We start from the raw sequence: 144179 nt of genomic DNA on the forward strand, positions 1-144179 counted from the left end.
TTCCACCAATGTGGTATGATGAAGCTGAAAGTCTGGGAAAGTGTTTTGGTGCCTTTTTGTGGTTGGTACAACAAGGCGACGTTCCTTAGCCGACCGCAGGCTTGAGAAATTGAGCACTGCCTGGTTGATTTGCCTTATGCTTCGTCGCGTGAAAAACTCAAGCTTATTTGGAAGACCACTATAAGGTGTGTCCATGCGTTCATGGAAACGCTACCGACTGGTACACGAAACCGCTACTCAGCTCTGTGTAAAGCCCTACGCGAGGAGTATTCGCTGTATATCGACGAAGCCTCCGCTACCATAGCTGCTTTTGCCATCACCCAGAAGAGGCACGAGCCTCCGCGTGAGTATTATAGACGCCTGAGAACCACGTACTTCCAAGGAAGTAACGCACCAGGTCTGGAGGAGGAACGAGCTTTCAAGTCTCTTTTCCTTCACAACCTCCACGAGTGCGTGCGATATGACATCACAATGAACTGCAGGATGGGCAACCCCACCATGCAGAAAATCAGAAGATACGCGCAACTGGCATGGGAGACACGCGTGCATCCTGCCTGAGGGCATGAATGCGACGCCAGAGCCCTGGGGATCCAAGCCTCAGAATATGCAGACCTAGCGCTTGAAGGCAACGAAATACCTTGCGTTAAGGTGAATGCTAGAACAGGATCCCAGAGGCACTGATCACCCCGCCAGCAGGGTAGGCAACAGAACCAGGAGGGTGGTGACCAGACACACCCCCAGGGTCACGGCAGGCCTAAACGACAAAACGTTTGCCGGCAGAAAGGAAAGGCGCGGTTCAAACGAAAACCCAAATAAGAAGGTGAGTGGGTAGGCAAGGTTTCAAATCCCCTCAGAGAACAAGATTTGAGAGAGGAAATGGAGGATATAAGGAGACGCTTGACTGAGTTAGTAACTAAGCTTGACGTGCTCCGTTGTTCACCTGGTCCGCCGACCTCCTCAAAGGAACACGGCACTGAAACCCCATCAGTATGACTAGATGATGTACCCCCTCCCGTTAACGCCAAAGTTTACTTTGTAGGTCGGGAAAAGGGGAACAGGGTCTGAGTTGCTCCCCAAAACAGTCACTCCTAACATGCCACACCCTCCTTTTCTGACCTTCTTGGGCAATCTGTACTGTAAGGGCAACGCCTGATACATGGGTTATTCAGCTCCCACGCACTACACGACACCGGTTCCGAAATAGTCTAATGGGTTCCAACACCTTCGCAGAGGTGACTAGAGCAAAGCTCTCCCGTGGCAAACCGTTATAGACAGAGACCTGCAATGTAAGCATCACAAGCTACACGCAAGATCAGGTCATCTATCACAAAACGGGCCTGGATTGACACCTTTCAAGGGATGATGCTAATAGACCCTGTTTACATATGTCCCATTAATACGGAACCACTGTTAGTTGGCCAGGACCTACTGAACCGATTGGCTCCGCTCATTGACTGCCATCGTGGACATGTGGGCTCAGGTTGACATACTGAGACCACTTGGTCCAGAAAACAGTTCGCCAGCTTCAGATGGACAAATCACCATCGTCCAAAAATCCAGCAGAGACGACGACTCCAATAAGAACAATTACAGGGCCTGAATAAAACCCTTCAGGGTACTATAGTCACTGTAAATTTGCAATCCGTTCTTATCAATAACACTTTGCACGCTTTAGGGACTTTGTCAGAGAAAACAACTTATGTGTGTATCGTTAGAGATCTAATGCAGGACCTCAGGGAAATTAGCTCCTCAGTCAACAGTCTGAGTGGTGGAAGGATTCCAGCTTACCTGGTCTCCCTAGACCTTGTCGAACAAATCCTTAGATCTGCTACTATCTCCGTTGTGCAACCTTCATAGATACACATGGCATATAGTTTTGGCATTGAAATTCCAATCCATGTAAATCCTCAGAACCTCAAAATAGGATTTATCCTCAATCTACCATCATAGGCAGAATATATATAGACTAAAGTCTGTATTTAATGTTGGTTTTCAGAGAGGTAATTAACTACCTCTGTGGCCTAAGAGCTGAATTCCCTGAACAAGTGTCATGGTAGCATGTCCATCAAAGATGAAGGAACAGAGACAAAGGTAGAGCGAGCAGGCAATCACTGGCTCGTTAACACACCAGCCACCGAAGTCACAGTGTCATACAACTGCCATGATACAGCCACTAAACTAAGGCTACCAAACCAAACGGTGTTCTTAATGGTTCCCCAAGGAGCCACCATGCACATTGACGATATTGTCCTCCATCATCTCAACGTCAACAAACATGCCGCAGAAATTGAGATCATGGACGCATTTAGAGGTCACAGCCTCACCGTTGATGAAACCCTTCAACAGCAACTTCAGGCTGAAGGGATGAAATTAGTGAAGTTCAGTTTCAGACCGACTGTCTTAACCACTATATTTCCTAGTCACATAAGCAAATCGTCATCTTACCAAGAACACCCTATCAGTTTGGTTGCCCTCTGGCTCCTCCTTAGTGGTTGGATCATCGCAATTATTTCACACGCCATGTACAGGTACATTCAACACCTACAGGCCAGACTGGACTCACTTCTCATACAGCCGCGTTTTACACACCAGTCTGAGCCCATCCCACAGGTTAATCCCAATCATTTCCAAGGATAAGCCTTTTAACCTTTAACCCCCTTTCCTCTAACATTTTGTTCCTAGTAACCAATGTCAGGTTCTACTTTGATTTTGTGTTATGACCAAAGAACAACAAAGGATTGTGTTATGGTTAATGCTGTACCTTCTAATAACTTGAAATGTTTATGTGTGATGAATGTAGTTTTAGATTTAGCTAGAAGATCTATGCCCAGATGTGCCTCAATCTCTGTCCAGACGATAAAGCCTCTGTGAACTCTAATGAACTGTATGGACTGTGCAACCATTTTCTTTCCTATCAGGAATACATGGATGGCGTAACCCACAGGTTACTGTGAACCGACAAGAACTGCTCAGCCCTTCAGTTGCTCTAAAGATGCTGGACAACAACCAACTCTTCAGACCAAAGGAGGGAATGTTGGGCCTCATGTATTCAGATAGAAGACAAAGGCAGGCCTAACACTGTCGTAAAAACCTAACTCAGCCCCCCACATACCAAGTCGTAAATCTTACTGATAAAAATCGCACCAAAATCAAACAAAGGGAGTCCAAAACAGACTACAAATCCCATGAAGCCTTGCTCACTAAAGGATCGAACTCTCAACTCCTATTGGATGAGGCACACAATAGAACGTCCCTCAAACATGACATCATCAGGAGTAGAAATACCTCTGAAATGCTTCCGGGATTTGCTTCCAGCAACTTCGTTCGCCATGTATAGACGCAGCTCATCGCTGCTCTCAGGTGCAACCTCGTGGCACAAGGAAGTAACGTGCGACTTGAAACTCTGGCCATATGATCTGCATCTCGCTGGATGAGTTGAGATTACTCTGTGTTCAACCGAACACTCTAACGGATCCAAAGGAGACCGCTGAGCAATCCGCATCTTCATCCGTTTACCTGCAGAAGTGAAGAGATGAAAGATTTCTCTTCCATCTTCAATGAAGTCGACATTTCTGAGTTCTCCGCCAGCCCCCCGAGAAGCAGTCAGCCGTACGGTGAGACCGGCAAACTGAGTTTATCCATTAAAGAGTCAAAGAACGCGGGACTTTTACGAGCTGTCCACCGCATCTCTGAGCGATAAACTAACAGCTACTTTCTCTCCCACGATCGTGAAATCGGCTTTAGGGCCGTCACTTTATTCTCTCTCTCTCGTACTAACCACACACACACACACACACACTCGCTCTCTCACACACACACACACACACCCTCTTGTGTTATAGAATTATTTCGATTTCCATATCTAATCATATCACTGTTTAGTTTGTAGTTGTAAGTTGGAAGTTTATTGACTGCATTGTATTAATTATTAATTGATATTACTGCATAAATAAACTTTGTTTATATTACAAAGAGAAGTGTTTTGGTTTGTTTTGCATACACCTGTGTCATGCTGATGGGATGTCGGTGCTCTGATTCAAGCCTTCATTCATTGTTTTTTTCCCGAAAATCGATATTCTTCGGATGTCGATTTTCCTAAGAAAACAATCTAATATTGAGACTGTTATACTATCTGGTTATTAGTCCCTGATTCCAGGGTGGTGCCCCGTCAATGTTAATCCTTATTAATATTCTATTGATTTTTGATAATTGATAATTATCTTTGATGATTGTTGAATTTGAATGATCAATAAGCTAGTGTTAATTTTAATTAATGTTTCATCGATGTTAACAATTAATGATTATCTTTGATAATTGTTGATTTAAAGGATTAGAAAAAGCTAACATTGATTCTCTTCAATGTTCTATTGATTTTAATAATTAATAATTGTCTTTGATAATTATTAATTATTGCTAATAACCAAACCCGCTCCTAAACGTAGCACACTACATTTACTGGAGCCCCATATGAGGTTTTAATGAGTTAGATTCAATTAATTAATTTAAATATTAATTAATAACTAAAGAAATAATTATGAATTATTTCTGATTGTAACACTGATCTAAACAACCAATAAAGCCCTACATTGTTTTGTGGAATAACACTCCTTCGGGACAGTTTGTGGATGAATCTGCACGTTCTTTGTGCTTATGCCTCCTATTGGATGGAGTTTGTTTTGTGGAATATATCTTGAAATTCATTAGAGGGATTAGGGCATTTGTTACACTCATGTAACAGCCAAATAGGCTGGCTCACTGAACATTTGTTTGACTGCCCAAGGAAATTGAATGTTTTTTTTTTTTTTGTGGTGGTTCTGCTAGCGGCTGGAGCATGTTTTGTGGAGGAACACACCTTCGGGACAGTTATGTGGATGAATCTACACGTTCTTTGTGCTTATTCTGCCTATTGGCTGGAGTTTGTTTTATAGATTATTTTCTGTTGTGTAATTCTCTCTCACAAAATTTGTATAGAAGCACCGGACTTGAGCAATCCGACGGCAAATTTGTTGCGGAGACTTGTAGGTGTACATGGACTGTTTGAGTTTAGAGGGATGAACGCTGGTTGGCACTGTAGTGCGTGGAGTTAATGAGCACATTTTTCTTTTTTCTGTTTTTTTTTTTTTGTTCTGGGGGATGTTCGGGGGTTGATTGTTGCACCAATGTTGGAATGTGGTCTTTATAATTTTATTTTTGACACACAATCTATTTTTTCTAATATGTCAAAATGTCAAATGTTAGTATGAGTAGATTGTCTCTCTCCACGTGGAATGTGAATGGGTTGGGGCACCCCATAAAAAGAAGGAAGGTTATTCCTTTTCTTAGATGTAAGAAATATGATATAGTATTTATTAAAGAAACAAATCTTTCCTAGTAGGAAGCTGAAAAATTTTGGAAGATATGGGGTGGACATATTTTCTATAGCGCTGGCTCAAGTAAGAGCAGGGGAGTCATTACATTGATAAGTAAACATCTACAATTCAAATGTCTCAAACAGATTAAAGATAAATTAGGAAGAGTCATTATTGTTTTAGCAGAAATTCAGGGGCAAAGTTTGATTTTGGTTAATATTTACGCTCCTAACGCTGATGATCAGGGCTTTTTTTATAGATCTTGAAGGGATGTTGCAAGCAGCTGGCACCCCTCATGATATAATATTGGGAGGAGACTTAAATCTTTTGATGAACTCAGTCCTTGATCATAGTGTAGCAAAAGTGTGTCAGCCCCCTAGAGCAACATTGACGTTTCACAGGATGTGTAAAACTCTTGGTCTTACAGATATTTGGAGACTTTTAAACCCATCTGGTAGAGACTATAAAAAAAATTTCATCAGTCCATAAGATTTATTCTAGAATAGATTTTTTTTAATTATATCTAAGTCCCTCATTTCATCTGTTGTGGATTGCTCACTTGGAAACATCATAGTCTCAGATCATGCCCTGGTGAGTTTAGAGGTGTTGCCACATACGGAGAAAAATAAATCATATAGTTGGCGCTTTAATGTATCCCTTCTGCAAAATCCTGAATTCCAACAAATGTTAAAGGCTGAAATTAGTGTTTATATGGAGATCAACTGGTCCTCAGTATCCTCTGTGGGTGTGGTTTGGTAGGCACTTAAAGCGGTCCTTAGGGGTCAAATCATACAGTATGCCTCATTCATCAAAAAATCCAAAGCACGAGAACTCGTTGAGTTGGAAGGGAATATTAAAAGTGCCGAGGCAGAGCTGAAGCACCGAATGTTGTCTGATGGCCTCAGAGAACTGACCCGATTGAAATACAGATATAACACTATTTTTCAGGGCAAGACAGTCATACTTTTGAGTTGGGGGACAAAGCAGGAAAACTTCTGGCTAGATATATAAAGCAGAGAGAGTCTTTTTCTACCATTACCTCAATTAAATCTGCTGGTGGTGAAATATTTACCTTGGCCATTGATATTAATAATGCTTTTAAAGAGTTCTATCTTGATCTCTATAGCTCCACATCTTCGTCTACTGATGAAGATTTTAGAAATTTTGTGGAACCAATAGAACTCCCTAAACTACAGCTCTTCTGATAACATTAGGCATTTCATCAATATCATGTGGTCAGTGGTGAATGATCAGACTCTGGTCGCTGCCATCTCACTTGAAGCCGAAAAGGCATTTGGTATGGTAGAACGGGATTATCTTTTTAAGATTTTGGAAATATATGGGTTCGGAGATACTTTTATTGGATGGATTAAGTTATTTTATAGACACCCGGTAGTGGCGGTACAAACAAATGGATTAATTTCAGATTATTTTACTCTGGATAGGGGCACCCGGCAGGGTTGCCTTCTTTCTCCATTATTGTTCAGTCTTGCCCTGGAACCATTAGCAGCCGCGATAAGAAGGGAAGATGATTTTCCAGGGCTGGTTGCGGGAGGTATGGCGCGTAAGCTTTTGCTTTAAGCTATGATATTTATTATTCGTCTCCGACCCTACTAGATCTATGCCTTGCCTCCATAGAATTATTAATTCCTTTTCTAAGTTCTCAGGATACAGAATCAGTTGGTCTAAATCCAAAGCTTTGGCCCTGACAGCGTACTGTCCAGTAACTGCTTTTCAGCTGGGCGCCTTCCAGTGGCCCAAACCGGGCATTAAGTATTTGGGCATTTTATACCCAGCAAATTTGTCTGATTTAGTTAATTTTGACCCCTTAATAAAAAAGTTTGAGCGATGTGGGCAGGTGGGCTTCATTACATTTATCTATGATTGGGAAGGTTAATTTAATTAAAATGAATTGTATTCCAAAATGTAACTACCTGCTGCAATCTCTCCCAGTAGATATCCCCCTCTCTTATTTCAAGCAATTTGATAGCATAGCAAAGTCCTCATTTGGAATGGTAAGCGTCCTAGATTACATTTCAGTAAGCTGCATAGGCCGATTGACAATGGTGGGTTAGGCCTACCCAAGATTTTGTTTTATTATTATGCATTCAGTCTCAGACATTTGGCTCATTGGTCGCTTCCACCTGAGAGAGCCCCTCCCTGGTTTTGTATTGAACAGGAAGTTCTTGCCCCTATTTCACCATTGCAAAGCCTTTCTATCAAATTAATCGGAGAACTTCAGTTACACCCTGCTGTCTCGCATTTGCACTCGGTATGGACAATAGTGTCCAGAGTTTTTAATTCTGACATTTATTTAAATGTTGCCTCGAGCATATGGCTGAACCCAAAATTATTTATTAATAAGTCCCCTTTTTGCTGGTCAGAGTGGATTGTTAGGGGGGTTACTACACTCGGTGACCTATATGAGAGTGGAGTGTTGAGATCCTTTGAAAATTTTGTTCAGCATTTTGGGATTACCAGATCTCAGTTCTATAGGTATTTACAGCTGCGCCACCTGCTCTGTACTGTTTTTGGGAGTAGTTTATACCCCCCTAAAGTGGCAGATACTCTGGGAGAGGTGATTACTGCTTTTTTTTTTTCGATTAACATTTTTTTATTGATTTGACCATTAAATATATACATAGCAGAACACACATATACAGAATCAATATACAACCCCCACTATCCCCCCCAATCCCCCACCCGACCCCCAACAACACCCCAGTGGTCACACAACCATAGATACACAACAAAAATAAATAAATAAATTAATAAAAAAATAAAAATAAAATAAATAAAACAATCACACATATAAAACCCCTACACCTCTCTCTCCACTGTCCCTCCCCAAGAGCCCTCCAAAAAAGACAGATATCTGCCCCACTTCTTCGCAAACATGTCCAGACTCCCCAGTCTTCTGGATACCCCCTCCTCAAGAGCTGCCACTCTGGCCATCTCTGAACACCACTCCTGAAAAGGGGGCGCTCCAGCCGACTTCCAACTCCTCAAAGTGATCTGTCTGGCAATCATAACACTAGATAGGACCCAGTTTTTCATGTGCTTATTCTCCAAATTAATGACTGCCCCATCTCCCAAGATACATAGTCTGGGGCAAAATAAAATTTGAGAGGCCAAAACCTTGCACATAAAACTCTGAATCCTCATCCAAAATTCCTGCATCTTAACACATCCCCAAAAGACATGGGTTGTGTCTCCATCTTCTAATTGACATCACCAGCAGGTGGGTGTGTCTTTAAGACCAAGCCTATGCTATCTAGAGGGGGTCCAATAGACTCTATGTAAAATCTTAAATTGCATGAGGCGAACCCTTGCGTCTCTGGATGCAGATTTGACATTTTTTTGAATCCCAGCCCACTCTCCCTCCTCCAATACCAAATTTAGATCAACTTTCTTCCATAATCTCTTAAGAGAAGTTGAAGTTCCGTCTCCCAGACTCTGAATTAGTAGGGAGTAATACACCGATGCCAAAATGACCTTTTCCAAAAGCAGTAATCACCTCTCCCAGAGTGTCTGCCACTTTAGGAGGGTGTAAACCACTCTCAGAAACAGTACAGGGCAGGTGGCACAGCTGTAAATACTTATAGAACTGAGATCTAGGAATCAAACCAAATTTTGAAAGGATCTCAACACTCCATTCTCATACAGGTCACCGAGTGTAGTAACCCCCCTCCCAATCCACTCTAACCAGCAAAAAGGGGACTTGTTGATGCATAGTTTGGGGTTCAGCCATATGCTCGAGACAACATTTAAAAAAATGTCAGAATTAAACAGTCTGGACACTTTAGTCCATACCGAGTTCAAGTGCGAGATAACGAGATGTAACTTAGCTTCTCCGATTAATTTGATAGAAAGGCTCTGCAGTGGCAAAATAGGGGCAAGAACTTCCTGTTCTATACAGAACCAGGGAGGGGCTCTCTCAGGTGGAAGCAACCAATGAGCCAAATGTCTGATACCGAATGCATAATAATAAAATAAAATCTTGGGTAGGCCTAGCCCACCTTTGTCAATCGGCCTATGTAACTTATTGAAATGTAATTTGGGACGCTTACCATTCCAAATGAAAGACTTTGCTATGCTATCAAATTGCTTGAAATAAGAGAGGGGGACATCTACAGGGAGAGACTGCAGTAAGTAATTTAATTTTGTAATACAATTCATTTTAATAACATTAACCTTCCCAATCATAGATAAATGTAATGAAGCCCACCTGCCCACATCACTCAAACTTTTTTATTAAGGGGTCAAAATTAACTCTGACTAAATCAGACAAATTTGCTGGGAATAAAATGCCCAAATACTTAATGCCGGTTTGGGCCACTGGAAGGCGCCCAGCTGAAAAGCCGTTACTGGACAGTACGCTGTCAGAGCCAAAGCTTTGGATTTAGACCAGTTGACTCTATATCCTGAAAACTTAGAAAAGGAATTAATAATTCTATGGAGGCAAGGCACAGATCTACTGGGGTCAGAGACAAATAATAAAATATAATCTGCGTAAAGCAAGAGTTTATGCGCCATACCTCCCGCCACCACCCCTGGAAAATCATCGTCCTTTCTTATCGCGGTTGCTAATGGTTCCAGGGCAAGACAGAACAATAATGGGGAAAGAGGGCAACCCTGCCGGGTGCCCCTATCCAAAGTAAAATAATCTGAAATTAGTCCATTTGTTTGTACCGCCGCTACTGGGTGTCTATAAAGTAACTTATTCCATCCAATAAATGTACTCCCGAACCCATATATTTCCAAAACCTTAAAAAGATAATCCCATTCTACCATATCAAACGCCTTTTCGGCGTCAAGTGAGATGGCAGCGACCGGAGATTGTTCATTTGCTACTGACCACATGATATTGATGAGACGCCTAATGTTATGTAAAAGATGAAAAAAATTTATAATCCTTACCAGATGGGTTCAAAAGTCTCCAAATATCTGTAAGACCAAGATTTGTACACATCTTGTGAAGCGTCAAGGTTGCTCTAGGGGGCTTACACACTTTTGCTTCACTGTGATCAAGGACTGAGTCCATCAAAAGATTATAGTCTCCTCCCAATATTATATCATGAGGGCTGCCAGCGGTTTGTAACATCCCTTCAAGATCTATAAAAAAGCCCTGATCATCAGCGTTAAGCGCATAAATATTAGCCAAAATCAACCTTTGCCCTTGAATTTCAGCTAAAACAATAATGACTCTTCCTAATTTATCTTTAATCTGTTTGAGACATTTGAATTGTAGCTGTTTATTTACCAATATAATGACTCCCTTGCTCTTACTTGAGCCAACACTAAAGAAAACATGTCCACCCCATATCTTCCCAAATTTTTCAGCTTCCTGTGGGGAAAGATGCGTTTCTTGAAGAAACACTATATCATATTTCTTATGTTGAAGAAAAGTAATAACCTTCCTTCTTTTTATGGGGTGCCCCAACCCATTTACATTCCATGTGGAGAGAGATAGTACACTCATATTAACAATTGACATATTGATATAATAAAAAAAATAAAAAAACTGTGCATCAAAAACAAAATTATACAGACCACATTCCCTATTAGTGAAACAATCAAACCCCGAACTAAACAAACAGAAAAAAGAAAAACGTGCGCACGAAAGCGCCAACCGGCGACAATCCCTCTAAATTCAAAAGGTCCATGAATGCCCACGAGCCCCCACGACAACTTTGCCATTGGATTGCTCAATTTTGCCTCACAAATTTGTGAAGCAAAATTACATAACAGAAAATACTTTGTAAAATAACCCCCAGCCAAAAGGAAGAATGAACACAGAACATGTAGATTAATTCACAGAACTGTTTTAAAGGTGTGATCCTCCACAAAACAAATTTCAGCTGATATAAAACCGTTCAGTTTCACAGATAGACAAACACATGTTCAGTGAGCCAGCTGTTATGAGTTCAGCGGATGACGTAATCATTCCAGTGTCCTGTAAACGGCACAAGTTCCAGCCGCTAGGCGGAGCCAACACAAAAAGAAACAAAACCGACATCCCGGTTCCCCGGATGGTCAAGTCAATTCACTTGGAGGCCGCATAAAAGTATATTACTCAATCCGTCAACTTTATAAAAGACATCCTTTGTGTGAGCATGTAGATATTTTGCGGTCATCCGTAGTGTCCACTCTCAAACTGGCCGGGAACTTCAATGCAAAAGTAATCTTTCATCAATGCAAAAGCTTCTTTAAGGAAAGTGTTATTCACAAAACAAACTCCAGCCGCTAGGTGGAGCCAACGCAAAAAGAAACCAAAATGACGCCCAGCTTCCTCAAAAGCCAGAGTAAGTACAGCGAGTCAGACCCACTCATATGTGAAACATCCAATGGTTTACTCACCCATTGATTCAATAAAAGACATTGCCTGATTGGGGCATGTAAATACTTTGCGACCGTTCTTCGTTTCTATTCTCAGTTTGGCCGGAAACATTAGAGCAAACGAGATCTTTCGCCGATGTAAGAGTTTCTTGCATTCCTTGAACCGATCGCGTTTCTCTCATGTCGAACTCGCAAAGTCCGGGAACAAGAAAATATTATGATTCCTCCAAGAAAGCTTCCCTTTGCTCCTCGCCTGGCGCAACACAAGATCTTTATCGGATGACCTCAGAAATTTGGCCAGAATCGATCGGGGCCTATCTCCCTCAGCAGATCTCCGAGCAGGGACTCTGTGAGCTCGCTCGATTTCCAGCTTGTGGCCTGTTATGTCAAGCAGACTCGGGAAGAGCTCGTCTAGGAATTTCACCATATCTCTGCCCTCTGCATGCTCAGGAATTCCAACAATTCTGACATTATTTCTGCAGTTTCTATTCTCAAGATCTTCAAGCTTTTCAAGAATACGTTCCAGATCAACTTTGGTCGTGGGCGGATTAGCGGTTAATTCCCTCTCCGAAGACTCCAAATAATCGATTCGTTTCTCAGCATCCGACACTCTTGTAACTAACTCAGAGAATTTTATTTCCATCGCCGTAATCGATCAACGTATTACAGCGAGATCCTCCAAGTCAGCAAGAACCTTCGTCATGTTGGACAACTGACACTGGATCTCCTCTCCTGCCGTGCCATCCAAAACGAGTCCCCGGTCTGTAGGTCTGTCGGGGCTTTCATCCTGAACACGTAAGTGTCTTTTAATGTCACCAGAGCCTGATGATTTTGACTGGGTGTATCGAATTTCACCAAATCATAACATGAGAATAATAAAATTTTTAGCAAAGTGCACAGAGCTCGTCGTTCACACGTCTGCTTCTTGCATGGCGTCACATGACTATCGTGATTACTGCTTTTGGAAAAGGTCATGAGGCGTCAGTGTATTACTCCCTGCTAATTCATAGTCTGGGTGACGGAGCTTTAACTTCTATCAAGAAATTATGGGAGAAAGATTTTATTTTGGTATTGGAGGAGGGAGTGTGGGCTAGGATTCTAAAAAACATCAAGTCTGCATCTAGAGATGCAAGGGTGCGCCTTATGCAATTCAAGATTTTACATAGATTCTATTGGACCCACTCTAGATTGTATAGGCTTGGTCTTAAAGACACACCCACCTGCTGGCGATGCCAATCAGAATATGGAGACACAACCTATGTCTTTTGGGGGTGTGTTAAGATCCAAGAATTTTGGTTGAAGATTCAGAGTTTTATGTGTGATGTATTGGGCACTCAAAATTTATTTAGCCCCAGACTCTGTATTTTAGGCAATGGGGCGGTCATCAATATAGAGAATAAGCACATAAAAAAATTGGGTCCTAACCAGCGTCATGATTGCCAGACAGATAGTTTTAAGGAGATGGAAGTCAGCTGGAGCACCCCCATTTCAGGAGCGGTACTCGGAGATGGGGAGGGTGGCAGCTTTTGAAGAGAGGCCCTCCAGAAAACTGGGGAATTTAGACTTGTTTGTGGGGAAATTAATCATAAACAAAAAATCAGTCGGAGAGCTAGACAAGGGTGATTGGCCCTTGTGCCGCTAGTTGACTAGCCCTGGTGTATGTGTTAGTAAAAGTTCAACACTTGCATTCAAGGTAAGTCATACGATATCGACATGCTGTATGAATTTTAACGAATTGTCATGAGACTGCATTGCTCCAGTCTCTGAAGTGCCATCTGATGTGTTGCAATAAAGAGAAAGAATTTTGAAATGAAGTCAAAAATATGATGAAGGCAAGATTCAGAGTGAAAATAACCAAAATTAAAAGATACTATTTCATCTTCAAGTCCCTGAAGAAAATGGGCTTCCGTATCTCATATTTAAGGTTCCTTTAAAAACAAGTGTGTTGTATGTCCATATATCTTCCTATGTATTCAATCATTCACAGTGTGTAGTGAGTAGAGAGGGCCTGAGTTAAAGGTGCACTCAGTAGTTCTAAACCAATACACTTTTTTGTCAAATTCTGCAAATATCTCACAGTTTGCTAGCAGTCCGTTCTATGGGTGGGCTGAAAACAATCTAGTATTTGTACACAGCCCTGGCTCTGAAAATGGGACAAAAACAGATCAGACCGATCCACACAACACTACTCCAGGCAATCAGCAACAGGGGGTTTGTTCTTGCGCGTGCACAGGATGGGGGGGTGGGGGCAGAGCGAGAGGGAAATTCATTAGAAGAGCGACGGCAAATCTGGCTGATGTTAACTTTCTAAAATCCAAGGAGGACAAATGGCTGAGAAACAGACCAAGAGATTATGATAAGTCGAGGGCAAGGAGCCGCGTCAACATCGGCGAGGCTTTTCAGCGGTGGAGAGACCTCCGAGAGGTAAAAGGCTTGAAGACAGATGCAGAAGTTGCTCTTTTTCTTCCTGATAGGTGGGTAACAATAAATTTTGCTATGTTTCACAGAACCCATATATGCTGTTGTTGTGATGTTAGATTTAGTAGCAGGAGAGTTGTGTGTCTGGAGCTGGTGTGCGTAAAACCATCTCGCGTGCATGAATTTGGGGGGCGGAGCTTCCAAAAGAGCACTGAAGGGAGGGGTGTGTTTGTTTCGGCAGTCGAGTTCGAATATCAACAGTGTTTCTAAGGAATCGCTGAGTGCACCTTTAATGCTAATTAAGACATCTTACACATTTCAAGTGTACTTATTCACCTCCAAGTGTCAGGAGTAAGTATTTGCGCTTGCCAGAGTAGTGGAGGGATCACAGAAAACTATCTTTGTGTCTCTGACCCCAGACACTTTCAGGGCAGTTCCCCCCCCCCTTCAAAAACAACCCTGAACAATAGTTTTCTGAACACTAGGTTAACACAGCACAGCAATAAGTGAATATTCTGAAAGCAAAACATGAAAATGCACTTTATTTAGTATTTAATGCATAAAGAAAGCCCCCCCTCTTGTCTCCACACAATGGAAATGAATTATATCACATCTAATGTTTTTTTTCTTTTTCTTTTGGGTGCATTTTTAAGGAAACAATTAAGCCTATTTTTACATTTAACAAAACTTGTTCTTTTGCATACAAGTTTCTGGCTGAAGAAAAAGCAAATAAAAGTTTTTTTATATATCTGTAAAACTCATGCATGACAGAGTACTACGTTATGTTAAATACAAACTGATGCGATCCTAATGTGTCTATAGAATATAATTTTCCACACTTATCTCCAGTGTTTTAAAATTATTATTAATTATATTCATTAGAATAAAAAAGATAATTAAATACACAAGCATGTTGCTATGGAACTAAAAAGATGTAATGAGTTATATAATCATACATACAACATTAAGAAAAAAAATATCATTACATAGAAATGCAGCAATCTCTTGTGTCACTAAACAGTGAACTTTCCTATAAGTGATGTGAAGTTAATCAGCAATTTAGACACAAGTATGTCCATCGGTACCAAAAAGTACACAAGAGACTTGTCAAACTGTCAACAATAGGATGAGATGTTAATAACTGACAGATCTAATAAAATTATTTGGAGCAACAAATAACATCAGTGGCCCCTGTATGCTGAAGGCATTGAAAATGCAGACATGCATTAGAGTAAACCTCTACATAGGACAAGAATCGCTGATCTAGGAGGGCGCCACAGTAATAACCACTAAAAAGAACCCATTAGAAATCCTGCTGTAATGCACTCAAAACCACAACTTGATCCTGGTACAAATTCTGTCATCTCATGCTACTGGTAATTATGGTTATTAACAAAACCCCATCTATATCATAGAGATATTTTACACAGCTCTGCTTGTACCCAAGGCCATATAAAGTCACAATAACTTTGGAAAGAAAGCAAAAAAGGAAGTCAGTCTGTCCGTTTGTAAATATTTTGCTAACATTATAATGGTATATTATTTCATAACTAACGTAAAAATAAAAAATAAAAAAAAAAATACATAAACACATTCTAAGGCCACACACAGTACACCGTATGTTGCACATATAAATCTGTACATTATATTGTGGGTCTTCTGGACGTTTTCATCGTGTCATTTACCATGTATATGTATTAAAACAATGCATAACCAACAGTTCAGTGAATCCACGTATATCACCACAAAATAATAATAATAATAAAACAAAATAATAAAAGGACAAATATTTTCATAAAAAAAAGTAGCCTATTTTTAAACCATTAAGATTTTTTCGATTTGATGAGACATATTTTTGACATGTTTCGTGAGATAAGAGTGATGCCAGAGACAGGTGCACTTCTTGTAAACTGAACTCAACTGATAATATAATTTCCACCAGCTCATGACAATTAGCAATAGGGGAGGGGGGGCAGTTGTTATATTCACATTTATCAAATTCATACAGAGTTACAATACCAGAGCAAACATTTATCATTAAAAACACCTGTGAATGTTTAATGTATGAATTCCACAAGGACAAGTAGAGTGTTACAAACAGATTTCATAATGGTAGTAGGATGTTACCTGAGTCCTCAGCACAGTAGGGTACTAAACCGTAGCACTTAACAGCAGGCCTATACATCACATATTATGCAGATTTAACAACATAATGATGTTTAGCTTAAACATAATGTGTATCAATAGTTGTCTGTTAATAATTGACAAACCATATCAATAAATGATGGGCTGTTCCATCACACAAAAATCACTTTTGGTTAGATGGTTGGTAGCATGAAATTTCCAAGTTAGTCGTGTTTCTTCAAACAGTATCTTCAGGCATGAATTTTGTTCCCCACTTCTTAAAAGTACCACAAAACCCCTTCTAATTCCATAATATATCCAAAAACATATCAAATTCCCCTCATTAATCAAGGGAAAACCTCTTGTTTTTTCAAACGAAGGAACTGATAAGAAAGAATGTTCATCATCTTGTCTGTAGAGCGTCTCTCTGTCAGCAGGTGGCACCAATGTGCCGATGAGAGAGGTCTGAATGTGCTGTTTACGGTGGGCCTGTTTGGGCAGGGTAGTGTCAGACAGCGAGTCGCCCCGGGGCAGGGTGTAGGGGGCTCCAGGTGGAAGGCGGGGCTGGGGGAGGCTCCTGGGGGAAAGAGCACGGCTGAGCTTCGACTTTAGCCACACCGCGACCCTGACACAACCGCCGGTGCCTCAACAGTCTGTCTGTCCGTGAGAAGTTCTTACAGTGGAAAACACAAAAGTTAGTGTGAGTGTATGCATGTACATGCCAAAAAAATAAACTTCTGACAAAAGAGCTAATGCATGGGTGAGTCTTTTAGTAGTTTGTTTTTCAGGAATCTTCACTCTGAAGCTTTTGGTGTGGACTGAAGTATGTTTGACATCAGAGTAGGGCTGGGCTATACTTGTGAATTAAGAAACACTGAGCATGTTTACATGCAAGCTCTTACACAATTATGCTTAATAAGCCGACACTGTGTGGTCATGTGAACACATTAAACGGCCTTCCTTCATTGGTGTAAGGTCATAAATAAACCGATCAACATGTGTAAATTCTTGCCCATTACTCGATTTTGCATTGTATGTAAACACCTTTACTGGCGTTCTTACTGGCTTATGCAATGGAAGCAAGTGTTGTGTGCATGCCTCTTCGACGGCCAAAGCAGAGAATAACTTGATTATTTCAAACCTCAGTTTTCTTTGCTTTGTCAGATTTTTTTTAATAAGCTGTTTTTTTGGGAGTCCCCGCATATTGGTGTGCATGTAAACGGGCTCACTGTGAATTTTAGGCTGATTTTAAATATCGTTTTTGTTTGTAAATGAAGTTTACTTAAGACACCATCATTTGCTTAACGATCCTTCCTTGTCTCCTTAATAAATTCTTTATATGTGTCCACTTTACATTAAGGTATTTTCATTGGTTACTAATGTTAAATAAATGTTAAGCATTTATAACATGGGAGGTAAAATTTCTCATTATTTGGCCAGTATTGCATGAAAGTCACTCTTTTTATGCATGTTGTTATAAACGCATATCAATGATTTATAATGCATTTGTAAATTAATTAATAGTCATTTAAACCTCTTTATAAACCCTTAAATGGAATTTAAAAGTTTTACAGATTTACACTTCAGTTGAATTAAATGATTAAAACTTTAATTCATCAACTCGTTTGTGATGGTAATGTTCATGAAAGTCTCCGTGTGAAGACGTATAGCATAATAAATTTTTCATTGCATGTGTCCAAAGAAATTGCCATCAGCGAGCAGGATAAAATTTAACTCCAGTTTAGACCAAGCAATTGAACCGAGTGTAAAAAATAGCCTTTATTAAAGGTGCTATAAGCAATTTTAGCCTATTTGGAACTTCCACCACGCTTAGCGGTTGATTATACATGCCCCCCTTTTTAAAAAAAATCCAGCACCCCAAAGACACGCACACACACAGACACGCTTGGAAACTGTTGAATTAGAGCAGATGGAGGGTGAGGTGTCATTTTGCTGTTCGACCATGAGCATTTCGTGGGAACAGGGCTTCTGATTGGCTAAACAAACGATCTAACTATAGCCTGAGGACATCTTTTTCGCAAGTAATAAGGATGTTTTCTGCATGTAATTTAATAAAATAAATCACTAACAGCACCTTAAAGAATCATACTTTTTGGGCTTAGTCCACACATGTTCCTTGATTGGAACACTGGTATAGCTATATAATAAATTCCAGACCTCAGTAGTGGTCTAGTAACAATTATGGGATATTAATTAGTATTAGTCTAACCTATTAAAATAAATGCATGTCATCAGACACTGCTGAGTTTTCACCTGTTGACAGCGTTCACACTGATAGGGCTTCTCTCCACTGTGAACGCGCTTGTGTCGCTCCAGATGATACCTCTGAATGAAGCGCATGTCACACATGTCACATGCAAATGGCTTCTCGCCTACCAAAGGGGGAAAAAAACCTTTTTAAAACACTTCATTCTCAAAGTAGTCACAACAAATAAAATTCTAAAACATTCATCCTCATGTATGAATCAAGACCGTCATAAAAGGTTTCAATATGAAATAAGGTAATTGACTTCATACAAACTCGAGTTTGTAGACAATATGATATTCAATGAAACATTAACAGGCTTTAATATAGAGTGGAACTCTTTGTTTTGGGATTGGTTTTAAAGTTCAGAGACCTGGTTTGGGACTTGAGAATTTATTTTAAATTCTTAGAAACCAAATAAGATTGACCATTGGAATGGTTTACAAAATACGTTGACCAACTAACTTTATTTTGCATAGTAACACACTAAAATGAAGACAAAGAAACTTAATATGCACATGAACACCTATGAGGTGTGATTGCCTACATAGATGTTGTGAAAATGCAGTCAAATCGGTATGAATTAGCCAGATTTAGAAAACTCCCTCCTATTTACAGTAAAGAGGTAAAAACTAGGACTGTCAAAATCAACAAGTTAAATTAAATATTTTAAATGGCATTTTTTTTTTTAAACAATATTAACAAATGTAATCAATTTGACTTTCATTCTACCTTTCATAGGCCCTTCCATACATTTAAAACTTCACCTCTCTCATCATCTTACTCTCTCTCACACACACATTATCAACCTACTCAAGCCGGCGCCACACTAGCCGATTTTTCCAGTGATTTTCAGTTGTGAGCTTCATTTACATAATTGCCGCCAGATGGAGGGAGACGACGCGTGCACTAGCGTCTACCAAAAAAAAAAAAAAAAAAGAAAAAAAACACCACCCAGAACTGATTTTGTATTGCCTGCCAACCGAAAACAAAAGAGGCCAGAATAAGAGCGCTGTGTCCAACTCTGACATAAACCCTGAACTCTGATCTAATTAAACCACACATTGCTTACTAGTGGTTATTGGTTTCAGAATACCAGTTTGGGGTTAGTTCACTCAACACTGACACCCTGTCTACACAGGACACGTACGTTGATATGACAATGGCATGAGGCTGCCTAAACTGGATGTGTCGAAGTGAACATTTCAAATGACGTGCAGAAAGCACGAAGCTGTGAGCTTGAGTCGACTTCAAATGAATAATCAGTATCATATAGGGATGGTACGATATATTGAATTTCGATACATTGTGAACCAGAAAATTTATGAACCATATCTAGGCAAAACTCAATATTTCGCGATTTGAAATTGTTTTCTGTCCATGTGATCATAAATGAAATGAACCGTCAAACATCATAATTTCTCTATCACTTGATTTTATCCCTACTGCACTTTTTTTCTACACTGTTTACAGAGTTTAGACAAGGTCCTTAAAGTGCCTGAATTTAGCTTTTAGAAACTGAAGTACTGAAATACCTGGAAAATCACCTTGTTTAGTTGAAAAATGTTTGAGATTAAAACAGACCAATTCTTCCATGTAATATGTATCTATCAAAGATGAGATCCCGCACTCCACTTTACAGTCAGATAAAAAAGTAAAAATAAATTTAAATTTTAACAACAAATAGCATGAATGCGCTAAAAAATGGAGACTTCTCTCTCGTTAACGAATGAGCAAAAACACCTGTGAGTCTGTGAGATGTGTTAAACTCTTTCAGTGACAGTAACATTATAGCGCTTATTATACAAATGAATGTTAACTTAATATTACTTGTAAATTGCACACATTATTTCAAACACTGACAGCTCATATCATTATTATATATACAATTTCAAGAATATGAATTGATAGAATGTAACATTTTTATAATCAAGACAAACAAATTATTAAAAAATTTAATTTTTGGGACAGGTTCTGTTCAGTTCTATTGCTTGTTCTGCACCTGATTAGCCTGAGTGTAGTCCACTATTTTTGAAGGCTTATTTGTTTGTGATCTTTTCTTATAGTGAAAAGTATATGAGAATTATTTAAAATTTGAGCATTTAAATTGTGTATTAAAGAACTTTATTTTGATGAAAAATAATAATGTGCATTTTGCGCAAGCATTTTTTACAAAATAAAAAGATTTCTGCCATACTTTGTCATTTAAGTGTTATCATGTCAAATCGAGATAACATCGAATTGTGAACTTCATATCGTATATCGAAACAGATTGTGAGAACCATATCGTCCCATCCCTAGTATCATACTTTATTTTTAACGGAAATCCAACTGGTATTCACATTTACTTATTAATATTTATATAATAAAATGTTATTGTTACTAAAACTGCATATGCATGTGGTTAGAAATGAATATATTAGTAGAACAGAAGGCAAAAACATCACTAATCGACTTTGATGTAACGCTCAGAACTTATTTAAATATTAAACCAATAAATTCATGGCAAAAGAAATTCAGAAATATGATATTTGGTAAGTAAACTGCAGTGCATCAGAAATAGAACTGGGCATCCATCCACTGTCAGCACTATGAGATGCGGCGCAATGCAACAGACATTTCTGGTGTAGGCAGCATCGAGTTTGTTAAACCCTATAACAGCGTGTATGCCAAATATGATACACAACGCATGACGGCTCCTGTTTCATTCTCTGTTCAAGCTGAAAAGCCCAAAAACTTATGGTATGTAAGTTTCACATGTTTAAGGCACCATCTAGTGGTTATTTGTGGAAAAAAGTGGTTTCAATGTTTATATTGACCCATTTAAAATGGTGGCGGACTTACGTGAAAAGTGATTCTTATGTTGGGATAAATAACAGCTTATTTTAATAAAGTAAAAGTAACAGTAATGATTACATTGATACTGATATTTTAAAATGAGTATTTGTTGAATATAAGCAACTTGTGCATGGTTAAAATTTTGTATATTATTTATTGAAAAAGGCAGTTAAAATTACATGCATCAAATATGATACAACAGGCTTTTGCGGTATCTCTCAATCACCATTCCATTCCATTCATGCCCACAACAAAAATCACAGAGCTATGAAAATCTGAAATCTGAAATATACTTTTTATAAGATATATTTAAAGTGTATTTTTATATATGCAGCCTGCTTTGTCATTGTAAAGATCTCATTATTTTACATTACAAGCTATGATGATGTAACTTACCATAAGTTCCTGAGACCCAGTGAAAAAAGTTTTACAATTTCCCTTTTTTTAATGTCAGTATAGTGTTTGGTGCATAAAATGCAGATGATAAAAAAAAATGTATTGAAAAAAATGTATTTGATGTACTGAATTGAACTGTGATACATTTCAATCCATATTTATAGACCAAGGAGAGGAAGTTGTCATGACAAAACTCACAAACATTTGGTATCTCTGAAAAGCCCAGGGAGTCCTCTGATAATAGCCCAAGATTTACCACTGTAGCATGTATGGGCTAAGAAAAACATAAATAACAAATGTTCAACACAAAAATGAATTGCTGGGCCTCAGGAGGATAAAGACCTTTAAAATATAATGCATCAACAATGATACCAAATTCTTTAAATAGTTTGTCTAGTGGTACTAAAAACAATAATGTCAAACAATTAGTATATTCTGACAATTCCTTTATATTTCAGGCATTACAGTTTTAAGCCGGTGCCACACTAGCCGATTTTTCCAGTGATTTTCAGGTGTGAGCTTCAGTAAGATAATCACCGTCAAGGCAGAGGGAGACTATGCGTGGATTCTATGAATCACTTCTATTGCAATTGTTTATGCTCACATGGTACTCCTGTTGTTATTTTGGCAAGCTCCACATGACACAGAATCAGAGAGAGAGAGAGAGTGAGTTGCAGAAAGTTTGTCACCCCTCCACCATTCTTAATCAGCAAGTGTGTCATACCTCCGAATGAAGAGAGCAAGATCTCAGCAATACAGTCTGCATGTATGACACCCTCAGCCAAAACAGAGTTGTTTGGAGTCTGCTAGTGTGGTGCCGGCTTTACATGAACACAAGAAAGCTGTTTTTTGCGAGAAAGCTGCTTAAGACATGAAAGTAGCCTTCATGTTTACATTTACTGTGTAAGCAGTGTACCCTTTAACCCCATATGCATGCGGCTCGGTCAGTAAGCAGCTTTCTCAATGGCGAAGGGGATATAAAATTTTTCCGCAAACTCGTGTTATTGTGTAACATAACGTCTGAGGAAGCTATATTTTATTCTCTATTGCTTTATTTTACTTCCAGATGTCCCACAGTTGCTGTTGTGTTTGTTTCCTTAACTTTCCATTGCGGCCTGTCGTGGCATTGCGCTGCAATAGTGGGGATTCCCTTTTCCCCCTCATACTCCGGGATTCACAGGGATAGTTCACCCCAAATGAAAATTCAGTCGTTTACTCAGCCTTGTGTATATATAACTGTTATAACCCTATGACTTTCTTTTTCTTAACACAAAAAATGTCATGCTTAGTGATGTCATACAATGGCAGTTTAAGGTGACTGCCTCTTCAAGCGTCAAAAGGACACAAAAGTATAATTCAGAAGTCCACCAGCATGGTTAAATGGTAAATAATTTACTGCCTTTGTGCTTACATGTATGGTGTTCTGGGATTGGTTTAACACCAATTTAAAACATAGGCCACTATCGGTCACATCTGTATATGTACTTAAAGGGTTAGTTCACCCAAAAAAAATGTATTCATTGTTTACTCAGCCCTGTGTTGTTATAACCCCCTATGATTTTCTTTTTCTTAAAGGGAGAAATTGTGAAAAAATGTCATGCTCAGTGATGTCATACAATAGCAGTTTATGGTTTATGGAAGAACTACCTCTTCAATCTTAAAAAGTATGCAAAAGTATAATTCAGAAGTCTAATAAATTATTCCATGAGACTCATGATTGTTCTGAAAGCATACGATGACGTTTGGTGAGAAACAAACTGAAATATAATGTATTATTTAGTGAAAGTGTTGACTGACCGTAGCTCTCCTCAGTGCGTTCATGAGACTGCACGAGAGCTGTATTTATTGCGAGAAGGGGCGTTCAAGCGAAAACTCAAAAAACAGGTCCACCACTGCGATATTAACAACAGAACACAACTGCACACAAACCAGAGAACAGAATTTACTAAATATGTCTGATGAGATGAGTTTGTAGTCGGAGAATAGATGCATTTCTATGCCTAACCTTATTTATTTGAAACTGAGTTCTCAATCAAACTGAGATAGACAAACAGACGAGCGACAGTCACACTGTGTCCTAACCTGATGGCAAATGACAAAAAAGGTATATTTTCTATGTTAATCAGAGTTTTTGTCCTTACCAGCCGTGACGAACAACAGGACATTCTGTCAATCGCTTGGTTTCTATTTTCGGCATCGTGCAGAGTAATCCCATCCGATGTGAACTAGCACTGGTCCAGTGTGAACTTGCTCTCATGCAGTCTCATGAACATGCAGAGGAGAGCAATATTCGGCCAACAGTTTCACGAAATAATACATTAGATTTTGGTTTATCACCTAAATCTCATTGTATGCTTTCAGAACAATCATGAGTCTCACTGAATAATTTATTAGACTTCTGAATTATACTTTTGCATGCATTTAAAGATTGAAGAGATAGTCACCATAAACTGCCATTGTATGACATCACTGAGCATGACATTTTTTTCACAATTTCTCCCTTTGTGTTAAGAAAAAGAGAGAAAGTCATATGGGGTTATAACAATCCAGGGCTGAGTAAACAATTAATTAATTTTATTTTTTGGGTGAACTAACCCTTTAAGCACATATACAGATGTAACACATAGTAGCCGATGTTTTAAATTGGTGTTACACCAATCCCAGAACACTGCACATGTAAACAAAGGCAGTTTGTTATTTACCATTTAACCATGCTGGTTATTTACCATTGAACCACTGCTGAAGTTTACTCGAGCTCACAGCTCCCTGCTTTCTGCACATCACTTAGAACGTTCATTTCGGCGCATCCAGTGTAGACAGCCTCATGCTGTTGCATCGTGTCAACAGATGTGTTATGAGTAGACAGGGTGTCAGGGTTGAGTGAACTAACCCCAAACTGGTATTCTGGAACCAATAACAACGAGTAAGCAATGTGTGGTTTAATTAGCTCAAAATTCAGGGTTTATGTCAGAGTTGGCCACAGCTCTCTCTACTTTTGGCATCTACTGTTGTTGGTTGGCAGGCAATACAAATTCAGTGCTGGGTTTATTAGCTTTTTTTTTTTTTTTTTTTTTTTTTTAGTGCTAAAAAATAACAAAAAAAAGTAAAATAATACACAACAGCATTTTGAAATGTTTTTTTTTATTGTTAAAATAGCCAAATCTATTGGATATTCCACTCCGTTTTCCTTATAGGAGTGACTGTGTAACTATGGTAACAGGGCTTTCCTTTCCCCACACTAGTGGGCGGGGTAAAATGGCACAAAATACTCAGCCAATCAGAAAATGTGATTCAACTCTCTCACACACACCCACAGACTCTCACACACAGTATCAAACTCACTTACACAAACTAAATGTATTTGAGAGAGGTTTGATCGTTTCAGAAAGTGGTATGATAGTGTGCGTGAGTAGGATGGTATGTGTGAGTGGTTTGATAGTGTGTGCGAGTGAATTTGATAGTATGTGTACGTGGTTTGGTAGTGTGCGAGTATGATGGTATGAGTGAGTGAGTATATGATGGTACGTCTAAGTGGCTTGATACTGTGTGTGAAAGAGTTTGATGATGTGTATGAGTATGATGGTGCATGTAAAGCCAGGGCCACACTAGCCGATTTTCAATTGTGAGGTTAATTTACATAATCAACAGTCAGGTGGAGAGAGATAGAGTACACATAATGGCACTGGCTTAAGTGGTTTGATAGTGTGTGAAAGAGTATGATGGTTCTTGAACGTGATAAAGTTTGTTTGGAAGGGCCTCTCATTTACCAACCTCAATCTCATGCCCTCCAAAAGACCTGACAGCAAACCAAAATCCACAAAATTATCAACAGGCAGGGAGTGTTTCTGATAAAAATAAAAAATATAAAATAAAATATTGTGGGCCACTCACCTGACTCTCTTCTGCCTTTTACTGAATCTAGGGCTGTCACAGAGACAGATGTGATTTCTCAGAACACCAATTTAAGTGATATCTGTTAAGTAGTAGGCACATTTAATGTGTGGTATTAAAAAAAATAAAATAAAAAAAAAAAAATGCGTTTTACAACTGGACAGTGTCTAAAAAAAATAAAAAATAAATGCACTCGAACTGCTGAAGATGCTGAACACAGCTAGACACTTTGCAGCGGTCAAAAACTTAAGTTTACCTTTTATATTAGGTGGCCTTAACTACTATGTACTAACATTACATACATACAAGACTATGTATTTACTGTGTAACTACATGTTGTTCTGCAAAATATCCACATTTACTGCTACTGAGGTTGAGGTACGGGTAGGTTTAGGTGTAAGGGTAGGATTAGGGGTTAGTGTTAGGTTTTGGGGCAAGGGTTGGGTTGGGGTATAGATAGTGTAACTACAAATGTAATTAAATGCAGGTACTTTAAATGTAATTACAATGCAACAACATGTATGTACATTATAAGTACATTGTATCAAATGGTTAAGTACGTAGTAGTTAAGGCCACCAAATATAAAGTGGGTCCGTTTACTGCATGTTTATATAGAAAAAAAGATTTAATAAAACAGCACAGACAGACCCAAAAACACCCTGTGTAAGCGGCAACACTTTAAAGCACTGATATATGCATGTATATACACTCAATGAGCACTGTATTAGGAACACTATACTATTACTGAGTATGGCCTCCCTTTGCTCTCAAAACAGCCTCAATTCTGCAATGTTAGCATTTGTTCTACAGTGTGCCAAAAAAAACATTCACCACACCACCACCACCAGCCTGGACTGATGACACAAGGCAGGTTGGGTCCATGGATTCATGCTGTTGCCACCAAATTCTGACCCTACCATCTGTGTGCCTCAGCAGAAATAGAGATTCATCAGACCAGGCTACATTTTGCCAGTCTTCAACTGTCCAGTTTTGGTGAGCCTGTGCCCACTGCAGCCTCAGCTTTCTGTTCTTGGCTGACAAAAGTGGAAAAGTGGAAACTGGTCTTCTGCTGTTGTAACCCATCTGCCTCAAGGTTGACTGTTGTGTGTGATAATCCCAGGAGATCAGCAGTTACATAAATACTCAGACCAGCCCATCTGGCACCAACAATCATGCCATGGTCGAAATCACTGAAATCACATTTTTCCCCCATTCTGATGGTTGATGTACCTGACCCATATCTGCATGATTTTATGCATTATACAGCTGCCACACAATTGGCTGATTAGATAATCACATGAATAAGTAGGTGTACAGGTGTTCCTAATAAAGTGCTTACTGAGTGTATAATACGCACATTCTACTAGAAGTGTCAACCACACAATCAGCCGATCCAAATAATTACACATGAATTTTTGTCTTTAAGATAAATGTAGACTACATTTTTACTGAAATTTCAAGAGACTGTCCCAAGTAAACTTATTTTAAATGCCTTAATGTTGATGTGCATGTTGTATGATGAAGAATATGGCAAGTACAAATGTTAAAAGTGGAGGAGTTACTACAACCCCAATTCTGAAAAAGTTGGGACAGTATGAAAAATGCTAATAAAGACAAAATGTAGTGATTTGTAAATTATATTCACCCTTTGCTATATTGAAAACACTACAACTACACATTGTCATGTTTTACCTTGTGAATTTCATTGTTTTTTTAATTTATTTTTTTATGTACAGTCATTTCAAATCAGATGATTGCAACACGTGCCAAAAAAGTTGGGACAGTCGAGTGTTTACCAATGTGAAACATCACCATTTCTTCTAATAACACTTATTAAGCATTTGGGCACTGAAGACACAAGTTTGTTCAGTTTAGAAAGTGGAATTTTCCCCCATTCATCCATTATGCAGGTCTTAAGCTGCACAATTGTACGGGGTCTTCGTTGCCGTATGGTGTGCTTCATAATGCACCACACATTCTCAACTGGAGATGGTCAGAACTGCAGGCAGGCCAATCTAGGACCCGCACTCTCTGCTTATTCGGCCAGTATGTGGTTTGAAGTTGTCCTGCAGGAAAATACAGGGACGTCCCTGGAAAAGACGGTGCTGGATGGCAGTATATGTTGCTCCAAAATGTGTACATATCTGTCTGCATTCATGGTGTTCTCCTAGATGTGTGAGTTACCCATGCCATGGGCACTGACACACCCCTGGCCCATACAGACACTGGCTTTTGGACCTGATGCTGATAACAGCTTGGATGGTCCTTTTCCTCTTTGGCACAAGAACACGATGGCTGTGTTTTTCAAAAACTATTTGAAATGTGGACTCGACGGACCAAAAAAACACAGTTACACTGTTCTGCTTTCCATCTAAGATGAGACAGAGCCCAGAGAAGTCGGCAGCGCTTCAGGACAGTGTTGATGTATGGCTTCTCCTTTACATAGTAAAGTCTTAACTTGCATCTGTGGATGCAGAAGCAAGTAGAGTTGACTAACAAAGGTTTACTAAAGTAATCCCAAGCCCATGTTCATGTTTATGATATCAATTACAGATGATGTTTTTTAAGACAGTGACGTCTGAGGGATCAGAGATCACGCGCATTCAGAAGTGGTTTTCATCTTGCCCTTTACGCACTGAGATTTGACCAGATTCTTTGAATCTTTTAACTATATTGTGCACTGTAGAGGGTGAAATGCCCAAAATACTTCCAAATTGTCTTTGGGGAACATTGTTTTTAAAGTGCTAGTTTATTTGCTGAAGCATCTGTTGGCAAACTGATAAGTCTCGAATGATCCTTGCTCTTGAAGGACTAGGCTGTTTTGGAGGCTCCTTATATACTATGACATGATTGCCTCACCTGTTTAACATCTCCGGTTTCACATCATCTTATTTCAACTCATAAATTGTTATTAGTCTTAAATTGCCCGTCTCAACTTTTTTCGAGTGTGTTGTAATCCTCTGATTTGAAATAATTTGTACATTTTCAAAAAACAATGAAATTCACAAGGTAAAACATCATATGTTTAGTTGTAGTGTTTTCAATATAGCAAAGGGTGAATATAATTTACAAATCACTACATTTTGTTTTTAATTAGCATTTTTCATACTGTCCCAGCTTTTTCGGAATTGAGGTTGTATGCAATACAATTACTATTTTGACCAATAATTTGAATAGTTAAAGCCATTTTTTATTTTTCTTATCTAGCACACCCTGACCACGTAATATGCACTAAAACTCTCTGGTTCCAATCCAGGTCTCCATAGTAAATTGGGGGTACAAATTTGAAAGAACACATACCAGTATGAATCAGGCTGTGTCTTTCCAAGTGGTAACGTTGGAAAAACCTCATGTCACACATGGAACAAGCATACGGCTTCACTCCTAAATGTAGAGCATCAATTTTTAGGGAATGTTTTCACAAAACAAGTAGCAAACAATTGTTAATGGTGTGTAAAATGTAGAGCATGCTATGCTATTGATACTTGTCTTAAATATGTTGCATGCTGAAATAATTTATGCTGCATTAACAAAATTAACCACTGTAAGCCTGACCTTAAAAATGTTAGTAAACAATCCTAGCCTTGGAATGGTTGGAAATCACTATATTTGTATTTCACAGACATCCAAATATAGCAGAACGTTTTAGCTTGGGTAATGTGTAATAGTATGCCGGGGTCCCTAGTAACAGTAACGATGCTGAATCAAGATGTACATGTATGCTTAAAGAATAATTGACCAAAATATCATTAAAATGTATTTTTCCAAACTATGTCAGAGTGTGGGACTTATAGATGTAGGACTTACTGAGTTACAAGGTAGAAACATTAGTACAGGACTTTGATAGCAATAGTAACTAAAGAGGGTGGTTCTTCACAAAGGGACAATTTTACAGTGAAACTAGCTATGGTTTATTGAATTGTTCAGGTTGAAAAACGGGTAAATCAAATTGAAAAATGAAGCAATGGACAAATGAACCAAGTGGAGAACAGTTTGTGGGGGTGGTTATTATATTGTAATGCATTCAACTGGAAAAGGTTGTCAAGCGAGTCAATATAAAAATTATTTAGCATGCACATAACTTACATGAACTAGTAAGAGGTGGGGGTTTGATAACACATACCCGTATGAGTGAGGCTGTGTCTCTGCAGGTGATAACGTTGAAAAAACCGCATGTCACACATCGAACAAGCGTACGGCTTGACCCCTAAATGCACAGAGCGCCAACAGTTCATATGTATATACACATGTGTACCTACATGTGTGTGTGTATTTTTTTATTTATACAGCATTTTTAGGAAAACATTGTGCTCTTGTATGCCAAGTGTATCTGCAGTACCCAAGACTGAAAAAAGTTGAAATATATAAAAATAAAATAATAAAAAAAAAGTTCCTTAGAAACCTTTTAAGGGATGGTTTACCCAAAAATGAAAATTCTGTCATTATTTACTTGCATTCTCTGTGGAACACTGAGCATTCCCTAACATTCAGTCAACATTCAATTTCATTGCAGAGAAATCTTTTTAACATACAATGAAAGTTAATGGTGACTGATGCTGTCATTCTGTCTTAAGGGTAGCGAATACTTCGTTTTCTCTCGTGCACTTCCATCTCACACACAGTCGAGCGCTTTAGCCTCAGAGAATACTTTGACTGCGAGCCCATACCGACGCATTCAACACGTGCTTTACCACTGCGTTGTGATACTCTTAGCATCACAGTCTAGTCAATACCAGGCGCATGAGTAGATGATGCAAACAGTTGCAAACTGTACGTGTGTCTAGAAAAACTGGACTGCACGCAAACGGACTGCACGTATACTGTTATGATGATGAAATTTGTGTCACTCGCACTGTGTAAGACAAAGTAGCATGCAGAAACCTGAAATATACTTTGGCCTTGACATTTCTTTTGTGTTCCAAGGAAGTCAATAAGTCATATGGGTTTACATGAGGGTGAGTAAATAATGGCATATCTATTCCTTTAAGGAATTAGATATGTATTACATGTGTCCTCTATTAATTTTCTATTAATTTGTGTGTGTGTGCCACATATCAAGTTCCAGTTGTTAACCCCACCTGTTGATGAGCCCTCCTCTGTAATGATAAACCGTTATTTCCAGACTTCAACACTTTTTTGAGATCTAAGCTTGTAAAAGATTAATAATTTTCAAGAAAAAGGGGAGGTAGCATCATCACCAGAGTGGATTATTTGGTCTATTTTTAAGCTTGCTAATATATTTTAAGCAATATGAAAAATACAAACTCGAGTTTGATGTAGTTTAACAGATTCTTGTTCTCTCCATAAAATACTAAGAGCTGTGTGAGGCATTTATAATACTGTTTGCCTTATGGAAGAGGGGTACGCAGAGATTTCACCTACCCGTATGGGTGAGGTTGTGTCTCTGAAGATGGTAAAAACGCATGTCGCACATGGTGCAAGCATACGGTTTCACCCCTAAATGCAAAAAGCAGCAGCGTATTAACCTTATCGCCACCAATCAACTTAAATCAAGTATTGATGGGAACTGTACAACTGAAAGAACTATGTAAAACATTGTTTTTAATTATTTCAACCATGGTTGTGCACAATGACAACCTAAGTTGAATGCCTTTAAAATTCCAATACAACACCTATATTTGAATTTTGAAATTTGTAGTAGTAAACATGATGTAAAATTGTAAATTAAATTTGAATATAGCTTCAAGTGTGGATTTAAATAAAGAAAAGACATTTTTCGTTATGAAATACCCATCAAAATGTTAATATACACAAGACATGTGTCATTAGATGACATTATTATACTTGAATAAAGTTGAATTTGGATTATCCACACTTAACGTGCTTTGCTGCTGTCCGCTGCATTACGGTTCCAACAGAGATTTACAGATCCCCCCGGCAAAGCACAAACAGAGCATTGGCTTCAGTATGAGAACAGCACAGTTTCTGTGAAAAAGGAGTAAACATCCGAACGGAAATTGCAAGAATTTCATACATTTATACAGTACTTGTAGTTGGTGATATAAAGTCAACAACTATATACCCTATTCCTCCGCCACCCAATTCAGATACGATACTGTGTGTTAATCTTTATCATTACCATCAAGCTCCTAAAATGGCATAAAAGAACCATAAAAGCACCATTAAAGTAGTCCATATGACTCATGCATTTTATTTAAAGTCTCTTTAAGTCATTAGCTAGGTGAATCTCAAAAGACTGTGTTAAATAAATATATAGTCTGCAAGCGCAGCGTGCTTCAGTAAATGAGTTGTGTCACACACACACACAGCATGCGTGGGCTGATGACACACTACTGTTTTCGGCTCTCTGAGCAGCACGCAATATGTGAGTGCTCCACACGAACTCCATCTCAGATGTAGATGCGTGAAAGTTCGGTTTGCTTATAACATGCATTGAGATAAGAACCGGAGGAGCATTTCACCAGATTTAGAATGAAAAGCATATTAAACAACTGTGAACTAGCCCACACACAGTCCTTGTAGGTCACAGTCTTCCTAGAGTAAAAAGCCCCAGGGTTTTAAAGAGTTTTGATGTTTCAAGTATGACTGAAATACATTACTATTGTATAAGAAATTCAAATATTTATTGATTTTTATTGTTGCTATTATTGCTATTAGCAATAATAACAACAAAAACAACATTAATAATAAATATTGTATTATTGTTATTTTATTAAATTACAATAACATTTAAGTTGACTGGGTTAAAAAAAAATAACAGCAATGAAAAGTGGTCTGAAATCCTATTACAACTAATGTGAACAAAAAAGGTGTAAAGAGAACTGGCTTCTTTTTTTACTGAAGACCTTTACTGGAATTACTGTTAATTTTGCTGCTGCATTATCCAGTTTGGCAACTATTTATAAAATTTAAAAATAAAGTTTTTCTTAATAGGCAACATATTTTTATGTAATCATTTGTTTTTTCCTCTTTTGGGTAATGAAATAATATGCAGTTAGAGGTTTGTATTTCTTTCCATATAATAGAGTACCCCCAATCAGTTCCACACAGTGAGGTATAGATATTTTAAACTGATTAAGAAAAAAGCAACATTGGTATCGCAATGGGGTCCGGCGATAATGAGAGTTCAAGTATCGGAATCTAATCGAGAGAGAAAAAAATGGTATCGGTGCATCCATAGTTTTGAGGTCTGCACCATGATGTCAAGGGAAGTTCAGTTGATGTGCGCACACTCCAGAGATACAGTAGGTCAGAGCAGAGTGGATGATTGGCATGAGTAGTTCTATGATGGCTTGCACCACACTCACATGAAAAATCCAGGCTTCAACTGCTCAATAATGTGTTGCAGATGAGAAGCATATTAAGCACGTATAAATCACAGAATGCGTTATAATAAAATTTGCCAAAATTAGCTTGGGTAGCCAGTGAAAAAAGTCAACCACTAGTGATCATAGTTCTGCAGTTTGTTTTATGCATATGTATCTTTGTTTTTTATGGTAAATTACTGTAATGTTTTTTTTTATTTTGTTTTTATTTATTTATTATTTTTTTTTAAATAAGCATCAAGACAGAACCACAAATGCTACCATTCTGATATATATAGAGTTGTGCTCAGAAGTTTGCATACCCTGGCAGAAATTGTGAAATTTTGGCATTGATTTTGAAAATATGACTGATCATGCACAAAAACTCTCTTATTTAAGGATAGTGATCATATGAAGCCATTTATTATCACATAGTTGTTTGGCTCCTTTTTAAATCATAATGATAACAGAAATCACCCAAATGGCCCTGATCAAAAGTTTACATACCCTTGAATGTTTGGCCTTGTTACAGACACACAAGGTGACACACACAGGTTTAAATGGCAATTAAAGGTTAATTTCCCACACTTGTGGATTTTTAAATTGCAATTAGTGTCTGTGTATAAAAAGTCAATGACTTTGTTAGCTCTCATGTGGATGCACTGAGCAGGCTAGATACTGAGCCATGGGGAGCAGAAAAGAACTGTCAAAAACCTGCGTAACAAGGTAATGGAACTTTATAAAGATGGAAAAGGATATAAAAAGATATCCAAAGCCTTGAAAATGCCAGTTAGTACTGTTCAATCACTTATTAGGAAGTGGAAAATTCGGGGATCTCTTGATACCAAGCCAAGGTCAGGTAGACCAAGAAAGATTTCAGCCACAACTGCCAGAAGAATTGTTCGGGATACAAAGAAAAACCCACAGGTAACCTCAGGAGAAATACAGGCTGCTCTGGAAAAAGACAGTGTGGTTGTTTCAAGGAGCACAATACGACAATACTTGAACAAAAATGTGCTGCATGGTTGAGTTGCCAGAAAGAAGCCTTTACTGCGCCAATGACACAAAAAAGCCCGGTTACAATATGCCTGACAACACCTTGACACGCCTCACAGCTTCTGGCACACTGTAATTTGGAGTGATGAGACCAAAATAGAGCTTTATGGTCACAACCATAAGCACTATGCCTATAGTGAAAAGAATACCATCCCCACTGTGAAGCATGGTGGTGGCTCACTGATGTTTTGGAGGTGTGTGAGCTCTAAAGGCACGGGGAATCTTGTGAAAATTTATGGAAAGATGAATGCAGCATGTTCTCAGAAAATACTGGCAGACAATTTGCATTCTTCTGCACGAAAGCTGCGCTTGGACTTTCCAGCACGACAATGACCCTAAGCACAAGGTCAAGTTGACCCTCCAGTGATTACAGCAGAAAAAGTTGAATGTTCTGGAGTGGCCATCACAGTCTCCTGACCTTAATATCATTGAGCCACTCTGGGGAGATCTCAAACGTGCGGTTCATGCAAGACGACCAAAGACTTTGCATGATCTGGAGGCATTTTGCCAAGACGAATGGGCAGCTATACCACCTGCAAGAATTTGGGGCCTCATAGACAACTATTACAAAAGACTGCACGCTGTCATTGATGCTAAAGGAGACAATACACAGTATTAAGATCTAAGGGTATGCAGACTTTTGAACAGGGGTCATTTCATTTTTTTCTTTGTTGCCATGTTTTGTTTTATGATTGTGCCATTCTGTTATAACCTACAGTTGAATATGAATCCCATAAGAAATAAAAGAAATGTGTTTTGCCTGCTCACTCATGTTTTCTTTAAAAATGGTACATATATTACCAATTCTCCAAGGGTATGCAAACTTTTGAGCACAACTGTATCTATCTATCTATACTATATATATATATATATATATATATATATATATATATATATATATATAGTACTGTGCAAAAGTCTTAGGCACATAAAATGTTTCACAAAAACATTTGTCTTAAGATGATTTATATCTGCTACTTTAATGAGTCAATAGGAAATAAACATTTTATACTCCCAAACATTCCTTTTGCAAACAGAATACAACAGAATAGAACAGGGAGCCCTGCAACAGATGGCATGGCCCTCACAGAGCCCCCCACTGAACATCGGATCAGTCTGGGATTACACGAAGAGACAGAAGTAATTGAGACAGCCTAAATAAATAAAAGAACTGTGGCGAATTCTCCAAGAAGCTTGGAACATCCTATCTGCCAACAACCAAGAAAAACTTTCCAGGTGTAAGTAGGAGAATTGGTGCTGATTTGAAGGCAAAAGTGTTCACACCAAATATTGATTTAGCTCTTTTTCTGTTTACTGGACTTTGTATGACGTTAACTGATTAATGAAAACTATTTATGTAATTCTTTTTTTTAAGAAATCCTCACTTTGAAAGTTTTTCACAAGTGCCTAAAACTTTTGCACAGTACTGTGTGTGTATATATATATATATATATATGTGTGTATATATATATATATATATATATATATATATATATATATATATATATATATATATATATATATATATACACACACATACATACAGAGAGAGAGAGAGAGAGAGAGAGAGAGAGAGAGAGAGAGAGAGAGAGAGAGAGAGAGAGAGAGCGTGCACTGTCAGTCGATTAAAATATTTAATAGTCAATATTCGCAGATTTTGAAAGTGCTGAAATTTTACATGAATACTTCTTTTCCTTTCGAAATGCATGCATTTCCTTTTTAGGAAAGAAAACAAAATGCAACAATAATGCTTTATTACAATTTTCCAAACAAAGTCTTCCACAGTACAAAGATAAAAATACACTATAAAAGAACAAATTCAAGAACATTAAACGTTTCCCAAAGTCTAAGAGGGAGGTTGACTAATTGAAAATACTAGTCCCCATAGGTTGCATATTCATTGCAATGCACATTAAATCTCTTAAACCCTCATCCTCCACAATAATATGCTGTGGCTGGCTATCCACTTTGAATATGGAATTTCACATGATTTACGGCAGAGCGTTAAGCGCAGATTTGAGTTATACATGAAAAGCGCAGCAAAAAACGTGTTCACAATGGCATACTACTTCTGACTTTTTCTGCTGTTACTGCCGACACTGCACACACAAATGGCACTTCATCCACACTGTCCAGTTATTATTTACTGATGCATCGGAAGGTCAGTGGCAACAGGCTCAAAGTTTAAATAATTTGAGCTGAGAAAGCTCCAACAACCTAGGCCTACCACACTGGTCCCTCATAAGTGCCATGTATCGTGTATTTGGCTTTTAGGTGATAGTTAAAAGTTGATGTACTTCTTTGGTATTTAATTCCGCTGTACAAAGGCTGCAAAGTACTTGATTTTTGTCACAAGTCCCAACTGGGTTTGTTTTGTAAGAGATGCTTTCTCCATTACTTGATCGTTAACATGAAACTGCTGTAATGTCCCACACATTGCAAAAGTTCTGCCCTACTTCAACCAGTGTTTAGAACTTACAAAGAGCTGAATAAAATGTCAGAATCTAATGTGAAAATTGGTAAATATGTTAATGTGTTATTTTATAAACAAAATACAAATGAACACAGTATACCTATTTAATTAAAACACATGTTAATGCATTAATTTTGACAGCTCTAATATAGTATAGTGTGTGTGTGTATATATATATATATATATATGATTAATATAAGATTCACGATTTTATATAATCTGTGAACAGTGTTGAAAAAAAGCAGTAGGGGTAAAATCAAGCGATAGAGATATTATCATGTTCACCGGGACATTTCATCATGATCACATGAACAGAAAACAATGTTGCAAATTTTGAAATATCAAGTTTTGCCTCAATATGGTTCGTAATGTTTTTGGTTCGCGAAATATCGAAATTCGATATATCGTCCCATCCCTAATATATACATATATATCTATTCAGTATGGTAGTATTTGTTGTACTGTCTTTATGCTTACTTGAAACAAAACACAATGTATTACAGCAATTTACCAAAAAATACATACAATTGTGCTCATAAGTTTAAATATCCCTGTCAGAATTAGTAAAATATTGGCCATTTTTGGAAAATATTACTGATTATGGAAAACACTATTATTTTATTTAGGAATAGTGGTCAGGTGAAACCATTTATCATCACAGAATTGTGTGTGCCCCGTTTTTAATCATAATGATAACTGAAATCACACAGATGGCACTGACCAAATGTTTACATACCCTTAATTCTTAATATTGTGTATTGCCCCCTTTAGCATCAATGACGGCTTTTGTGATAGTTTTGAATGATGCCCTTTATTTTCTCAGGTGGTAAAGCTGCCTATTCTTCTTGGCAAAAAGCCTCCAGGTCCTGTAAATTCTTTGGTTGTCTTGCATTAACCGCACATTTAAGATCTCCCCAGAGTGGCTTGATGATGTTGACGTTAGGAGACTGTGATGGCCACTCCAGAACCTCCAATTTTTTCTGTTGCAGCCACTAATTGACAATGATCTGAAACACAAGGCCAAGTCATGTTGGAAATTCCAAGTGCACCCCATGCACATCTTCCCGGCAATTTTTCCTCCAATATTTTCAGATAACATGCAGTATTGCTATCAATTTTCACTAAATTTGATAGCAATACTGCTGTAGCCCCCCCAAAAACAGCAGAGATCCACCTCCATGCTTCACGGTCGGGATGGTGTGGTTTCTTCATTGGCCTTGACTCCTTGTCAAGCATGGTGTTTATGGTTGTGACCATAATGTTCAATTTTGGTCTCATCACTACATATAATTTTGTTTCCAGCTGTTTGGCATATTGTAAGTGGGCTGTTTTGTGGTATTGGAATAGCAATGGCTTTTTTCTGGCAACACTGCCATGTAGCCCATCAAGTATCTCCTTATTGTGCATGCTGAAACAGCTAAACCACTTTGTTCCAGAGAACTGAACCTGTATTTCAGTTGAAGTTGCTTGTGGGTTTTTCTTTGCATCCCAAACAATTTTCCTGGCGGCTATGTTTGAAAACTTTCTTGGTCTATCTTGGTAGAAACAGAACCCCTAATTTTCAATTTCTTGATCAGAAACTGAACAGTACTGATTGGCATTTTCAAATCTTTGGATACCTTTTTATATCCTTTTCCTGATGTAAAAAGTTGAACTACTTTTTCTCACATATCCTTTGAGAGTTCTTTTGCTTTGGCCATGCTTCAGTATCCAGCAAGTCAGTGCAGCCATGGATGAAATGTGCAAGGGTTTTTCAAGAGCTAAGAAACTCATAGACTATTTCTACACAGACACTAATTACAATCAAATAAGGCATAGGTGTGGATACATACCCTTCATAGCCATTTCAACTTGTGTGTCAACTTGAGTGTATATTATCAGGCCAAACATGTAAGGATATGTAAACTTTTGATCAGGACCATCTGTGTGATTTCAGTTATCATTATGATTAAAAAAAGAGCACACAAAATTCTGATGATAAATGGTTTCCCCAGACCATTATTCCTAAATGAAGGAATTGTGTTTCCATGATCAGTCATATTTTCCAAAAATAACTAGTATTTTACAAATTCTGCCGAGGGGTGTGTAAACTTATGAGCACAACTGTATGATGCATATGCATAACACTTTAATCTTGAGACAACTGATCATCAGAAGGTGCACCAATAATAGTTGACAGTATACACTTTAAACCCAAGAGCCCATTTGTTCCATTTAAAAATATAAAATTTGAAGCTTGAGAAAAGGTAACAGTAACATCAGTATCATCATGTAATATTGTAGAACACAATTTCACCCGCCTGAACCAATGCACTATAGTGTAAGAAGTACTGAATGTGTTTACTGTTGTTGCAAATAGTAGGCAAAGCATGTCAACAGACAGCATCAAAAGTGTGTTTTCAACCAGTAAGACTTCAATTTTCTGTTAAACTATGGTAACAGTGTTCAGGTAGTGTCTCTTCGAGCATCTAAGGAGGCAGGGTGGGGGTAAGATAGAAAGACACATACCAGTATGTGTGAGGCTGTGTCTCTGCAGATGGTAACGGTGGAAAAAACGCATGTCACACATGGAACAAGCATACGGCTTCACCCCTAAATGACCAGAGCAAAATATTAACCATGTGCAAACTCTCTCAATAATGCAATCTAACAATTTTTCAATCTGAGAAACTAAAGAATACAGCCTAATGCTACACTGACAGTTGAAATGTCGAGCTTAAATATTACTATTTAACTAAATTATCATTAGTTAACAAGAGACAGATAATCAAATTATACAATAATTCTTTAACAAAGTGAATGAAGATCAATGTTGGAAGTTTAGATTTGCTTGATTAGGGCCTTTAAATCTGATTCAAAATCCCTTACTATTATTGCATTGTCTGCAGTGTACCTGTTTTTGTGTGTAGAGCAAACAAAACTACTCTCTATTCTCCCAAACAACTGATAATGTTCTATAGATGTTACACAGTATAACAAAGAACAAAAATGAAATCATAAGGAGTGAAGGACAAGGTGGGTTAAAATGTTAAAGTTTATACTACTTGAGGCATGTGTGTGTTAACTACCCACTGCCTTCTTCAGAGGGCAGATCTGTCAGAAATCTGACAAGTTAATTCTGCTCTTCAACTAACATTAACCAAGTACAAACAACTCACATCCTCCAGTCAAAATTCTTTAAAGGACAATTATGCACTTTCTACCCTTAAAACAATTGACAAAATAACACTGATTGATATATGAAACACTGCACAAAATTATGGATTGCATAAAAATAAAAAAAATACCTGTTAAAACAAATATAAAAAGAACAGGCCAAACTTGACAAATTGGTCTGAAGAAATTGGCAAAATGTTTTCAGGCGTATGAATGTGACTAATGCTCTATGAGTGCAGTTAAGGAACAATCATGTGAAACCCTCCAAAACAGCTTTTTTACTAAATGTCAGCGAGAATAAAATCTGTAAATGTTACAGCTCATTAATTTGAACAGTAGGGTACAGCTAAAGGCATCCCTTAAGGAAATGTTGCTTTTTTCTGGTCACAAAATGTATCAAGGTCAAATTTTATTTATTTATTTTTACTGAAAATTGATGGAGCAACATAATGTGTGTGAAAATAAATAATTAAAGGAAGTTTTTTTCGATTAAAATAAAAATAAATAAAAAAAAAATAAATAAAAAAAAAAGTGGTGAGGGAGCTTTTTACCCCACACTTGGGGTAAAAGCCTCCCTCATTTGGGGTAAAAGGCCCCCAGGGGGTTTAAAGTGATATCATGTAGATACCAGGTCAATAGTTATAGGGCACAATTTGTCAACTAATGCAAATAATTTAGAGACAGAAAAATGCTTTTTGAGTAAAAACAATTAAGGTGAGGTTTACTCCAAATAACTACTTAATTTCCTGTTAATTTCTAACACGTTTGGCATTTTATTACATCTCAAGTATTCTATAAACAAAATAATCTCTATTATGATTGGATGAGTCAATGGGAGCCCACTCTGAAAAAATGTTCAATCTATTCCCCCCATTTAAGAAAAACAATGTGTTTAATAGGGGCCTTTAGCCCCTGCAACAGGGGGGCTGTTTACCCCAAATAACATCCTTAAACTTACTGAACAGTTATTGTAAAATGTTTGATTTAATAATCTTAAACAAAACTGAAAATGCTAAGTATTTTGTCTAAAAAGAAATGTGTTAATTACAGGGATTTTCATTAGCTACATAAATTTGCAACATTTAAAAAAATAATAAAAAAATAGATAAAATTGCCTCAAAATCAACCTTTAGACATTATATGCAAAGATCTCATGGAACAGGAAAATTTTCCAGTGTATAGTGACAAACAGGTGTTTAGGAAAGTGCTGTGGTAGTTTTTGTTGTTATTTAGTGTTTTGGGAAAAAATTAAATCAAAGGAGCTTTTTACCCCACGGTGCCTTTAGCCCTGTTGTACCCTACTCGTTTCTTGTAAGTGCTAAAGTGAAGCAGCAGTTTAATGGCAGGGTGGGGGGGTGGGGTGTACAAGAGACAACACATACCCGTATGGGTGATGCTGTGTCTCTGCAGATGGTAGCGTTGGAAAAACCTCATATCACACATTGTGCAAGCAAATGGCTTCACCCCTAAATGCAAATGACTAGAATTAGAGTGAACTTGATCAAATCAGCTTCAACAAGATGAATTTATGATAAAAAAAAATAATAGCATATTCACAAGTAAAAAAGCCACTAAATTATAAAAAAGTATAAGACTGCTAATCCTCTTTAAAAATTGACAAATGCAACTGAAGCCTCCATGCATCATACAATTGAATGGGCTGAAACAGAGAAACCTGTTTTAAAAAATTGGTCATAAATGCTTCTAGATTTGTTCCTCAAATTGAAGTTTGTTTTAAAAAAAATGCCCACTACAGTAGAGTCTTTGAGGAAAAGGTGCTATTTGTTTCTAAGACATAAAGGTGCACTCAGTAAGTTTTTAAATGGCTTTTACTCATCCGAACAGTACCAGTGGTTTTGGACTTTATACTGACACCTATCATCATGACCGCACAAGTTTGTTTACTAACTACAGCCGCTTCATACAAAGATGTCCGTTTATGTTCTGTTTTGTTACTTTTAGTCTGTTTTTTTTTTTGTGTCATCATACATCTGCATAATGGGACATTATTGGATACAATCCAAACAAATTTTCATGCATTGTTATGCACTTGACTGTAACCAGTGACGTGCCAAATTCTGACTGCCTAGTATGGGTATGATTAGGGATAGGTGTAGGTATGGCCTTCAGGGACATCTGAATCCCCACTTGATTCTTACTCCATGCTACCTGATTGGTTCTTATCCCTAAAGCCCACCCTACACCCACCGCTTACCAAAGTAGGGAGTCATTGGTCCCAGACAGCCGCGACTCGCAAGCTATCTGCCGGCTGAGACCATCATATGCTCTCGTTTGGAGCTTGATGTCGTGCTGCACATCCGTGGTCCATGCCGTGAGAGCAGCAGGTCATAGCAGTCTGTTTTATCACTCCAGCAGGGACCTTTTTATTCATGACATTTTATCTTTCCACTTGCATTCATTCTCTTTGGACTGTCTGGTGGATCACACTTTTGCTGATCCATACCATCACTCTGGACAATATTGTTGACTTGGACTCCATCGTTATCTGTAGTAAGAGTATTGTGTTTTATTGTTATATTGTTTGGTTTGCTTGTTTACATGTACTTTTATATTTGAGCGTTGGCTGAAAGCGCTACATAAAGCCTGTTAATATTATTGTCATTATTAGTGGTACTAAGGCGGTAAATTGCATGGCACAGGTTTCCATGTGTTGTTAACATGGCAAAACCCATGAGAGGGCAACCCACTCAGTGAGTGCATTTACATGTATGTTCTTACACCAATTATGCTTAATAAGCCGACAACGCACGTGGTCATGTAAACGCAATAAACAGCGTCCCTATATCGGTGAAACGTCATAAATGGTGTAAGAATAAACCGATCGACACAGGTAGATTTTTGCCCATTATGCCGATTTCACGAGGCATGTAAACACTTTAACCGGCGTTCTCATCGGCTCATCCAATGTGCGCATGTGTTGAGCGCATGCCTCTTCACGGTTTGACAAAAGCAGAGAATAACGCAATTATTTCAAATGTCATGCAAATTCGGATTTCTTTATCAGATTTTTTTAAATATGCTGATTTTGGAGAGTAATCAGCATATTGGTGTGTATGTAAATGTGCTCGATGTAAAATTCAACCGCTTTTATTGAGCTACTGATATGACTGAAGTCTTCTTTTAATGTGAGTGAGCATCATTTTAAATGTTTTTCTAAAAAAGTGCTAATTATGTCTGCTTTTTTACATAGGCGTAAATTTAGGTAGAGATGGCAGGGACATGTTCCTACCAACTTTCAGAAAATCAGAAATGTCCCAACCACCAAAGGTCCTAAGTATAATCAATCATGTGTAAATTATTTTCTGACCTATTCTGAAGCAGTGCATAAACGGTGCTGTCCCATGGCAACTGTTACTTTTCTCAACACTGTTCAGGATGCACCAATCACAGTCATTTGTCAGTTTTTAAAAAAATATAATTTACATTACACAGGCAGATTTACATACTTTTCATAAACAAATGTTTCAGTCAAAAATGTTGCATGCAGCCCAATGAAGAATTCAGCTTTTTTGGACAGTAAGCGCCTTCTTGAGAAAGACACGAAAATTAGAACGATTCTGTCAAGAGTTGCAGGATTTTAAGATGCTAATATAACTCCCAATAAATGTTTTATTTTGCACATTGGAGAAGAACATCAACACAGTAGGGTTGCACGGCATACTGGTGCTATGGTAGTATCATGATACTAAAGCTTCAAAATACTGGTATTTTTTAAACGGTAGTACCCTCAATACGGTAGTACCCTCAATACGGTAGTACCGTAAGTAATGTTGTATGTGCGGTAGCAAATATTATTTTCGCTAAAGCCTTCATTTGAATCAGACCTATGTTTGCAATAACATCAAAAATGTAGTCTTTGAGTGGCATCCCCTTCATGCAGTGCCCTTTAAGAGTGCAAAATGCTGTTTAGAATTTGCCACTTATATGGTATTGTTTATTTTTCAATGTGTGGTTTTCCCATGCTTCAAACACACACGTCTGAATCCCAGTGTGTTTACTAGGACAGAGGGGCAGAAACGGTTGTAATAATGAAACAGCTGCTCAAAACTTATTTACAATGTTACAATATATTTATTTTTATGTTACCAACATTCAAATAATCATAGAAATAAACAAACAAATGGTTTAAAGCCGTTGCTGTTTGAACTGGCTGTTTTGATGAGGCAAATGTTATCTTAACATCAAACTAAGAATGTATTAGGTAACAAGTTAATCCATTTGAGCCTTCTCCCTGTTAATCCATCAGTTATTTTTACCACTTCCGGAGCAACAAGTGGAATGGCTAATACTTTAGCCAGTATAGTATCGTAAGATATAATTATGGTATCGTGACAACCCTACAACACAGACTGGAAAAATAATGCTTTGTCAATAAAATAAGGCATTTGTGATCAAAAAAGTCATTAGCTGTAGGCTAAACCTAAAGTCTACTTTGTTCAGAAGGCCTACTTGCTCCAGATAAAAATGTAAGTACATATAAATAAGCAATATGAGAAAATATTATGCGGGAGTGAGGGGAGTTGGAAAGCAGAAAGTGGGGTAAAATGTCAATGCTCCATTCTCCCCATAATTTGTTTATCTTGTAATGTCATTTTGCCCATGTAAATTGTTAATGTACTCTCCCCTTTGTTTTGATTTCCATTTGTTTAATGCTGGATAATACATTTTACAGAAATTAACTTCATGTCCCTTGGATTTAATTTTCGAGGTAAATCTTCATGCAAAAGATGACATTAGATTTTGACCCATTAATCTTAGGCTCATCGCATCGCTGTCACATTACCCAAGTTTATCGCATATCACATTTTTCCACCTAACCGTGCAGCCCTAGTGGTCAGTTCTTAATTTGTTTATTCTTTAGAAATTCCTAAAAAAAATAATAAAAAAAGTCATATTTAATATGGTGATGCAGAGAAATAACAAATGAGACTTGAGTTAATAATTTGATTTTGCCTATATTACCAGACTGTCTTTCTAACATTTTCTTAATACAACATTTTTTTAATACTATCCTTGCAATATGTCCCTACCAACTTTCAAACCAAGCATAAGCCCTTGCTTTTTTAATTAGCAAAAACTTACGGAGTGCACCTTTAGCATTGTTATGAAAATAAGAACAATCAGAGATACTGAACTCAGTTACATTATTTCACAGAGATACCTCAGTTTTGTGTGCAAAGCAAAATACTTTTTTTTTTTAAATAATACACATTTTATTTTTTAATGTTATTCATCAAAATATCAGCCAATTTTCTAGACACCAATTAGAAAAATATGTATCGCTAATAATGTGGTGCAATAATACTTTCTAGGTAAAGCCATTATTAGTAATTTCTGTACTGATCTTCAACCAAATTGTGAATGCGAGTAAGTATAGTATTGAATGGCAATTGCACAAAACATGTTTTGGGTTATTAATATTCTTTCCAATTATACTGTGTGATTTATTACAAGGTAGAGACACATGTTGAGTGCTAATATAAGTATTAACTTGGCTATCTTTTCAAATTAAAAGTAAATACATTCTAAATTTACTGTGACAGGGTTGAAATAATGTAAAGCAGAATTAGGGTAACCACATATTTAGGATTAGGGCAGTTGTTGAAAAATTGTATCCACTGGTTGACCCCCATTCTGGATGGTTACAACCCTGATACTTTTGGCTTGGGAAAGGGTGCATGGTGCAAGCATATGGCGCAAGCATATGGCTGTACACCTAAATTAAAAAAGTAATAGTTTATTGCGACAAATCTGCATTTTTACATATTGTATTTTTGGTCCTTTGATCAAAATATGTGTGATTACTTTGTAATCTGGCATACAATCCATATATGGATTATGAAATATTTAAAAATTAATTATCTAATTAGCCACCACAGTATTATAAGAATGATAGACAGCTTAAAAGATTCCACATTTTTTGAGAAATACATTTATCAATTTGCACATGGATACCATCATTCCAATTGCACACTACAGAGTGTAATATGCTTATTTTGTGCATAGCCTCATGGACTCGTACCCGTATGGGTGAGGCTGTGTCTCTGCAGGTGGTAACGCTGAAAAAACCTCATGTCACACAAGGGACAAGCATACGGCTTCACTCCTAAACACAGAGTACCAATGTGTTAAGCTCTGAAGAACAAAGACTTTCAGCTCAGTATGTCCACCACCCCAAAATGCATTTTACATAACTATGTCCAATCTCGAGTTTGTTGCAGTCAAACCTATATTCCAAAATAGTTTTTTGGGTGTTTGCCTAAAAAGCTTTATTTGTACTAACGCTATTCAGCATTGCTGCCAACTTTTTAATAACATTGAGTAAACAATAGGGGTTTAAAAACACATCGATGCATCTGACAAAGAAATTTCAATGCATCGATTAAAGAGTTTAAAATATGATTATCACTACTATATTTATACCCAATGTGATTCAAATACCGTCTCAGATAACAAGAGCATTCTAGCAACAGATGCGGAGCATGAGAGATTGAAGGGGAAATAGGGCCATTTTAAATTAAGAAAAGTTCATGCTGCCGAGTTCACTACCTGCGACCCTACATAGCATAAGCTGGCAAATGGATGGATGGATGCTGATAAAACATAAAAAGATAAAACATTCTTGTGAGCGTGCTTGACAAGCATGCCTCCGTTCTGCTGCCTCTCCCATTGAAAATGAATAGGGAACTGGCAGGTACAACATACATACCATGTAAAACCACCTTTACACTACAAATAGATTGTTTTTAATTCTATAACCATGCTTGATTTTAACATGGGCCTTTTCTGTCTTCGCATGACGCATTTAATTTGCAATTATGTTTTAAAATGTTAAACGTTACATATTATGAAAATCTATAACGCATAATCTAGGGTTTATATACTGTCTGCTTGTGTGTGTTTGCATCGAGTCATTGTGTTAATTAATTTTTTCATATCAGATTTATAATGCATGTAACATTAGTATTATTTTTCTGTTTATATATGCAGCCATACATAAGCCAAACCTCCTTGGTCCTAAATGCATCTGTGACTCTAGTGCTCAATATTGGTGCATGTCATGCTGCCTAAATTCATAACATTCAGTAAAAATTTGGAACATTTTTTCTGCATTTTTTTGTTTGTTTTATAATTATAAATCATTCTAACATAATCGAATCTAATCATGACAAGGTTTTATATTTCACAATGCATCGCAATTTTTAGGTGAAGAATCTTATCAAATCATTGTCAGTGCAAACATTTACACCCCTAGAGAGCAACATCTAAAAAAAAAATGTAGCTTCTGCAAATTTGCAATCAATTTGTTGATGCAACTTTTTAAGCCAATAGAGCACAACAGTCGGGTTCCAGAAGTAGAAATCCCATTCATTTTATACACAGATGAACTGATATTTAAATTATATAAATAAACCTTTTAAGACAGACCTAACATGAGCTTCGAGGTTAATCGATGTTATATGCTTCTGTCAGAGCCATCAGTTCACATTATTTTAACTTCATTGCATCAAAATGATGTTTAACAGTGGAATTCACGGTGAAGAACTGCACTACCCATAACCCAGCAGATTGAGTTTGTCTCCCTATATTTTGCAATATATATATATATATATATATATATATATATATATATATATATATATATATATATATATATCTTAATCCCATTCCAGTTTCCATGGCTATTTTAATGGTGAAATCCAGTGTGAAAAATATAAACATGCGCAAAAAACAAAAAACAGACAAAAAACTAAGATAGCTCAAGATGTTTAAACGATAAACTTTTTCTGGGTTCAATACAAGTTAAGTGATAGCATTTGTGGCATTATGTTGATTACCACAAAGATGAATTTTGACTTCTTCCTTTTAAATTTTTTAATTTTAAATTAAATAAATAGATAATTTAAATAAAAATTGAGGTTACAGTGAGGCACTTGCAATCGCTGACAACTGTGACAGTTGTCAGCGATAGTTTTTTCTGGGACCAGTTGTTTCTCGGTAGGGTGCTGTTGAGCGTTCATACGGGATACCAGGGAGGAAGTTATTTTAGGAAGCGCGAATGTGATTGCGGTCTCTCTCTTTTCTCCTTTGTTGTCGGGGTGTGCAGGTCTTTCCAGGTTACACTGCCGGGTGCATGACAGAGAGTCTCAGCTTGAGCGTTGCCTCAGCCACAACTCTGCATGTAATAGTGAGGTACCTCAGCTTGTGGGTTATAGTTGTGGTGCGTGCGATTCTTACCTTAGACGGAGTTTGTGTCCCGCGTTTGAATCTGAGTGCTTGTAAACCCATGGTTGAGAGAGCAGATCAGTTTCTTTCATTCTTTAAATTAAGCAGGAAGTATTGCAGTTTTAACGAGGATACTCAGTGTTATTTTGTTTATAGAGAGGGTATTTTGTAGGGATGTAATTTACTTTTTTTGTTGCTCGAGCTGCCGGTTCATTTCTTTTATTGTTGTGAAAATAAGGTGGTTTGACTGCCGTGCTACAGAAGCGCTTTTTTTCAGTGGATTAGAAATACCACACTCCAATAAAATATGTTAAATAGATAGTGGACTCTGGCATGAGGCACATACAGTTGAAGGTAGAAGTTTACATACACTTAGGTTGAAAAAGTCATTAAAACTCATTTTTTCCCCACTCTACAGATTTAATATTAGCAAACTATAGTTTTGGCAAGTCGTTTAGGACATCTACTTTGTGCATGGCATGAGTAATTTTTCCAACAATTGTTTACAGACAGATTGTTTCACTTTTAATTGACTATCACAATTCCAGTGGGTCAGAAGTTTACATACACTAAGTTAACTATGCCTTTAAGCAGCTTGGAAAATTCCAGAAAATGAGGTCAAGCCTTTGGGCAATTAGCTTCTGATAGGCTAATTGGAGTCAACTGAAGGTGTACCTGTGGATGTATTTTAAGGCCTACCTTCAAACTCAGTGCCTCTTTGCTTGACATCATGGGAAAATCAAAAGAAATCAGCCAAATCAGAAAAAAAACTTCTGGACCTCCACAAGTCTGGTTCATCCTTGGGAGCAATTTCCAAATGCCTGAAGGTACCACGTTCATCTGTGCAAACAATTGTATGCAAGTATAAACACCATGGGACCACGCAGCCATCATACCGCTCAGGAAGGAGATGCATTCAGTCTCCTAGAGATGCATGTAGTTTGGTGCGAAAAGTGCAAATCAATCCCAGAACAACAGCAAAGGACCTTGTGAAGATGCTGGAGGAAACAGGTAGACAAGTATCTATATCCACAGTAAAAACGAGTCCTATATCAACATACCCTAAAAGGCTTCTCAGCAAGGAAGCCGCCACTGCTCCAAAACCGCCATAAAAAAGCCAGACTACAGTTTGCAAGTGCACATGGGGACAAAGATCTTACTTTTTAAAGAAATGTCCTCTGGTCTGACGAAACAAAAATTGAACTGTTTGGCCATAATGACCATCGCTATGTTTGGAGGAGAAAGGGTGTGGCTTGCAAGCCAAAGAATACCATCCCAACCATGACGCATGGGGGTGGCAGCAGCATGTTGTGGGGGTGCTTTGCTGCAGCAGGGACTGGTGCACTTCACAAAATAGATGGCATCATGAGGAAGGAAAATTATGTGGATACACTGAAGCAACATCTCAAGACATCAGCCAGGAAGTTAAAGCTCGGTCGCAAATGGGTCTTTCAAAATGGACAATGACCCCAAGCATACCTCAAAAGCTGTGGCAAAATGGCTTAAGGATAACAAAGTCAAGGTATTGCAGTGGCCATGACAAAGCCCTGACCTCAATCCGATAGAAAATTTGTGGGCAGAACTGAAAAAGCATGTGCGAGCAAGGAGGCCTACAAACCTGACTCCATTACATCAGTTCTGTATGGAGGAATGGGCCAAAATTCCAGCAATGTATTGTGAGAAGCTTGTGGAGGGCTACCCAAAAAGTTTTACCCAAGTTAACCCTCTGGGGTTGCTGGCGCATCCTGCTGGATTTTTTCCTCATAACAGCGGAAACAACTTAAAATACTCCGTCATTTTTGGGCATACAGATAAGTGTAAGACATCATTAGAGACTATAAAGGGTCTACTTTTGTGTACACTCACAATAACAAAATCTTGTGCTTTTGTAAAACAAAGAAAATAAACAGGGTGCGCTTTTATCCGTCTCTGTCTCCACGAGCATCTTTCTGAAACACGTCACAAAAATGAACTGAAACTCTGCGAATACTTATCACACAAACATGAAACATATGTCTAAAGAAAGCTTAAAATGTCTAGTTTTAAATAAAACAATTAAAATTTAAAACAAATATTCTCCTTCAATGTAATCTGTATGAAACAAAGCAATGTACTGTTTTTCCTGGCTCAGCTAATTATCGCTAATGTGATCACACCCATGGGCAGAGGGCGCTATTCATATGGTAATGTGCTGAGATGATCTATGCAAATGGTAAATGCCCCCAACAATGCCTTAAAAAGCATCAAGTTCATTCACTTTCCTGTGCGTTTGGAAGATGGCACGTTACACAGGTGAGGAAGCTCCTGGATAGTGATGAAGAGTTCACATTTTCCTCAGAAGAAGAGCGGGAATCTGACGATGAACGTTTGAAGAGCGACTTGATCCAGCCGGGGATACAATTTCGGATGAGTAAGTCATTTAGTTTTACTTACATATTAGTTGACATGCTATTGTATATAAACATGGACATATTTTACTAGTTGGACTATTTCCAGACTTGCCAGCCAGGATTCAGAGTATTGAAATTTGACATATGTCCTAATAGGCAAGTTTTAGTTACATTTAAATGTTGTTTCAGCTAAAGCAGGTATTTATATTGTATGCTGTATTATATAAATATGATATGTAATATGATATAAAAATAATATGAATGTTTAGATTATATTTTAACTAGTGTTTATGCTGCCTCATTATCATCAATGAAGCTTGTGCTTGCAAATATCTGTTCGGGTGTAAATGTGTAAAATGTGCTGTAAATATGCCCATATTAGAAAATCAACATAACAGAATGATTTCTGAAGGATCATGTGACACTGAAGACTGCAGTAATGATGCTGAAAATTCAGCTTTGATCACAGGAATAAATTGCATTTTACAAGAAAACAGTTATTTTAAACTGTAAAATATTTCACAATATCACTGTTTTTGCTGTATTTTGGATCAAATAAATCTTACTGATCTAAAACTTTTAAATGGTAGTGTAAGTCTAAAGTTTTTAAGTCTTAATGTAAAGAAAATGTATAGTCAGATTACTTCTTTTAACTTAAACTTGATTTTGTGAATAAGCTACAAACAATACATTCAATCATTAAGTCTCCTCACATTCATTCTCTCTCAGGGGAGGGGTCTTTGTCTCCTCGGGTGTGAATTACATGAATATTCATGATCATCCACGCCTCCTCGCATATGGCCTTTCTAACACTAAAAGTGTCTTACAAAAGTTAAATGACTATATTGTTTTGTATGAATGAGTGATCAGGATGGTTTTCACATCATTTTGTAGCAAAACTCTAGGCTACAAGATCCAGTTCTCAAAAGTCTTGTGAACAAATGTTTAGTATGTGTTATGTGGCCTTATTTCAGTGACTTAAAATTTTTGTTTTTTCAAAAACCATGCATAAACGTTATTTTCTCAAAAATACAAAACATGTACATACATGTTGTTCACATATTATTGTAGCCCAGTTTGTGCTGAATACATTGTTATCAGACTTTAGCCGTTAATATGTTTTTAAGCAACTGAAAAAAGCACAAATGTCGAGGCATGTCAAAACCTCTCCAGGGCCCAAAACACCCTCAGACCCCAGAGGGTTAAACAATTTTAAGGCAATGCTACCAAATACTAACAAAGTGTATGTAAACTTCTGACCCACTGGGAATGTGATGAAAGAAATAAAAGCTGAAATAAATAATTCCCTCTACTATTATTCTGACATTTCACATTCTTAAAATAGTGATCCTAACTGACCTAAGACAGGGAATGTTTTCTCCGATTAAATGTCAGGAATTGTGAAAAACTGAGTTTAAATGTATTTGGCTAAGGTGTATGTAAATTTCTGACTTCAACTGTATGTGGGGGAGTCTTCGCCTAATAGCAAATGTACCATAATTACGGAGTTTAAAAAATTATTTCCACTACTATATTTATACCCAATGTGATTCAAATACCATCTCAGATTACAAGAGCATTCTAGCAACAGAAGTGGAGCATGAGAGATTGAAGGGGAAATAGCGCCATTTTAAATTAAGAAAAATTCATGCTGCCGAGTCTTGAATGGCCTAACTAGCATCAAGTGTAGATTAATTGGTCCAATCGATTATTAAAATAATAAAAAACTTCTCCCAACAAAAGGATTAATTTTATATGATTTATCTGCTAAACATTGATCCCATTCTGATTGGCACTTGCTTTTAAACTATGAATTGATGGTTTAGGATTCAGATCTGTGGAAGTTACAGAGCACTTTGAGTTCTGTGGATAATGCTTCTTCGGCACAATACTATAACAATACTGCCACGCAATTTATTACCTGAATTACTATATTTATAATATATATTCTATTTATAATGATTTAAATATAACTTTTTAGAATCAAAATATGTTGAAATACTGTTATTTGAGTACCTTTCTCAGCAAATATTTATATATGTGCTTAATGTCACTAATACTTAATCAGTATCATGTAATTAATTAAATTACAAATTTTAATATATTGATAGTCCTAATATATGCAAGTAGTTTTGAATAATAATAACAGTAGTAATAATAATAATAATAATAATAATAATAATAAAAGGACAATAATAAATATAGCTGCGAGCAGCAATTAACGGGGTTCAAGCGGTTTAAGGCCTTTAAGCACATGCGTAAAAAGGTATTGTGTTTTATTTAGCAAGCATGTATCCACCTAGATCATAGATGGAATAGACCATTTACAGCCAATACAGGCAATTTACTAAGGAAATACATGGTTTTTAAAGCTTTTTAAAGCTCATAGGATTTTTGTTTACTGTGACTTCAGATTGAGTACATACACGTGTACTGGGTTTGGTGAAAATATCTCATTTCGTTCGGGCGTTATAGCCATTTTAGTAAAAATGGGCCGCCCTTTTTGAAAGTTTTGGCACCCCTCAGCGACCTTGAGTCGAAATTTCAACTTTTTTTTTTTTTGATAAATATTGATAATCAGACTCCAGAGAATATTTCTGCACTGGTTTAGTTCCGATCGGGCGAAAAACCTAGGACTACTCCGCAAAAGTAGGTTTTTAACATTATTTGAAATATTTACCGAACAATTTGACAGACACCAATGCTTCTTGAGGCAAAGTTGTTTAGAATGAGAAGAGCTATAGGTGATATATATTACTTGTGTTTTTTCACAACACTGCATTATATACAACCATTAACACCTAAATAAATCATGACCACCTTAATTTTTATAGGTGAAAATTAAATATGAGATATACGTTTTGTTTGGGTTGAGCCAAGAATTCCAATGGTATAAAGCACTTGAGTCTACGACAAACGGTCTAGGAGTTATGAGCAGTTTCGCGTTTTTGATCGCTGTAGCGCCCCCTACTGACCGATTTTGCTGAGTCCGTGTTTCTGAGTAGCGAGCAATACTACTACCAACTGACCAAGTTTTAAGTCTCTAGGCCTTACGGTTTGCTCTGCCCGATCAGTTTTATGGCGGAATAATAATAATAATAATAAATATAGATGCAAACAGCAATTAACGGGTTTCAAGCGGTTTAAGGCCTTTAGGCACATGCGTAAAAAGGTATTATGTTTTATTTAGCAAGCATGTAACCACCTAGATCATAGATGGAATAGACCATTTACAACCAATACAGGCAATTTAAAGCTTTTTAAAGCTCATAATGCCACCTATGGTCTGACCACGGCCATTTTCTAAATGACACTGTTATAGCTACCCAAAGGGTAAAGTTCAACTTTTTTTTTTGATAATTATTGACCTAGAGAGTCCAGAGAATTGTACTGCATTGGTTTTATTGAGGTCGAGTGGAAAAACCTAGGACTAGTTCACAAAAGTAGGTTTTTTACATAATCGTGAATATTTAATGAACGATCTGGTTGACAGCAGTGTATGTAAAAATTTTGGAGCCACATATACTGCCATCCAGCAGTCTTTTCCAGGGACGTCCCTGCATTTTCCAGTAGGGCAACTTCAAATCACATACTGCCGGATTACATGTGCATGACTGTGTAAGCAGAGAGTGTGGGTGCTAGACTGGCCTGCCTGCAGTCCTGAGCTGTCGAGAACAGGGAGAACAGGGAGCCCTGCAACAGATGGCATGGTCCCCACAGAGCTGAATACTGAGTCAGTCTGGGATTACAAGAAGAGACAGAAGCAATTGAGACAGCCGAAATAGATAGAAGAACTGTGGCAAATCCTCCAAGAAGCTTGGAACATCATATCTGCCAACAACCAAGAAAAACTGTATCCAGGTGTACCTAGGTGCCTAAAGTGCCTAAAACTTTTGCACAGTACTGTACATAATGGATGAATGGGGGAAAATTCCACTTTCTAAACTTAAACTTGTGTCTTCAGTGCCCAAATGCTTAATAAGTGTTATTACAAGAAATGCTGATGTTTCACAGTGGTAAACACTCGACTGTCCCAACTTTTTTTGAAGCGTGTTGCAATCATCTGATTTGAAATTACTATACATAATTCTTTTTTTTTTAAATGAAATTCACAGGGTAAAACATCATATAATGTGTAGTTGTAGAGCTTTCAAAATAGCAACGGGTGATTATAATTTACAAATCACTAATTTTTGCTTTTATTAGCATTTTTCATACTGTCCCAACTTTTTCGGAATTGAGGTTGTATTAAATTCATGAATATTTCAATTCAGTGTATTTCATAGCTAGTTTAAGACTAGATTTAAACAAAAATGTACTGCAGTAAAGAAACACAAATGTTTTTATGCCTTTAAAAAGGATCCTATTATTTAGTTTTGAAAATTATTACACTAACTAAGTTTCCATCCAAGGATTTTTTTTGCGAAAAAAGTTTTAGCGCATCAAAATAAAGCTGATGGAAATGCAAATTATCGCTAATATTTCACAAGTGTGGACATAATATTTTTCAGTTTAACTCTAACGCATAAACTCTATGTTGATACTTCAAATGTCGCGAAAAACTGGTTTGGAAACACTTTTTGTCTAGAAAATTGGCATTATCGTAAAAATGTAGTGTCACATGACAGAATTTACCCCAATCTTTAGCCTGTGTTGACGACAGTATGCATCCTTGAAAGCCAATTTATTGTACGCGATTATGGATTGATCTTAACGGCATATAGATCTGATGCTGCAAACATGACACTTCCAGGAGTGCCAACACAAATATCTCGTATCATGCACATGGACAAGTGCATGGAGAACAAATTAATGGCCACTGTTTGTGATTAATTTAATCACGGTAGCCATCCGTATATTTATTAATGTATCAGGACCAATATTACAGTCCTATCAGAAGGGCAACTGCTCCCTTTTAATTGCAATTCCTCCTCTTCTGACTGCTTTTATTTGTGAAATTAAAATGACATTAAGTTAATTTCAATGAATTGTCTCAATACTCTCCCTATTTTACCAAAACTTCAGAGGAAAAAAATTAGGGACATCTGGGAGTCGAATTAGCGATAAACACACATTTTTGTATGGAAACGGCTTCAGGGCAGATTTCTTTTGCTCTAAACCACAACTTATGCGACAAAGTGTTTTTTTAGGCATGGCATCATCACGCACACCATTTTTATCGATAAAAGGTCATTTGAATGGAAACAGCCATCCAAGGAAAAAGGTTTTAGCGCATCAAAAATAAACAGGCAATTTCTGTAAAATGTTGTACGCATTTTCACTTTGTCGATAACAAAATAGCGCGAAAAGTGGATGGAAACTAGGCTAATGATACAATTAAGGGGGTCGCACACCAGACGTGACTGGCGGAAGACATGGCGTGTTCTAAAATTAGAAACAATTGTTTTCTATGAAGGTACGCACACTGCCGCCGTCGCTTAGTGTCTGTCAGCGGCGGCCAGCTACGACTCCAGAGACTGCTAAAATTTCTGCCGCGCCACGGAGCACAACTCACATATTTTCAATTAAATTCGACCCAAATCATTATCAAAAGGACATAGATTTACTCTAGTGTTGTTCATTCTTGAAGAAAGGAACAACCTTGGTAGCTTGTGTGTGTACTGTATGCCACCTGAACCGCATCTATTTGTGTCCTGTGTTTGATGGTGCTTCTCATCAGCTGTGCGACTGCCTTTAGGCTGTTACATTTGTTATTAAAATGTTTTTGGTGATTTCATAATCATTAACCTATTAAAATTATTACATAATGAACATTTATTATGTTTACATAATGGACATTTATTATGTTTAACTTATTACATTGTGCATTTATTGAATTATTCTTTGTTATTCTGTTATGAGTTGCTACAATCCCTATGTAAGAAATGAATGATAAAAATACTTCTGGAACCAAGACGGCTGAAAAGTGGGTGGGCACTGTTGTGCTTTCTTGGCAAACTTGTTAAAGTGTAGAGACAACGTTTCAAACAGGTAGAAAAAAAGTGTTTCCATTGCAATGGCAATAATAATAAAAACTTGTTCGAATTGGAGACAAAAAAACCCAAAACAAATTGACTAAACACTGACAAGTTGGCAACAGTGCTAAGCTGTGCACCTGAGTAGTCAGATGCAACACTGCATGGAGTCAGAAGAGACGGCTCATACCCGTATGAGTGAGGCTGTGTCTCTGCAGGTGGTAACGTTGGAAAAAACGCCTGTCACACATAGAGCAAGCATACGGCTTCACCCCTAAATAGACAGAGCAAATTATAAGCAAGATTAAATCTCTAAACTATGTATATACACAACATATTTTGGCAGTATAGCGAGCATGTCAGGTTGACAGATATGGCATGCATTTATACTGTAAGACATGAGTGCAACAGATTGCAAGCAAATGAATAGCATGTGAAAGATGTTTACAGAGCTTAACAGTGCATTTAATCACAAGCCATGTGTGCTCATTATAGCTATCAGCTACTGAGAGTGGTTCTCAAAAGGTCCTATTAAATGGTTTGACAAGCAAAGTTTTCTATTCTGTGTTGACTCTACACTGAATATTATGGTAAGCTTTGTCAATTACTGGCTAGTTTTTAGCTATTCTACTGGAGTTTCAGGCACTTCACTCTTTTAGAATACGAGTTGCTAATTTAAATAATGTTATTTAGTGATTAGCACTAAAGAGACAGACCTCATGTGCACCCATTCTTTTTCTTAAACTACTTCTATATCCTTGTTTTGCTTGTTAAATGTGCAAATGCTCTCGGCTCAACATTAACTTCTTGCCTTGATAGTGTCTGACATCTTAACCTCCAGGCCAGCCCATGCCACACCCTCTAGCCCCTGGTTGTCGGAGACATTTCGTGACCACCGCACTAATCTCAGGGCTGTGGAGAGGAAGTGCTGCACCTCAAAAGACCCTGCTGACCTGAGCAATTATCAATCTCTTATGAACACATAACCCCACAGTAGTCAATAACTACAGACCGGTCTCTCTTCCTTTCTGGCTAAAACTCTTGAGAAGGTTATAATTAAAGGTGCTCAAAGCGACTTAAGCATTCTGAAGCTTTAACGTGACTGAGCCATTGAGTTAGCCACGCCCCCTCATTCCAAAGCCCCACCATCCAAAGATAATTGAGACCAAAACAGAGCAAAAGAGCGGCATTACTTGTTCCTGTGGCTGTCAAATTCAACAGTGGCACAATAGCGCCCACAGCTGACAAACATAATGAATCACAGCCTCAATGATCTGCTTCAAATACAACTCTATGAGAATGAGCAAAATGATAAGACAGGTGAAAAGCATCAGTGTCCGCGGACACATATTTGTTTGCCATTTACAAAGTCTACAGCTGTCACAGAGACCAGTGAGATGTCTCGGGACACTTATTTCAATAATATTTTAAAGTGAGTAGGACATTTCTTTGCATTTGTTTTTTCCATAAAAAAAAAACAAATAAAAAAAAAACAATTGTTTGCTTTTCATTCACAGTACAACCTACTTGACAGACATCAGTTTGGCTTCAAAAAAAGGACACTCAACAGAGACTGCCCTGTTGTCATTACCTGAAACCCAGCAACTGGCGAGAGCTAACTCCAATCATCTGTCCTCATCCACACTGACCAGTCTGCTGCTTTAGACACAGTGAACCACCCTCTCCGACCTGGGCATAAAAGGAACTGTGTTTGGGTGGTTTGAGTCATACATCACAGGCAGACCCTTCAATGCCACCTGGACAGAAGAGGTGTCAAAGTCACACCAGCCAACCACTGGTTTTCCTCAGGAATCACCGCTTGCTTGGACCCTTACTCTTCTCGATCTACACTACTTCCTACCACTGCTACACAGATGATATGCAGCTTTACCTGTCATTCCAGCCTGACAACCCCGCTGTCTCAGCTCATAACTCTGCCTGCCTCTCGAAGATCTTGGTCAGGATAAAGGAATGCCACCTTCAGCTCAACCTTGCCAAGAAAGAACACGGACCAATCATAAAAGGCACATGGCTTTTCCTAACACTGCTCAACCTTGCCAATACAGAATTCCTCGTGATCCCAACCAACCCGTCTGTTGACCACAACCTCACCATTCCTCTTGTTTCAACTACACCAAAGCCAAACAGGACAGCCTGGAACCTGGGAGTGGTGGTTAATGACTAGCTTAACTTACCTGCCAACATCTCATCAACTGCCCCGTCTTGTAGGTTCACGCTTTACAACATCAGGAAAATCAGACATTTCCTGTCTGAATATGCTGTGCAGCTCCTGGTCCAAGCTCTGGTCATTTCAAGACTGGGCTACAGTGATGCTCTGTTGGCTGGCCTAGTATAATTAAGCAGCTGCAGATGGTCCAGAATGCAGTAGCGTGACTGGTCTTCAATCAACCAAAAAGAGCACGTCTACCACCTCTTGATTTCACTCCACTGGCTACCTGAAGCTGCCCGCATCAAATTCAAGGCTTTGACTCTGGCCTTCAAGACAACCAATCGAACAACACCCTCTTCAATTCACTTTTCTAGGTCTATATTGCCACTAGCTCTATGTGGTCATTGAACGAGCGGCGCCTGGTGGTCTGTCTCTTTCTTCTGTGCTAGCTTCTATACTACACCAGCTACTCTATACTGCAGATATTGTTGACTTTTGTATAACAAATTGCTTGCTATGTTCTTCATTCGCAAGTCACTTTGGATAAAAGCATCTGCTAAATGACTAAATGTAGATGTAAATGATGCATTTCCTATTGGAACAAGAGGTAGGGGCAAGACATATCAAAGGGCTTGTTTTTAAAAAAAAAAAAAAAAAAAAAAAAGCTAAAAGGCTATAGTTTACATTACAGCCATGAACCAGGATTCTCTACAGGCTATTCCTAGTCAGAGAATAGTGAGCATTTGATTGGACAACAAATTTGGATACACCTGTGAGTACAAGATAATCACATCAATGTTTTTAGTCTTTCTATCTGGGAAGAGAAAGACAATTTAAATGAGTGTACCTATTAAAGGATAATACTTGTCAAATTTTAGGAGCACATTAGCATAAAGACTAAAAGTTAACAAACATGGATTAAAGCCACACACACACACACACACAAAAAAATAAATAAATAAATAAATAAATTATATATATATATATATATATATGTAAATAAAAAAAATGGATAGACAAATTAAGTCAACAAAGGGAAAAGGAAACAAAGATTTCTAAATGCAGCAACTGGTGAAAATATCAACCAGTTGTGTCTATTGACAAATCCAAAAACCATGGGATTTGATCAGAAGCTTGTAAACAGTAACCCTACCTGAATTTTACGTGAAACAGCAATAAGAACTATGTGTGCCAACTGTGGACAAGTCAGCTTTTAAAAAAAAAAAATCTAAAAAGGAGTCAGAGCTTGACTCTGGACCCTTTCCACACAATTCAACACTCCAGAACTGTATTGACAGCGAGTGCTGTTGACATGCAGCACTTTCAATAAAAAATATATATAGTACTGCCCAACAGCGAACCACAGTGATATTCTTTTCTTCATGGATATTTTAGCTCTTAGAAGAGTGGTCAGCAAAGTCCCTACCAAATATGCAGGTGAAGAAGAAAGTATGAACCATGAACATGGAGAGCAGAAGCCATGCTGAGGACAACATGCTAACAAAGAAACAGACACAAGCTCATGTGCATGGCGAAAAAGCTATAAGTGTGAGATTTGCTCAGCAAAAGCAGAAAGTTGCAGAATTGTAAAGTAAGCGTTATATTGCATGGTTCAATAATGTCAAATGACCAACAAAAAAAGCAATGCAGCTGCTCAAGTTTAGTGGGTAAGAGATAAATCGTACCCGTATGAATGAGGCTGTGTCGCTGAAGGTGGTATCTTTGGAAAAAGCGCATTTCACACATGGTGCAAGCATACGGTTTGACCCCTAAATATGTAGAGAAAATACAAATAAGCTGTCCACAAATCATTATTCTACAAAATATCATGACATGTGCCACAGTTTTGTCAACAAGAACCTGCATCCAGACGCATTTACTGTTCACACTACAACTGGAATGTGGCCATAAGCAGACTACTAACGATAAGTACAAAATTTACACGTCAATTTTATACAAGCTACAACCTAGATAAAGTTATCCTGACATTTCTCAAATAAAGCCTAAATGCCCCTTCACACCAGGTCAGAAATTTGGTCACAAAAAACAAAACATGATTTTAAAATGGAAAAATGTATCTCTATGAACTAGTTTATAAAAATCTGATAAATCTGATATCACATTGGGACATAAAAAAAAAAAAAAGACCATTCACAGGATAATGAAAATTCGACATTGGATGTAAAAAGCTTTGGTGCTAAAAATCCTTCAAAAATATTATACTTTTGTGTCATTTAGGCCCTTTTCAGAACTGGTATTAACATCCGTCTCGGGTAATTCGGTCAAGTGGGCAGTGGAGACAGACTGCTGTTTGCACCTGGTTTTCCCTGTCTTTGATGAGATTCAGTGACCACCAGGATCAAGAGACCACCAGCCTCGATGTCGTTGTCTACTGCGCACAAAAACTGTTTTCACAAAAAAAAGTCACTGTTCGTTGAGCAGACAGGAAGTTGGATACTGAACATGTCACTGAACAAGTGTATTTGCTATTTTTTGTTTTATTTTCAGTAGCGTCCATGTTCATTGTTAAAGAACACATGCTTATTGGCCTGGCTAAAATAATAAGTTTGTGTCTGTTTGTGTTGTCAGACATGCATCTAGATGCATTTGCCATTCACACTAAAACTGGAATATGGCCATATGCGTCCCTGACCACCTCTCGATGTGGTTTGAGTGATCCGATCTCAAAATATTTTGGACCCCGTTCACACCTGTATTTAGTAGTGCCCGACCGATATATCGGCCAATATTAGCCTTTCACCGATATATCGGTATCGGCGTATATTTTACCGATATGAAAACTTTTTTTCAGAACATATAATGCAGAAAACAATGCTTTAGAATTGGTGTCATAGCGTAGTTTGTCCAGCAGAGCGCGCTCCGACTCCATTGTTTACAGAGCTGACTCTGATCTGACGGTGGCTCTGCAAACAAGGCGGAGTTAAGTGGTGTCTCGTTAAGTTAACTAGTTTGTGAAATACATACTGGAAACTTAATAAATCATGACCCCATCATTTTCCCTTTTCAATAACTAATATAACATTAACCTTGTCCCTGACAACCATGTCACTCATGTCTGTTTGCTGTTAGTCAGCTATAGATTGTCAGTGCAGTCAGTAATGTAGCAGATTGAAAGGTAAACATCAGAGCATCTATTTGCAGCTCAGCAGACAATGGTGCGGTGGTGGATTGTGTCTGATGAGTGTTGATTTCATGCTATGTTGTTACGTAGTTAGTGAGACACAATGCTGGAAAGTAAAATAAACAACGTCCATCTTTTACTCTCTGTGACAACAAGCTTATAGCTAACTAGCTAATCAGTTTCAATCCAAGGAAAAAAAAGTTTTAGCGCATCAAAATAAAGCTGATGGAAACGCAAATTATCACAAAAATTTCACAAGTGTCGACATAATATTTTTCCATTTAACTCTAGCGCATAAACTAGCAACTGGTTTGGAAACACTTTTTGTCGAGAAAATTGGCATTAACACAGAAATTTAGTGTCACATTACAGAATTTGCCCCAATCGTTAGCCTGTGTTAATCATGACGACAAGGTATGGATCCTTGAAAGACAATTTATTGTATGTGATTATGGATTGATCTGAACGGCATAAAGATCCGATCACTGCAAACATGACACTTCCAGGAGTGCACAAATACCTCGTATCAAGACATGCACATTGACAAGTGCACGGAGAACAAATGAATGTCCACTGTTTGTGATTAATTTAATCGCGGTAGCCATCCGTTTATTTATTAAAGTTGCTTTTACACACCATTCAAAATAATAGACGGCAGTCACGGAATTAGCCCACAATACAAAAAACAGAATTTCTGTGCACAAAGATGTTTTAAATTAAAAATATATGCACAATACTAGAAGAAAAGCTTCAGTGTGCTTTTTTGGAACACTAATATAGCCCAATTATATTAAATTATTGTTTAGCTTACTTTTGAAAAAATGCTGGCAAAATTCCCTGTATTAAATTAAATAAATTACCAAACAAAAAACGCTTTAAATTAAAAAAAATAAATTACCAAACAAAAAAAATTATATTTTTAGACCTATATTTGTCTTTTCTTTACACAAACTTAAATTAGCCTTACCCTGTTCTGTAGACGAATAAAGTCGGCTGAATGACATTTTCTACACTTCAAGACTATAAACTATCAGAACTATTTGTCCAATGCTGAGTTCACTTTCAGAAAATGAGCTTTTGAACCTTTTAAAACTTTTAAATATTTTAAATCTAACCCTCTTTACTTCGGATTGCATTTGCTGAGCTTCTTCAGAAAATGTAAACTGCATTATGAGGCTAAAATAAATTTTAGATGATAATCAAGTTCAGTTGGTCGTTAAAAGTTGCTGGACAAATATACGGGACATAATGCAGTTGAGATGGCAATGCTTTAGATTATATGATTGTTCAAAATAGCCTATTGAATATCAGGAATGTATCATATGTAAACCCTGATATTACACCGCATACATTTTTCTTTAATAGCTGTGCACACAGTATATACACATCGATGGATGGTCCTTATACTAAGACCGAAAATTTCCCCACTACTTGGTGCAGGTTGCCAGCTTGAACAGGGCCATGAGTCATTACGATTCGCTTTCGGGTCGGAACCGGTGGCAACCTGCGATAGGCGCAACATCAGGACAAATATTACAGTCCTATCAGAAGGGGAACTGCTCCCTTTTGATTGCAATTCCTCCTCTTCTGATTGCATTTATTTGTGAAATTAAAATGACAGTAAGCTGACTAATTTCAATGAATTGTCTCAATACTCTCTCCATTTTACCAAAACTTCGGAGGAAAAAAATTAGGGACATCTGGGAGACGAATTAGCGATAAACACACATTTCTGTATGGAAACGGCTTCAGGGCAGATTTTTTTTGCGATAAACCAAAACTTATGCGACAAAGTGTTTTTTTTAGGCATGACATCACGCACACCGATAAAAGGCCATTTGAATGGAAACATGCAGAAGATGGCAAATTTCGCAAAAAAATTTACACATTTTCACTTTGTCGATAACAATATAGCGCGAAAAGTGGACGGAAACTAGGCTATTGTTGTCAGCTGAGTGGAAGCTAATGAGTAAACATGTATTCACCAAACTGTTTTGTTCAGGATTCACAGTTTGGTACCCCCTTCAACCGAACAATTCCAGTCGTTGCATATATAATATGTAATATTTAAAAGTCTGGTTTTCCACCGTTGAAAGTTTCCCCTGAACTTGTATAGCAGAATACGGTGTAACACCGCTGCTTATCTGTTTATCTTGACTCGGCAGTATTAATATAGTCAGCATTTGACTGATACTAAACCGTACTGATGTTTATTTAGCTATTTATTTTATTTTTATTTATTCTTTAATTTAATGCTCAGCATTTGACTGATACTAAACAGTACTGATGTTTATTTAGCTATTTATTGTATTTTTATTTATTCTTTATTTTCTCAATGTTCATTTCTAGAATTTGTTGACAATGTATAATAATAATGTCAAATATTCTTTGATATAAAATATTTAAGAAATCAGCCTTCTGAGTACCTTTGCATAATCATATCGGTGCAAACCGGTGAAAAATCCACATAGAAAAGGTCTGTTTTCATTCTAGCTCAAAAATTAAATATATCGGCCACCATATCGGTAATCGGTGAATTTTTCCTCTCTAAAATCGGTATCGGTCTCAAAAATCCCATATGGGTCGCGCTCCTATTTAGTGTGGTCCACTTGTGATCGGATCACCTGAGATGATGTTAACGCCAGGTCTGAACAGGGCTTTAGTGGCATTGTGCTTGGTGTGAACAGTATGAACAGGCCTTAAGAAAAAGAAATACACAAGGTTTTGTTCTGTGCAGACACTATGACCTGTAAAATAGAGTATCCAACTTGGGGGTTATATAATTTAAAAGGCTAATATGAATTCCTTACGGTATTTTAATATATCAAGAATTCTATGTAGAAAAGGTAACAATAAAAATTATATTGCGAACCTTGCCAAAATCCTCAAAAACCTCAGCAAGGTTTTGAGTGCAAGCCTTTGTATTGCTTTTTTAGACTAGAGTAAACAATGATTACAAAAAAACTTTAATGAAACTTTGCCATTATACCTATCCAAAGAGTAACAAACAGGTTAATAAATGCTGACAGATTATTTTTGAGATGAAACTACTCATGTTCATGTCCAATGTAATGCCACATACCAGTGTGAGTGAGGCTGTGCCTCTCCAAGTGGTAACGTTGGAAAAACCGCATGTCACACATGGAACAAGCATACGGCTTCACCCCTAAATGCACAGAGTGGCAAATTTAATGATAGTCTACACAGAATCAAAACCCTGCTCAAAAATGCACACATTAAAAAAGTTACACTTCCAACACCCCACATGGGTGATGTTGCTCTAAGATACAGTACATGACTGCTTCAATGCTGCCTTCAGAAGTCAGATAAAAAACAAAAGAACCTACAGTGCCAAAGTCAAGGATGTTGTGTTTATGAAATTTTGCTTTGGGCTGGAACTAAAACCATTTAAAACGAATTTAAGTAATTACTTCTCCAATAAAAGTGACCTTATCAAACAAGCTTAACCTAATAGCAGCAAGCAGTTACTACAGAGCCCCTTAAGCCCAAAGTATACTTCGATTTTGACGCGAACGCTCAGTGTCTGCGTACTGTCGAACTCGAGCCTGTCAAAGTATACCTCATTTGATGGTGTGTGCATACACAGACGGTTGGCACATGCACGCCAAAACGGCTATGAGACACCGGACAATTTCTCTTCAGGAGTTTAGACACAAAAAGTTCTTTATTTTCCTTCAGACTCGAGTTATACTAATGCAGGCATCTCCTGACCTATATACACATGCGCATTGACATGCACATCCACATCCATTTTTACCTTCGTCTCCTGTTATTTACCGGTGATTATGTCTCCTTCTAGCATTTCTTCGTGACAGCAATGGCTCAAATGTGAGTTTTGCCACCTTGTGGATCCACTAATTCAAGCAAATAATTCCATGTGCATGGACATTCTGCACGTTCAAAGACGCGCTGTCAGAAAAATCGGGCTGCACGCGTTCAGTGCTCGAGCACTCTGCTGATGACGAGATTTGCGTCACGCGTCCTGTGCATGAACTGACCGAAGTATACTTTGGGCTATAGAGGACAGGGAGCAAATTTATAAATGTATAATCTGAAATAGTTTTGAGTTCCATAGCAACAGTTTTGCATTGCCTCGCAATACATTTTGGGTTCCCTCGCAATAAATTACTATAGTAATATTGTAGACTATAGTAGCCATGGTTTTGTGGCAGAAACAATGGTTTGGACTCAACTGACCATGGTTTTACTATAGTAATATTGTAGTAACCGCAACTCTAGTAACCATTCTGTTTCGATGAAAACCATAGTTGACCAATGGTATTCGTATTAAAAGCATAGTTACCATGAAAATGTTTTTTATTACCACGGTTTTGGCTAAACTATTTTGAGGGGACTTACTAATTTTGCGAGGGAACACAAAGCTATTTTAAAAAATACATTCCCTCCCTGTCCTCCATTCCGTTACTGCCAAGAGCTGTTCAACAGTGATGCCAATTTGTAGACAAACCCGGAAGGTTAATTTGCCATGGGTTCCCTCAAGAATTTCCTATGGGTTTTTATGAAGGGGTTTTTCCATTTATGAATAAACTGCGGTCTGTTTAAAACATTACTTGAAGATTCTTGGACGTTTTGTTCTACTACATAAATTAGTCATACCTTAAATGTGAATTTTGAAGCAGCCGCATTTTATGTTAGATAAGTATCCTAGAAAAGGCATACAAATACTGTACAACAAGCATGTAATTGAACTTGCCTGATGAAACAGAAAACCGTAGTAGTTCTCATCTAACAACTTGTTAGCAACAAAAAAATAAAAAAAATAAAAAAAAAAGCACTGATACATCAAAATTCCCTTTTGGGGTATTACCTTGAGTAATTTATGTTGTAGAACAAAACGTCCAAGTATTTTAAAGTAATGTTTACAACAGACCTTATTTTACTCATAAATCCAAAACTGCCATACAGGAAAATCCCAAGGGAACCCATGGCTCGAAAATGCCAATTCTCTTCCAGGTTTTTGGACCACAACCTGAATAGCTCTATTTAAGAAAACTTTAGCAGTAATCCATCAAATGACCAATTCTGCATATAACAGTTACTTTATAAAGTCAGATTACAGCTATAGAGAGGAACCAGTCATACCAGTGTGAGTGAGGCTGTGTCGTTCCAAGTGATAACGCTGTATAAATCTCATGTCACATACAGCACAAGCAAACGGTTTTTCCCCTGTGAGAGAGAGACACATGGGTGTAAAACCTACAGAACACAAACAATTGATGCTAAATAATGTGATTAGCCATTTATGTACCCTGTACTGTACAAACACTATATCAATGGCATGCTCCCTTGTTTTTTTGCTACCCCTCTAAAAAGAGTGCATAAGTCTGTGCTATTCATACCAGTATGGATGAGAATGTGTCTCTTTAGGTGGTACCCACTCCTGAAGGCCCCGTAACAGTGATCACAAATGAAGTTCTTCTGCACTTTTGAAAGTGGACAATTTCCATTTTCATCCACAATCGCCTATAAGGAAAAATGAAAACAAAATCTATTAATTGTTCGATTCTAATAAATCTGACAACATATACTGTTTAGTCATACATATAACAGTCAGTTTCATTCTGTTCCATTCCGTGGCAGCCTGTCTAGCACCCTCTTTGAACAGCCTATATTGCTGCCCTGGGCTCAGCTATCTGCCATCACCGCAGTCAGGCAGAGTCTGAGCCGCAAATGCTGCTTCATAGTCACAAATGCCACACCGAATACCACTACTATCTGGGAATATTTTAAAGCTTGCAACACTGTTAACAAAGAACTGTTTATTGAGGCGTTTTTATTTTTTTATTTTACTTTGCATTTATGATTTAAGAACCTCAACTGGCTAAAAATCTTTTCATTTTATAGCTGTATGCTCTCTAGTTTAAAATGTAATCAGGGTTCATAAAGGGATCATTAAATGAAAATCAAGGACTTTCAAGCACCAATTTTTGATTTTCAAGGACTTCACAGAATTGAGAGAACTCTAAACATTCATATAATTTTGAGATCCCAACTTGCGTTACGAGTGATGTGAACAATATTTACATGTCAAAAACTCTGTATTTACAGTAACTCCGACACGGCATGAAATGGATAAATGTATCAGAGGTCACAGGCCATGATAATACTATCTATCTATCTATCTATCTATCTTTATGAAGAATTTATTGGCAAATTGCGCTTCCCTGCCTACCAATCACTTTGGGCAATTTAAGAGAGCAAGCTCATAAAATGTGACGTCATCCATAGCAATGAGGTCAACTCCATCTTACTCTTACATTAAGATTTCCTTAGTAAAACTTGTTCTTAGCAGTTTTATGAAAAGGTTTTAAGCAAAAACTCTTAACTAGGAATTCTTTGGAGTATGGAAGCCCGTTTTGTCCATGGTTTATCACTTTTTTCTGTCTTGTTTTCTCGTGATCACGACTTTATTTTCTCATGATCTCAACATAACAAAAAAATTTTCTCGTGATCACAACTTAATTTTCTCATGATCTCAACATAACAAAAGATGTTTTCTCGTGATCATGACTTAATTTTCTCTTCTGTTCTCATGATTTCGACTTAAAGTTCCCGTGAGAAAAAAACGTTTGCCATCTGGAGCAGCTCATAACATCACAGGCACAGCATCTTTATCTTCTGTTTATTGCAACAGAATAGGATTCTCTAGGTCAAGCAGATGGATTCTCAGTTTTATCTAGTGACTCGCAAGTCTGCTGACCTGGATCTCTCAGTCATAATCCGGTATCCATGGAGTAATGATGGGAAAATGAAGCTTTCTGAAGCAAAAGGGTATTCATTACAAACTTATGGAAATTGGGTTCATACTCTAAGCTTCTGTACAAGGTTCAATTTACTGCCATCTGGTGGTCAAAAAATGAATCAAAACTAGCAATACAATTTATCATCAACACTATTAAAGCTAGGGTGTGCAATCTTTTCCAGAATTGTTTTTGTTATACTGGTTGAAAGTCTCTTCACATCCTGATAGCAATCAATAATTTAAGTGGTCTAAACGTAAAAAAAATATATATATATATATATATATATATATATATATATATATATATATATATATATATATATATATAAAATCTTCTGTGGAAGGGACAGGACTAAAAAATGATCGACCAATCATTGCATTCGGTCCTAATGTAATGATAGGATGTCCTTCCTGTCTGTCAATCTATATTTGCATACTGCCGTGCAACTTGTTCGTGCAGACAATCACCCGTCATCAGCGCGGGTTCCTTGACGCTGTGCAGAGCGAGCATGAGAATGGAAGGGGAACCGCAGCTACCTTATATTCCTCCTGAACCACCAGTAAAAGGAAACAAGAAAAGAAAGACAGTGTTAGAAACTTCTACAATGAAAAAACGTCTGGATCAAGAGTGTGCTAAAAGCAGAATTAACATTGCCGTTGCTTTTCCACGCTGGAGGAACTGCGGGACTCGAAGGGTCTGAAAAATTACGCCATGGTTGCTGTTTTTCTTTTGGACAGGTAATTACATGGTTTGATTTGTTTTTTATATATTTTGTTAATGTAATGAAGTATTTAGCTCATGTAGTTTGTGTACCTTTACAAATTTTCTCAACGCTAACAGCAGCTACGGTGTAAAATGAAACTATTTTTATGTTTTCAAAGTTATGAAAACACTGCAACATCCACACCTTTGGTGCATGGATTCATAAGGCCACCACCACCAACTGTTTCGACTATTTCACATTCTGTGTGTGTGTGTGTGTGTGTGTGTGTGTGTGTGTGTGTGTGTGTTCATGTGTGATAGAGGAGGCGTGGCTTTGTAGACACCTCTGAAGCGAGGGCGGGCTCTATGCTTTCAAAGCTAGCTTGCTAACTGCTAGCCTCTCTGGATTACACACCCTAGCTTTAAGTCGTTTTTGTCTTTTTTTAACTAAAGTGTTTATAAATAAATATGTAATAACCAAGTGAAGAGCCTTGATTAATGAGATGTGTGATGCGCTCCTGCTCCTCTGACACTGCAATACTGAATGACGTCTCTGGAATGATTCTGCAGTGATTTACACTTAAGTTGTGATCATGAGAAAACTTTTGTTATGTTGAGATCATGAGTAAATTAAGTCATGACCACGAGAAAACAAGACATGAAAAAAGAAATAAACCATGGACAAAGCGGGCTTCCATAATGGAGAACTCCTAGTGGTAAGAAAAAAAACTTTGTGAATGCAGGCCCAGAAAACTTTAAATTGTAACACAGTGTCAAAATGACACCAGAGCCTAGAACTGTTTGAAAACAATCTAAACCAATATCAGTATGTAATATTGACCGCAAAGGGAAAAAATTTGTGTGAACTTGACTCACACACCCAAAACTTAAGCCACACACATCCAGTTTAGGGCTGGGCAATATGCTAGAAATATGTTCACAATATTTTTATAAAAAATATCGCAATATCTGATTACATCGTCAACCCCCCTGCCCCACTGCCATGTCATGTGTTACTCCAAGACCACTTGCAGGTTGCCCACCGCAGTGGCAGATAGATGAGCAAAATTACCCGCCACTGCACATGAAATAGATAACCCGTATTTGGCGGGTCGCGACTCGTAGGTGCTAATTTTAAACCCTGGACTACTGTTTAATATTTTTGCCGACTTCCCAGCTCCAAGGTGTTGTCATTTCCCGATATTGTTGAACATCGTCAGTCAATGTGCGTCGATATTGGCATCGGGATATTTGTCATATTTCGTCAATATTCTATTAAATCGTCCTGTCATCCAGCCCAGTGCAAATTGTGACCGCTGAACTGCGATTTAACGAGCCGGGTCAATTTGACCTGCAAAGTGCTACAGTAGGGCTGGGCAATAGGACGATGTTATCGGATATCGACGTTATCTTACAAAGATCTCAATGCCGATTGAGACACTCAGTTGACAGACGATGATCGCCAATATCACGAAATGGCAAAACCATGGGTCTGGGAATTCGGCAAATATATTCAACAGTGGCCAGGGTGGGAAACTAGCACCCGCCGCATGCGATGAGGCTGAGTCCAGTTTGCAAGCTCCTCGTCCAAATGTAGGCAAATTCATGCATGGGAAATTTTGCTTATCTAGCCGCAACAGGCGGGTGACCTCTAAGACGTCTCGGAGTGACACATGACAAGAAATGCTGTTAGTCACAAAGACACATGCTTGAAGAAACACACCCTATTATATTTTTAAGAACAGATAAAAGAAAAGCTGTCAATGCTTGTGTCCGATTTGCCGTTTGTTCAGAGGCGTGCAGCACGAGCCTGTCTTGTGGAATACACGCATGTAGGCGTGCAGCGCGAACCTGTCTCATGTAACAAGCGCATGTAAAGAGTTTTCACTCTTTTTTCTCGGTTACTAACCACACACACACGTGACCCCTCACAAACATACCCACACACACATTTGGCTAGTAGATAACTTGGTGATAAAGCTCAGTTTTGCTAAGCTATCGTACAAGCGGAGACACATGGTAAACGAGCAGACGCCATTAACCGGCTTCTCTCCACCCACATTCACGGCCATATTCTCTGGCCGGAAACCTCGCGTGACGTACTCTCCATGAGACTCCTTACACACACATATACTACCGTTCAAAACTTTGGGGTCACTTGCCTGAAGTGTTTCTCATGATCTTAAAAACCTTTTGATCTGAAGGCGTATGCTTAAATGTTTGAAATTAGTTTTGTAGACAAAAATATAATTGTGTCAATATATTAATTTAATTACAAAACTAAAATTTTATTTAAAAAAAAAAAAAAAAAAAGTTTTTGAAATGGATGACTTGAACCGAATAATTAAGAAAAGCAGCCAATAAGTGCCCAGCATATAGATGGTACTGTTTAAAAAGCAACCCAGGGTGATACCAAGAAGTTGGTTGAGAAAATGCCAAGAGTAGATTTCTGCAAAATCTAGGCAAAGTGTGGCCACTTTGAAGATGCTAAAATATAACATAGTTTTGATTTATTTTAGATTAAGTCACAACATAATTCCCATATTTCCATTTCTATTATTCCATAGTTGCGATGACTTTACTATTATTCTAAAATGTGAAAAAATAAAAAACAAAGAATGAGTAAGTGACCCTAAATTTTTGAAAGGTTGTGTACCTTCCTCTCATGTGTTATAAGCTTATTTTGGTTACCATATCTAATCATGTCACTGTTAGTTTGTAGTTCTAAGTCGGAAGTTTATTGACTGCATTGTATTGATTATTAATTGATATTACTGCATCAATAAACTTTGTTATATTTCAAAGAGAAGTGTTTTGATTTGTTTTGCATACACCTGTGCCAAGGGCTGGCAGGGGATGGCAGTGCTCGGATTCAAGCCTTCATTGTTTCCTTTTGAATGTCGATGTTCTCCGGACGTCGATATTCCTAAGAGAACAATCCTATATTGAGACTGTAATACTGTCTGGTTATTAGTCCCTGATTCATGATAAAAGGCATACAACAGGATACTATTATGTAGGGATGTGCCCAAAACCGAATGCCGAAATGTTCCATTGAGTGTGCACCTATTTAGAATATTCCTGCTTATGTAATAAGAACCATTTTAATGTTTGTAATTGCATTTAATATTTGCTGCAAAGTTTGTGCTTTCCATTTAACAACTGCTTGACATCTTGTGCCGCAAGAATAACATTGTTATGTTGTACATGCACAAATATAAATGAAAATTTATTTTAGCAGATATTAATGTCAAAAATATGAGGAGAAACTACAATTAACAACATATTCCACAGTTCATGAAGCCTACATATTCAGCGTCATCTGGTAGAAAAAAAAAGAATAAAAACAATAACAAAATAATAGCATAATAAGAATTGTTATTATTATTATTAGGGATATTAGGGTTTTATTATGAATAGGCATATACAAGGCATATTTTATTCATAGAAACTATAAATGTAATAGAGTAACATTTAAAAATGGCCGTTTAATTTAGTTGAAAACTTCTGGTTTAAGCCCCGCCCACAGTTGGTTCTATCTAAATACAGATAATTTTGCAATATTATTACTACTACAATATTACTATTAATATTATTATTTTACAATATTACCCCTAATGTTATATCCATTTGGGCAATTACAAACTTCACAAAGCAGATTTATTTTATTACTATAACACCACAGCCCTTTAAACCACACAGATACTGCCTGTGTGAAAACAAAAACAGTTATTGTGCTACTGCGAACTCCCCCCTCTTTCCTTTTACAGCCCACCTTCCCTTCCCCCCAGACCAAAACAAGCCATCTCCTCCCCCACAACACAAACACACACACACAGTAACAGCACGTTTGAACACCCCAACACTAATGTTTCATGAATATTTTTACAAGATTGCAGACATGTTAACTCAAACAAGACCAACTAACAGAGGAAATATCAAAAAGCAAATATTTTCAGACAAACATCGCAAGGTATGTGGTTGACTGACAATCCATTAGCACGACTGTGTCAGACACTCCCCACCTCCCTTTACACACTGACCTTCCCTGCTTGCCCATCCTGCTCTCTCACTTTACAAGGTGTTCCTGACTTCCTGTTCTTTTTCTTCAGCTGCATGTCCTCGTTGGGTCTCATTTCCTTCTCTTCCAGCAGTCGCGGGGCTGGAAAATCACCCTCCTTCCGCAGAAGCTACACACACACAAACATACTCATTACAAAACTTTTAGACACCAGCGCTGGTAAATTTTTATATAACACCACAAAATACAAGGAAATCAATGTTTACATTCTGCTAACCAACAGATTGAGACATACAGAAGTTTATTATGTACCAATAATCATCAAGTTAAATGTACTGTCTGATGGCTGACTATTTTACAATCATTAATGGCTGATGGTGATGCAGATATTGATATGTATCTAGCGCAGTGGATCTCACATGATTTTGCTTCAGGACAAAGCAGCAACCCAACACAGTACCAATATTAATCGCACTAAAGTAAACAACAATGTCCTTAAGTCAAACATTGAAACGTATTAAATATTATTATATACTGCATAGGCCCAACAATATGATTAACAAAATAATTAAAGGAATAGTTCACCCACAAATAATAATGGTCAATTTACTCACCCTGATGTCATACCAAACACGTATTATTTTCTTTCTTCCGTGGAACACAAAAGAAAATTTTAAAAGGTCTTCGCATGGAATTTTGCCATAAAATGAAAGTGAATGGTGACTCAGAGAAGTCAAGCTTCCCAAAAAAAAAAAAAAAAAAAAAAAATAAAACACCTTACGGCAATTTCACATTGCAAGCGTGTGCAGCGCAACTGCAGCGTAACTACAGCTGCTGACTCGCTAGGGCTTTCACACTGGAAGAGTTAAAGCGTTGCAGCCGCGTCTCTATACAGAAATGTAAGTAATTTCTGAGTAACTACATTGAGTATTTCCTTTATTAATGACCATAACTTATAAAATGGTTTTCAGGAGTGGGCCATTGATGAGTATTGCAAATATCATCATCATGAAATCTTATTTACATGATGCTGGTGTAACCTAATGTGCTCTTGTAGAATTTTTTCAATTAGTGACAGCCAATACAATTAGCTCTGCTCCTTACATCATCATTCAGTGGAGAAACTAGGTTTCTACATAAGGGTGAGGGCTACGAGTGATAGGATGGGATCACATGGTTTTGCTCGTCCACTCTTTATAATATAATCAGAAATGAGTAATTATTTTATGTAAAACCACTGAATAATGATATCTCTGTAATTTACCTTACTCTGCACCAACAGCCGAAGCAACTACATCCCATGCTTTTTCCTTTGCCATTTAATCCTAATAAAATGAAGGTCAGAGAGCAATTTGTAACTTCACAATTAGTCCTATGTCATCCATTTGTCAATACAAGAATGAGTCAAGTTCTGAAATTACCAACCATACGAGATGTTGCGTGCATCTGTTTACCAAGTCCATTCAAGGCAGTACTCTCGGCTGTGTATGGGTATTATTGTTAAGCCTATAGGCCTGCTCTATGTATAATAGTATATAACAAGACAGTTTATTTTAGTATTTTTAGGCTCATAACTTGTAGTATACTGTAGTTTTAATTGAGAAAACCATCTTTCTACTTATAATTCAAATAATTTCAATGAGTTTTGTCATTTTACATCTCCAGGCAATATTTATTTTTCTTTTCTGATGTACTCTAATATAAAAACACACCAGACTGGCAATATATGCTTATTTTGTGGAATTTGTACTTTTTCATGTCAAAACATTTGTCTATCATCAGTGCACTGTCACTTTGAGCGTGCTGCAAAAACAGATTCTGAGCTGAAACAGCAGCCGCAATGAAGCTCACATGACGCTCAAGCTACGCTCTTCCGATGGGAATACTCTAACCCAGGGGTCCCCAAACTTTTTGCTGCTAGGGCCAGGTCACTTTGCTATGTTTTCAAGGGGGGCTGGAGTAAGCCTACGGCATTTTTGTCAGATAAATTATTTTTCTGCTTTTATTACATGGATTCATTTTACAATTAAAATCCATTCACAGAACATTATTTTAATATTGGTAACTTTATTGTATCTATACATTTCTTAGCAACTTCCTTTAGGTTGGGCTTACTTTTCATTGTATACATGCCATCTCTGTTGACTAATGTGTGCATCTCAAGAAATGAGGAGGGGGGAAAAAGGTCAAGTCATTTTAAAGGGGACCTATTATTGCAAATTCACTTTTACATGGTGTTTGAACATAAATGTGAGTCGGAAGTGTGTGTACACAACCACCCTACAATGTTAAAAGTCCATCCACTCCTCTTATATTTCTATTAATTAAAAATAGTGTCTCAAAATGACTGGTTTTCATATCAGCTCTAAAGTGACGTCACTTTAGAGCAGGCCACGCCCACGACTGGTGACGGACTCTACCCTATTATCATAGATCCTCCCCTGAGTGATTGACACACAGTCCGCCATTTTTTTCCGCGCTGGAGCAGCTACAGTGAGAAGAATAATGTTACAACTTCGTAAGCGTCATACGTGTTCTGTTGTAGGCTGTAAAAGTGAACATAGGAGTCTTCATGTACTCTTGGCATCAGAGCCACTGAAAACGCAGTGGACAAGTTTTGTTTTTGAAGAAAATGTGCCCCAAAACATACCAAAATTTGTGTATGTTTGTGCAAATCATTTTACACCGGACTGCTTTGTGAATGAGGGTCAATACAAAGCAGGATTTTCAAAAAATTTGACTCTCAAGCATGGATCAGTACCAACTGTTCGTGTTCCAGCTTTATATCCTGAAGATGTAAGTATCGCACTTTATATTTTGTGAACGTTTGCAAATCGCCTTTCCAAATGTGTTTGTTAGCTGATTCCACGACTAATGCAGCTAAAGTTACCATTGTCTCTGATTGTATTCACGGAGACCAGAGCTATGTCGTTATAGCTTGTTTGCAAATGACGTCACGTCACTGCGTTGCTGTGGCGTGAAATGCAGATGGAGGGCAGGAAGTGATTTTCTACATAAGAAGCACTATCACAAACTCAAAATGGCCATGTTTTGCGTCGTTTACAGTTGCTCATACATATATGGCTGAACTCCGGTATTTACGGTGTCAGTCGTATTGGTTCTGATTTGTTGTTGCTATAGTATCCAAAGCAGGAGCTGTAAAGGCACAGCTCTGTTCTTGAAAGGGGGCGGGGAGCAGCAGCTCATTTGCATTTAAAGAGACACGAAAACAGCGTGTTTTGATTCCACCCAAAATGAGGCATTTACAACATGGTATAATAAATGATCCGTGGGGTATTTTGAGCTGAAATTTCACAGACACATTCTGGGGACACCTGAGACTTATATATCTTGTAAAAAGGGGCATAATAGGTCTCCTTTAACAGAAATTTCATAAAATTTTTCTATTGTAGGCTATCAAGAAAAAACTTAAAATCTGTGTGAAATATTACAATTTAGCCTACTTCATCAGTGGATCCATCCATTGGCTCAGAGAACTTTAATAGGTACTCTATCCAGTAGTGTTGATGATTTTGATTAATCTCAGAGAAGAGTCTTTTTAATCTGTTCACCAAAAAGATTTGTGCAGATTAGTTCATTCTCCTGAATGATGACTGATTTATGCATTTCGTTCGCAAATGAGTGTACAAATATGTTCAGTTCCTTCTTGAATGAGATGTCTATCTTGTTCAGACACAAATGACCGACTTGAACTTCAGTGAAGGGGCGTATTCATTCAGCAGGTGAACCCAATGATATCTTCCAAAACAGCCCAAACTTGACTGCTATTGGCTCACGCTATAGTCAGTCTTACAGGCATAAAAAGCCACCAGAGCACACTCGTGCTTTCAGTGCGGGCCGGTCAAAACGTGTGACAGGTATGGTTCTGTAAGCTGGTCAAACATTTCGCAGTTTGGGGATCCCTGTTGTAACCTGTTAACATGGGCACCGGAAAAAAACATCTCAGCTCATGCGCTGCTCAAGCTTGCAATGTGAAACAGGCCTTAGAAACACAGTAAAATTAGCTGATACTACTCTATTTCATAACTATATTCCAAGTCTTCTGAAACAATAATCAACCATACGTTCTACTCACTCCCAAAATGCTGTAAGAAGACTTTACATTTTTCCTTTTGTGTCCCATGTAAGAAAGTCTTAAGGGTTTTGAGCAACATTAGGGTGAGTAAATAATGACAGAATTAACATTTTTGGGATAACTTTTCCTTTAACATGATGGAGGCTGAATAGGAAAACAATTTTGTAAATGCATCAACAGCAGAAGTGTTATTTACTTATATTGTATTAGAATTAGCCATATTACCAAGTGACATATGAATATGCACCAAAACTCAGTAGAGTTTGATTGGACGGAATATCTTTGCAGGGCTCGACAATAAGGACTGCCCGATGGCCTGAAGCCAGTGTGAGAGAGATTCGCGCCAGTTGCTACAACTGTCACTTGGCCGATCAGGCCAGTGTTGCATTTATAATGTAAGTGCAAGCAGACAAAAGGCGAGGGAGTGCACAAATTACATGGAGCAAACAAAGTCTTCGGAGCACTCAAAGACGAGCAAGCGCGATTATATTTAGCTCGCAGAGACGCACAAGCGTATAATAAACTGGACGCGATGAGGCATTGCATGTGCGCACAAGAGTGTGCAGACATAGAGCGAGCTCTCCTAGAACTGTCCTCTCTCTGTTCCAAGTGTCTTAGCAGCAGCAAAGTGTGCAGAAAATAGCAGGGAAAAAACCCCACTTCATGAATTTCGGAGCGGGATTGCACGTCTTGTGCAACATTTTAGGGCGTTTTCACACCTGGCTCATTTGGAGCATTTGTTTTAGAACCTGGCGCATTCTCTCCCTTGGTTCGGTTCGTTTAGGCATATATGAACACGGCAATCACACTCGGATCCGCACCAAAACAATCGGACCGAGAGCACCTGAATGAGGTGGTCTCTGACATATTGCAAATGAACTCTGGAGCTGATCACTTGTGGTTAGAATGCAAACCGACCCAACGGACCAACGAACCAAACAATATCCCTATAAAAACCATGAACATAACTGAGGGATCTTTGGAGAAGATATGTAGATCAGCAATATGTAGATCAGCACTTCTCTGTAATTCATCATCAAAACGTGGATATAGCCTTTTGGCAACTATATTAGATATAACTGCATGTTTAAAATAGAAGCTGTTTTATAATATCAGTATCAGTGGATGAGCTTAATCCTGGAACAGCGAACAAACATAGTGACCAAGAGGACAGCTTGCTCACATGTAACTTTTATTGACATAGTTTTGGTCCGTTTTGAAATGTTGCCTTGTGAAAGCGAACCAACCAAGAAGAAAATGCAACATTGTAACAATTTAGTCCCCGTTTCAGAACAAAGCAAACGGTCTACAGGTCTGAAAACACCCTTAAGTATCCCCATACATTGTGTTCACAGTGCGTGAAATTCCCATATTTTTTTGTTTTAGCATGTTGGTGAAAATAAGTAAACCACACACTGGAACACAAGAAATCAACTGTTTCTTTCTATAGTACTGTAAATCTCTCTCTCTCCATGCATCTTTTTCCGTGTATTGTAAACGCTGTTTAAAGTGCACGCGCACTCATAAATGGAGCGCTAGTTTTGTTCCCACAGTAAAAAAGTGCATTTTCTCTTATTACTTCACCTTTAGAGGCGATGCGCTGAATGAAACGTAATCAACTTTGTTAAACCGCGGTTATACAAGTGGCTGGAAATCATGAGCTGTTCGGTATCAAAAATCTAAATACAGGCTACATTTAATTAATGTTTCAATGCGTAAACATTAATTTCACATGCTAATGGTGCTTGTTATGAAGAAGAAGCAAAAATCACTTTGGCTATTAGTATTATTATTAGAGGAGTTGTTCAGCTCGAAGTTGACATTTAAATCAGTCTAATTCAAATCATCCTCATAACACAACTGTTACATTTCTTGTTTCTGGTCTGTACAGGTATTTTCATTATTTGCTTTGTTTAGGCTATCAGTCAGTTTTGGTCAGTCAACCGATTTATTAGCAAGTCTCCTCTCACATGATTCCTTTTTTTATTACATTCAGCCAATAATCAACCTTTTTCTAACGATCTTGGATGAGACCACTCTCTTGAGCACAGGAGTGCGCACGCACGCATGCACAGGCAGTGAGAGAGAATGAAGACACGTATAGCTGGTTAAAATTAAAGCTAACGTGCTAGTTCAATTTCATGTCTGATAAAAAGCTTTCTTTATCTGTCAAAATGAAGGAAAGCTTTTATATCTATCAATAAAAATTAGCATAACACTTCACAATAAGGTTCCATTTGTTAATATTAGTTAACAACATTGGTTAATGAACTAACAATGAACAATACAGCACTTATTAATCTTAGTTAAAAGGATAGTTCATCCAAAAATGAAAATTCTCTCATCATTTACTCAACCTCATTCCATCCCAGATGTGCATGATTTTCATTCTTCTGAAGAACACAAATGAAGGTTTTTAGAAGAATATTTCAGCTCTGTATGTCCATACAATGCAAATAAATGGGTGCCAAAATTTAGAAGCTCCAAAATCCACATAAAAGTAATCCATATGTCTCCAGTGGTTAAATCCATATCTTCTGAAGCGATGTGATAGGTGTGGGTGAGAAACAGATCAATATTTAAGTCCGTTTTCCTTCACTTTCACATTCTTCGTACATATCACCCCCTACTGGGCAATATGATAAAAATAATTTAAATATTGATGTGTTTCTCACCCACACCAATCATATCGTTTCTGAACACATGGATTTAACCACTGTCATATGGATTACTTCTATGCTCCCTTTATGTGGATTTTGGAGCTTCAAATTTTTGGAACCCATTCACTTGCATTGTATGGACCTACAGAGCTGAGATATTCTTCTAAAAATCTTAATTTGTGTTCTGCTGAAGAAAGAAAGACATACACATCTGGGGTGGCATGAGGGTGAGTAAATTATTAGAGAATTTTCATTTCTGGGTGAACTATCCCTTTAATGTTATTTTCCACATACGCTAAAACATTTTTTAATCAAAAGTTGCATTTGTTAACATGAATGCACTATAAACTAACATTAACAAACAATTAACAATTGTATTATTATTTTTTTAAATAACATTAACAAAGATTAATACATGCTGTAAAAAATATATATGGTTAACTGTTTGTTCATGCTACCTAATGCATTAACTAATGTTAACGAATGGAACCTTTCTGTAAAGTGTAAAAGTATTATCTGTCAATGTTTTTAAAAATCTCTTCTCTTTACTTTCTAATGAGGAAGAGCTTGTTGATAAACTCTCTCCATCGTTGCTGTTGCTGAAGCCATCAAGCTTTCCTACCAGTATCTGTTCTTTCGCAAACATGGAGAGATAAGTGATAGAGTACCTCAAGAATGATGAAAGTACACCTGTCAAACGTGCAATCATATCTAGTATATAGTCGCCAATTGAAGTCTTAATCCAAAACAAACCCTTTTCTCAGAAGTTTTCCATAAAAATTTGCATATCATGATATAAATAATTATTGACCAAAAATTCAAGAATGTTGCGATATAGTTTTTTATATTTTTATATTGCCGACCACTACAATATATTATTCTTAGCTATTCGTGATTGTATGGTCAGTTGCATTTTAATATTTGCATTTTACATGGCCCCCCCTCGCCGCTGTCTATAACCCTATCAGAACAGTCCTGAAATCCAGTTTTGGGTTGCATTAACCAGTTAAGAACCATTAATGTAATGGTCAGCAAACATGGGTTTTGAAATAGCTGATCCGACACCGATACCTACAATATCTATTCCATATCTTTTAATTCAATAATTGTGTTGTAAATCAAAATTTACTGAAATATATTTGGAAACAGAAATAGTTTATTTTTCACTAACAAGAACTGACAAAATGTTGTTAATTGGCTGATTAGGCAGTTACAAATTGCCAAATATTTGTCTATCACTAGTTAGATAATACTTTCTTGGCACTACGATAATGAAAATAACAATTCTCTACACGAAATAAGTTAATATGAAACCTTTAAGAACAAAATAAGCAATTTTCAGCTCTCCACTAAATACAGTTTCAGGAACTCTTTGAAGTTGTCTTCTAACCAGTGGAGGGCAGGTCATGCCCGTCGGTAAGACCATGTGTCCTTGTGTCACTCGGTCCTGCGGATCTCTCTGGGCTGAACCGTGGCCCACTGCTGGACCCAGCGGTGACATCATTTTCTTCGGAGCTGCCATTGAGCTGGCTTGCATCAGAGCCATGCTGGACAGCACTGCTTCACATCCTAACAGCCCTGCCTTAAAACACAACACCAAAACAGAATTTAGAACATAACATGAGCTCTTGTTCCTGAAAGTGCATAATTTATAACATATAACATACAATATTTTTTAACACTAAGCTTGGGCTCCAAACTAACCTACGAGTGCAATGGCACTGGTGCAACCAAAGGCATTTTTCCAGTGCAGGAACTTTTTCTAGTTCCTGAGAGTATTTCAGGTTCTCACTGTTTTTCCGCCATATAAACTAGTTCCACATGGAACTAAAACCTGAACCAAACCAGGAACCTTTTAGTATCTGCTCCTGAGGTGGTAAATTACCTGCAAAGTGGAACTATTTGGGTGGAGTCAGAAAAATGCATTATCAGCCACCAGACAGCCGATAACAGGCATTTTTAAAAGTCTGGTTGGTAACCTTTGTTAAAACTTTTGAGTTGATGCTATTATTGGCTTTTCAAATCAAAATGGATAGATGGACAGACACTGCTGTGCAGGATCTGCTGAGTATTTATGGAAAAGAAAAAAAATGCAGCATCTGCCGACGCGTCCCACCAGCTAGAGGCTGTCTAAACCGAACGTGTTGATGCAAATGTTCCAAGCAGTTTATTTATCTTGTTGGCAGGAGTAGCGCCAGTGCGTGCAGTGCAAAATGGAACAAGATATCCGTTTACTATCAGTGTAGACAGCTTCATTGATTGTAATGGGATCTATTTGCTTTTGACGCATCACGCCGCTCGCATCTGGTGTTGACGGTGTGAGTTTGAAACATCGGCCAGAAACGAGGTGTAAACATAATCTGACTGCCTCGTGAAGTTAGGCTTTGATGACATTAAACTATGTAGATTGAAAACGTATTTATTCATTTATTTAGTTAGATTTTAACACCATGTCAGCAACCCGGCTATTCACATGGCAAACAAAGTTTCATCAATAAATATTTACAATATTAAATAAGACACTTAAAATTTATGCAAGATAAAAACTGTAAAATCTGTTCAGATGGTACTTGTAAAAAAATATCAATTAAACAAGTCTCTGTATAAAAGCATTGTCTGATAGTTTTAAAAGTTTTACAGTTCAGTAAAATGTGCTTGATGGTCATAGGGGTTTGGCAAGGTATACATATGGTAGGCTCTTCACCAGTCAGTAAAAACGCATGCGTTAGTCTTGAATGGCCCATTCGGCATCTGGTAAACACTATTTGGTCATGCCTAAATTTAAAACTTTGAGAGTAATTTCTTTGGATCCTGGGGTTCATTTCATATAATTTATTGCTGTTGCACTCATTCCATTCTGATTGCCACTTATTGGTGATATATGAGTTTATTAATGGCCTGAGGTCAGAGGGTGGTATCAGACATTCCGAGATCTCCAAGTTTAATGCCTCTTTTGTAGGCATTATATCTGCTTTTTCATTTCCTGCCAGACCAATATGTCCCGGCACCCAACAGAGGATAATGTTGAAATCCTTCTGTAATCGATGTATTTTAGTCAAAATGTTTATGATTATGGGATGATCGGTCTCCATGGATTCAAGTGCTTGAAGACAAGACTTTGAGTCTGAAGTGATTAAAACATTTCGTCCTCGACCCTGCTTAATGTTTTCCAGTGCCAGTAGCAGCGCTCGGGCCTCAGCTGTGAAGATTAGATCTCTGTTCTGGAAAACGTATGCCATATTGTTGATCTCCAATCACTACTGCTGCTGATACACTGTTATCCATTTTGGATCCATCCGTGAATACTGTACTATGGAGTGGGAAACTACATTTCAGTTCCAAGGATCCCTGTTGATACACGTTGGGAAGTGTTTCTGCCTTTTTTTAGTTGTGCCAGTGCCTTAATAATAGTTGGTTTTTTCAAGGTCCAGGGTGGAACAGGCCAAAAATGTTACTGTCTTATGTTGTCCAGTTTGATGTTCAAATTCTCCAAGTATGGTTTAATCCATATTCCAAAAGGTTTGATCGCTTTAGGTCTAGCTTCATACAGATCAGAACATTCTGGTTGGAATACTGGTGTAAAGGCCGGATTACTTAGATTTGCTTTGAGTTTGACTGCATATTGTAAGGCCAGTTACAGATGCCTATTCTGGAGGGAAGGTTCACTGGCTTCTGTATAAAGGCTTTCAATGGGACTTGTTCTAAAGGCTCCAAGAGATAGACGTATTCCCTGATGGTGTATTGTGTCAAGTGTTCGAATGTATGACTTCCTTGCCTGACCATACACAATACTCCCGTAATCCAATCGGGATCTAATTAATGTTCTGCAGAGATTTAAAAGAACGGTCGTGTCCGCACCCCATTTTGTATCGGCCAGCAAATGTTTTAAAAAAACATTTCCTCAACATCTTCATATGTGGGATAAAGGTGAATTTATTATCACAGACAAGGCCTAAGAAATTGAAATCATTCACTACTTTAATGGGTTCTCCCTCCATACTCAACTCTGGGTCAGGGTGTAAGGATCTGAGAAGGCAAAAATGCATGCATACTGACTTTGTTTTGGAAAATCTGAATCCATTCTTTATTGACCAGTTGTTTATTTTATTTATGCATAGTTGTAGCTGTCGTTCAATTATATTCATGTTTTTCCCTCTATAGCATATGCATAGGTCGACAACATATAAACTTCGAAAAATGTGAAGGTCAATAACTTTGATTATACTATTGATTTTGATGCTGAATAAAGTTACTGAAAGTATGCTCCCTTGTGGAACTCCTAGCTCTTGTACATGTGAGTTTGATAGTGTAGTTCCTATTTGAACACTAGTGCCCGACCGATATACACTATATGGCCAAAAGTTTGTGGACACCATATGTGCTTGATGAACATTTGATTTCAAAACCTTAGGCATCAATTTCCCCCTTTGCTGTAATAACAGTTTCCACTCTTTTGGAAAGGCTTTCCACTATACTGTATGTAGTAACATGGCTGCAGGGATTTGCTCTCATTCAGACACAAGGCTATCAGTGAGGTCAGGAGCTGATGTTGGTCGATGGGGCCTGACTTACAGTTGCTGTTCCAGTTTACCCCAAAAGTGATCAGTGAGGGGGCCTGGGTAGCTCAGTGGTAAAATATGCTGGCTACCACCCCTTGAGTTCGCTAGCTCGCTAGTTCGAATCCCAGGGCGTGCTGAGTGACTCCAGCCTGGTCTCCGGGAGGGCAGAGTCACATGGGGTAAACTCCTCGTGGTCGCTATAATGTGGTTCATTCTCGGTGGGGTGCGTGGTGAGTTGAGCGTGATTGCCGCGGTGGATGGCATGAAGCCTCCACACGCGCTGTGTCTCCGTGGCAATGCGCTCAACAAGCCACGTGATAAGATGTGCGGGTTGACGGTCTCAGACGCGGAGGCAACTGGGATTCATCCTCCGCCACCCGGACTGAGGCAAATCACTATGCGACCATGAGGACTTAACAGCACATTGGGAATTGGGCATTCCAAATTGGGAGAAAAAGGGGAAAAAAGCGATCAGTGGGGTTCAGGTCTGGGCTTTGTGCAGGCCAGTCAATTTCTTCCACGCAAAACACAGTAAACCATTTCTTTATGGACCTCATTTTGTTCACAGGGGCATTGTCATGCTGGAACAGAAAAGGGCCATCCCCAAACAGTTACCACAAATTGCACACAAAGCCCAAGCCATTACATAAAGAAACATTAAGATTTTTCTTTACTGGATTTAATGGAGTAACCAAATTCATTAATTAGATGGGGGTGACCACAAACTTTTGGCCATATAGTGTATCGGTTGGCCGATATTTGCCTTTCACCAATATATCGGTATCGGCATTTATTTTACCGATATGCGGCGATATGAAAACTTTTTTTCAGAACATATAATGCAGAAAACAATGCTTTAGAATTGGTGTCATAGCGTAGTTTGTCCAACAGAGCATGCTCCGACTCCACTGTTTACAGAGCTGAACTGATGGTGGCTCTGCAGACAGGGCGGAGTTCAGCGGTGTCCTCACGGTAAGTTGTTAACTAGTTTGTGAAATACATACTGGAAACTTAATAAACAATGACCCCATCATTTTCCCTTTTCAATATAACTAATATAACATTAACCTTGTCCCTGACAACCATGTCACTCATGTCTGTTTGCTGTTAGCCAGCTATAGTTTGTCAGTGCAGTAAGTAATGTAACAGATTGAAAGGTAAACACCAGAGCATCTTTTTACAGCTCAGCAGACAATGGTGCGGTGGTGGATTGTGTCTGATTTCATGCTATTACCTAGTTGGTGAGACACAATGCTGGAAAGTAAAATAAACAACGTCCGTCTTTTACTCTCCATGACAACGAGCTTAAAACTAACTAGCTGATCACATAGCTACTTTCATTGTTGTCAGCTGAGTGGAAGATAATGAGTAAATATGTATTCACCAAACTGTTTTGTTCAGGATTCACAGTTTGGTACCCCCTTCAACAGAACAATTCCAGTCATTGCATTTATAAAATGTAATATTTAAAAGTCTGGTTTTCCACCGTTGAAAGTTTCCCCTGAACTTGTATAGCAAAATACGGTGTAACACTGCTGCTTATCTGTTTATCTTGACTTGGCAGTATTAATATAGTCAACATTTGACTGATACTAAACAGTACTGATGATTATTTAGCTATTTATTTTATTTTCATTTATTCTTTATTTTAATGGTCAGCATTTGACTGATACTATACAGTACTGATGTTTATTTAGCTGTTTATTTTATTTTTATTTATTCTTTATTTTAATGGTCAGCATTTGACTGATACTAAACAGTGCTGATGTTTATTAAGCTATTTATTGTATTTTTATTTATTCTTTATTTTCTCAGTGTTCATTTCTAGAATTTGTTGACAATGTATAATAATAATGTCAAGTATTCTTTGATAAAAATATTTGTTTAAGAAAGCAGCCGCAAAATCTGTGAAAAATCCACATAGAAAAGGTCCGTTTTCATTCCAGCTCAAAAATTAAATATATCGGCCACCATATCGGTAATCAGTGAATTTCCCTCTCTAAAATCGGTATCGGTCGGGCTCTATTGAACACGAAAATGTCTGTTTGTCAAGAAGCTGGAGATAAAGATGGGTAGGTTGCCTCTGAGCCAAAGTTCAGAATCAGAATGAGCTTTATTGCCAAGTATGCTTACACATACAAGGAATTTGTCTTGGTGACAGGAGCTTCCAGTACACAACAATACAAAAACAGCAACAAGACTTTTAAAAAATAATTAAAATTGAATAAAAAAATATATAAATATTGAAAAGAAAAAAGTATATATAAAATATAGAATACACAACATATATATAAAAATATATATATATATATATATATATATATATATATACATATACGCACACACACACACACACACACACACACACACACACACACGTAGTGCAAATCTAAATACAAATCGGTTATGAACAGGACAAGTGAATGTAATGGCAGAAGAGGTAGGGTGTGTTGGATAATATAAAAAGACTAAGCTGTGTATTGCACATTAATTATTGCTCAAAGGGGCAGTTTTAACTGTTCATGAGATGGATAGCCTGGGGGAAAAAACTGTTCCTGTGCCTGACGGTTCTGGTGCTCAGCGCTCTGAAGTGTCAGCTAGAAAGCAACAGTTCAGAAAGGTAGTGGGCAGGGTGAGTGGGGTCCAGAGTGATTTTTCCAGCCTTTTTCCTCATTCTGGAAGTTTATAGTTCTTGAAGGGGGCAGGGGCAACCAATAATCCTCTCAGCAGTCCGAACTGTCCTTTGTAGTCTTCTGATGTCTGATTTCGTAGCTGAACCAAACCAGACAGTTATTGAAGTGCAGAGGACAGACTCAATGACCGCTGAGTAGAACTGTATCAGCAGCACCTGTGGCAGGTTGAACTTCCTCAACTGGTGAAGGAAGTACAACCTCTGCTGAGCCTTTTTCACAATGGAGTCAATGTGGGTCTCCCACTTCAGGTCCTGTGAGATGGTAGTGCCCAGGAACCTGAATGACTCCACTGCTGTCACAGTGCTGTTTAGAATAGTGAGGGGGGTCAGTGTTGGGATGTTCCTCCTAAAGTCCACTATCATCTCCACTGTTTTGAGCGTGTTCATCTCCAGGTTGTTTTGACTGCACCAGACAGCCAGCTGTTTAACCTCCCTTCTGTATGCAGACTCATCGTCATCTCGGATGAGGCCGATGACAGTGGTGTCGTCTGCAAACTTCAGGAGCTTGACAGAGGGGTCCTTGGCGATGCAGTCGTTGGTGTAGAGGGAGAAGATTAGTGGGGAGAGCACACAACCCTGAGGGGCACCAGTGCTGATTGTACAGGTGCTGGAAGTGAATTTCCCCTGTCTCACAAGCTGCTGCCTGTCTGTCAGAAAGTTGGTAATCCACTGACAGATAGACGTGGGAACAGAAAGTTGGTGTAATTTAGTCCAGAGGATAGCTGGGATGATGGTGTTGAAAGCTGAACGGAAGTCCACAAAAAGGATCCTTGCATATGTCCCTGGTCTGTCCAGATGTTGCAGGATATGATGCAATCCCATGTTGACTGCATCATCCACAGACCTGTTCGCTCGATAAGCAAATTGAAAGGGATCTAGAAAGGGTCCAGTGATGTCCTTCAGGTGGGCCAACACCAGTCTCTCAAATGACTTCATGACCACAAACGTCAGGGCGACAGGTCTGTTGGTCATTAAGTCCTGTGATTTTTGGTTTCTTTGGGATGGGGATGATAGTGGAACATTTGAAGCAGCATGGGACTTCACACTGCTCCAGTGATCTATTGAAGATCTGTGTGAAGGTGGGGGCCAGCTGGTTAACACAGGATCTAAGACATGCAGGTGAAACGCCATCTGGGCCCTGTGCTTTCCTTATCCTTCGTTTTCGAAAGACGCAGCTCACATCATCTTCACAGATCTTAAGTGCAGGTTGAGTAGCAGGAGGGGGGAGGAGGGGGGTTGCAGGAGGTGTTGGTGTTTGTGTGAAGTGAAGGTCGGAGTGGGTGTGGGGTGTGAGATTGGGCCTTTCAAATCTGCAGTAGAACACATTAAGGACGTCAGCCAGTTGTTGGTTCCCTACAGGGTTGGGTGTAGGAGTCCTGTAATTGTTCGTACAGGTCTTTGAGTATTCCATATCTCCAAGTGGTATCATAGACCTTCTCAAGGTCAAAGACAGCTACAGCATGTCCCAGACAAATAATTCAAGTCTGATAAGGTGGTCCAAGGTGCTTTTGCCTCTTCTAAACCCACACTGGTAATCACTAATCTTATGCTCCGATTCCAGAATCCATATCAGATGGTCGTTGATCATTCTCTCAATGGTTTTGCAGAGAGAGCTAGTCAGAGCTATTGGAAGGTAGATGTGAATAATAATTGCTTCTTGCCACGAAGGTGGTATATTCCCTGTTTTCCAAACATTATTAAAAATCTCCAGGAGTAGTAGTAGTGTTGTATGTGGTAAGTGCTTCAGAAATTCGTAATGGATTCTGTCTGGTCCAACTGCGGTATTATGGGAATGTTTGATAGCCCTTGTAAGTTCCACTATAGTGAAGGGTTGACTATATGGCTCAGTGTTATTTGAGTGGAAATTCAGAAGTTTCTGTTCCTGTTGTATACGTATCTTATTGAATTCCGGTCGGAAGTTGTCTAATGAATTCTTTCAAAAGATTTTGCTAGTATATTGGTTAATTCTTGAATCGTAGTTACGAGAGTTTCTTGATGCTTGATGTGTCGGATTTGAGATTCTTCATCTTTGTTTTTCATTTTTCGAATTAGGTTCCAGATTTTTGGTGATGGTGTATTTGCTATTAGGTTACATACATATTTTCTCCAACTCTGTCTTTTTGCATCATTAATAATCCTTTGTGCTTGGCATATCTTAAATCTTACTAGATTTTCTTATGTTGGGTGTCTGTTGAAGATTCTCTCTGCTTTTTTCCGAGCTTTTATGGCTTTTTTGCAGTTGTCATCAAACCATGGGTTATGCCTGCGACTTGGTTTTGGTGATTTCTTAGGGATAGTATAATTTGCTATTTCGATCAGCTTGTCTGTGAAACTTGTAACTGGGTCTTGGCTGTCTTGGGTTGCTGAGTTAAGTTCATCGTAACATTGGGTCTGGAATAGGTACCAGTTTTAGATTGGACAGGTACCAGTACTAGATTGGACTCAAGATGGCGCCGAGTATGGCTGCTGCGTTGCAAGCTCCGACACAACACTGCAGTTTTTTGTTTGTTTTGTTCACAATTTTATGGGTTTTTTTGGTCTTGGATGTTGTTTGCCTTATTGTCTACGACAGACAAACACTTTTGGACATTGGTTCTGCAATAGCACACCGAAAACCGGACTTTAAATACCTCAATGCCGACCCGCTGTTTACAAACATGCCAGCGGAGCCCTTTGTCTGGGCAGCCCGGCCACGGAAACGCAGAAGGAAAAGGGGAAATAGAGCCGGCGTTCTCATCAGAGTAAGACTTTGCGCAAATCGACCCCCGCTACCCAATATTCTACTGACAAATGTTCAGTCTCTGAACAACAATCTCTGCGAGCTGAGAGCGCGGATCTATTTCCAACGAAAGACGAGGGACTGCTGCATTATCTGCCTAACAGAAACTTGGATGTCTGCGGAGATTCCAGACTCAGCCATTGAACCCGCGGGGTTCTCCGTGCACCAAGCGGACAGAGCGAAAGACCTCTCAGGTAAAAGCAGAGGTGGTGGTGTATGTTTTATGATCAACAAATCCTGGTGTGATCAGAGGAACGTACATTCTATCAAGTCTTTCTGCTCTCCTGATCTGGAATTTATCATGCTTCTGTGTCGACCATTCTGGCTACCGAGGGAATTCACAGCAGTCAATATCACTGCTGTGTACATCCCGCCACAAGCTGACACAGACCGGGCACTCAAGGAACTGTATGGGAGTATAAGTGAGCAGGAAACCGCGCACCCTGAGGCCGCATTCATTGTGACTGGGGACTTTAACAAAGCCAATTTTAAATCAATTGCACCAAAATACCACCAACACATCAGTTTCAACACACAAGGGGACCGGGTTTTGGACCACTGCTACTCTCCCTTCCGGGATGGCTACAAATCCCTCCCCCGCCCACCATTTGGTGAATCAGACCACTCTTCCATTCTGCTTCTGCCCGCTTACAGGCAGAAACTGAAACAGGAAGCACCCACCCTCAGAACGATCCAGTGCTGGTCGGACCAATCAGATTCCACGCTACAAGACTGTTTTGATCAGGCAGTTGGGAGATGTTCCAGTCTGCCTCTGATGATGACATCAAGCTTTACACTGATAGCGTAACATGTTTCATCAGAAAGTGCATAGAGGATGTTGTTCCGACCAAAAAAATATGGATCTACCCCAACCAGAAGCCATGGATAAATAGCGATGTTCGCGCTGCACCTCCACTTTTAATTCCAGGAATGCGGAGGAGCATAAACAAGCCAGTTATGCCCTCCGCAGCCAAACGCCAGTACAGGGACAAGATTGAAGGACAGTTTAACACCACCAGCTCTAGAAGCATGTGGCAGGGAATTAATATCATCACGGACTTTAAAGGGAATAAAAACTCTGCCATGAACACCGCTGCCTCTCTCCTGGATGAGCTAAATATTTTTATGCTCGTTTCGAGGGGAATAACACCGCCCTCGCAGAGAGAGCTCTCGCGGCCGAAGCTACAGAGGTTAGTTCACTCTCCGTCTCTGTAGCGGATGTAATCCGATCCTTCTGACGGGTGAATATCCGTAAAGCTGCGGGTCCAGACGGCATTCTGGGCCGTGTCATCGGAGCGTGCGCGAACCAGCTGGCTGGTGTTTTTACAGACATTTTCAACCTTTCCCTCTCATTGTCTGTGGTCCCCACATGCTTTAAAACGTCCACCATTGTGCCTGTAACAAAGCAATCTAAAATCACTTGCTTAAATGACTGGTGTCCTGTTGCTCTGACCCCCATCATCAGCAAATGCTTTGAGAGACTAATCAGTTATTACATCTGCTCTGTGCTGCCTCCATCACTGGACCCATTGCAGTTTGCTTACCGCAACAACCGCTCCACTGATGATGCCATTGCATCTACATTGCATTACACACTGCTCTCTCCCACCTGGAAAAAAGGAACACTTATGTGAGAATGCTGTTTGTAGACTACAGCTCAGCATTCAACACCATAGTGCCTTCCAAGCTTTACGTGAAACGCCGGGTTCTGGGCTTAAACAGCTCGCTGTGCATCTGGATCCTGGACTTCCTGTCAAGCAGATGCCAGGTGGTTAGAATGGGCAGAAACATCTCCTCATCACTGTCCCTCAACACCGGAGCCCCACAGGGCTGTATTCTCAGCCCACTCCTGTATTCCCTGTACACACATGACTGTGTGGCAACATATAGCTCCAATGCCATCATTAAGTTTGCTGATGATATGACGGTGGTAGGTCTGATCACTGACAATGATGAAACGGCCTACAGAGAGGAGGTGCACACTCTGACATGCTGGTGTCAGGATCCCTCAACGTCAGCAAGACAAAGGAGCTTGTGATGGACTTCAGGAGAAAAGACAGAGAACACAGTCCCATCACCATCAATGGAGCACCGGTGGAGAGAGTCAGCAGCTTCAAGTTCCTCGGTGTCCACATCACCGAGGAACTCACATGGTCCGTCCACACTGAGGCCATTGTGAAAAAGGCTCATCAGCACCTCTTCTTCCTGAGATGGCTGAGGAATTTTGGAATGAACCGCCACATCCTCACACAGTTCTACACCAGCACTGTAGAGAGCATCCTGACTGGCTGCATCACTGCCTGGTACGGCAATAGCACTGCCCACAACCGCAAAGCCCTGCAAAGGGTTGTACGAACTGCCAGACACATCATCGGAGGTGACCTTCCCTCCCTCCAGGACATATATACCAGGAAGTGTGTGACAAAAGCTTGGAGGAACATCAGAGACTCCAGCCATCCAAGCCATGGGCTGCTCTCACTGCTACCATCAGGCAGGCAGTATCACAGCAACAGGACCCGCACCAGCCGACTTCATGATAGCTTCTTCCCCCAAGCAATCAGACTTTTGAACTCTTGATCTCCCACGATCAATATACATCAGCACTGCACTTTATTCATCTTATTATCTCACACTGGACTGTCATAAATTATATTCTCTCTTAACAACACACTGGCAACTGACCATCAACCGACAGCTTGAATGTCAATACAGTACAATACAACCTACTGTATATTTTATATATACTATTTTTATTGTATAATGTGTATTCTATATTGTGTGTGTGTGTATTCTACATTGTGTGTATTGTATACTGTACAATATTCTATATTGTGTGTATTGTATACTGTACATTGTTTATTATTATTTGTATATTGTGTTGTGTGTAATTATGTGTTATTTAGATATGTAAATTGTGATGTGTAAATCTGTTTATTGTAAATTGGTATATGTCTCATTACTGTCATTACTGCTATGTTGCTCGGAACTGCACCCAGGACTTTCACCCACTATTGCACTTGTGTATATGGTTGTGTGCCAATAAAAGTGATTTAATTTGATTTGAGTTGGCTTTCTTGAGATGCCATCTTGGAATATTATGTTGGATATTTGATCTTATAGATGTAATGATTAGGGGAAAATGATCACTTCCACATAGATCGTCCCAGGTGCGCCATGAGAAATCAAGCAAGAGATCAGGTTTGCATATTGTTAAATCAATTTCTTTGTTACTGATGAAGTCTTCAAGTATTTTTCCCTACCTATTTGTGCGATTTCCTCCCCATAATGGGATGTGACCGTTTAAGTCACCTGCAAGTATGTAGGGGGTTGGGAGTTGATCAGCAAGATTGTTTAGATCTTGAAGTGTAACAGGTGTATCTAGAGGCAAGTAACTGGAACATAATGTGATGGCCCTATGGAGGGTTAAACGTATAGCTATTGCTTGTAGATTAGTATCTATTGTGACTTGACTGTGAATTACATTGCGATGAACTAAGATGCTTACTCCTCCTGAAGGACGTTGTATGTTTGGTCCATCTGCATTAAAACTTACAAACCTTCTTATGAATATTTGACTCTTTGGTGATAAGTGTGTTTCTTGGAGACAAAATGCAAGAGGGTTAAAAAACATGGCTAGTCATTGACGCTCTGCAAAGTTTTGTAGATTGAAAATAAAGAAAATTAAACATGACTACGAAAGAATAAAGGATCATAAAATTATTTATGTTCAAGGATTATCACTAGCATAGCTTGTACATTGGACAAGTTTGTACATGTATACAGTTTGCCCGTTCTACTTTTCAGTGCTTAAAATGTTTTACTAACCACGTTTGCACAGTTTTTGAACCTTTCAAAGGTTTCACTGTTTGTATTATGCACTAATATAGATGTTTTTATTTTTAACTCTATAAGTGAATGTTTTTTTTTACGTTCGTCATGTGTACATACAGTAGAACTAAACTATGAATTGCAGCATTGATTTAATTGCTAGTTGAAATCAGTGTTAATAAGGTCCATACACAATTAGGCCTGTCGCGATTATTAAATAACCGTCTGATCACGGTTATTTGATCTAAACGCGGTTATTTGAGACAACCGCGATTACTGGGCATTCAAATTCCAATCACATTTTAATGCCCAAATAAGGAAATTTTAAGCTGATATACTGTATAAATACCATGAACAGAACGTTTGTGTGTCATTCAGTTGAACTCCGCATCAGAGCATCACTGAGCCGCACTGCGGAGGTCAACCAGCTCCTGTCCTGAGTGCGCACTGTCAGCAGAGGCTCAAGCCAAAATCCCACAAAAATATAAACGATCAAGTATTAACTTTGATCCTGAAAGCAAAGAGCTCCAGTTTCACTTTAAACAATCGTGTAATGGCAAATGTTCCTGGTTTATACACGCTGTGTTAATGACACGCAGTGACAAAGAGACACACACTTAATCTATTCCTGTGGAGTGATAAAATGATGAAACAAAATCTCAAAGGTTCTGCTTCATGACAAATAAGGGCTTGTAGGTTTAATCAGAGCGTTAAAATTATGTGTGAAAGTGAAGAAATTAGGAAAGAAATATTTTACTACTGCATAATATAATAAAACTATAATAAAATATATATAAAAATTATATTTTATTTAAAAAATTATAAAATATACGAGTTCAAAAAACAAGTGTAAATGTAAAATTGACCAAAACTAAAGCTGACCAAAAAGAGAGACATATTTTAATTATTTTTAATATTTTGATATTTATTTTAATTTTCATGTCATTCATAAGTTTTTAAAGCCTTAAAAGGACATCATAGTTTATCCCTATTTTATTATTTGATATATATATTTGAAGTTAAATATGTAAAAATTACTTCTTTAGGTGTATGAAGCACACATGCAAAAAAAGCACACCTTAAAAAATATGACAATTATATGACAATTAATCGTGAAAGCCCTTAACGAGGCAATTAATCGTCATAGCCCTAAAACAGACAATTAATCATCATAAATCGCAATTATTTGTTTGACAATTAATTGTCAGCTGAACAGCTTACGGTAGCATTAAATCAGTCTCTTCTCTTGCTCTCCTGTTTTTTTCTATCTCTTACAACTCCGAGCGCATCCTGTCCATGTGATATTTTCCACAACAAAATAGGACAATCAAAATCAACACGAAATCTTTCACAAAGTGAAACATTGTTTATGTTTTGAAGTGAGTCAGCTTGGCTGTTGTCGCATTAAGTTCGGGCGTCACCACCAGAACAGCATCACAGGCTCATGTTAAAGCTTATTTAAAATAAAGTTCCTGCTTTAATGTCCCTGGTGGAAAAACGATGCTTGGAATTTAATCGGAACAGGTATACTGTAGCTCCATGACGAACTGATTTTAGTTCAGGTACTAGTTCCACAATTGTGTGGAAAAGCACCTTAAGTTCTACTGATGATGGCATGAGCACCTGATTTGGTAGCACCAAATCACTATATTTTAACTTGGGATCAGATGTAAATTTACTGATATTATCAAAAGTAACATCTGTGAAAAGTTAACTCCGAATTTCTACTAGTTTACAAAATATCTATAAAATTCCGATAATGGGACTAAGACTCCTTTATAGATTCCTTTCATCAGGCTCCGGCTTTTTGAAGTACAGTCACCTGTTGGAATAGTTGTAGGCGAACAAAGCCAGTTACACTATATGACTAAATATATGTGGACATTACATTCATATGTGCTTGTTGAGCATTTAATTTCAAACCCATTTGCATTAAAAGGGAGTTGGTCCTACTTAACAGCTTCTACTTCTCTGGGAAGGCTTTCCACTAGATGTTGAAATTTGGGATTTGTGAGGTCATGCACCAATATTGGGCAATTGTGTTCATCCCAAAGTTGTTCAATGAGGTTCAGGTCTGGGCTTTTTGCAGGTTCTTCCACACTAGTCTCAGTAAACCATTTCTTTATGGACCTCGCTTTGTGTTCAGGGCACTGTCATGCATGAACAGAAAAATGTACCACAATTCTTCCGTATCCATATTTTAACAGTGGTATTTGTAATAAGACCATAACAGGTAAAACTATGCTTGGCTTCTCACTACCATGATTGAATGCAACTATGGTTTCTTTCTATAATACGAACTATGGTATTTTTGTTGTGAAAAAGTCTAAACACATTAAGAAATTATATATACAAACTACATGAAGAAATTGCATAGTTGCAAATTGTACGCAAAAATTAATTAGGTTATAATATATTAGTGGAGTAATACATATTTAATACAACTATATTAATAAAAAATATATACACATATACACACACACACACACCACACATACTGTATATAAATATACCACATTTCTGCCAAAAAGTTCATACAGTTAGAGTTACTATAGTAAATCCATTAAAAATTTCTGTAAGGGTGGTAACATGTGGACTGAAAAGCTTTCCAATTTAGGCCTGTGTCTGTGCAAGTTTTCTTGTTTTCCTTGACAACGCTGTTAAGAATTTCAGGGCTGTTTAATATAATTTTAAACTAGTTTAGTCACAGAGACATCTGGGGTTTACAACAGCTACTGAATTAAAATGGGTTGCACGACCTGCATAACATTTCGCGCTGGTTCTCGCATCGCAATTCATAATGATCTGTGATGCGCGGTTGAGACTGATCCGAGAGTAAACACACCTGCTCTGTACTCGCGCAGCTCTATCCATTCAGTCATACTGATAATAGATCCCGGTAGCGGATAGAGCACCGTTTCGTTCCGCTTTCAGAGTATTTGCCATTTTATGTTTCTCATATGCAACAAAAATGGCAGTCAGCAGCGCATAATCAAAAGAGAGTTGGCCAGCTTTGTAGTTATACCAGTGCGACCTAACTATTTTGTCGTACTGCCAGAAAAAATGGTCGCAAAATGCAACCATTTAGTCAGTCTGGAGCCCTGCACTAAAGGAATAAATACAAATCCTGACACCTCATTGGAAGAGAGAAGATCTAAATTAAAGGAATATTTTGGGCTCAATACAAGTTAAGCTGAACTGATAGCACTTGCGCCATAAAACTGATTAACAAACAAAAAAAAAAAAACAGGTTACAGTGAGGAGCTTACAAAGGAAGTGAATGGGGCCAATTTTTGGAGCGTTTAAAAGGCAGAAATGTGAAGCTTTTAATTTTATAAAAGCACTTACTTTAATTCTTATTTATTATTTTAGCTTATTTACTATTTTAGCTAATCAACATTATGCTACAAATTCTGTTGATTGAGCTTAACTTGTATTCAACTTGGAATATTCCTTTAAAAATTAATATTTAAAGGAACATTTCACCCAAAGATGAAAATTCTGTCATCATTTACTCACCCTAATGTTGTTCCAAACCCCTAAGACTTTCTTCCATGGAAAACAAAATATGTTGGGCAACATGTTATTCTCACCATTCACTTTCATTGCATTCCCCACCCCCCCCAAACAATGAAAGTGAATAGTGACTGTCATTCTGCCTAAAATCTCCTTTTTTGTTCCATGGTATGGGTGAATTAATGATGACAAACTTTTTATTTTAGAGGAACTATCCCTTACACTAACACTAAGTAATTAATACAAATCAAGTTATTTCATTGGAAGTGAGAATACAAAATTAGGTCCTGTACATCTGAATTTCTAAAGGAATAGTTCACCTAAAACGAAAATTATCATCATTTACTCACCTTCAGACAGATTTCAGTCTGTTCCTCACACAAAACTATTGTATGTCTTCAGAAGACTTGGAATACAGCACCCAAGTTGTATGGACTACTTTTATAGCATATTTTTGGAGCTCAACAGCGTCAGTCTCCATTCACTTTCAAAATAAGCAGCATAAACGATCTTGGAACACCACCAATCTTTGGTGTTCTGAGGTAGAACGAAAAGCATACATTTGGAACTACATGAGGATAAAAAAAATCAATGAGCAAATCTTCAAAGAATTTTCATTTATTGGTGAACTTTTCCTTAAGTCACAATAGCTAAGAAGTTATAAGACGTGCCAAAATATATCATTTTAATAGAACCAACCCATTTCATATGGTCACGGACGGCGCTCCCAGGTATGTGTGACATGGCTATGGACAGGGTGGGAGAGAGGTGTGCGAATGAGACGTCAGTCCAGACCAAGTGTCACACAAAAACTCTCATTAGCCTCTATCATCTGGCACCAATGTTTTTCCTTTAGTGGAGATGAAGGGAAGATGAGTTAGTGTACAAACATTGTGAGACATATACAAACTAAATACATTTCTTAGTCCGATCAGGGTGGGTAACAAAAAATAGCAGGACAGATTCAGTCACTGCATGACAAATCCAAATCACTTTGGCTAAAGCGAGTTTGCTAGGCCTAAAATTCAACTATAAAAGTTAGGTCCGACACTATGTTTTGATTGGATCAGCGGCATACATGTAAGATAAGCAGTGATGAGCAGAGGGTTTAGAGCATTGTTTCTCAGTCCAGCACAATTATTAAGACACACCCAATTCAGGCCATGAGGTTGAATCAGGTGTTAGATAAGGTTGTGAAACACTGATTTAGAGGTTTTATTGCCATATGCATAGGCCAGTAATTTTATGCTTAACCGCATGCATCGAAGAAATTCGTACATAATTGTCGTGGCCCATGCAAAGGCAATGCACAAATGATAGAATACTTCGTGCACACATCATGCATCTGAACAGCATCCCAGGGCGCGCTGCGTTCGTCATAAACTCGATCCCCACAAACACACAATCCACACATTAACTCGTGCCTTATTGATTAAATCACTGCTCGCACGTCATAGCAAGTCTCGGATTAGTCATGTGCGATTTATTCCGCGCTGATGTTGATTTTCAACGCGTTCGTGTGGTATGGTGTGTCTCGTGCACAGGCGCTTTTTTTTTTTCTCCAATACTCAAATCTCTATCACCTCGAGATCTTTAAAGGCGAGTCAGACATCAGTGATCCGAGCCATAACAAAATAATAAGAGGGATTTTGATTGAGGTGACATATCTAGTGCTCCTGTATCTTACCTTAGTAGTGCACAATGTCGCTCTTTTATTGGAACTCGGCTCAGTTTACAAACACAGGAAACGACACCGGAAGAGCAGCACAAGAACGCGCACAGGGACTGCAACGTCACAGGCTGGCCTTGTCCAAGGCCCTGTTCCAATATCCACACTTGCGGTCTTAGCCACTTGAGTGCGAGTGCACGCGACAGGAAATAAATGTTCAAGACTGTCCCATGTCTAAAACATGCCAAAGCTCAGTGCACTTACCCACACTAAATCCACACTAGCGCGAATATCGCTTCGGAGCGGTCTTTCAGGCTAAGTGTATCACAGAGTTCATCACATTCAGGAGCTCACACCCTTGTCACCCGAGTTTTTTTTATTTATTTATTAATTTTTTTAATGTATTTAATTTATTTGTTTTATTGGGAAAGCAAAAAATTTTAACAATTGTATAAATGTAAGTGCATATACATAAAATACTTTGACAAAGATAAAAAATAAGAAAAAGACAAAATAAAAATAATAATAATAATAATAAAAGAATCCTATATAAGGACAGGGAGGGGTAAACAAATCTAGATAGACCTTCCGCTTTTGATAAAAACTCTGCCTAATAAAAGATAAATCTCTTTGAAGCCAATTAGTACATTTATTCTTAGTTAACTAATTGTGGTGTAAAATGAGAGTGATGTCTGCTCATTATATTTTTGGTTACCTGAATCCCCAGATACTTCACTTCACTTCTGATCGGTATGCAATTGAATTGGGTTTCTGAGGTATTATATAAACAAATTACTTCACACTTAGACAAATTGAGTCAAAGTCCAGATGCATTTGAAAAATAGTTCATTGTATGTAACACTGGTTCTATTTGCTCTTTATCTTTCAGAAACAAAGTTGTGTCATCTGCTAATTGTGAAATACGAAACTCTCTATTAAATATATTAATGCCTTCAAAACTACTCTTATGCAAGATATCAATAGACAAAGATTCTACAACAAATAAAAATAAAAGATGGCTTAGCGGGCACCCCTGACGTATTCCACGACAAATAGGGAACCTTGATGATGTACCCGAGTTCCAAATTATACTACTATCAATGTTTTTGTATAACATCTGAACAATATGAATACATTTCATAGGAAAACCAAAAGCAGCTAATGATTTTAAAAGGAACTGGTGCTCCACAGTGTCAAAAGTCTTATAAAAATCCAGGAATATTATAATAACTTCTGAATCAATTTCATCCCTGTAATCAATAAGATCCAGTACAAGATGGATATTACAGCTAACATGAAACCAGTTTGCGTTTCATTAATGACATTGTGTATTACTTGTTTTAATCTTTTGCCGTATATGGAAGCAAATAGTTTATAATCAAAATTCAGCAAAGTAATCGGTCACCAATTATTGATCAAGGATGTGTCTTTATCTGATTTAGGGATAAGAGAAATCACTCCCTGTTTCATAGTTGGAATCATTGCACCATTCTCTAAGCATTCCTGAACCATTACTAAAAAAGGTTTCTCTAACAGTTCCCAAAATTGCATAAAAAATTCAAAAGTAAGGCCATCAGGACCAGATGATTTTCCTTTTTTCATTGACTTCATCGCATCTTTGATTTCTTGTAAAGTTATGGGAGCTTCACACAGTAAGTTAAAGTCATCACTTACATTTGGTATAAAGTCCTTAAGTTGTTGCAAATAGTGCTCAGAAAGGTTTACCTGATGATTAGAAGAATATAAATCTTTATAAAAACTAGTCATATAATTTTCTATCTCTTAGATATTGAGATAATATTTTTAGATATTGAACCATTCGTTTGCAGCATTAAAATATTTTTTCTTTTGAAATTCCTTTTTTCAAGTGAGAAGGAAAAGCTCATATTTTTTTCTACTTCCTCAATCCATTTTGCTCTTGATCTCACAAAAGCTCCTTTAACAGTTTCAATTTATAACTGGTCTAATTCTAACTGCAATACTTTTAAATGATTGACTTCCTCTACAGAGAGCTTCTCTTTTTTATTTAAAGAGTTCAATTCGCATAACAAGTTAGCTTCTCTATTCGCTTTAATTCCATTAGATCTATGTATGGCCAACTTTCTGGCTTTAAATTTAAAATATTCCCATTTACTACTATGTGAAGCAAGCTCATTATCTGTAAAAATCACTGATTAATCCCTTAATTTAGTCATTAAACGCCTTATCATTTAGGAGATTATTACTGATTTTCCAATATCCACGGAGGGAACTCTTACCTTGTTCTGTTCGCAAATTCAACTCTATCAGCAAATGATCAGAGAATGGTGCATATTGATGATTAACGTCAGCCACACATTGCACTTTCGAATGAGAAATCAAAAAGAAGTCTATTCTTGATTTACGCATTAGTAAATTACACCAAGTATATTGCTTCGCATCTGGATTATAATAACGCCATGCATCTGTTACTTGTAAATTGTCAAGATAAGAAATAAGATCGTTATTAGAGCCCATCCTGGGAGGGTATCTATCAGTAGTGTTACTATATACTTCATTAAAGTCCCCAGCTATAATAAGAAAAGCATGCTGGTATTTACTTTTGTTGGGCCTCATGTATTCAGATAGAAGACAAAGGCAGGCCTAACAGTCATAAAAACATTCTTCAAGCCCTCTCCTTCTAAGTCGTAAATTTTACTGATAAAAATCGCACCAAAATCAAACAAAGAGAGTCCAAAACAGACTACAAATCCATGAAGCCTTGCTCACTAAAGGATCGAGAGCTCAACTCCTATTGGATGAGGCACACAACAGAACGTTCCTCAAACATGACATCATCAGGACTTCAAATAATTCTGAAATGCTTCCAAAGTTGCTTCCAGCGACTTCGTTCACCGAATACGGACGTAGCTTTTTGCTGGTCTCCGGTGCAACCTCGTGGCTTAAGGAAGTAATGTCCGACTTGAAACTGTAGCCATACAATCTCCATCTCGCTGGACGAGTTGAGATTACTGTGTGTTCAACCGAACACTCTGACAGATCCGAAGGAGACCGCCGAGCAATTCGCATCTTCATCCGTTGGCCTACAGAAGTGAACAGATTAAAGATTTCTCTTCCATCTTCAATCAAGTCGACATTTCTGAGTTCTCCGCCAGCCCGCCGAGAATCAACAGCCGTACCACCCGCTGACAGCACGAGGAAACGGCCTCCCGTCATCACACGCGCCTCAAGGAACCGGGTCAGAGTTAAAGGACGGAGGAAAACACATTCTACCTGTGTCCTCATGCGATTCAAGTAAGAGGTTTACGTCTGGGCAGAGATAGAATATTATAGCGTGTTATTCTTGTGTTTCAAGGTTTTTTGCTTGTACAGTTTACGGATCGCCATGTCCGCTCATTATTAATACACAGGGTATTAATTATCACAAATTTGTTTGCTGTATTGTGGTCCAACCAAATTGGATTGTTGTGCATTTTTGCCATCGCGGGTGAGACAGAAACTGAGTTCATCCATTAGAGTCAAATAACGCAGGACTTTTACGAGCCCCGCTCGTAAAACCGCGTCTCTGAGTGATGAACACGGCTGCTTTATCTCCAGCTATCGCGAACTCAGCTTTCGGTCTATCACTGAATAATCTCTCTCTCTCACTAACCACACTGACACACACACACACACACACACACACACACACACACTGTCACACACACACACCTTATGTGTTATAGGATTATTTTTATTTCCATATCAAATCATGTCACTGTTTAGTTTGTAGTTGTAAGTCGGAAGTTTATTGACTGCATTGTATTAATTATTAATTGATATTACTGCATAAATAAACTTTGTTTATATTACAAAGAGAAGTGTTTTGGTTTGTTTTGCATACGTCTGTGTCATGCTGACGGGATGTCAGTGCTCGGATTCAAACCTTCATTCATTGTTTTTTTCCCGAAAATCGATATTCTTCGGATGTCGATTTTCCTAAGAAAACAATCTAATATTGAGACTGTTTTAATATTCGGTTATTAGTCCCTGATTCCAGGGTGGTGCCCCGTCAATGTTAATCCTTATTAATATTCTATAGATTTTTGATAATTGATAATTATCTTTGATTGAATTTGAATGATCAATAAGCTAGTGTTAATTTTAATGTTTCATCGATGTTAACAATTAACGATTATCTTTGATAAGTGTTGATTTTAAAGGATTAAAAAAAAAGCTAACATTGATTCTCATCAATGTTCTATTGATTTTAATAATTATCTTTGATAATTATTAATTATTGCTAATAACCAAACTTGCTCCTAAACGTAGCACACTACATTTACTGGAGTCCCATATGAGGTTTTAATGAGTTAGATCCAATTAATTAATTTAAATATTGATTAATAACTACAGAAATAATTATTAATTATTTCTGATAGTAACACTGATCTAAACAACCAGTAAAGCCCTACACTTTTAAGTTCTTCAATTTTCCCCCGCAAAAATAAAAACAAAGCCTTACTGGCAGAACTTAAATTGTGACCATATACATTACATATTATGTATGAAGTATTATCCAATCTGACAACAAGAATAACAAATCTCCCTTCAGTAGAAGCATTCGACTCAAGAGTACTTCCTTTGAACTTACTGACTAACGTAAACACACCAGCAGAATGATTGGACCCATGACTACAATAAGCACTATCCCCCCACTGATTTCTCCAAAATCTAACATCACTATCACAGGAATTAGTTTCTTCTTGTAATATAAAGTCAGCATTTGTTCTTCTGCAATATAAAAATAAAGCTTTCCTTCTCATAGAGTCTCTTATGCCACGAGTATTTAGCGAAATAATACTCAGAGTTAAACTCAAATTCTTGCATTATGGGAAAAACAAAAGAAAAAGCTTAAACAGTGATCAGAACAGGATAAATGATAAACTAAGGAAAGTAGTAAGAATTAAGCTTACCTCTATAAGAACAAGCAAACAAAAAGGTGGTTAAAGCTAAATATAACCTTATTAAATTGGCAAAAGTGCATAGATATAGCTTGGCCTAACTTGCAAATGGAGGCACATGTACATCTTAGGTATCACATGTTACAGAATATTCCAGTACTGCCCCATGAAAGACAGCCTCTTTACTTTTCACTTTCAAGTTTATTCTTCTCCTCAAGGGACAAGCTCAAGTCTTTGACCATTTATAAAAGCATGGGGCCCCTTCCAAGAAGTCTTATTTCCTTCGTCACAATCCTTCTTAACTTGCAGCCAAAGTTTGGCTCTTGCATCCAGATCCTGTTTAATCAGCGCCTTCTTGATGCAAATTTTGTTGTCCCTTAAGTACCTGGAGTCCTTCGCTGCTCGCGACACCATGTCTCTGTAGAATCGCATAGTAAATCGCATAATAATGTTCCTTGGCGTTCCATCAGATCTTCTCTGTCTCAGTCGGTGCACAACATCAGTTACATCATCCAGCCTGTCTTGAATATCAGGGACCACTTTTGCTATTATATTGATTGTAACATCTCTCACATTTTCTCCATCGCGCTCAGCAACACCTTGGAGCTTAAGGTTCCACCTGCGCGAATATCTCTGTATTTCTTCCAGGCTTTCTTTCAGATATTTGTTTTCACCCAGCAGTCCCTTTACATCCTTTTCCAGCTGTTTGATCTTATTGGAATGCATCTTGACATCGTTACTTATCTGGAATACCTTCTCCGACAGTTTGTCTATTTTATCACAAGATGTTGCAGATGTCTTATCGATAGACATTACCTTCTCGTGCATTTCATCGAGCTTAGCAGTTAGCTTCTGGATTGCACCATAAAGTGTAGATAGTGTGACATCATCTTTGCCTCTAGCTCTGGCAAGATTTTTTTAAAGGAGTAGAGCAAGCAGGCGTTGCAAAAACAACTTCATGGGCTCCATTATCTGTTTCCAGATTGATGTCCTCTGAGCCGGCTACGTCCATCTGCAACTTGCTATCTTCATCCATGAGGTGACCGGCTAAGATGACACTTTCTTGGAGGGATAGGTTTTTCCTTTTTTTGCCCATTATTGTACATCAGTGAGCCAAGTATTTGCCAAAAAAGCCTTCTCAGCACAGTTATATACTTATATCCTAAAGACTAGTTTCTTTATTTCAGTCTTTTAGCTTTAACCTCCTCGGGGTTTAGCACACCACTAAAACACAACCATCCACTCCACCGCCATCTTGGCTCCTTCCACCCGAGCGATCGTTGTATTTTCGCCATGATGACGTGAAGGATAGCTTTTCAACATAAGTTATTTATTATAATCATATAGTGAAACGTAAATGAAGCATATATATATATATATATATATATATATATATATATATATATATATATATATAAAACCCTATATCATATTAAACCCTATGGATTAAGAATGGGATGTCACTTAAATTCATATGCGTCATAAGGCAGATGAGCGAATACTTTTGGCAATATAGTGTATATATATACATACAGTTGTGCTCAAAAGTTTGCATACCCTGGCAGAAATTGTCAAATTTTGGCATTGATTTTGAAAATATGACTGGATCATGCAAAAAAACGGTCTTTTATTTAAGGATAGTGAACATATGAAGCCATTTATTATCACATAGTTGTTTGGCTCCTTTTTAAATCAGAATGGTAACAGAAATCACCCAAATGGCCCTGATCAAAAGTTTAAATACCCTTGAATGTTTGGCCTTGTTACAGACACACAAGGTGACACACACAGGTTTAAATGGCAATTAAAGGTTAATTTCCCACACCTGTGGCTTTTTAAATTGCAATTAGTATCTGTGTATAAATAGTCAATAAGATTGTTAGCTCTCACATGGATGCACTGAGCAGGCTAGATACTGAGCCATGGGGAGCAGAAAAGAACTGTCAAAAGAACTGTGTAACAAAGTAATGGAACTTTATAAAGATGGAAAAGGATATAAAAAAGATATCCAAAGCCTTGAAAATGCCAGTCAGTGGAGAAATGGACACCATGCAAGGAGCAGACGTGTGAGCGACGAGCTCTGCGCACTTTGCTGAATTTTCGATTATTCTCATGTTATAATCTGGTGAAATTTGATACACCCAGTTACACATTTGTCCTTTGTTGCAAAACATGGCAAAGAAGTCAAAATCCTCGGGCTCTGGAGATATTAAAAGACACTTAATTGTTCAGGATGAAAGCCCCGACAGGCCTACAGACCGGGGACTCAATTTGGATGGCGCAGCGAGAGAGGAGATCCAGCGTCAGTTGTCCAATGTGTCGATGATGTTGACGAAGATTCTTGCTGACTTGGAGGATCTCGCTGTAATACGTTGATCGATCACGGCGATGGAAATAAAATTCTCTGAGTTAGGTACAAGAGTGTCTGATGTTGAAAAACGAATCGATTTTCTGGAATCTTCGGAGAGGGAATTATCGGCTAATCCGCCCGCGACCAAAGTTGATTTGGAAAATCTCCTTGAAAAGCTTGAAGATTTTGAGAATAGAAGCCGCAGGAATAATGTTCGAATTGTTGGAATTCCTGAGCATGAGGAGGGCAGAGATATGGTGAAATTCCTGGACGAGCTCTTCCCAAGTCTGCTCGACATAACAGGCCACAAGCTGGAAATCGAGCGAGCTCATAAAGTACCAGCTCATAGATTTGCTCAGAGAGACAGGCCCAGATAGATTCTGGCCAGATTTCTGAGATCATCCGATAAAGATCTTGTGTTGCGCCAGGCGAGGAGCAAAGGGAAGCTTTCTTGGAAGAACCATAATGTTTTCTTGTTCCCGAACTTTGCGAGTTCGACAAGAGAGAAACGCGATCAGTTCAAGGAATGTAAGAAACTCTTGCATCAGAAAAAGATGTCGTTTGCTCTGATGTTTCCTGCCAAACTGAGAATAGAAACGAAAAACGGTCACAAAGTATTCACATGTCCAAATCTGTCAATGTCTGTGGCAGCGGGGGCGTGGTCAAGCATCTCTCCGGAGAGAGAAAGCGGTAAGGGCGCTTACACCTGAGCTAAATTATGTCTAACACCTGTCTCTAATTTCAGTGAGCACGGGGAGAGTGGCATAAATAGAGCGACACAACACTCAGTCGAGAGAGAGACTGGATATGACAGAGCCGAGCCAGAGCAAGGATTTCCTAATAGTGAGAGTTTATTTGTAGAAACAGTGTGTGTTAGTGTTTAGACAGCATATAAAGGTAAACTGTAAAGTGGTGTCGAGGAAGAGGGGAAATAAAGCCTCACCTGAAGAAGGAAAACTGCTTCTCGCGTCATCTTTTACAATGTCTTTTATAGAATCAATGACTGAGTAAACCATTGGATGTTTCTCATGCGAGTGGGCCTGACTCGCTGTACCTAACTCTTGAGGAAGCTGGGTGAAATTTTGGGTTTTTTGTGTTGGCTCCGCCGTGCGGCTGGAGCTTGTTTTGTGAATAACACTTTTCCTTAAAGAAACTTTTGCATTGATGGAAGATTACATTTGCATTGAAGTTCCCGGCCAGTTTGAGAGTGGACAACTCTTTTTTTACGGGACATTGGAATGATTACGTCATCCACTGAACTCATAACAGCTGACTCACGGAACATTCGTTTGTCTGTCCGAGGAATCTGAACGGTTTTATATCAGCTGGAATTTGTTTTGTGGAAGATCACACCTTTGAGACAGTTCTGTGAATGAATCTAAACATTTTTTGTGTTCATTCTTCCTATTAACTGGGTTTATTTCACAAAGTATTTTCTGTTATGTAATTTTGCCTCACAAAGTTGTGAGGCAAAATTGAGCAATCCGATGGCAAAGTTGTCGTGGGGACTCGTGTGCGTTCATGGACCTTTTGAGTTTAGAGGGATTGTCGCCGGTTGGCGCTGTCGTGTGCGGGGTTAATGCGCACATTTTTCTTTTTTCTATTTGTTTTGTTCCGGGGGGAAGTTTGGGGGTTGATTGTTTCACTAATAGGGAATGTGGTCTTCATAATTTTGTTTTTCCACACACAATTTTTTATTTTTATTATATCAATATGTCAAATGTTAATATGAATAAGTTGTCTCTCTCCACATGGAATGTGAATGGGTTGGGGCACCCCATAAAAAGAAGGAAGGTTATTACTTTTCTTAAATGTAAGAAATATGATATAGTGTTTCTTCAAGAAACACATCTCTCCCCGCAGGAAGCTGAAAAATTTGGGAAGATATGGGGTGGACATGTTTTCTTTAGTGTTGGCTCAAGTAAGAGCAAGGGAGTCATTATATTGATTAATAAACATTTACAATTCAAATTTCTCAAACAGATTAAAGATAAATTAGGAAGAGTAATTATTGTTTTAGCTGAAATTCAAGGGCAAAGTCTGATTTTGGCTAATATTTATGCACCTATCGCTGATGATCAGGGCTTTTTTTATAGATCTTGAAGGGATGTTGCAAATCGCTGGCACCCCTCATGATATAATATTGGGAGGAGACTTTAATCTTTTGATGGATTCAGTCCTTGATCACAGTGAAGCTAAAATGTGTAAACCCCCTAGAGCAACATTGACGCTTCATAGGATGTGTAAAAATCTTGGTCTTTCGGATATTTGGAGACTTTTGAACCCATCCGGTAGGGACTATACATTTTTTTCATCAGTCCATAAGATTTATTCTAGAATAGATTTTTTTTTGATATCCAAATCCCTAATTTCATCTGTTGTTGATTGCTCAATTGGAAACATTTTAGTCTCAGATCACGCCCTGGTGAGTTTAGAGGTGATGCCACTTATAGAGAAAAATAAATCATATAGTTAATGTATCCCTTTTACAAAATCCTGATTTCCAACAAATGTTAAAGACTGAAATCAACGTTTATATGGAGACCAACTGGTCCTCAGTATCCTCTGTTGGCGGTTCTTAGGGGCTGGATCATACAGTATGCCTCATTCATCAAAAAATCCAAAGCACGAGAACTTGTGGAGTTGGAAGGAAATATTAAAAGTGCCGAGGCAGAGCTGAAGCGCCGAATGTTATCTGATGGCCTCAGAGAATTAACCTGATTGAAATATAGATATAATACTATTTTGTCACGGAAAGTGGAGTTTTGGTTATTCAGGGCAAGACAGTCATACTTTGAGTCCGGTGACAAAGCAATGAATCTTTTGGCTATATATATATAAAGCAGAGAGAGTCTTTTTCTACCATTCCTTCAGTGAAATCTGCTGGTGGTGAAATATTTACCTCAGCCATTGATATTAATAATGCTTTTAAAGAATTCTATATTGATCTTTATAGTTCCACGTCTTCATCTACTGATGAAGATATTAGAAACTTTGTGGAACCATTAGATCTTCCTAAACTGACGACTGAGCAAAAAAACTCTCTTGATTCTGAGATAACCTTGGAGGAGCTTAACGAGGTAATTAAGTCCCTACCTACTGGCAAGGCTCCGGGGCCAGTTGGTTTTGCCGCAGAATTTTTTAGATCCTATGCTACAGAACTGGCCCCACTTTTGTTAGAAGTTTATACTGAATCAATAAAGAAGGGAAAACTTCCTCCAACCATGACACAAGATCGGATCAGTCTGATTCTTAAAACGGACAAAGATCCAAGCGAGTGTAAAAGTTACCGTCCAATCTCCCTGATCCAACTAGATGTAAAAATATTGTCAAAAATTTTGGCTAACCGATTAAGTAAGGTTATGACATCTCTTATACATATAGATCGGGTGGGATTTATTCGGGGCCGTAGCTCTTCTGATAACATCAGGCGTCTCATCAATATCATGTGGTCAGTGGTGAATGAACAATCTCCGGTCGCTGCCATCTCACTTGATGCCGAAAAGGCGTTGATATGGTAGAATGGGATTATCTTTTTAAGATTTTGGAAATGTATGGGTTCGGGAGTACATTTATTGGTTGGATTAAGTTACTTTATAAACACCCTGTAGCAGCGGTACAAACAAATTGATTAATTTCAGATTATTTTACTCTGGATAGGGGCACTCGACAGGGTTGCCCTCTTTCCCCATTATTGTTCTGTCTTGCCCTGGAACCATTAGCAGCTGCGATAAGAAAGGAGGATGATTTTCCAGGGGTGACAGCGGGAGGTGCGGCGCATAAGCTTCTGCTTTACGCAGATGATATTTTATTATTTGTCTCTGAACCTACTAGATCTATGCCTTGCCTCCACATAATTATTAATTCCTTTTCCAAGTTCTCAGGATACAAAGTCAATTGGTCTAAATCCGAAGCTTTGGCGCTGACAGCATACTGCCCAGAAACGGTTTTCCAGCCGGGCGCCTTCCAGTGGCCCAAACAGGGCATTAAGTATTTGGGGATTTTATTCCCAGCAAATTTGTCTGATTTAGTTAGAGTTAATTTTGACCCTTTAATAAAAAGGTTTTCGAGCGATGTCAACAGGTGGGCTTCATTACATTTATCGATGATTGGGAAGGTTAATGTTATTAAAATGAATTGTATTCCAAAATTCAACTACCTGCTTCAGTCTCTCCCTGTAGATGTCCCCCTCTCTTATTTCAAGCAATTTGATAGCATAGCGAAGTCCTTTATTTGGAATAGTAAGTGCCCCAGGTTAAATTTCAATAAGTTACATAGGCCAATTGACAGAGGAGGGCTAGGCCTACCCAAGATTTTGTTTTATTATTATGCGTTCGGTCTTAGACATTTGGCTCATTGGTCGCTTCCACCTGAGAGGGCCCCTCCCTGGTTTTGTATTGAAAAGGAAGTTCTTGCCCCTATCTCGCCACTGTATAGCCTCTCGATTAAACTAGCCGGAGAGGTTAAGTCGCATCCCGTTATTTTGCATTTGCACTCGATATGGACAAAAGTGTCCAGAGTGTTTAATTCTAATATTTATTTAAATGTTGCCTCGAGCATATGGCAGAACCCCTTTTTGTTGGTCAGATTGGATTGTGAGGGGGGTTAATGCACTTGGTGACCTATATGAGGGTGGAGTATTGAGATCTTTTGAAAATTTGGTTCAACATTTTGGCATTCCCAGATCTCAGTTTTATAAGTATTTACAGCTTCGCCACCTACTCTGTTTTTTGGGATTGGCACGCACCCCCCTAAAGCGGCAGGTGCTTTGGGAGAGGTGATTGCTGCTTTTGGAAAAGGCCATGAAGCATCAGTGTATTACTCCCTACTAATTCAGAGTCTGGGGGATGGAGCCTTGACTTCTCTCAAGAGAGTATTGGAAAAAGATTTGAATTTGGTATTGGAGGATGGAGTGTGGACTAAGATTCTTAAAAATGTCAAGTCTGTATCTAGAGATGCAAGGGTTCGCCTTATGCAATTTAAGATTTTACATAGATTTTATTGGACCCCCTCTAGATTATATAGGCTTGGTCTTAAAGACACACCCACTTGCTGGCGATGCCAGTCAGAAGTTGGAGACACTACCCATGTCTTTTGGGGGTGTGTTAAGATCCAGGAGTTTTGGTTGAGGATTCAGAGGTATTTGTGCGACGTTTTGAACACTCAGGTTTTGCTTTGTCCCAGACTCTGTATTTTGGGTGATGGAGCGGTCATGCATTTAGAGGACAATCATATAAAAAACTGGGTTATGACCAGTCTCATGATCGGCAGGCAAGTAATTTTAAGGGGTTGGAAGTCAAATGGAGCACCCTCTTTTTCGGAGTGGTGTGTGGAAATGGGGAGAGTAGCTGCATTTGAAGAGGCGGTAAGTAGAAGGCTGGGGTTGAGGGACTTATTTGCTAAAAAATGGGGCAAATATTTAGTTTTTTTGGGGGAATCTCGGGGAGGGGATGTGGAGAGTGTAGTTTAATCATGTATGTTTGTTATTTTATTTATTTGTGTATATATATATATATATATATATATATATAATATATTTTATTTTATGTAAGTGTATGTATGTGTATCTGTGTATGTATGTATATGTATGTGTGTGTATATATATATGTGTATGTGTATGTATGTGTATGTGTATGTATGTGTATGTATGTATATATATATATATATATATATATATATTTATTTATTTTATTTTTTTGGATTGTGTGTGTGTTATGTGGGACCACAGGGGTGTTCGTTAGGGGTCAGGGTGGGATTGTATTAGTAGGGTTTAAATGTAAAATGTTGATTCATTATATATGTGTTGAGTTTTTTTCACTGTCATATGCACATGAATCAATAAAAATGTTAATTACAGAAAATGCCAGTCAGTACTGTTCAATCACTTATTAAGAAGTGGAAAATTCTGGGATCTCTTGATACCAAGCCAAGGTCAGGTAGACCAAGAAAGATTTCAGCCACAACTGCCAGAAGAATTGTTCGGGATACAAAGAAACACAGGAGAAATACAGGCTGCTCTGGAAAAAGATGGTGTGGTCTGGTTGCGATTGGCCACTTGGTGGTGCTATAATTTGAACAAACATGAAAATGGCTCTTTTTATGTGACCGTTGCCCCGACTGACTTTTGAATGTAGCCTCTTTGTCCAACACTCCATCAATACATAAGAGGAGAATTTGCATATCTAAAAACATATGGCCGCCATTAGCCAATTAAAAATCATGTGCTTTTAGACAAGGTTAGCAATGAGCAATCTAAACGAAACTTCATGGGCTTATTTGACATTGGGTCACAGATATCTGTATGAAATTTGAAAAAATAAATCGGCCACTGGGAGGCGTTATCAAATTTTATGAGCACAGAAATGGCAGTATGTCTCTTAGTGTTTAACAAATACTTAAGTAATTCATATAGCAAGATAGGTCACCTCACCCTGAACAACTTTGCCTCAAGAACTATTGCTGTCAATCAAATCGTTGTTTAAGCATCATCAATTATTTGCTTTTCAAATATATACTTTTGCAAACTAGGTTTTTCGTCCGGTCAAAATGAAACCAGATTATAAAGATTGTTTGGAGTCCCTACATCAATAGTTATCAAAAAAAATAAAAAATGTGAACTTTGTTTCGCATGCCTATAATAGACCAATGAAATCTTGTGGGCGGAGCCTAAAACACTTATAAGGCTATTACTCCTGAACACAATGAGCAATCTCAACCAAACTTGAGACAAATCTGTAGGGGATCAAAGTGAGGACACAAGATAAATCTGCCAGAGATTGGCCACTTGGTGGCACTATAATAATAATTAGATATACATACATAATATACATAGAAATGTCTCTAACTATGGAATTGTTGGTTTGAATGACTTGAAATTTAGCATGCTGTGTCTTTGTCCAAGATGCCAACAAGGTAGATGAGGACATCTACATATCTTGAAAAAACATGGCTACCATTGACCAATCAGGTTTTAGCAGCTTTTAGACAAGGTTAAAAAAGACAGATCGGAACAAAACGTGGTGGGCCTATTTGTGTCTTGGTCAAAGAGGTCTGTGCAAAATAAAAATGAAAACAAATCGGCCACCGGATGGCGCTGTCTCGTTTTAACATGAATGTAAATTGTTGAATATTGTGCGGTTTGTCACAAAGACAATCATTGTTCATATCATATGATACATCTCTTTCTGAACAACTTTGGCTCAAGAACCATTGGTGTAAATGAAATAATTCATTAAATATTTATTTATGTTTATTTGAAAAACCTACTTTTGTGAACTACTCCTTGGTTTTTCAGTTGACAGCAACAAAACCTGTACAGGAAGACTCTTGCGCAGCCAAGATCAATCATTATAAAACATTTTTGAATTGTTTATTTGTCATGGCTATGACAAGGTAATAAAAAACAGGTGTGGCCAAGTGTTCCCAAAACCCGAAAACTCATAAACGAGAAACACTATTATTATCAAGCTTTGTACACATATACAACATGTTATTCTTCAGATGTGTGCAAAATTTGGTCAGACAATAGGTGGCACTATAACAGTTATGAATATTATAAAGCCCGCCCATATCTCTATGGTACCTAACCTGATGGTTATGAACATAATTACATTTTTTCACTGTTTTTGGTGATATCTGACAACAAGCACATATGTAATTGATTTACTGATTAATTATTAAACTGCTTCAATGGCTTGAACTCAGAGAATTGCTGCTTGCAGCTATATTTATTATTATTATTATTATTATTATTATTATTATTATTATTATTCTGCCCTAAAACTGTGCAGACCAAACCGTAAAGCCTAGAGACTTGAAACTTTAAGGGATGGTAGTACTCCGGCTGGCTAGCCATATGCATTGAATTGCCCCGATTGGCCCATAGGTTGCACTATAGTGAACAAAAAATTATCACATTTTGGGCCATAACTTTTTGGCCGTAAGGGCTAGAGACAAAATTCTTTTTTACAGTGATTCCTTGCATCATGCCAAAGAGATCTGCCCCCCTGTCAGATTTTTTAAAAATGAACTTGTCCTAGGCCGTTCGCCCGATCAGAACCAAACCAGTGCAGAAAGAGTCCCAATATGAAAAGTTATCAAATAAATTTTTTAATTTATATTTATCGTCAAACGGTACGCCAAAACGTACTTAGCGGGTGTAGGGCCTTGGCCCACTTAAAATGGCAGCAGAGACCGCATGGCCCTTTGTTCTATGATCAAAAGGAGAGACATTGAACTCAGTTTCCCAGGATCCTTCACAAATTCACAACTGGATGCGAAGTCCCGCCCATGGACCCAGTCTCAAACGCCATTGGTCGAGCGGCCTGCGACCGATGACGTCATCTCGTCAACAAAACCCGCGGACAGATGAATTTCGGCCTCTCTGTGCTAAGCTCTGCCTGGCTGTTAAGGGACATCTGTACTGTGCACGTACTGAAGGAGTTTTCCCTCCGTTTGGACTTAGAACAAAGAGACCACGTTTTTCTAACCTCACCATTTGGCCACGGTAGAGTAAGATTAACTTAGCTTTGTTCAAGTCTTATAGTATACTTATATCAACCGGTTCAGTTTCACTGTAAAGCAACAGTGAATTTATTTTGAAAAACGGAAAGGTGACCAGTTTCCCTTCTTCCTCTTTTTCATTCAACGTTGACTACTTTCTGCATTCTTCTCCATCGCTGGATCTGAAGAATAAAGCAGAGACGCGTCTTTTTGCTGACGAGCGTAAGACAAGGAACCATCCAGACCGTTTCTCCTGACCGCTCAATGCAACAGGAATTCCAACGGACAAACCTACTGAAATCACACAGGATTTCCCAAGTAAGGCTTGATATCTGGGCAGATTTAGTTTAGAAACTGTGATTTTTCTTGTGAATCTAAATCGTATTTTTGATTCTATATGCTGATGTTTTGAGTATATTTGTATGTTAAACTCTGCTCGCTGCTTCGAGTTGGGAGATTTGTTTTAGTTTCTTTTGGGGTTACATTTGTTTTGTTGAGTGATTTGAACTAGTAATTCAGTCCGCTGTTACGAGCGGTTACCCTTAACTAAACTGCATGCATTTTTCCTCGCTCTCTCTCGCTCTCATTCTCTCTCTCTCACTGATATTCATTGCGTGAGCGGCGCCTCGGTTAGTGTTCGACTCAGGCTGGTGAACCAAATTCTCCTGCCTGTTTCGTCAGTTCCTTTGTGTGTCCGCTCATTTCCATCCGCACGTGGTATCAGCTCCATTTTGGATTTAACCCTCCATTTTGAACCTGATCCTCCATTTTGATTCCTTTGTTACCACACACACACACACACACACACACACACACACACACACCTAGCATATAGCTCCACTGTTTGTTTAGGATTTCCTTGATTTTATTTTTGGATTATATTCGGATAGTATTGGCTGTGTTCACTACTGCTTGATTATAATAAATCTTGTTATATTATAGTAAGTACTCCTGTTTGTTTTTGTTTGAATGTTGTGTTGAAGCCAACCTCTGCCACGTGAAGAACTCCCAAATTACCTCAGAGTACTATTATGTTATTGGTGTTAGAAACTAACTGTAACTAGATTACTGCTGGATTTGTATACCAATAATTTAACTAGTTTTTCCCTTTTTTGATTATTTTGATTAACAATTAAGATACTCAACCTACAGGGTAGATTTTGTTTTATGAGACTCAATCAGTAACTTGCTATCATTTTTCTCTTTTCAAAGAGTGGTGCCCCGAGAATAGAGTTTAATGAATTAAATTCTATTTAATTACTATTTAGTTATTTAATTGTTATTTGATAATTCCATAATTAATAACAATTAATTATTGATTATTTCTGGAGAATCATTTAATGAGTTAAATTCTGTTTAGTTATTTAATTGTTATTTGATTATTCCATAATTAATAACAATTAATTATTGATTATTTCTGAAGAATAGTTTAATGAGTTAAATTCTATATAGTTATTTAATTATTTCATTATTCCATAATTAATAACAATTAATTATTGATTATTTCTGGAGAATAGTTTAATAAGTTAAATTCTATTTAGTTATTTATTTGTTATTTGATTATTCCATAATTAATAACAAGTAAAACTGATTTAAACAACCAGTAGCACCTACATGGGCATGGTCACTTCACAAAACCGGTTATAACTTTTGAACAGATTGAGATATTATCAACAAATTATGCACACTTATGCATGGGATCATTTTGAGGACACACAAAAAATTGCATGCCTCTGCCTCTTGGTGGCGCTATAATAATAAAAGAAATAAAAATGGCTCTAACTATGGAACCGTTGGTCCGATCAACTTGAAATTTTGCATGAAGTGTCTTTGTCCAAGGTGCCATCTATGTTTATGAGGACATATCTTGTAGCATATCTTGAAAAACATGGCTGCCATCAACCAATCAGCAGCATTTATATAGGGTTAAATAAGGTAGATCGGATTGAAACCTGGTAGGCCTATATACCTCTTGGCCCAAAATTAGAAAAAAATTGGCCAATGGGAGTTGCTATCGCATTTTACATGCATGAAAATCATTGTATATACTGCTGTGTTTCACAAAGAAACACGTTATTCATACCATATTGTAGATCTCCTCATTTTGAACAACCCTGCATCAAGTATCATTGGTGTGAAACAAAACATTCAATAAATACTTGAGATTATTTTAAAAACTACTTTTTCGAACTTGTTCTAGGCCGTTTGCCCAATCAGAACCAAACCAGTGCAGAAAGATTGTCTGGAATCCCAAAATGAAAAGTAATCAAAGGAATTTTTAAATTTTGATTCATTGTCAAACGGTACACCAAAACGTTTGTAATGGCCGTGGCCACTTTTACTAAAACGGTTATAACTCTTGAACGGAATCAGATATTGTCAACAGATTTGGGAGACATATGTATGGGGTCATTCTAAAGACAATTTTTTTTTGCATCTCTACCTCTTGGTGGCGCGATAATAGTAAAAAACTTCTAAAAGAATCTAACAATGGAACCCTTGGGCCAATCAACTTTAAATTTTGCATGCAATATCTGTGTCCAAGATGGCATCAAGGTCTATGAGAAAAGTTGCATACCTTTAAAAACATGGCTGCCATCATTAAAATCAACTTTTAGAAGCTATTTGAACTAGTCCTAGGCAGTTCACCCAATCGGAACAAAACCAGTGAAGAAAGATTCTCTGTATTCCCATTAATAATAATTATAAAAAATGTTTTACTTTCAAATCATCTTCGCACAGCTACACCAAAACGTACGCAGTGGACATGGCCACTTTTACTTAAACAGTTATAACTCTTGAACAGAATGAGATATTTTTTTATTTATTTATTTGAGACAATTATGTATGGGATCATTCTGAGGACACATGAAAAAAATGGCATACCTATGCCTTTAAGTGGCACTATAACAGTCAATAATGTAAAAAATGCTATATCTGTGTGCTACCTCAGCTGATGTTTCTCAAAATGAAGGCACTTTAACATAGCCTGTTTGCAACTAAAATGAATGAATATTTAATATCTGTTACATATGTGCTTAAAAGGACCTTAAAGGCTTGCACCCCATTAATCAATGCTTGCAGCTATATTTAGTGGTCCAAGCATGAAGTGCTGGAACCCTATTGTATTTGTACTGATTTTCTTATTATTAGGGGTCCACGCACGAAGTACTGGAACCCTATTGTATTTGTAATGATTTTCTTATTATTATTAGGGGTCCTAGCAGTGAAGGTGCAGGAATCCTATTTTATTTTTTCAGATTTTTAGGGGTTCAAGCCCCGAGGGGCTGAAACCCTATTTTTTTTTTGCTCAGATTTTTTTTAGGGGTTCAAGCAAGAAATGCTGAAACACTACTGTTTTTGTAGGAATTTTTATTATTAGGAGTCCAAGCAAAAAGTGCTGGAACCCTATTTTATTTGTTCTGAGTTTCTTATTATTTTCCTTATTATTATTTATAAGGGGTTCAAGCCCAAAGGGCTGAAGCCCTATTGTAATTGTAAGGATTTTTATTAGGGGTCAAGACCCCTATTGTTTTCGTTAGTTTTGTTGCACCCTATGACGTCATTTTCCGTCATGAAAATTTTTCTGCCATTTTGAATATTCTGAAAAACCTTCTTTTTAAACTCGTCCTAGGCCGTTTATCCGATTTGCATGAAAATTGGCCTGCATCATCTAGAGGCACTCACAACAAAAAGTTATTCACTGAATTTGGTAAACCATACTGTTTTCAAATGGCGCTTCAATGAATTTGACGAAGAGCACACCAAAATGGACGTGAGGGTATATCTCTGTAACGCTTTAGCATATTCATACCAATCATAATATTTTGTCATAGGCACCATAACTCGAGGGTGCCTGCTCAGTTTTGGAATAGTGACACCTAGTGGTCATGAGATATGAATCAAATTGGTCTCATTACATTCAGTGGGGTATAACGAGTCCAGTGATATGAAACATTCCTATGTCAGCCATTTTGGATGTCGGCCATTTTGAATTTAGTCACAAAATGCTGTATTTTACGAATGACTTGGCGTATCACTACGAAACTCGGTATGTGTCTTTGGCACCATGCGCTGAAGGGACTCAAAAGTTTTGGGACAGAATGATAATGCTATTTCTAAAAATGCTAATAGCTATTGACTCCTTTTGCCTACTGTCATGAGACTGTTCTTGATAGATTCCGTGGTTCATGCCGAGAACAATGATACCAATTATGTCATGATCGAGCAAACTTCCTGTCCGCCATTTTTAAATGTTTTGAAAACCTACTTTTTCGAACTCCTCCTAGACTGTTTGTCCGATTTGCACGAAAATTGGCCTGCAGCATCTAGAGGCACTCACGACAAAAACTTATTCACAGAATTTTGATAAACGGTACCGTTTTCGAATGGCACTTCAATGAATTCAACGAAGAACGCGCAAAGTTGAACTTGAGGCTGTATCTCTGCAACGCTTTGAGGGATTGGGACAAAACTTGGTACGTGTCATCAGCATTAGGCCCTGAGGTTACCTGCAGCGTTTTGGCACACTGCCCCTACTGGTCAGGAGATAGAAAAATTGCTATTTTGGCTTATAACTCTTGAATGCTTTCCTGCATGATAACCATCATGCCCAGATACTACCTTAGCCATTAGACAAAAATTCTAAGAAGTAGCTATTTTTAGTTATTTTTTAAATAAATGGGTTTTTTATGATTGAAAGTTTACATTTTGTAACTCCTCATACACTGTTCATTGGACTCTAACCAAAAACATGTCACAAAGCTTCTTTTGCTGCTCATGATGCCGATAATTGTCTTGACCCTGGTATCGTTGCTTGCAGCTATATTTTTTATTATTATTCTGCCCTAAAACTGATCATGCAGACCAAACCGTAAGTCATAGAGAGCTGAAACTTTGAGGGAAGGTAGTTCCCGAGAGTACTACAGTGTATCAAAGCTGAGTACTACAGTGTATCATCAAGATGGCGCTATAGTGATCATGTTTACGTTTTGGCCCATAACTCCTAAACTCGCCTATAGGGGGCGCTACAAAAAAAAATGCTCATAACTCCGCAACTGTATTATCAATGAAGTTGAAAATTGGTATGCGTCTTGTAGGGGCCAAATGCTAACATATTCTACAATATGACTCAGACAAATAAAAAAACATGGCCATCAGCAGCCAATCAAATTTCAGCAAAATGGCTATATAAATGGTGTGTAAATTATTGTATATTATACAGTGTTACCTGCTATTGTGAACTACATCTAGGACTCCCTAGGTCAATAATTATCAAAGTAATGTTGAACTTTAGTTATTTATTTAGTTATTTAGGGGTTACATTTATCATGTGGGTTTGAACAAGTGTATCCAAAAGCATATAATTCCTAAAATAAATATTCAAATTTCTAAAACCTTTTTGGAGATTGGGTGCTTTGTGGCTTTATAACCCTTTTTTTTACTTAAAAAGTAAAAAAAAAAAATGACCACCATAACAATTATCCTGTTTCAGGAACGTTGAACACAAGACATCAGGGTCATATTTATCACCAGTTTGCAAATTCAGCAATTTACAAAGTACATATACATATACAAATACATACCTTTTTTGCATACTTAGAGAAAGTTCTTAAAAGTCTTGAACCCTGACAATTGCTGCTTGCAGCTATATTTATTATTATTTATTTATTATTTTTCTGCCTTAAAAGAGTCTGGTCATCAGAGACCGTAAATCGCAAAGACACCAAACTTGGTAGGATGGTCAGAAATCCCCCCACTACTCAGGTACCCACACACACACTCGTCGGACACTAGGTGGCACTGTAATAAGCACCTTTGTGTTTGTGGTCATAACTCTGGGGCCGTAAGGGCTAGGATAAAAATTCTTTTTTCCTCTGAATCCTTGAGTCAAGGTATACAAAATGTATATCCGATTTCATTTCTGTCTGTAAAATGTTTCCGTCATTTTTAATTTGCGGGAAAATTTACTTTTTCGAACTCCAAGGCCGTAGCAAAACTTGATGCACATAGACAACACAACATTCTGAGGCTACACACCAAGTCACATCAAATTCTGCCCATAGGGGGCGCTACAACTGAAAAACGCTCATAACTCCGCAGCTGTATGATCAGTGATGTTGAAAATTGGTTTGCATCTTCTGTGGCCCAAAGGCTAACATATTACTCAAGTATCACTCAGAAAAATCAACAAACATGGCCACCAGCAGCCAATCAAATTTCTGCAGCTAATAAGATCAAATCTGAATGGCCGGGCATTACAAAACTTTTTTTTTTTTTTCTCCCAATTTGGAATGCCCAATTCACAATGTGCTTTTTTTTTTTTTAAGTCCTCGTGGTCGCGTAGTGATTCGCCTCAGTCCGGGTGGCGGAGGACGAATCCCAGTTGCCTCTGCATCTGAGACCGTTAACCCATGCATCTTATCACATGGCTTGTTGAGTGCATTGCCACGGAGACATAGTGCATGTGGAGGCTTCACACCATCCACCGCGGCAACCACGCTCAACTCACCACGTGCCCCACCGAGAACGAACCACATTATAGCGACCACGAGGAGGTTACCCCATGTGACTCTACCCTCCCTAGCAACCGGGCCAATTTGGTTGCTTAGGAGACCTGGCTGGAGTCACTCAGCATGCCCTGGGATTTGAACTAGCAAACTCCAGGGGTGGTAGCCAGTGTATTTTACCACTGAGCTACCCAGGCCCCTGATGGGCATTACCAAACTTGAGATATTCATACACAATGTGAAAATGAGACTGTGTACCAAGTTTTGTGAGAATCAGCCACAAGGTGGCACTATAACAAAAACATTTACGTTTTTGCTAATTACTCCGCATCCGAGCACATTAAAATCTAAATGCTTTTTTCCTCTAGATCCTTGTGTCAAGTCCTACAAAATGTATATCTTGTGTACATTTTATAAAATGCTTCTGCCATTCTAATTTACTGAAAACACTACTTTTTCAAACTCCTCCTAGGGCATTAATCAGATCTTCACCAAACTTGGCCCAGGTCAGCACTAGACCATGCAGGCAAAAAGTTATCAAAAGAATTTTGATCCATTAAATATGGAAAATACAATCCAATATATTTTACTAGTGTGGCCCATTATGACTAATATTCCTGTATCTTGTGTGCACAAATGCCAAACTTCACAAAACTGTGTAAATATTGAAAACAGGACATTCTGAGGAATCATTTCATGAATTTATGATGAATAGGGGGCTAACAGCAAATTTTAAATAATCAGCCATTTATCTGACCAATGAAAGGTTTAATTAAAATTTTTTGTCCACCAGAGGGAGCCACAGGATAGGAAATTCTTTGAAGTCTAAGGTTTTCATAGGTGTATAAATGTATATACATTTATTTGAAGAAACATGGTACACTGACAATGTCTTCTGACTTTTATAATATTATATCTGGGATTTCCAAAATGATTATAGATAATCAAATGTCACCTTCATTTTTAAATATTGAAAACATATTTGTCAATTTGCCAGACATGATTAACTTTCACATTGTTTTAGGGATATGTTTACATATGTCTGGAATTATATTATGTGTTTATTTTTCCATTATCCCGTTTCTGTCCACATCATTTCTATATGGCTGCGTCCGAAAACTGTAAAATGCTGCCTTAAAACCAGCCCAAAATTGCCTATAGGCATACTATGGTAAGGCTCTTGCCCATGAAAACAATTGTTTCCTACTATGACAAGACAATGAATTTTGTGGGATCATATCTCCCAATCAGAATGTCGTAGAGACATAGGGGCGGGCCCATTTAACTCGGGCTACCAATCAGTCTTTAAGTATCATCTTGGAAATGGTGTAGCCACGCCCTAGTAACCATTTAGAGCAACCTAGCATGCAAACCCTATTGACTTCCATTCAAACTGGCTGAGAATGATATCTTTGGATCAGAATGTCCTAGAGAAATGACAGTTTGCTTGTTTTACTTGGGTGAGCAATCAGACTTCAAGTATCATCATAGATACTACATAGTCACGCTGTAGCATCCATTTAGAGCAACCTAGTAAGCAAACCCCATTGACATCCATTCAAAATGGCTGAGAGTGATATCTATGGATCAGAATGTCCTAGAGAAATGACAGTTGGATTGTTTTACTTGGGTGAGCAATCAGTCTTTAAGTATCATCTTGGAAATGGTGTAGCCATGCCCTAGTAACCATTTAGAGCAACCTAGCATGCAAACCCTATTGACTTCCATTCAAACTGGCTGAGAATGATATCTTTGGATCAGAATGTCCTAGAGAAATGACAGTTTGCTTGTTTTACTTGGGTGAGCAATCAGACTTCAAGTATCATCATGGAAACTACTTAGCCACGCCCTAGCAACCATTTAGAGCACCCTATTTAGAGGGAGCCACATGACAAGAAATGTCGTCAAAGAGTATTAACAGTTAATATTGAAATATTTTGCCATTCAGCCACTCCTTGTAAATCAGACAAATAAATTATTAAATTTACATATTTTTTATTCTTAATTTCTCCTTTAGAAGAATAGCTGCTTTTTGTTAGTTGCTTTGGATAAAAGCGTCTGCTTAATGAATAAAGGTAATAACAGGGTTTGCACAAGGTCCTTAAAGTGCTTGAATTTAGCTTTTCGAAATTTAAGGTCTGGAAAACCTGGAAAATCGGCTTGTTTTGTGGAAAAGTGCTTAAATGTGCTTGAAATGAAAAATGGAATGTGTATGCGATTTGTACAAATGATAAAAAAGTCATTAAAGTCTATAATGATATTTGCAATATTCCCCGAAGGCAGGACACAAACCGCACTTGATTGGAAGGGCTGTGTGACTGACAGTACAGCTGCCTTTGTAGGGCTTTACTGGTTGTTTAGATCAGTGTTACTATCAGAAATAATTGGTAATTATTTATTTCGTTATTAATTAATATTTGAATTAATTAATTAAATCTAACTCATTAAAACCTCATATGGGGCTCCAGTAAATGTAGTGCGCTACGTTTAGGAGCGGGTTTGGTTATTAGAAATAATTAATAATTATCAAAGATAATTATCAATTATCAAAAATCAATAGAATATTAATAAGGATTAATATTGACAGGGCATCACCCTGGAATCAGGGACTAATAACCAGATAGTATAACAGTCTCAATATTAGATTGTTTTCTTAGGAAAATCGACATCCGAAGAATATCGATTTTCGGAAAAAAACAATGAATGAAGGCTTGAATCCGAGCACCGACATCCCGTCAGCAAGTGACACAGGTGTATGCAAAACAAACCATAACACTTCTCTTTGAAGTATAACAAAGTTTATTTATGCAGTAATATCAATTAATATTTAATACAATGCAGTCAATAAACTTCTGACTTACAACTACAAACTAAACAGTGATATGATTAGATATGGAAACCAAATAATCCTATAACACATGAGGGTGTGTGTGTGTGTGTAAGGAGCGACCCGCACAAAATGGCGGACGTGACTCTCGTGGAGAGTATGTCACGTGAGACTTCCGGCCAGAGAATATGGCTGTGAATGTGGGTGGAGAGAAACCAGTCAATGGTAGCTTAGGGACAAAGCTGAGCTTTATCACAAAGCTATCTACTAGCCAAAAATGTGTGCGAGAATGTTTGTGAGGGGTCGCACACGCGCGCATGCGTGTGTGTATGTGTGTGTGTGTGGTTAGTACGAGAGAGAGAGAGAGAATAAAGTGACGACCCCAAAGCCGATTTCGCGATCGTGGGAGAGAAAGCAGCTGTTAGTTTATCACTCAGAGACGTGGTGGACGGCTCGTAAACCGTCCCGCGGTCTTTGATTCTTTAATGGATAAACTCAGTGTGCTGGTCTCACCCGTGATGGCGGAAATGCACAACAGTCCAATGAGGTTGGACTATAATACAGCAAATCTCATTCGTGATAATTAATACAGAGTGTTAGCCGCAATGAGTGGACTCGGTGGTCCGTAAACTGTACAAGCAATAACCTTGATACACAAGAATAACACACTATAATATTCTATCTCTGCCCAGACATAAACCTCTTACTTGAATCACATGAGGATGCAGAATGTGTGTTCATCCGTTCTTTAACTCCGATTCGGTTCCTCGGGGCTCGGGTGATAACGGGAGGCCGTTTCCTCACTCTGTCGGCGGGCAGTACGGCTGCTGATTCTCGGCGGGCTGGCGGAGAAATCGGCGACGTTGACTTGATTGAAGATGGAAGAGAAATCTTTAATCTCTTCACTTCTGCAGGCAAACGGATGAAGATGCGGATTGCTCGGCGGTCTCCTTCTGATCCGTTAGAGTGTTCGGTTGAACACAGAGTAATCTCAACTCGTCCAGTGAGATGGAGATTGTATGGCCACAGTTTCAAGTCGGACGTTAGTTCCTTGTGCCACGAGGCTACACCTGAGAGCAGCTATGAGCTGCGTCTACACACGGCAAGCAAAGTTGCTGGAAGCAATGCTCAGAAGGATATCAGAGGTACAGTATTTATACTCCTGATGACGTCATGGTTGAGGTGCGTTCTGTCGTGTACCTCATCCAATAGGAGTTGAGAGTTCGTTCCTTTAGTGCACAAGGCTTCATGGGATTTGTAGTCTGTTTTAGACTCCCTTGTTTGATTTTGGAGCAGTTTTTATCAGTAAGATTTATGACTTTGTGTGTAGGCCTCAGTCAGGTTTTACGACTGTGTTAGGCCTGCCTTTGTCTTCTATCTGAATACACGAGTCTCAACACCATGTTGTGTTACCTTCTACCTGTACTGCTGTTGGGGTTGCCCTTACTACTTTAAAAGGTCCTTCCCTTCTGGGTTCATTCCATCTCCTCCTAAAAACTCTCAGGTACACCTGGTCTCCAGGCACTATTGGACAGGGCGCTTCTTCTTCTTGTCTGGGTCCCCTGTTCTGTTCCTGTGAATAAATGGCTTCATGTATAGCAGTCAGTTGTCTCATGTAAGCCCTTAATTCCATCTGCAACTGTTATAGAGGTGGGCCTTCATAGGGACCTCTCAGGTATGGTACTGGCATGAGTCTTCCTGTTAGTATATCATGCGGTGCTAGATTAGTGATTCTATTGGTCTGCATCCGGTACTGCATCAATGCAAGAGGTAAAGCATCAACCCAATTTAGTTGAGTGTCAGCACAGATCTTGAGAATCTTAGCTTTAAGAGTTCCATTTACCCTTTCTACCATTCCCTGTGATTGTGGGTGATAGACGCATCCCAATCTTTGTTTTATCGTTAGCTGAATTCCTTAGCTGATATACTTAGCATTGAATGAATGCTGAGCCATTGTCAGAACTAATCTGAGATGGTATGCCAAATCTTGGAATGACTTCTCTGGTCAGAAATTTGTTCACAGTTTCAGCTCCCTGGTCTGCTGATGGTACTGCTTCTACCCATCTGCTGAATCTGTCTGTTATCACCAACATGTATCTTTTGCCTCTTACTGATTTTATCATGTCTACATAATCCATTACCAGATGTTTACATAGTCCTTCTGGAACTGGTATGTGACCTATTGGTGCAGATGTGCCCTTCCTGACATTATGTTTAGCACAGATTTCACATTCAGCTAAAAATTAATCTACCATTGCCTGTAGATATGGGGACCAATATCCTTGTCATTTTATTTTTCTAATCACCTCCCCCCTTGTGCAATGGTCAAAACCATGCACATCTGAGATTAGAATATTAAGAAGTGCTGTTGGAGCAACCATGTGTCCTTCATGGGACTGCCATATTCCATTTACATCTCTACTTGCACCTCTTTGTTGCCAGTCTGTGTGTTCATAAGGGCCACCTTGATGTTGCATTCGTGCAATATCATCCAGTTGAGGTTGGGGCTGAATCAAAATTGATACAGGTGCCATTACTTTTTCAAGACTTTCACCCACTATTGCACTTGTATATATGTTTGTTTGACAATAAAAGTGAAGTACTGCTATTTGGCATCCTGAGGCTTTTTTGCAATATAAGTCAGCAGTATTATTACCTTGGATGACAAAATCATTGCCTTTTTATGTGCTTGGCAGTTAATGATGGCCAATCTCTTTGGATGCATAATTGCTGAAATTAGCTTAGTTATCTGATCACTATGCTGAATTGGAGTCCCATCACTCTTTTTAAACCCCCTTTGTTTCCAGACTGCCCCAAATAGATGGCACACTCCATGTGCATAGGCTGAATCTGTGTAAATGTTTACAGTTTTGTTCAGTGAGTGCTTTTAGTTCAGCCAGTTGTGCTGAGCATGGTTGTTCACAATGCTGGACCACAACTGGAACAACATTTTTGTCTTCTCTCTTGACAATGGCATACCCAGCATGATTCCCCAAATGGTCTCTAAAGCATGACCCATCAACAAAATAGTCTGTTTCTGCATCATTGATTGGTATTGATTCTAAGTCTGGTCTTAAACGAGTAAAGGCTAGGGACTCAATTACGCATTCATGAGGTGTTCCCTCTCCTTCAAGAGGAATGTAATTGGCTGGATTTACTGTTGTGCATCGCCTTATGGTAACGTCTGGGTAAGTTAGCAGTGTTGAATATGTCAAACACCTAGCTTGGGTTAAAACAAATCTCCCTTGTTCCAGTAATTCTGTAACTTTATGATGAGTGTAAATCACTACTGGGTACCCCACTGTCACAGAAGAGGCTTTGTCATAGGCATAATATACTGCAGCGAGCCACTGATAACATGGTGGTTAGCCTTGTGCCACGTTGTCCAGTTTGGCACTATAGTAAGCTATTGGTTGCTTTTTCCTTCCACTACAGATTTCCTGCATTAAAACTGCTGATGCATATCCAAGTGAAATGGTTTGGTATAATCTGGGTTTGCTAGAGCAGGTGCTGTCTGAAGCTCTTTTTTCAATGACTCAAATGCTATCAATGCATCAGCATCCCATGTCAATTGAGCTTGCAGATTTTGATGTCCTTTTTGTTTCATCAATGCCCTCAATGGGGCCGTTTTGATAGCATAATCTGCTATCCAATCAGCACTAAACCCTGTCATTCCTAAAAAGGTCATCTGTCCTACTGTCTGTGATTGAGGTGCTTTACTAATTCCTTCCAACTGACTGGGTGATATAGCTTTGGTTTTGTGTGCAATAATTCGTCCTAGGTATTCTACCTGTGGTAAGCAGTATTGCAGTTTCTCTTTAGAGACCTTGTGACCCCCCTCAGCCAGTTTAGTAAGCACTTTGATAGTATCTTGGTGGCATTGTTCTATTGTTGATGAGCAAATCAGCAGGTCATTTACATATTGTATTAATGTGCTGTCAAGTCTGAGATCTTCTAAATCAGTTTTCAGTACTTAGTTGAACACATGTGGTGAATATTTAAATCCCTGGGGCATTCTGGTGTAAGTACACTGTTTACCTTGATAAGTGAATGAAAAAGGTGTCTGCTCTCTTTTGCTAGAAGAATGCTGAAAAAAGCAGAACACAGATCAATCACAGTAAAGTAATTGGCAGCAGGAGGAACATTAGTCAACAGCGTATGTGGGTTTGGAACTTCTGCGGGCCAATCTTCCACTACCTCATTAACTGCCCTTAAATCATGCACTAAACGCCATTTTGACTTAATTGCTTTAGCAACTGGTAGTATGGGTGTATTACAACAGCTCAATGTTTCAATCAGTACTCCTGCCTTAAGTAATCCCTCAATAGTCTTCTTAATACCTTCTACAGATTCCTGTTTTAATGGATACTGCTGTTTTCTTGGTGGTTGTGCTCCTGGTTTGATTTTAATTCTGATTGGATTAGCAGATTTCACTAAACCTACATCTGTGTCATGTACATGAGACCATACTTTAACTGGTACTTGTTTTTCCATCTCCATCATTAATTCAGCTGTTTTTGACTCTGGCTTTTCTTTTTCTTTAGTAGTAACCACAACCCTTGGAGTACCTATCATGTCAGTAGCACACAAGATTTTTAAGTATGTTTTGTATGGTGATTCGAAGATCAGAGGATTATCTGTTCCTGTCCATTTTACCTGCTCTGCTCTCTTCATCATTGGTCCTAGTTCTTTTTGCTGACTTCCCTTACTTGCATTATCCACCATTATGGTCTGGCTACGATAGATGTCCAGAAACGGAGCGCAATGAATTACATAAATGATAGCATTATTGTGCTAACAGGTGTGTGTACATGCGCTGAAATATTTTTACTTGACGTTGTGTCGATATAGTGACACTAGGGGTTCGATCTTGAGAGCCCCAATCACCTTTGCTTAAAATAGAAAAGGCCAGTGAGAATTGGCAAGTGGAAATTTCATGCCACTCTCCACCCCGGACATACGGGTATAAAAGGAGATGGCGTGCACCACTCATTCAGATTTTTTTTTTGGAGCCGAATGCTTGTGTGTTCGTCCTCTCACCTTTCACTATGCTGCTGGATTCTTATGGCGCATATCAGCAGTCACCCTCGCACGGCCGAGTGTTGTGCCTCCCCTGGGTGCTTTGGCAGTTAAGTCTGCAGGTGCTAAAAGAGTATATTCAAAAGAGTATGTTTTCTTCTAAAAGAGCTCGTGCAAATGCTTGGCGTCTTTTTAAAGATATCCTTCCTCGTTTGCGCTACTGGATGTGGCTGTTATCTCTTCCCCTCCAGATACCCATGAAATCTGTCTCGACTGCTTGAGGCACCAGTACGCCGAGGCGACTTTCGTGGAAGGGTCTTGTTCTCATTGCGAGGACATGCCCATGAGAACGTTGTGGTCACAGCTCACTTCCTTCTTCATGAAGCAAGGAGCCACCGTGGCTGCTCCCCAACCTAGTCCGTCCTGGGCTGATGCTCAGCCGGCCGGGTCGGCAAGCACTGCGGGTGATCTGGATGTGGACATGGGAGCGTTTCTGCAGGCTTAACCCCCGCGGACCTCCCATCCCTCAGCACGCTCGTGCTATCCAGAAGAGCTGTCGAGCAATGCAGGCGGTCCGCCTCAGGGCGGGTTTAATGTGTCTTTCACGGCTCGCGACGAGGATGAGCTTTCGGTTGCAGCATTGGAGGGTGGGCTTCTGCTATTGGAAGCGGAAAAATCTTCTGAGCTCCTACCCACGGGTGGTAGAGCACAGGATGAGGCGGATGCTGAGATGGCAGCCGTGCTTGCCCGGGCAGCTGTGAACATCAAGTTGAAGTGGAACCCTTCACCATGCCCTGAGAATTTGTGGCTAGATGATTGGTTTCTGGGCTTGGAGCGCGACTCAAGGCCACGCCACGCCCCGGTGCCTTTCTTCCTGGAAGTGCACGAGAAGCTAATGAAGTCATGGAAGGCACCTTTTTTGCCCATACATGCTTCGCGGGCTCGTCCACTCAGACTACCCTCGACGGCGGAGCGGCTAAGGGATATGTCGAGCTCCCCCAGGTAGAGCGTGCCGTAGCGGTGCATTTATGCCCGCAGTGCGCAGCCACCTGTTGCGACCGACCAAGGCTCCCTTCCGAAGCCTGTAAGTTCTCTTCCTCATTAATGATGAAGGCTTACAAGGCCACGGGTCAAGCCGCTTCCACCCTGTACACCATGGCCATCCTGCAGGTCCACCAGGCCAAGGTGCTGAAAGATCTGCACGAGGGTAGAACCGACCCAGGGCTGATGCAGGAACTGCGTACTGTGACCGACCTCACCTTATAGGTGACGAAAGTCACGGCGCGCGCCCTGGGCCAGACGATGTTCACCTGTGGCTCAACCTTGCGGAGATGCGTGATGCTGAGAAAGTCCGCTTTTTCGATGCACCCATCTCCCAAGGGGGGCTTTTTGGTGAAGAAGCAGACCGAGGCAATTAAGCACATCTTGCCGCGGCATGACTCGGCCACCTTCAGGCCTCCGAAGTCCCCGTCTGCTTTTCGCCAGAGCCATTCCCCTGCGGTGCTGGACCCGGCTCCCGCACCATCGGAGCCCGTACGCCGGCCTCAGAGAAAAAGATCCTCCCGCGGGAAGTCGGCTCCACCTGCCCGTCAGCCGGCCCCCAAGAACCCCAGATGGGCTTTGAGGTGGCCCTGACATGGGCAGCCTAGGGATGAGGCGGCTGCATGGTGAGTATTCCATCGCCAAGTGCCTCCTGGGCCTCGGCACCCACATGGTCAATAAAAGAGCAGTTTCCTCATTCCCTGGGCCAGTGCACTCGTGATGCTGAAAGTCTTTCTGGTTAATCAGGCGGACGTGAGTACCTCCTGTTCCCTCGTTCTCCATCGAGAGACAGCCGGCAAACAGGTAAGTGTGCTGGTCTCTGGGGTCACTCGCCCATCCCAGTCACCGGCCACCATTGCGGGCTTGCGGAGCAGCACGTCCCCCCTGGGCTGTCTTCCAGGTGGGGCGCCTGCTCTGCCTTGCTGCGAACCACCCTGCCCGGGCACGGTAAGTCCAGTTGTCCCCTTGGTGCCACTGTCGCGGAGGCTGGAGGCCTGGTTAGCGCTCTCCAGCCCCTCGTGGTGGCTCATCAGGACGATTCGCTTCGGCTACGTGATCCAGTTCGCCAGACGCCCGCCCAGGTTCAGTGGCATCCTCTCCACTACGGTGCGGGTCGAGGGTGACTGGAGGTTGCCACCCTTCTGGTGAAGGGAGCAACAGAGCCAATCCCCATAGCCAAGCTGTGCTAGGGCTTTTACAGCCCTTATTTTATCGTGCCCAAGGGAGGGTGATGGTTGCACCCAATCTTGGATCTGTGTGCCTTGAACAAAGCCTTACACAGGCTTCCATTCAGGATGTTAACGCAGAAGCCATCGACCTGAAGGACGCGTACTTTCATGTATCAATCCTTCCTTGACACAGACCCTTTCTTTGGTTTGTCTTCGAGGGACGAGCATACCAGTACGGTCCTCTCCTTCGGTCTGTCCCTGTCCCCTCGTGTCTTTACCAAGATTGCAGAGGCTGCCCTGGCCCCACTGAGGGAGAAGGGCATATGCATTCTCAATTATCTCGACGACTAGCTAATCCTAGCTCACTCGCAAGATCTATTGTGTGCACGCAGGTACCTTGTGCTTCAGCACCTCGACCGACTCAGGCTTCAGGTCAACTGGGAGAAGAGCAAGCTCTCCCCTGTGCAGAGCATCTCTTTTCTCGGTATGGAGTTGGACTCGGTCACTCTCAAGGCACGTCTTATGACTGAACATGCTCAGTCAGTGCTGACCTTCAGGCAGAAGGTAGCGGCGCCAGTGAAACAATTTCAGAGGCTCCTGGGGCATTTGGCATCCTCGGCGGTGGTTCTCCCTCTCGGGTCGATGCATATGAGACCGCTTCAGCACTGGCTACAGACTCGAGTCCCGAGGTGGGCATGGCGCCATGGCACCCAACGTGTGACCATCACACCACAGTGCTGTTAGACTTTCAGCTCTTGGCCGGACCTGCCGTTTCTACAGGCAGGTGTTCCCCTAGAGCAGGTCTCAAGGCACGTCGTGGTCACAACAGATGCCTCGATCTCAGACTGGGGTGCCGTGTGCAACGGGCATGCAATGTCGGGGCTCTAGATGGGGCCTCGACTCCAATGGCACATCAACTGCTTAGAGTTGCTGGTGGTATTGCTGGCCCCGAGGAGGCTTTGGCCATTGATTCAGGGCAAGCATGTGTTGGTCTGGACCGACAACACAGTGACCATAGTGTACATAAACCGCCAAGGCGGTGTACGCTCGCATCGCATGTCACAACTCACCCGCCGCCTCCTCCTTTGGAGTCAGCAGACGTTGAAGTCTCTGCGAGCCAATCACCTCTCACAGCAGGTAATGCTCCGTGGGGAGTGGAGACTCCACCCCCACTTAGTCCAGCTGATTTGGGAGAGATTAGACCTGTTCGCCTCCCAAGAGTCCTCTCACTGTAAAGAGTCCCCTTTAGTACTCCCTGTCCGAGGCCCCCCTCGGCACAGATGCCTTGGCGCACAGCTGGCCTCTGGGGCTATGCAAGTATGCGTTTCCTCCTGTGAGCCTCATTGCACAGACTCTGTGCAAAGTCAGGGAGGACAAGCAGAAAGTCCTGTTCGTTGCGCTGTACTGGCCCAACCGGACTTGGTTCTCGGATCTGATGTTCCTGGCAGTAGCACCTCCCTGGCGCATTCCTCTGAGGCAGGACCTTCTCACTCAGGGGCAGGGCATGCTCCAGCACCCACGGCCGGACCTCTGGAACCTCCACATCTGGCTCCTGGACGGGACGCAAAAGACCTAGCGGGTCTTCCGCAAGCGGTGGTAAACACGAACACTCTACGAGGCGGCTGTATGCCTTGATGTGGTGTCTCTTTGCGAACTGGTGTTCTTCCCATGGGGAAGACCCACAGAGATGCACCATTGGGTCTGTGCTGTCTTTCCTTCAGGAAGGGCTGGAGAGATGGTTGTCTCCCTCTACCCTGAAAGTGTACGTGGCTGCCATAGCAGCTCACCATGATGCACTGGACGGGAGACCCTCATGACAGCGTGACCTGATCAACAGGTTCCTCAAGGGCGTGAGGAGGTTGAATCCTCCTAGACCGTGCCTGATTCCCTCTTGGGATCTCTCTGTGGTCCAACCTGCCCTATAAAGAGCCCCCTTTGAGCACCTGGAGCAGGCAGAGGTTAGCACTTTATCTCTGAAGATGGCCCTCCTGGTGGCACTCACTTCCATCAAGAGGGTGGGGGAGCTGCAGGCGCTCTCTGTTACCAGCGAATGCCTGGAGTTCAGGCCGAGCACACTCTCATGTGATCTTGAGACCCCGGCCCGGTTACGTGCCAAAAGTTCCCACCACTCCTTTTCGGGACCAGGTGGTGAACCTGCAAGCGCTCCCTTCAGAGGAGGAAGACCCGGCCTTCTCGTTGCTGTGTCCAGTTCATGCCCTGCGAATCAATCTGGACCGCACGCAGAGCTTTAGATGCTCTGCTTTGGAGGGCAACAGAAGGGGAAAGCTGTCTCCAAGCAGAGGCTGGTCCATTGGATTGTGGATGCCATTTTCCTTGCATACCAATCACAGGACTTGCCGTGCCCCTTGGGAGTTTGGGTGCACTCCACTAGAGGTGTTGCGTCCTCCTGAGCACTGGCAAGGGAGGCCTCTCTAGCAGACATATGCAGAGCTGTGGGTTGGGTTACACCCAATACCTTCGCGAGGATGCATAGAGCTGGTTTCGACCCGAGTGTTACACGGTAACAGCAGGAAGGCCAGGCAGCCGGTTGGGTGTACTGCTTGCATTGCGCCCTTCCCCTTTTTCAAAGGTGATAATGTGCGTCTTTTGTCCACAACAGTTCCCCATACCCGGTGAACCCCAGACGCCTCATTAATTCTTAAGCACTGTTCGTTGATGAACTCGGCGGAGGAGTTACGGCACCAGGCCCAGTACTCGTGGTATGCCCCAGTGCTCCATACATGGTGATTCCCCTTGGTAATCCTGTGTGATGAGTTTCCACTGTTCGGTTTCCCCGTAGGTGAACCCTGTGTTTCCCCTCGCCAGAGCTTTCTCTGCTTCGGCCACTGTTGCGGTGTACCCTCTCTGTAGATAGGGTCCTCTGGTGGTATCATTCCATATGTGAACTTCCCCGTTGGTAAGTCCATGTGGGGTATTCTCCACATATTAACCTCCCTCCAGTAGGATGTGGTCTCTGTAGTGCCCTCCCTCCTGAAGATGGAAGAACACTTCCCAGTGCTATTCTAGAAAGTGCACAGAAGAAATTGCTTAACAGCAATCAGGCTCCGCCGGTAGCCTCCTTGGGTAAATGCCTCCTCCACCCTTAACAGGACTAGGGAGATGCCTTACCTAACTCTCTGGAAGGTCACAACGTGGTTGAGCGCTTGCTGTGAGGCATGCAGCAGCTTGCTCGTGTCCACTCTTCCGTACCTCATTACGTGGTTCATTGCCTGTGGCGTTTCCTATAGGAACCCCTAGTGCCACTACATCGACACAATGTTGAGTGAGTGACAGACAGGGAACGTCTTGGTTATTGATGTAAACTCTGTTCCCTGATGGAGGAAACGAGACATTGTGTCCCTCCTGCCATGGCGCTGAACCGGCCGGTGACATGGCCGGGACTCTCTATCTGCTCCTCAGCATAAATATGAATGAGTGGTGCACACCATCTACTTTTATACCGTGTGTCCAGGGTGGAGAGTGGCATGCAAATTCCACTCGCCAATTCTCATTGGCCTTTTCTATTTTAAGCAAAGGTGATTGGGGCTCTCAAGATCGAATACCTAGTGTCACTACATTGACACAACGTCTCGTTCCATCCATCAGGGAACAGAGGTTACATCAGTAACCAAGATGTTTTTCCTGAACTGTCTATGAGTAGTGATGATGTTTTCAGCTGTTTTCATGCTGTGATGCTAAATGGATAAATTCTACAGTGGAAGAGCATAATTATTAAATGAGACATGTACAGTAGTGAGATGTTTTATCATGTTTGAAATTAATTGTATTATGATTTTCCCCTTTCCTACATTTTTCCTGCCTGCAATTCACTTTCTTTTGAGTGTCTTTGCAGAATGTGCATGTCTTCCCTTAAGGGGAAAAGGTGATTAGGAAAACAGTGTGGACATTAATTCAGTATCAATTACATTTATTCGTACAATGCTTTTAATTATACATACTGTTTCATAGTTGCTTTACAGTGAACATTGAACTTTTGTGTACAATGTTTATAATGTATGTCCAAATAAATATGTTTATTTGTATTGCATGAAGTTCTTTTTGTACAGTACATTTTATTGTGTGGCTGCTAATACATCATTATTTCCTACACAAGAACAATAAATTCAATCTATCAACAGGATCAGTTGTGCAGTCAACACTAAAACATTTCATATAGGCTTCAGCATTTAGATGCGGATATTATGTATGTAAACTAACAATTATAAAGATAGATTGAGCTTACTACACAGTCATCTCCCACAAAATTATTTTATTTTATTCCGAAAAACAGCAGCATGACAGTCTCATTGCCTGAGTCCTGTAATACACGAGCATCCTGCTGTCTGGACCTCTCCTGTATCTGCAGTAAGTACATAATCTCAGTACAACAAAGTCTTCGGTTTCTGACAAGATTCAGTATATGCTTTAAATTAAACATAATTATCTATAGTTCTCAATACATGACCAACTTTACAGCTGTGAAGGCGCTAATAGGCTACATAGCTTTTCAGGTTAGTCTGCTCAGGTTCTTCCATTGATGGATAAAGACTCAACAAAATAATTAAAATGCTTCTATTTGGGTTATTTGGTCATCATCGTCAAACCCATAATCATTAACATAAGAACAATATCGCCTCACTATAATTCTGTGATCATTTGTTCTCAAGTTTCTGTTAATTTTAATGCTGTGTTAGTACATAACGATTGTTTATGTGTCTGGCAGTTCGCACTACCCTTTGGAGGGCTTTGTGGTTGTGGGCGGTGCTATTGCTGTACCAGGCAGTGATGCAGCCAGTCAGTATGCTCTCTACAGTGCTGGTGTAGAACCGTGTGAGGATGTGGCGGTTCATTCCAAACTTCCTCAGCCATCTCAGGAAGAAGAGGCACTGATGAGCCTTCTTCACAACGACCTCAGTGTGGACAGACCATGTGAGTTCCTCAGTGATGTGGACACCGAGGAACTTGAAGCTGCTGACTCTCTCCACCGGTGCTCCATTGATGGTGATGGGACTGTGTTCTCTGTCTTTTCTCCTGATGTCCACCACAAGCTCCTTTGTCTTGCTGACGTTGAGGGAGGGTTGTGCTCCTGACACCAGCATGTCAGAGTGTGCACCTCCTTTCTGCAGGCCGTTTCATCATTGTCAGTGGTCAGACCTACCACCATTGTATCATCAGCAAACTTAATGATGGCATTGGAGCTGTGTGTTGCCACACAGTCATGTGTGTACAGGGAATACAGGAGTGGGCTGAAAACACAGCCCTGCGGGGCTCCAGTGTTGAGGGTCAGTGATGAGGAGATGTTGCTGCCCATTCTAACCACCTGGCGTCTGCTTGACAGGAAGTCCAGGATCCAGCTGCACAGCAAGCTGTTTAAGCCCAGAGCCCGGAGTTTCACTTAAAGCTTGGAGGGCACTATGGTGTTGAATGCTGAGCTGTAGTCTACAAACAGCATTCTCACATAAGTGTTCCTTCTTTCCAGGTGGGAGAGAGCAGTGTGTATTGTAGATGCAATGGCATCATCAGTGGAGCGGTTGTTGCGGTAAGCAAACTGCAATGGGTCCAGTGATGGAGGCAGCACAGAGCAGATGTAATCTCTGATTAGTCTCTCAAAGCATTTGCTGATGATGGGGGTCAGAGCAACAGGACGCCAGTCATTTAAGCAAGTGATTTTGGACTGCTTTGGTACAGGCACAATGGTGGACGTTTTAAAGCATGTGGGGACCACAGACAATGAGAGGGAAAGGTTGAAAATGTCTGTAAAAACACCAGCCAGTTGGTTCGTGCACGCTCTGATGACATGGCCTGGAATGCCGTCTGGACCCGTGGCTTTACGGATATTCACCCGTCGGAAGGATCGGGTTACATCCGCTACAGAGATGGAGAGTGATGTTGGGCCTCATGTATTCAAATAGAAGACAAAGGCAGGCCTAACACAGTCATAAAAACCTAACTCAAGCCTCAACATTCCAAGTTGTAATATACTATATTATAAAACTTGTGTGTTATAAAACAGAGCACCCCCTATATGCCCATGCATGAACTTTTGCCCAGCCCTAAGGGCCAACGATTCTGATGTGTGTGCAAAATTTCATGAAATTTTAAGCATGCTAAGTGCCTCAGCTGTATACTAATAAAAATCGCACCAAAATCAAACAAAGGGAGTCCAAAACAGACTACAAATCCCATGAAGCCTTGCTCACTAAAAGATCGAACTCTCAACTCCTATTGGATGAGGCACACAACAGAACACACCTCAAACCATGACATCATCAGGAGTTGAAATACCTCTGAAATGCTTCTGGGATTTGCTTCCAGCAACTTTGTTTGCAGTGTGTAGACGCAGCTCATCGCTGCTCTCAGGTGCAACCTCGTGGCACAAGTTTCTGTAAGGCAGATAATGCAGCAGTCCCTCGTCTCTCGTTGGAAAGAGATCCGTGCTCTCAGCTCTCAGAGCTTGTTGTCCAGAGACTGAACATTTGCCATTAGAATACTGGGTAGCGGGGGTCGATTTGCACGACGTCTTACTCTGATGAGAACGCCGGCTCTATTTCCCCTTTTCCTTCTGCGTTTCTGCAGCTGGGCTGCCCAGACAAAGGGCTCCACTGGCGTGTTTGTAAACAGCAGGTCGGCATTGAGGTATTTAAAGTCCGGTTTTCGGTGTGCTATTGCAGAACCAGTGTCCAAAAGTGTTTGTCTGTTGTAGACAATTAGGCAGACAACATCCAAGACAAAAAAAAACATAGAATTGTAAACAAAACAAACAAAAAAACTGCAGTGTTGTGTTGGAGCTCGCAACGCAGCAGCCATATTTGGTGCCATCTTGAGTCCAATACTCAATTTATTTTTAAATTTGAATGTGTGTTTGTGTTTTGTTTTCCCCTTACTTGTTACATGTGAATTTTTGTGTAAATGCTCATTATTGTTCTCCTGAAGTTGTATAATTTCTGTTTCTTGAATAAAAATAACGCACAATGAAATGTTATTCTGCATTATCACAAATAAGATAAAATACCATCCTTCATAAAGATTAGGAGTACAGTATACTGAGCCATCTGGCATAACTTAAGTAAATACTTTAATATAATAATAATAATAAATCATATTAATAATAATTAATATTATTAATAATAGGCCCAAGCACCATGGGTCCATTTCCACCCAGTGGCATTCAGAAAAAAATGCAAGGTGGACACATGCATTTGGCATTTGACATTATTCAAAACAATTTTGAAGCAATTTGGGTAAATATAAGAGGACTATTTTAAAGTCTGTTGTAAGAGCCACACTTCCTGCGACCACGTTGTGGCACTATGACCATGACCCAAAATAGTCACAACCATGTGATTAGCCCCCAAGACTTCTTAAATCTCAATTTTGATCTAAAACACACATTGCACACAGAAGAAATGAGACACTGCCTGTTTCCCATATTTGACATTAATTTCATGCCTCGCCATGGCAACACCATTCGATTTATCAAAAATCTGTTCACAATTTAGCATCTTCACTGTCTTGGCATAATGTTGTCTAAATGTGGTGACAGTCTCATGATTCCCCTAGGAGTATTTAAAAGTTCAGTGACTGCAATATTCATCAAATCAAAAATGTCTGACTTCTTGTTGGACAGAGCTTATAACTATAATTATGAAAGTTGTCCGGCTTGATGAAAACTACACATTGTACCAATTTTGGTGAATGTAGGAGAAAATGGTGGTGCTACAGAGGCCGTCTTACACATCGATTTTAAAGGGGCGCTACAGAGCACCCCCTATATGCCCATGCATGAACTTTTGCCCAGCCCTAAGGGCCAACGATTCTGATGTGTGTGCAAAATTTCATGAAATTTTAAGCATGCTAAGTGCCTCAAAAACACACAAATATAGTAAGAAATGAATAATAACAATTAATGTGTTGCCATGTCAACACTATTTTAGATATCAATGATCCCTTGATAATTTTACATCAACAGTGTCTCGACATTATGCAATTCATTTAAACACAAGAAGGCTAATTCAAAGTCTGTTAAAAGTGCCATACTTCCTGTTGCCAATTGGTGGTGCTATGACTGTGACCCATAATAGCTGCATCCGTGTGATCAGCCCCCATTATCAAACATACAGCTGAATTTTTATTAAAATCACACAGTGCACACAGAAGATATAAGGCCCTTCTTTTGTCCCATTTTTCTCCATAAATGTATTGCTGCGCCATGGAAACAGCGTTCAAAATATCAAAAATCCATTCACAATTTAGCATCTACAATATCTTGACATAATGTTGCACAAATTCTGTACCAGTCACATGAATCCTCCAGGAGTATTTAAAAGCTCAGAGCCTACGATTTTCAGACTTCCTTGTGGGCAGAGCTAATGATTGTGAGTATGAAAGTTGTTCAGTTTGATGGGAACTATATATATACCACATTTGATTAACGTAGGTGAAAAATGGGGGTGCTACAGAGCCCCCCTTACATGCTCATTTTCAAGGGGGCGCTTAGAAGAACAATAGGGCCTCTGCACTTTCAGTGCTTGGGTCCTAATAATAATGATTATTATTATATTAATAATTCTGAGAAGAACAATAGGGTCTCCACACTTTCAGTGTTTGGGCCCTAATTATCCTTTGTAGAACAATAGGGTCTCTACACTTTCAGTGCTTGGGCCCTAATAATGATACAAACCTTTAATAATGCATTTCCCCATTCCATATTTTTTTATATGTTTATTTGGCAGATTTTCTAAAGATATCCATTAACCAACAACCAGAAAAAAAGTTTAATATTCAGAATTATTAATGTATTTTAGTGGTCAAACCACTTTTGCTTCAAAATTTCAAGAAGCTAAATAAAGAAGAAAGAAATCAGCACACACTTTGTTGTGACTAGCTCTTGGGTACACAAGTTAATACAATCAAACCACATTGGCATACATTAAGACAGGAGTAAACTACATATGAAGGTAGATTTTAACAGAAAAGTTGAGCTGTGTTCTCAGGACAAGGGCATTTCCCATAAATTTCACATCAGTGCAAATTGTCACGTGTGTTGTACTGCATGTTGTAATTTTAAACAATTAATTAATTACAAATTCAGTTGGCCAAAACAATTGCTTGATATTTTTATGTTGATTATTTACCGTACATGTTACAGTCTCTAATATATTTTAAATACACATGTACAGTATTTAGTACGATTAATTCCTCACTTTCACTAGTGTTTTTAAAGGTATTTTTCTCAAATCAACGTCTTTACACAGTGGCTTGCCATTGTGACAACAATGCCACCTAGTGCTGAATGCGCATGACTGCCAAGATCCATATAAAATATAAAAGTCAATTTAAAGTCCCTGTGAAGTGTTTTGATGAGATCAGTTTTCTTTGTTCTGTTGACATATGTCCTACTGAAACATTAAGTTGGGGCAGGACTTGACGAGCAGCTTGTGCCTTTTAAAAAAATAGCCAATAGGCTTTAGTTTACATCACAGACTCCTGCAAAGCCACACACACACATATCCAGTGATGGACTGGTCATCTGGAGCACCGGGACTTTTACTGGTGGGCAGGTCGAGTATTGGGCCGGTCAGTTGCCCACTCTTATTTACTAAGCACTGCCATTTACTGCTATACATCAAATACTCCAAAAGTATGACGAAACGGCAGATTAAACCATGCAGCACGAGAGCAGAGCTGGACCAGCCCTCCCGCACAACGCATCCACTGGCCGCAGCGTGAGAGTCGATCGGGACCAGCCCTCCCGCGAAGCGCTGATGAACCTGCTCTGCGCTTGCACTGCGCAGTCCAGTAGTAAGATATAAAAACATTAAAGCCTCTGCGCAAAGCTCTTTGAAACCAGATTAAACAGCCCCGACATTCTAAACAGCAGTGATGAGCTAAACAGAAAAACACTGTGTCATTCACAGTGGTATGCATTCTTTTCAATCCACACATCACCATTGTTATTGCATTGCCATTAGTGGTGCTAACTGTAGAAACTATGGTGTTTTGGCAGAAATTGTTTATATTTGAAATATATGTGACTATAATGAATATTTTATAAAATATCGTATATTAGGGGAATATACTGTAAGTCACTATTATGGCAGTTGTTTTTTTATAGTCTCTACATGGATATTGTTTTTCATAATTTTCAATTCCATAGTTTGTTTTTTAGAAACCATAATTACATCTGCTAATAAGGAGCATAGTTTTACCTGTGATCACCATGTTCCTATTAATACCACAGTTAAACTCTGGATACTACGCAAGAACTCTGTGGTAAGTTTTCATAAGTGCAAGTACAAAGGAGAATTTAACAAGAGCTTTAAAGCCTGGACCCCAAGAATTAAGGATGAGGCTATGAGTTGTTCCTCCTCTGTAAATATGTTCAGTTCTAATGAAATTTATTGGACAATGAACTTTATTGACATTGTTACTACATAATCAACCCACAAACAGTCACAGCACATCGTTGTCTTTGCTTACAACGAGGCTGGAGCCACTGTACAAGTCAATGCATATGAATGAGAAACAAGCGAGTAAAATATCTCAAAGTTAATGTTTCGAATAACAATACACTAAACATATAGAACAAAGAGCACTTACCAATTAAACAACCACTTTAACCACTTCAACCCACTTTCACCAATTCAAGCACTCCAATAAATATTTAGCATAATTAATTTGATAACTTATTCTAAATTCTAAAGTTCTGACAAATTGCCACAAATTTGCTGCAGACTTGCCACAAATACCCACTCATTATTTTCACATGCAAATGAGCTTGCGTTCACTGCAAATGCGGCAGAAGTTTGCAGCTCTTCACCGGTAGCTGTGAACCTGCAGCAAACCTTTGGTGACAATGAAGAGTTTGCCGCAAAGCTAATTTGCATGTGAAAATAATAAGTGGTGAATTTATGGCAAATTTGCAACAAGTTTTTGTAAGGGATACTGTGACAGTACTGGGATTTTATCAGTTGGTGGATAAATACATGGATCAGTAAGTATTAGCCAGAAAGACTGATTGGTCTTTTGGTAAAGTTTTTGTCTCATGTACAAGGAGTTCTATTCATCCCTAAAACAACTTTTTAATTCAATAAACTAAGATTTATTATTGTTTATTGTTATTTACACAGATGCTAATAGGCCTACTCAGATTGATCATTATTTTAATGAAGTCTAGAGCAGAGCAAGCATATTCCTGATTTGTTTTGTTAAATCACCATACAGTAACTGCAAACTTGAATCATAAATTACAAGCAATGTCAATGTAAAATGGAATTACAACTTAACCATTTGCACCTGCATTGGTTTCTCATTCACATGCATGATAAGCCGACATGAATTTGTCATGAAGCGATGACTTAAAACGTTTTTAAAGTTTAAAACAAATCTATGGAGAAAAAGTTCAAGAAATGTGTATGATGAATTTATTTTTATTTTGTTTCAAGCGTGATTGGGATGTTTACTGATTTAAAAGTGAATTGATGTAGGTTAATTTACAAACTTGGATGAATTTTCCAACAAATTTGTTTGCTACCATAATCTAATAATCAATCCAATCGGTTTTGGGTGAGAACAGACCAAAATATAATTAATTGTAATCCAAATCATAACTCATCTCCTTGGCAATCGTGATTTCAAGCTTAATTACACTTCCTATAGCACAATCTAGCGCTCTGCGCATGCGTCAAGCACAAGGAAGTGTAATTGAGCTTGAAATCATAATCGTGCCTAAAGACAGCAATGGCAAGATGTACAGTGAAAAAGGAGTTATATTTTGGTTTGTTCTCACCCAAAACCGATTGGATCACTTCAGAAGACATTGATTAAACCACTGGAGTTGTATGAATTACTTTTATGGTGCCTTTATGTGATATTTGGACCTTCACAGTTCTGGCCACCATTCACTTGCATTGAGAGGACCAACAGTGCTGATATAGTCTTCTAAAAATGTAAATTTTGTATTTTGCAGAAGAAAAAAGTCATACACATCTGGGATGGCAATTTTCATTTTAGGGTGAACTATTCCTTTATCAAACAAATTTATTGAAACCAATGGTCCTTGAGGCAAAGTTATTCAGTATGAGGAGAGCTATCATATGAATAACATGTATCTGGATGAAACACTGCAGAATATACAACATTTATAAACGTAAATAATGCAACAACTCCTTTTTTCTCTCTTTTTTCACATTTTGCACAGACCTCTTGGGCTAAGAGTCAAATAAGCCCAACATGTTTAAATCAGATCGGACTTCGTTTACCTGGTCTAATAGATGCTAAAAGTTGAACATTTTCTCATAATAATAATAATAATAATAATAACTAGATGGGTACATTTCCTGAAGAAAATGTGAGTGGTCCTTACCGTGGCAAAAATTCTCACCACGATGTCCCACCAACTGCCACAAGTTGAAAGAGGTCACGTCCATGTCGATAGGATGTTCTGGTGCAGAGATATTGATGTTGTTCCATGGTTGCTAGGGTAACCCCATCTGATTGCTAGGCAGTTACCAGGGTGATACATACCAAGGCTACTTGCCATGCTGAGTGAAATAAATCAACTTGAAATTCTCTACCATTTTCTGGTGCAGAGATATGTGATTTGTTACTTGGTTGCTAGGGTAACCCCATCTGGTTGCTAGGCAGTTACCAAGGTGATACTTAACATGGCTACTTGCCATCTTGAGTGAAATAAGTCAAACCGGAAGTCTCTACGATTTTCTGGTGCAGAGCTATATGATTTGTTACTTGGTTGCTAGGGTCACTCCATCTGGTTGCTAGGCAGTTACCAGGGTGATACTTAACATGGCTACTTACCATCCTGAGTGAAATAAGTCAACCCAGAAATCTCTTCGATGTTCTGGTGCAGAGATATGTGTTTTGTTACTTGGTTGCTAGGGTAACCTTATCTGGTTGCTAGGAAGTTACCAGGGTGATACTTATAAAGGCTCCTTGCCATATTGAGTGAAATAAGTCAACCCGGTAGTCTCTACGATGTTCTGGTGCAGAGGTATGTTT

At 38.9% G+C, this 144179-nt stretch overlaps 1 protein-coding gene across 10 annotated transcripts; it reads right to left on the reverse strand.

Annotated features, from left to right (window-relative positions):
* Window positions 1–14618: 14618 nt before the first annotated feature.
* znf740a (zinc finger protein 740a) lies at window positions 14619–98920 on the reverse strand. Of its 10 annotated transcripts, XM_051676630.1 has the most exons (16): window positions 98842–98920; window positions 97854–98004; window positions 81171–81362; window positions 73047–73193; window positions 66898–67021; window positions 66641–66724; window positions 64599–64682; window positions 60060–60143; window positions 56395–56478; window positions 45636–45719; window positions 40975–41058; window positions 38945–39028; window positions 29745–29828; window positions 28922–29005; window positions 18504–18622; window positions 14619–16902 (listed from the first exon to the last, which is right to left on the reverse strand). In XM_051676630.1, exons 2-16 carry the CDS (start codon window positions 97896–97898, stop codon window positions 16738–16740), a joined length of 1548 nt encoding a protein of 515 aa, XP_051532590.1. In that variant the 5' UTR covers window positions 97899–98004; window positions 98842–98920; the 3' UTR covers window positions 14619–16737. The 10 variants fall into 10 exon arrangements, with proteins under 10 accessions (XP_051532590.1, XP_051532592.1, XP_051532591.1 ...); XM_051676632.1 differs by lacking the exon at window positions 64599–64682; XM_051676631.1 differs by lacking the exon at window positions 45636–45719.
* Between the last annotated feature and the right edge of the window lie 45259 nt (window positions 98921–144179).

The sequence above is a fragment of the Myxocyprinus asiaticus genome, chromosome 37, assembly GCF_019703515.2.
Source record: "Myxocyprinus asiaticus isolate MX2 ecotype Aquarium Trade chromosome 37, UBuf_Myxa_2, whole genome shotgun sequence".
NCBI lineage: Eukaryota > Metazoa > Chordata > Actinopteri > Cypriniformes > Catostomidae > Myxocyprinus > Myxocyprinus asiaticus.

Excerpts from the sequence above, each read along its gene's own strand:
- znf740a (XM_051676630.1), bottom strand. The coding sequence starts at position 97,898 with ATGTCACACATACCTGGGAGCGCCGTCCGTGACCATATGAAATGG. Across the intron at positions 56,479-60,059 it reads ACACAGCCTCATTCATACGG|GGGTGAAGCCGTATGCTTGC; the intron begins GTACGATTTATC and ends CTGTCTATTTAG. Across the intron at positions 29,006-29,744 it reads ACACAGCCTCACTCATACGG|GAGTGAAGCCGTATGCTTGT; the intron begins GTATGTGTTATC and ends CTCTACATTTAG.